Source organism: Lemur catta, chromosome 8 (assembly GCF_020740605.2).
Source record: "Lemur catta isolate mLemCat1 chromosome 8, mLemCat1.pri, whole genome shotgun sequence".
Lineage (NCBI taxonomy): Eukaryota > Metazoa > Chordata > Mammalia > Primates > Lemuridae > Lemur > Lemur catta.
Window position 1 is genome coordinate 8028412 of NC_059135.1, and position 144179 is coordinate 8172590.

At 43.2% G+C, this 144179-nt stretch overlaps 2 protein-coding genes across 2 annotated transcripts in view; both read right to left on the reverse strand.

The window, feature by feature from the left end:
* The window catches only part of ITM2C (integral membrane protein 2C), a 12512-nt gene extending 11408 nt beyond the window's left edge, over positions 1–1104 (reverse strand). The window contains exon 1 of the mRNA XM_045559327.1: positions 855–1104. Within this exon, the coding sequence (XP_045415283.1) occupies positions 855–980 (126 nt within the window). The 5' untranslated portion in view covers positions 981–1104. The remainder of the gene's footprint in view (positions 1–854) is intronic.
* Positions 1105–22698: 21594 nt separating this feature from the next.
* CAB39 (calcium binding protein 39) lies at positions 22699–102123 on the reverse strand. Its single transcript, XM_045559329.1, has 9 exons — positions 101756–102123; positions 67524–67680; positions 47651–47815; positions 45490–45608; positions 40273–40441; positions 33068–33127; positions 29375–29440; positions 25876–26019; positions 22699–25251 (listed from the first exon to the last, which is right to left on the reverse strand). Exons 2-9 carry the CDS (start codon positions 67635–67637, stop codon positions 25063–25065), a joined length of 1026 nt encoding a protein of 341 aa, XP_045415285.1. The 5' UTR covers positions 67638–67680; positions 101756–102123; the 3' UTR covers positions 22699–25062.
* Between the last annotated feature and the right edge of the window lie 42056 nt (positions 102124–144179).

A 144179-nucleotide genomic window follows, 5' to 3' on the forward strand; every position in this document is an offset into this window, starting at 1 on the left:
AGACGGTTTTCCACGGCGGAAATGCCTCCTCTCCCCCGGCCAGAGGAGGAGGTCGCCGGAGGGGGCGGGGCGCGCAGAGCCCCGAGAGACCCGGGATGCGGAGGGCACCGGGGCAGCGGGGAGCCCTCTCTCTCCGCGGTGTGGGGAGCTGGGGACAGCCCAGCAGGAGGGCTGGGAGTGGAGGGAGGGCAGGGAGCAGGGAGGTCCAGACGGCAGGGCGTGGGATGGGACGAGGGGGCCCGGGCTTGGACCCCCAACCCCCAGAGGCACCGGGCAGGTTCAGGATGATTTCCATTTCATCACTTTCCGGTCCGCCAATTCCAGCGCTGGCCAGTAGCACATCCTCCGCCCCTCCCCCCCACCACCTCCGCAGTCCCCCCTTTGGGACGAAATCAATGCCCCCTCCTCCGTTGGTACCAGACCCCCCCCAACCAATTCCCCTGCCAATCAGGTCCCACCGCCCTATTTTGGGGAAACTACGTCTAACCCTGCTCCCATCCCCCACCTGGGGACTCGACTCGCGGCTTTTCCCCCTGGATTGGAACCAGCCTCATACCCCCCACCAACATTCCCCGAACTTCTTCGGACCAGCCTGCGATCCCCATTTTGGGGCCAGGCGCCTAGGGTCCCCTCCACTTTTGGAAGAGACCTTGTGCACTTCCCCACCTGAGAACCAGCGACGGACCCCTTTCCACTCTTCGGACTTGTGTTTTCGGCCGCCCCTTTAGGACAGGACCCAAGCACCCTTCCCACTTTGGAGTGGACGGCCCATTCGAGGCTTCCCACCCCGTCTCCGCTCCAGGCTCCGGGAGGGTCCCGATGCGCCTCGGTGCCTCGCCCCCCGCCCCTCTCACCCTAGCCGGCGTCAGCAGGATCTCGGCGGCCGGGGCAGGCGCCGGGGCCGCGGCCGACGCCGAAGCCTTGTCGGCCTTGTCGCCCTTGATGCCGGCCACGGCGGGCTGGAAACTGATCTTCACCATGGCTGCGCCTGCCTGCGCGTCAGCCCCGCAGCCTCTGCCGGTGCAGCCTCCTCCGGTGCAGCCTCTCTCCGTGCAACCGCCGCTCCGAGCGCTGCAGGCACCGGAAGTTTGGACCCTGCTGGCGTCCCTCTCTCTAACCCCACCCCCGGCCCTCCCCGCCCCCGCCCCCGTCCCCCGCGGGAGGCCTCGGCGCCCGCCGCGCCTGCGCCCCCTTCCCGCCCGCGGCCGCACTGACCCCTGCCGGGCGCGCAGCTCCGGCTCGGGGGACGGTCGGGGCTCCTCGGCTGCTCGCGCTCACTCGGTCGCTCGCTCGCTCATTCATTCAGTCGTCACGCGTGGACTCGGCTCTCGTCGCCTTCCCCCTTCCCGCTCCCCGACCAGCATCCCCGCACACAAGTCTTTGTTAACGCGGCGTTTGCCGGGCGAACGCGCTGCTGGACGAATTCCCCATCTCCCCCGGCGCCACTTCACACCCTCGACCTTGGAGACGCCTCCACCGTCCCTGCTCCCACGGCCCCTCCGCGGACCTGTCCTTGGCGGGGCAGGCGGCGTCAGGGCTTGGCGCCTAACTCCTTGCCTCCGTCCCGGTCCTGCATTCTGAATCCATCCACGCTTCTTCCTTCCTGCATCCCTGTAAACCCGTCCTGGGGGCCCTGCGTGCACGCCGCAGCTGCTAGGACTAACGACGGCAGCCCTTGCTCTTTGACTCCTTTGTGTTGGCTGCGGCCTCAATTACTGAGTGACTGGCCCGGTCCAGCAGGCGAGGGGTCAGGGTCGGCCCGCCGGGGCCAAGCGCGCGAGCTGGGCAGGGGGCCAGCGGGGCACAGAGCAGAGCCGCCTCAGAGCCTGAGCCGCCTCGGGCCAGGTGGGAAGATTCCCAGGGCGGGTGTCAGAGGCTTGGGTTCCAGTAAAGACTCTGCCTCTACAAAGCGTTACTGGTATTGGGGAGCAGCTGGGACTTCTGTTGCTGGGGCGTCTCTTGGCACTAAGTCCCTGGATCTTTCCTCACTGTCCCTGGTCCAGGTTTGCTGGGGACAGTGCCCAGCAAACCACACACAACATTGTGCTGAACGCCCAGCTTTGATTCTGCTGCTGGGATGACAGTGGAGTGCAGAGAGTCGGCTAACTTGTTGAGGACAGTCCATGGTCCTCCACCGACTTCTCTTACCTGCCAGGTCTTGTGCGGCTGCCTTGGGCCCTTGGTGTCATGTCCCAGACCCGTGCATCTTGGCTCAGATCTTATATGAACCTAGAAGCCTTGAGGACAGGTGGAGAAGAAAGTCTGACAGGTGTCCCCTTATTGTCTGATCTGAGCAGACCACTCACATGACTCTCTCCCCTACCTTGGTACACCACTGCCTAGCAATAGAATTCCTGGTCAGTTTTCCAAAGTAATGATGCTATTGTACACTCTTGCCAGCAATGTATGAGAGTTCTAGTTGCTCCACGAGCTTCAGCAGCCTTTGGTGCTGTTTTAATTTTAGCAATTCTAGTTAGTATAGTATGTTGTATTTTACTGTGGCTTAAATTTGCACTTCCCTGATAACTAATGATGTCGAGCACCTTTTTATGTGGTACTGGCCATTTATAAACCTTCTTTTGTGAAGTGTCTGTTCAAGTCTTTTGTTTTTCAGTCCTCATCTTACTTGGGACCCAGCCCTTGGCCCCATCAACCCAGCTGTGCCTGGCTGCAGCAGGCCGCAATATAATTAAGAAATTATATTGTCTTTTAATTACTAATTTGTAGGCGTTCATTGTATGTTCTGGATACAAGTCCTTTGTTACAGATATTTATTATGAATATTTCTTCCCAGGCTTTGGCTAACATTTTCATTTTCTTAACTTTGTCTTTTCATGAGGAGTAGTTTATAAATTTGATGAAGTTCAGTGTATTAATTTTTGTATTTTTTATTTTAGTGTCCTGTCTAAAAAATCTTTAGATACTTACCCCCAAATTGTGAAGATAGTCTCATATGTTTCTTCCAGAAGCTTTGTAGTTTTAGGTTTTACATACAGGTCTATGACCCATTTTTTTTTTTGAGACAGAGTCTCACTCTATCGCCTTGGGTAGAGTGCAGTGGTGCCATTGTAGCTCATTGCAGCCTCAAACTCTTGGGCTCAAGTGATCCTCCTGCCTCAGCCTCCCAAGAAGCTGTGACTACAGGCATGTACCACCATGCCTGGCTCAGTTTTCTATTTTCAGTAGAGATGGGATCTTGCTCTTGATCAGGCTGGTCTCGAACTTCTGAGCTCAAGCAATCCTCCTACCTCAGCCTCCCAGAGTGCTAGGATTACAGGCATGAGCCACTGTGCCTGGTCTGACCCATTTTTAATTGATTTTTTGTGTATGGTGTGAGGTAGGGTTTGAGGTTTATTTCTTTTTCATATGGTTATTCAGGTGTTCCAGCATCATTTGTTTAAGAAACTTTCCTTTTCTCATTGAATTGTTTTAGCATCTTTGTCAAAAGTCAGTTGGCAATTTATATGTGGACTTATTTCTGGACTCTATTCTGTTACCTTGATTTTTTTTCTATCCTTATGCCAATTATACACTATATTGATTGCTAGATTTCTAGTAAGTATTAAAATGCAGTAGTATGAGTCCTCTGATTTCTTCTTCTTTTTAAAGATTGCTTTTGTTTTCTAGATCTTTGAATATCCAAATATCCTTTAGAATTGGCTTGTCAATATCTGTAAAATAAAACCTGTTGGGTATTAATTGGCTTGTGTTAAATCTGTAGATCAATTTGGGGGAAAATGACGTCTTAACAATATTGATGTCAAATCCATGAATATGGTATATTTCTCTGTTTGTTTAAGTCTTCTTTAATTCTTCTCACTAATGTTTTATAGTCTTCAGTGTAGAGATCCTGCACATCTTTTGGTTGAATTTATGCCTATTTTATGTTTTTTTATGTTATTGTACTTATTTATTTATTTCATTTCCAATTCTTTACTGGTAATATATAGACATAAATGGATTTTGGAAAATTGACCTTGTATCCTATAACCTTAATATATTAATTTATTAGTCATTGTATTTTTTATAGGTGCCTTGGGTTTTCTATATACATAATCATTTCATCCGAAAACAAAGACAATTTTACTTCTTTTTCTTGATCTTTATGCCTTTTAGTTTGTTTTTTTAGCTTACTGGTTAGGGCTCCAATACAACGCTGAATAGAAGTGGTGAGGGTAGACATCCTTGCATTGTTTCTGATCCTAGAGAGAAAGTGTTCACTTCACGATGAATGTAATTTAGTGATAGGTTTTCCATAGGTGACTTTTGTTTCCTAGGGCTAATGTGACAATGTAGCCAAAACATCAGTAGACCCACCAATGGCACCTCCTTCCACTTCCTGTCACCATTTCTGACCCATGAGTAACCGCTGTCCTCATTTCCTCCACACTGAGGAGTTTTGCCTAATTTTAAAGACGTCATACCCATGAATCTCATGATATACGCTCTTTTCTGTCCAGCATCCTTAACACCGTGATGGGGAGAGTGGGCCACGTGGTGTATTTTGGCAGTTGGTTCATCCTCATGGTTGTATGGTGTTCTGTCACGTACCACAGTTTGTTCATCCATTTCACTGTTGGTAGATATTTGGATTGTTTCCAGTTTAGGGCTATTCCAAACATTCTGGCACAAGTCCTCAGTGAACATATGTACAGCTCCCTGTTAGGTACGTACCTACCTGGCAACTGAGTCTCACTTTTTAATGGGTGGCATTCACTTCACAGACAGGAGGCTAGACTTTCACGGTGGAAGGCCGTGTTCCTCCAAACTACTTTGGTTAAAAATAAAACAAAAACAAAAACAAAATGAAAAAAAGTTTCTGCAGCCCTGGCAGTGACATTCACACCTTTCACATTATTTTAAGTACCCCTCAATTTTCTTTCTTTGTGTGCAAATTATAATTGGATGGAATAAAGCAGCTTCCATCGAGGTGACATAAAGCAGCCTGTTAAGAATACCATATAGGCCGGGCGTGGTGGCTCACGCCTGTAATCCTAGCACTCTGGGAGGCTGAGGCGGGTGGATCGCTCGAGGTCAGGAGTTCGAGACCAGCCTGAGCAAGAGCGAGACCCCCATCTCTACTAAAAATAGAAACAAATTATCTGGCCAACTAAAAATATATATAGAAAAAAAATTAGCCGGGCATGGTGGCGCATGCCTGTAGTCCCAGCTACTCGGGAGGCTGAGGCAGAAGGATTGCGTGAGCCCAGGAGTTTGAGTTTGCAGTGAGCTGTGATGGCGCCACTGCACTCTACCTAGGGTGACAAAGTGAGACTCTCTCCAAATAAAAAAAAAAAGGTAGAAAATTCTAATACCCTATAATCAAGGAAACTACTGAAAAAAGTTCTCAAGCAATTACCTCCAAAAAATAATTCTGAGCAGCCAGACCATTTAACTAGATAGTTTTTTTCAAACAAGAGGAACAGCTAATTCTATTGATGCTTTGATTAAATTCAGGCATAGATTATACATTCTGACATTCTATTGATGCTTTGGTTAAATTCAGGCATAGATTATACATTCTGACACAAAAATCTGATAAATAAAAGAAAAAAAGCACTTTAGTTATGAATAGATTCAAAAATACAACAGTACATTAGAAGAACAGTGAAGTGCCATCAAATAGAACTTCTCCTAGGAATAAAAACAAATTTCATGTTTAAAAATCTATTTTTAGGGAAATTGCTTTGTAAAATAATGCTTAAAAGTAATAGCTATTCAAAGTTGAAAAGCATAGAATAACATGAAGAACAAAAACCAACTATTATGACAAAACCCATGATAACCACTATTAATACCTTGTTATTTTTTTCTCCATAAATATATGAGCATGAGTGTGTATACTGTGTTTTTTACATAGTTAGGACCACACTACGTGTGTGTGTGTGTGTGTGTGTGTGTGTGTGTGTGTCCCAGCTGGGGGTGATTTTGACCTCCCCCAACGGGGACATTTGGCAATGTTTACAGATAATTTCAGTTGTCACAACTGGGCGGTGGTGCATGTTACTGGCCTCTAGTTACATGTAGAGGCCAGGGGTGCTGCTGAACATCCTACAATGCACAGGACCGTTCCCAAGACAAAGGATTATTCAGTCTAAAATGTCAATAGCTCCAAGGCTGAGAAACCGTGATTAATATGCTGCTTTTTTTTTTTTTCTCTTTAAGACAATTTCAGCATTTTCTCCTGTGGTAGACAGAATGCCTCCTCCCTCTGCCAACAATATCCACATCCTAATATCTGGAACCTGTGAATTTGTTACCTTACGTGATGAAAAGAAATTTGCAGACGTAATTAAGGTTATAAACTTTAAAATAGGGACAGTAGCTTGGACTATCTGGGTGGGTCCAATCTAATCCCATGAGCTCTTAAAAGCAGAGAAACTTCTCTGGCTGGAGGGAGAGACAGATGTCGGAGAGACTGGAAGCATGAGAAGGACTGGATGCAGCACTGCTGGTTTAAAGACGGGGCAGGGCAGTGTGACTAGGAAGGCAGGTGCCCTCAAAGAGCTGAGAGGCTCCAGCTGACACTCAGCAAGAACACGCAGTCCTGCACCACACAGTGCTGAACGAGCCTGAAGCACATTGTCCCCCAGAGCCTCCAGATAAGAGCCCAAGCTGGCCACATCTCGATTTTGACCTTGTGAGACCAAGAGTGGAGGGAACGGCAGAGCCCACCTGCACTGTTGACCCGCAGAACTCTGAGATACTAAATCTGTGTTATTTTAAGCCACTAAAATTGTGGTAATATGTTGCAGCAGCAATACAAAACTAATACGTCTGGCACAGTTAAAAATTCTCTCATATTCATGAACATCTTTGTGTATAAATCTTTGTCCCCATATCATGGGCTTTTTCTATAGACATTGCCACGTTTCTCTCCAGGAATTTTGTTTCAATTTATCATCAGGCATATTTTAGAGAACTGGCAACACCATACCTTATCAATTGTTAGTGAAATCATTTAAAACATGTCCTCTAATTTGATAAGTAAGAATATATACCTTGATATTGTAATGTTTTCTTAATTTTTTACTAAAAATTACAATTTGGAGTGTAATCAGATACTTGCTGATTATAATGGTTTCAAAGAACAACTTTTTGGATTTATCAATTCCATGTTTTTGTTTTCTAATTATTTCTGCCTTTTAAAAAATTATAATTTTTTTCTCTTTTGCCCATGTTTATTCTGTTTTCCTTTTCCTGTTTTTAATTGCTAGCAAAGATGAACTCTTTTTCTCATGTTCATTATGTTTCTGTCTAAAAACTGGGGGAAATATTACCTATGTCATATATATATATATATTTTTAAGAGATGGGGATCTGGCTATGTTGTCCGGGCTGGCCTTGAACTCCTAAGCTCAAGGGATCCTCCTGTCTCAGCCTCCCACGTAGCTGGGATTACAGGCTCGCACCACCAAGCCTGGTGTTTAACCAGATTAGCTACCTACTGTTGGTTGGATTGCTTCCAGCTTTCACTACCATAAACAATACTGCATTGGACATCCTCATTACTCTTCACAAAGGGCATCTCAGTAAACCCACCCGCATCGCTACTATTGCTGCTTCCTTCAGCCTCCCCAGAAGGGGAGTAGATTTTTTTTTTCAATTTAAAACATTTTTTTTAAAGAATAATATGGCTTTACCTGCATTTTTCAGAATCTGCTCTGAAAATAAAAATACCATCAACAGGAATACAAATTTGAAATACATTTTGAGGCAAATTGTTTTTATTCAGTTAAGTTCTGTCAGAGAACTTAATTTTTAATTAAAACTTTTATTTCAAATGAAAATATTTTGTTTTTCTGGAGATAAATTACATATATTGCATAGTGTGGAAATTTCAGACACTATAGAAAGTCAGCTGTATTAGTTTGCTGAGGCTGCCATAACAAAGTACCAAGAACAGAGTGCCTCAAACAACAGCCATTGATTGTTCCACGGTTCTGGTGGCTAGAAGTCCAAGATTGCGGTGCCAGCAGGGTTGGTTCCTTCTGAGGGCTTTGAAGGAGAACTGGCTGCTTGCCTCTGTCCTAGATTCTGCTAGTTTACTGGAATCTTTGGCATTTACTGGTGTGCAGACACATCACCCCGATTTCTGTCTTTATTTTCATATGGTCTCCCTTGTGTCTGTGTCCAAATTTCCCCTTTTAATAAGGACATCAATCATATTGGATGAGGGCTCATCCTAATGACCTCATTTTAACTAGTGACTTCTGTAATGACCCTATTTCCAACACATTCTGAGGTACTGGGGGTTGGACTTCAACATATGGATTTCAGGGGGACACAGTTCAACCCATAATATCAGCCTTATCCATAGTTACACTTCCCTAAGATAACTGCTGCTGTCAGTTAATATGCAGTTGGAGTATTTTCTTCCAGTTTTCTCTGCACACATATGCACACTTACAAAGTTGATTTTGTAAAAAAAAATGCAATCATACAGTATCTTGATCTGCTCTTTTCACTGAAAATGTTCTGATCGCTTCTCCATGTCATCAAATGCAGATTATATTTTAATGTACGTATAGGCTTCTATGTTTTAATGCACTGTGCTTTATTTGATTGGAGAATGTTTATATTTTCCCAAATGTTTGCTCTCATAAGCAAAGCAGGCTTGAAGGTAGTTCTATGTCCAGCGAGCTGCTTTGCTTCCTAGCTCGCTAGCTTCCTAAGAGAACTGGCTACAGGTGGGTCAGCTGGGCTAAACAGCCTGCACCTTGCAAACCTGGCCTTCCGAAACGCTGCGCCTCCTTACACTCCTGCCATCAAAATGCTCCCTCGGCCACACCTGCTCCTCTCGCAGCCGTCTCCAATGCAGCGAGGACAGCTCTGCCCTCGCAGCTGAGGCCCAAACCTTGAAGCCATCCTTGTCTCTTCTCTTCGTTTCCCACCCCACACTGAATCTATCAGCAAGTTCCCCAGGCTCTGCCTCCAAAGTCTGTCCAGATCAGCCCGTTTCTCCCAACTTGGTCTCGTCGTCCTCCCATCTGGCCCATCTCACCTGCTGTCACCCGGGCCACGTCCGGAGCCGCCCCCGCCCCCGGCAGGCCGGCTCTCCCTGCAGCCGCCAGAGGGCGCGCCGCGCAACGAGCGTCAGGTCCCGGCCGCCGCGGCGCGGGGTCCGCTCTGGCTTCCCGTTTCCAGCGGAATGACCCCCGAACCCGGCCGGCTCCCGGACCGCACCTCTGCCCCCTCGCGACCGCCACCCCCCTCCCCTTTCTTGAACGCGTGCTCCTGCTGCGGCCTCGGCACCTGCTGCCGGGAGCGTCCTTGCCCAGATCCGCGCGCACTTCCTGACGTCATGCATGTCACGCAGGTCTCTGCTCGGGGTCCCTCGCCACGTCGGCCCTCCCTGGCCTCCCCGCAGAATTGTGGCCCTACTCTCTGCCCCGACCAGCGTGATTTTTCTTTCCAGCACCCATTGCCCACTAATGTGTGATGCGCCTGTTTTGTCGCCCGTCCCCCCATCCCCGCCCCTGTCCCTTGGGAGCGGGGACTTCATTCCGCGTCGTCACTGCTGCAGCCGCTGCGGGGGGCGGGGGGGGGGCGCGTGGGAGACCTCGACAGAAACCAGCTTGGCCAGGAATCCTTGCAAGTTCTGGCGCCGTCTTTTGAAACGTTTGCCTGTTTGACAGGCAGAAAACGGCGTCATAGTCTTTTAATTTGCACTTCTCAGATTACTGGGAGATTTGGATATTTTCCTGTTTATTGGTCATGTATTTTTTTCTGAATTGCCTGCCTGTGTCCTTGCCCAGTTTTTCTGTGTGTGTTTATCTGAAAAAACAGAGAAGACCCCTTTGTATATTAAGAATATTAGCTCTGTCCACGAGGAGCCACTGGTATTTTTTCATTTTGACGTCTGCTGCTTTGTTGCATTCACGAACTCTTTTGGTATGTAAATCCATCCAGCTTTCCCATTATGATTTCTTCCTTGCCTGTACATGTAGAAAGTCTCTCTCCTGTTTAAACATATATATTCACCAATATTTTTGTCCTGCACTGATACGTATATTTTATATATATATACATATATATATATAAATTGAAATTTTGGGCCATCATTTTTTTTTCTTGTAACGTTTTTGACCATTGTAATATATTGGTTTTCAAGACAAATTTTAGAATGGTTTTGGTACTTGTTTGCAAAAACCTACTGGGATTTCAACTGGATTTGCTTTAATTTGGGGGAGAACCAACATATTCACAATCTTCCCATCCAAGAATATGGTCTGTCTCTCCGTTTACTTTAAGCTTTGTGGCCCCCAGGCAAGTTTTGTGCCTTTCTGTAGATCATACATTTATTCCTAGGAATTCTGAATTTGTAGTTGCTATTGCGAAGGGAATGTTTTCACCGCCAGCCTTCTTCCTGGGGACAGCACCACAGGCCGGGCCCTCTTCCTGCGCGTCGAGGCACTGAAGAGGGCGAGAGGCACGTTTGAGGACCCCAAGGTGGTGGCGGACAGCCGGTGCCCCTCCGGCCTCTGGGACCCTCGGGGTGGCGGTGCCTGGGGCCCCACTGGGCCACAGGGTAAACTAGGTCCCCTTGGCGCCCCCTTGTGGCCGTCTCAGGGCCGCGCTTCTGCTAATTTTCAATTCCATTTCGGCATCATCTCCTTGGTCTTCCTTCTAGGCCGGACGCTTGAGTCACCTCCCGTGAAGAGAGGCAAACGATTTTCAATATTTTAGACTCAGAAAAATAAAAATATTACTTGGAAGAAGAATATGAAAAATAACTTTAAAGCCAAATCTACTCTTAAAAATGTAGCAGCTTTTTATTCATTTATTCAACACCTATTGATTATTCATTCATGCAACACCTGTTGACTGAGGGTGCCTTAGGGGCCAGGCTGTGGGATTCAGACCTGAAGCGAGACAGACAAGGACCCTACTATTCCCTTTCATCTACGTTCGAGTGACAGGTAAAAAACAAGGAAATACATGTGCTTATTTCCAAGAATAATATTTGTGGTTTGAAGAAAATAAAGCAGTGATGCAGTAGGAAGGAAGAAAGGGTGGGGTGGCCGGCACTGGCTGCTGTTGAAGCGGAGGAGCCAGCGACAGGAGATGGGGCTACCGGGGATCACCCACTCTTGTCACATCCAGACTCTGTATTTTTTTTTTGTTTATAGAAGTGGAAATTCCATCAGGGAAAAAAAGTGTAGTATATGCTTCCTATTGCCTTGTGTTCATTTTTTCATGTTCATATTTCACAATGCATTTGTGATTCACCCGCAAAAGTTTAGCTTTGTCCACAGGGAGAAGGGTCTGTGGCCCCCAGCAATTTGTACTTGTTTAGGGAATGCAGATGTCAGCTTTGGTCTGGGGGTGGGAGGCATTTCCATTTTTATTTATTTATTTTTCCTTTTAGACCTTGAACTGTTTTTTGGACTGTGCTTAAGGACATTTTTTCTGCTGTAATTATTGTAGATACAGAAGTGCAAGTCTAGGAATTAGTAACAGTGTTATGGGCTAAATTATGCTTCTACCCCGAATTTGTATGTTGAAATCTTAATCTCCAATACTTCAGAATGTGACTGTATTTGGAGACAGGGTCTTTAAAGAGGTAATTATGTTAAGATGAGGTTGTTAGAGCAAGTCCTAATCCAAAATGACTGGTGTCCTTATAAGGAGACTAAGACACAGACACACGCAGAGGGAAGACCACGTGAGGACGTGGGGAGAAGACGGCATCTCCAAGCCCAGAAAGAGGCCTCAGATGAAACCGACGCTGCTGACACCTTGATCTTGCATTTCCAGCTTCCAGAACTGTGAGGAAATACACTTCCTTTGGTTAAGCCTCCCAGCTTAAGTCTTGTTATGGCGGCCCTGGGAAACTAACACATTTAGCTAACATTATCTTTAGGATGAAATTTAAAAGAATCAAAGTGTCATGGTTGAAATGAATGACCTACTCTAAGAATAATTTGTAAATATGGGCTTAGAAGGATTAGGAATGCCCTGTTAGTGTCAGGGCCATGAGATTGGAATGGGGTGAAACCCAAGAAAGCTGAGGCCTAACTAACCAGGCAGTACCTGGCGCGAGGGAAGAACGTGTTGACAGAATGGAGGTAGAACTGGGAGCGCAGACGGCAGCGACCGGAAAGCTTTCAGAAACTCACCCATTCAACCGACAATGAGGAAGTGCCACCTACTTTCTAGGCGATGGAGGTGAGTTAAGCCCAAGGAAGGGGACACATGAAGTTTGGAGAAAACTAAACAACAATGAGAAGCTGTGAGTCAGGAAAAATCATCAGGGTTTTCCGTCATCTGCTGCAATAGCCCCTGGCGTCACCCCCACTGTTACCCCACCTCCTGCCCTGCCACATGCTCATGGGACAATCTTTCCACTTCTAGTTTAGCTTTCCAAGCCCTCTGACCTAGGAGAAGGGTGCTCACCACCTGTCCCACGTTGTATTTATTGAGCATCTACTGTGTGCCAGGCACTGGAGGTACAGTGAGGGACTGACAAGGTCTCTAGTTTTAGAGAGACTTATATTCTGGGATGTGGGGAGAAGCAGGTGGTTTGAGTGTGTTTGTAAGCAGAGTCAGGAGAACTTGCAGAAGGATTGGATGTGCGGGGACACGGGGAGGGAAGAGAGGACTCCAGGATGACTCCCGAGCTTTAGGCCTAAGGACCAGGGTGGTGAAATGGGGCACTTGTGGAGGGGGGTCAGCAATGATCTCGGTGTCCAGGAGACGTGAAATGGCGTTTGATATGTGGATCCTGGGAGGAGTTGGGCTGGGGATGTAAATTTGGGATTCAGTGGCTTACAGGGAATTTAAAGTCATGAGATTGGACAAGGTCACCTAGGAATAATCCGTCGATGAAGAAGCCACAGGCCTAGGGCCAAGCACTGGGGCTTGTCCACCTTTAGAGGTTGGACAGAAGAGGAGGAACCACACAGGAGAGGAAGCTGCCTGATGCCAGGAACGTGTTGAGCACACAAGCCAGAGGACAGTGTCCTGAGAAGGACGGTGTGGCCGACTGTGGTACAGGCTGCAGAGAGGTCTGGTGAGATGAGGACAGAGAATGGACGTTGTGGCGTGTCCCGCCCGGCAGCCCCAGAAGGAGTGTCCACCGGGACAGTGCTGCTCCCCGCTGCAAACTGAGGGCCTTGTGGGGTTCCCTAGCACAGGCCAGTCCGCGGCCGTGGGGAGCTGTGCTCACGAGGCAGGCAGTGTTTCTCGCTGTCTACCCAGACAGCCCCCACCTGCCACCAATACCGTGAACATAGCGAAGGATCAAAGTGCGTTGTCAAGGTATCTGCTGCTTCGATGACTAAATTCTCTTCTCAACCATGAGTAGGAAGGCATAAAATCACCATTTGCGGCTGGGATGAGGGCCTGTGACCAAACCTCATCTGTAGTCTTTCTGGGATAAACTGCACAGTCCTTGAGCGAGTATATAATGAATGAATAGATGCAGGCATGTCTGGGGGGGCAGATGAATGGCCGGATACGGAGTTTCTCAGCCTTGGCACTACTGACATCTGAGGCAGAATAACCCTTTGTTGTGGGGCCGTCTTGTGCGTTAGCAGCAACCCTGACCTCTGCCCACTGGATGCCAGCAGCTCCCTCCCCCTGTTGTGATAACAAGAATCTCTACACATTGCCGGAAGTTCTCTGCAAAATCACCCTGGTTGATGGATGCCTGCATGATCACGTGGACTGTTGGATGTCATATGTGGAGGATGAAACGATGAATGACAAGGGCAATGGAAACAAGAGACCTTCCAAGCGAAGGAGCACGAAATCTGAGAGGTGGAATACAGGCTGCTTGGCCACCAGGCCCCTCTCCCCGAGCAAATCTTCAGAGCTGAACCTTTCGACAGTAATGGACGTGGTTAATTGTGAAGGGGAGCGGACAGGGACCGGTGTCGGGAAAGGAAGGGTGAGGAGGGCGGGACAAGTGGGGGTGGGAACAGGGGAGGCACAGAGGATCTACTCATCCTTCCTTCTCAGCAGCTAGGACAGGACCGTCACGAACAGAGTCTGTCGGGAAGAGACTTCAGATGATTTGATTTCCCAGCATAAAACAAGGTGGATGTGGGGAGGAAGGAGATGCCTTTGAGGTATCTGTATCTATTCATGTGTCTATGTCTGTATCTATGTCTCCGAATCTGTCTGTGTCGTCTTAGGAGACAGAGATCTGTGTCTGTATCAGAAGCAGCAGCAGCTAACACGTATGGAGTATTTGCTGTGTGCCAGCTGCAGTGCTAAACACTTTACATCCATTACTCATTTCTCCCGTCTCTATGAGGAAGTTATTACCATTGTCCCCATTTTATGGACCTGGAAATGCAGGCATTGAAGAAGCTATTTAATTTTCCCAAGGTCACAAAGCTGCTAAGCGGTGGAACCCTAAAAATCTCCTGTGCTCCTCCGTTCAACACTCCCACCTCCCCTGAGCTCCTGGTACCCTTTTTGCCTTTTCCAGAATGTCATACTATTAGAATCATAAAGTTTAGCCTTTTCACATTGACCTCTTGTGTTTAACAATATGCATTGATAGTTCATCCAGGATTTTCATGGCATGGTAGCTCATTTCTTTTTATGGTTAAATAATATTGCATTGTGTGGATATACCACAGATTGTTTATCCATTCACCTTTTTTTGCAAACCAAAAACTTACTGTTAAACAACATTTATTCATTTGGTTATAGCATCTCCCAGCAATAGTAGTCTTACAACTAAAGTAATTTCAACCTTTGGAATAGAAAAGTAAACTTTGGGTTTCAAATGTTGCCAACTGAAAGAGTTCTCACTTAAAAGTCTTAACCATAGTTTATCTTATAGGGATTGATTAAAGGGCAACAATAGGAATACTATCCTATATTCTCTAAAAATAGAAAAAGAAATAAATTTACTTTTAAATGAGTTATATTTGTAAAACATGATCCTAAGAATTGTAATTCCATCGAGCTTCCATTTGAACAACTGTATAATCACATATCCACAGCATTGAAATTAAACAAGAGAACATTGAAAATTGCTTTAATGGAAAGGCAACAAATTGTTATGATTTTAGATCAATAGAGAAAATTGTTAAAAATAACAAAAACATTATATTTACATTATCTAGAAATCAAATCAGATGGCAACAACTTACTAATAAGATTCACATTTATAAGATGTATATTTATTAAGCACAATCCTAAGAATTATACTTCTATCAAGATCACTTGTGTTATTGTATAATTACTCCAATAATAACAAACAAGAGAAAAAAATTATTTTAGAAGAAACACAAAAATGTATCCTGTGTTTCTGAATTATTTTAATGGACCTGTTAATGGCAATAAAAATTTGCTACCTGCAAATAGGATGAAATGGAAGCCATTAACTTAAAAGAGTCACATTTAAATAAGGATCATTGTAAAACAACTTAAGATTTATAGTCCTGGCCGGGCGCGGTGGCTCACGCCTGTAATCCTAGCACTCTGGGAGGTCGAGGCGGGTGGATTGCTCAAGGTCAGGAGTTCAAGAACAGCCTGAGCAAGAGCGAGACCCCGTCTCTACTAAAAATAGAAAGAAATTATCTGGCCAACTAAAATATATATAGAAAAAATTAGCTGGACATGGTGGTGCATGCCTGTAGTCCCAGCTACTCGGGAGGCTGAGGCAGGAGGATTGCTTGAGCCCAGGAGTTTGAGGTTGCTGTGAGCTAGGCTGACACCACCACACGCACTCTAGCCTGGGCCACAGAGCAAGACTCTGTCTCAAAAACAAACAAACAAAAAAACATTCCTTTCTTCCTTGGCAATCCTTATCGTGTGAATAAGTGGATCTTTATGCAGTGAGTAACTAGACCTAGGCTGAAACTCCCTTGTGGTTTTGGTAACAGTTTTGGTTCCCTGACTGGGGAGGTGCGTGGCTCAGTGGGTGTGGAGTGAGGAGAGGCCAAGAGCCTCCCTCAGCAGCTGCCTGGCCGTGTTTGCCGGAGGGAAGCCTTGAACTCCTGCCAGTCCAAACTATTATCCCAGTCCCGACTCCTTTCTTGGAAAAATCACCAGCAAGGCCAATACCATGGAGTAGCTCAGGCAGGGAGCAGTTTCACAAGAGCAGCTCTTTACTGTTGGATAAAACAGGCCTGTCTCCTAGAGTGGAGAGAGACACCAACTCACTCAGTGACTGACCCTCTTTCTCTTGACTTCTTGGATTGTTTCCTTTTTATGAGCCCAATCTTGGGGCAGGCTCTTGGGAGGTGTAGGATGTTATCAAATGATCAACAGGTGTCCTCAAAATTCCATCTGTATATATGAGCTCTCTCTAAGAAAGCCCACCTGGGAGGGGTGGTGAATCGCAATGCAGATTCAAGCTAATGGGATATTAATTACCCTTAGGTTACTCTAGGTCACTTTCTAAATCTTATGCCTGGGCTGGGGAATTCCTACATTTGTAAAGCATGCCCTCCTTCCCCAGGTGTAGCAGTTGCTCAGGATAGGATTAAGGGTGGGGCAACACCAAAATGGAGTGCCTGCCCCAATCCTTCTTCCCAGGTGGAGCAATTGCTCGAAACAGCACCAGAACAGGGAACCCTTGTCCCGAGAAGAGCCAGAGATCCTAACTACCTACGTAACAGTGCCTGGAGTTCTGAGATAAAAGCTATTGAAACTTTGTGTGTGTGGGTATGTGTTTAAATGCATTTTGTGTATGTACATGTATTATATACTCTGTCTACCTGGTACCAAATTGGCTTATAAATAAAAAGAGCCCTCATAAATTAAATAAGTCCAAATGCTTTTCAACTTCATGTGAATTTAGTAATCTTTGGTAAATAAGCTGTTTTTTAAAAAAATTACTGGTAAAATAAAACTAAAAAAAAATCTTCAAAATTGTCAGCATACATTTTTGCCTATGTTTATTGGTCATTTTCATATTTGAAAGTGTCAGAAGTTATAAAACTATAAACCTAGCCAAAACAAAATGATGTTTGTGTGATAATTAAGACTAATTTAATAGTATTGGTGTAATGAAAACAGCTGACTCTCCTGAGTTAATGGCAAAAATATCCATGTGTTTAACTTTAAGGTTCTTGTTTAGGTAAAAGGTAGGCATGCCTAAACAAAAATGAGTGTCAGTATTAGCATACATAAAACTGTAACTAATGATAGCACAAAACCAGAAACTTATAGTCAAAGGCTTATGAAGATATTTTTGTTTTGGTCTGTTAATCCTAGTTGCAGGTGCAGTTTCTTTCATTGAACTTTACTGTCTGTGGAAAGGTGCACACAAAATCTGTTTCTGATTCACTCTCTCATCTGATAGTAACAGTGATGTTAGGGATTTAAAGCTGCCCTGGGAGCTGTAGTTACAAGAGCTGAAATCGAATTGGAGGCTTCAGTTGTCTTTCTGGACTGGCTTCCTCTTGGTGTGTTCTGAGTACTGGTGGCGAGCTAGCTGGTTGTTTTGGGGGGATCATAAACAACCTGTACCTCATTTCTCTGAGCAACTGGATGTGGTAACAAAAGGATGGCCCACTTGCCTGAGAGTGGGGGCTGCTACTTATGATATTTTACACCATGTGTGATGTGTCACCACTAGAACAAAAGGGAGGCTTTTGATTAACAGCCAGTGGCTGGAGGGATAAATATCAGGCTACTTTGTTACCAATCCTAGTGCAACTCTGAAGGTGGTGCTCACCTTAAATCCGGCCACCTTGTTACCTGTGGACTCTTGTTCCCCATTCCATGATCACATTCACATTATTGACCAAGTGTATTCTAATCCCCCGGGTTTGACCAAGCAGCCCGTCAGACCCGGGTGAGGAGCTCTCTAACAGATGGAAGCCGCACTATGGAACAGGGATGGTGCAAAGCTGGGTGTGCTGTGGTTACCCGCCGACAGGTAATTGAGTCCTGGGACATCTGCCCAGAAGAATAAGTTAATTGCACTAACTAGACTGATCTAAATGTGCCTTTATGGTGGTACCTGCTCATAAAGCTATTTGGAAGAAACGAGGGTACCTTACCTCTGAAAACAAGAAAATTAAACATGGGCCACACGTTGAATTATTAAAAGCCGTTTTACTGCCCCGGGAGGTAGCTGCCATGCACTGCCAGGGACATCAGAGAGCTGTCTGTGGTAGACTTGAGGGCCAGAAAAGCAGCCTGGCAATTGTCCAAACAATTGGTCTTAATCCCCTCCCTCCACTGGACAGCCAGGGGACCCCTGTTTGAGGTAGCTGCCATGCACTGCCAGGGACATCAGGGAGCTGTCTGTGGTAGACTTGAGGGCCAAAAAAGCAGCCTGGCAATTGTCCAACCAATTGGCCTTAATCCCCTCCTTCCACTGGACAGCCAGGGGACCCCTGTTTGTACAATTGTATGTTAGTAAATGTTTCCCCACCGTCTACGGGAATTGATAACACACCAGGTCCCAGAGGGACAGGCAAACAGGTGTTGTTGGTGCACCCTCTGAGTATATTTTTGTCTGTGGGGTCGATGGAAATAAATCCCTTGGGCCTATGATTGTCTGTCGGTATTGCTTAGTAATAATCGATGCTTTCATTGGAGCATGCCTTTCCCATCTTCCATCATTCTCACCTTATCCTTCAGAACTGTCCCCCTGGTCTAGTGACTGAAGCCTAATGCTTTCCCAGGGAACCACGGCGTCTGGACTTTCTCCCAACGCTTAATCATTTGTTTCCATCGAAATCACCCGTCTCTTGGCTGCAGGCTCACCTGGGCTTGCAGTGCACGTTCGCTTTCGCGGCGTGGTCATGGGGCGAACAGACTCGCATAATCGAATGAAAAAGTTAAGACGAAGGCGCTGCGGCGCGTTGGCGACCGTGTCACAGTGACACCGGCCCCCAGTGTGAGGACGCGGCACCTGCTTAGCCACGCGGTTTGCTGACATGCGCGGAAGAAACTAGTTCCCGGATTAACTTAATCATGTAATTATAAATTGCCCCTGTGGGAAGGCTTGGGAGCCCGTTCATAAGCGCGGGTCTGTGATCCGGGGACAGCCTGTACCTGGTCCGCACTCCACGCTGTCGTGGGAAGTCAGGAAGGTCTCAGGGACAGGACGAGAGAAAAGACGGCAGGGAAGAACTAAGGAAACCTAAGCATGGACCGAATAGTGTATCGATATTGGTTCATTCCCTGCAAGGAATGTGCCGGAGTAACGTGGGATGTGAGTAACAGGGGACCTGAGCGTGCAGTATGCGACATCTCTGTGCTACCTTTGCAATGTTTCTTGTGAATCTAAAACTCTTCCAAAAAATAAAGCTTATTAACAAGCAAAGCAACCCTATACATCTGTCCCTCCCTCTCTCTCTTTTTATAAACTCCGTTGACTGCCTCCACCTTTCTGCTCAGAAAGGTGCCCGGGACGCTCGGCTCCCCCTCGCCCCCCGGCACCCGACACCCCCGGGTCTCCGGGTCCTTCCGCTCGCGCCAAGAACGCGCCGCTCCCCGGGCGCGGCTCTTGCTAAAACCAAAGGGCTCTGCTGCCACCCAGTGGATTCTCTGAAGAATGAAAGCGAGTTGACCGCAGGGAAAGCTCGCAGAGTGCGGGCAGGCAAAGGGGCTCCACCAGGCGTCCCCGAGCTGTTCCAGTACCTTCGGGTGGGCTCCTACTCCACCCAGGCCCTGGCCTCCTCTTCACTGGTCCCCATCAACATTCTTTGCCCCCTATTCCCAATGGTGCAGTCACTTTGTAGGTTTATACTATACCTTTCAAAAAGGTCTTTTGGAAAGAGGCAGAGCGTGCGAGAATCGGGAGTTTCCCAGCTTTGCTAGCCTGTTTGATGACCGTGAAGAACCATTTGGGTGCAGAGAGTGTGTCCCATCCAGCTGTTTTGCAAAGATGGGCGTGTGGAGGCATGGGCAGACGGGGCCTCGGGCTGGGGGTGGCAGGCCTGTGTCTGGGCCCCAGGACGGGCCTCAGGCAGCAGAAGCTGTGGTTAAGAGCAGCCTTGCTGTGCAGGGCCACTCGGGCCCTCGTGTCAGGCTTCCATGCACACATGGTGGCCACAGTCTCTCCTAAATATTGAGGCAAGAGGGACAGGAAGGATGCTTCCAGAGTGGCAGGCGGCAGTATTTTGCTATCCCACTGACCTCCTCTTTTAGGAGGGGGCCCCCTTACCAGACGTGGCTGCTCCCGCCTCTGAGTGAGAAGGAACGAGCATGTCTTAGTTTGGGTTTCTCCAGAAGCAGACCTTGGGACAAGGGTTCCTATGCTGGTCATTTATACGGGATTTGATCCAGGGAAACACTAGTACAGGGTGGGACGCACGCTAGGGAAGGGAGAGAATCTGAAGAAAGGCCTGCAGCAAGCTGGGCAGTACGGTGGGCATTGGAGCCCAGCCCTGCTGTGGACTGTGGACGGCAGAGGCACTGGGGTATTTACCCACCAGCCACCGTCAGCTTCATCAGCTGAAGGCTGCTGCTGGGGACAGCTACTCCTGCCCTTGGGACTGCTGAGGCAGTCACAGGTGTTAGCAAGCAGGAGTGGGTGCCAGGGAGGTTAGGGTGCAGGGCACTGACAGGGTCCTGTTGGTGTGTCGGGATGATGCAGGTCAGCACCCAGCACTACCCCACCCCCTGCATCTCCAAAGGAGCAAGGTCCTAGAAACCAGCAGGTCCCTGATGGCTCAAGGCAAGCGCAGGACAACACAGAGATTCGACTAAGCTTCAGAAGGCACCCCTTGGGTTGGGAAGGACACAGTGGGACCCTCACCTCCTTTTTCTTCACAAAGGTGAGGACTTTGTAAGATAGGGAAATGCAAAGGTCCCCGTGAATGTGTATGAGCAGCGTGAAGCGGTCTTTGCTCCCCTGGAACAGGCTTGGCTGGAGGGGACTTTGTGTCTTCAAGCTCCAGCCCACTGGGGAAGAAAGAGGGAGCCAGCCCGGGTGCAGCCTCCCCTGGAAGCTTCCCCTGGGCCGAAGCCTCCCCAGGTGGCTTGTGGCTCCTCCTGCTGCCACCTTTGCACACCAATTGCATCTCAACCAAATGGGAGACCCAGCTGCTGGAAGTTAGAGCCAGACCATGCTATTTCCACAGAACACCAAGATTTAAGTGCTAAAAATTTAGTACCAAGCAACAGGGAAAGTTCATCTGTAAAACCTGTCAATCTTAGGAACATTGAAAAAGTGTCAACCTTCTGCAGACATCTCTAAGGTCTTACTGAAGTGCTACCTAGGAAAAAAACGTTCAATCAATTGCAGAGGACACAATCTCCTCCAGTGAAACCCGGAGGGGTGCCTATCCTTGGGGATTTAGTTCCCTGGGGACAACCGTCAGGTGGAACACGCCCTGCCTCCCAGCCGCAGTGGGGAGGGGCACTGGGCTGCTGCCTGTCACTTGCCCACACCGGGAACCAGCAAGGCCCCAGAGGCGGCTGTAAGTGCACACATGAAGGCCTCATGCGAACGGTGATGTGGCCTCGTGCAACTTTAGCACCATCCTCAGGTCAGCGTGAACACGGGGGCACTATCCCTGGAGGTTCAAAAGCTCATGTTCTGATGAAGTACCTCTTGGGTTGTAAGTGTGTGGTGGCGGAGGCATGCAGAAGCAGAAACGGTAGCAGGCAAACGCTGGTGGTCACCCGCAGTGGACAGCGGGGATGTGTTCAGGCTGCCCCTGGTCTTTCTGCAGGGAGCCAGCAGCACTGAGTCTGCCGTGTGGGGAGAATCCTACCTGTCCTTCACACCTTCGGAAACCAGATGGTGAGAGCGCGGGCACTGGGCTCTGGAAGATGTGGAAGGCCACAGAAATGGCTGGGGAGAACACACCTTACAAACTCGGGAGCAACTGAAGGGCAGTGTGTTCTGGGCTGTCCCTGTCCTCTCAAATTCTCATGTGAGATTTCTCATTACCTTGGAGTGGCTGTAGCCTCTAGCATGAACCAGGCAACGAGCATTGCAGCCCTCAGGGAGCTTTCTCGATTGTGATCTTGTTTGATCCTCATAAATTAGGTAGGTAAGAATTACACTACCCGTGAGCAGCCTGAGGCTTGACAGTTTGGTGTATTTTGGCAAGGGGGGGAGAACGTTCGACTGGTGACTGTGGTAGGAAGCAGAATTTGAGCTGAAGCAAGAGTCTAGACCTCAGTGTGGTCACCCTCAGAACTGGCAAAGTCACAAGCTATGACTTAATGGGACCCTCTCATCTTGGGGAACTAGGACATACAGTAGACTGAACCGCCTGGCAGAAACAATAACAAATAAGACGCTGTCATTCAGATGAAGTGTTTTTGGCAAGAGACCGTCCCTTGCCTTCACCCTAGAGAATGAAGAGAATCAAGGCAGGGGTGTGCACTACAAGCACGGGGTGCCTGGGCACAGACAAGGGACGTTCTTTCAGGTGCCAGAGTCGCCTCCGTGCTCCCGCGCCACTCTCACCTTCGCTACCATTTCCTGCTGGACCCGTTAGTTCTACCACGCAGTGTTAATAGTAAAAGGTCACAGAGCCCAAGAGGAAGGAAGGATCTACTGCTCAAATGTTATGGACTAAAAAGTGGTGCTAATAAAAGGCATGATAACACTCAGGAGGGGTGAGAGAACATGAGCATGGGGTGGGGAGATAAGTGAAACTGTGCTTCTGTCATATACAACCTCGAATAGGGAAAAAGACGGAGTGTAGTTAACTGTCCTTTTCAGCATGTGACAAAATTCATGCTTGTGTCTCCTGAGTGCTGTTCACAGTGACATGAATGCAACTGTCTAAAATGCATCATATAGACAGACAATGCTGTTTCTCCAAAATTTTATTTTAATTTAAATTACAGGGCCAGCCAGATATTCTGATAAGAAATTTGCTTTTCGTCAGGAGAAAGAAAATGCTTTCATGGCATTGTTAACAAATGTATACATCTCCACTTTTTTTTAAGGGTTAAAAAATCACATTAAGCAACTGCCTTATGTAAAATTAAACCTTTATAACACAAAAAGAAACCACTTCCAGTATAATAGTTTTGGTAATATGAATATATTAAATGATCATAACTTCAAATGTAATTTTTCAGTTTTGAATGTTTTCACATTGCTTTAACAACAAAACCCAGAGTCTTAACTACCTTCAGAGTCCAATGCAAAATAGTAACACATTACTGTTTTCTTTGACACACTGCACCCGTCTTCCATGTAAAAGGCTCTAGTGCTACCATGCAATTGCCAAAGTGGAAGCTGTTTTGTTGTTTAAGTTCTAAGAACTAGCTTGGAAAGGAGAAATTTCTTCCACTTGGTGTCATGTTTTTACACTAATTCCATGACACAGCACGACGCCACAAGAGCCGGAATGCAACATCACAGCCAAGTCTGCCTGCCTAAACATTGGAGATTTTCTTTTCAAGGAAATTAGATTGCTTTCCCTACTTTCAGTATAAAACCATGAATTATTTCACACAGATTCTGTTAAAGACAGTCAGGAAAACCAATTATAATGTAGACTGCCATTTTAATTAAATGGAATAAAATATGTCTATTTTCTGGAGCTATTTTCTTAACTGGTATTCTTTGAAGGAGGTTTTAAAACCTGCTGAAATACCAGTTGGGAAGCTCATTTTACTGGCTGATAAATAATTCAATTAGTAAGAGAGGCTAGCAAAGAGTAATTATATCAATTTCTTAATCAGCTATAGCCATGCTGAATTTGAACTGGCAAACTCTGATTTGTAAGTTGTTAATTGTGATCTTCATATCACTAAGATGAACAGATACCATTCTAATAACTTTACATAGATAGAGTCTAGGAGACATTGTTCTGCCGTGGTCACAGTAACAAAAAAGTGGTGCAAAATCAGTTACTTTGTAAATACTGATAATTTGCAGCATTAAGGAACAGGACATTAAAAAAAATAAATTTCCCCATAGGACACCTATGACTAGGAACTCTTCTTTTCCTAAGAGAAGCCAAAGTTTTAATTATTCAGTTTCACAACTATTGTACTGGATTACTTACTCTAAGAAAGAAAAGGTGCTCTACAGAGGTTTCCCACACACACAAAGAATGAGCATTAATTTAGCATCATCTCTATCATTCATGGATCTGGCAAATTCCTAACTCATTTTAAATGAATAAGGCCAATATTCTGAAGGGAAGTGTGGCTGACTGAGTTCCAGGGCTGTATTTCAGCTTGTTGACGGCACCCCATTAGGGAACTGAATACAAAGGATTGGTTTCCTTATTTTCTTCTAAAAATGCTGTGATACTTAAGTGTTAAATCAGCATTTTCATGAGATCTGAAGTATTTCAATTACATTTGAGCATTCATTTTGTTTTTTTTTGCAAAAACTCAGTATTAGGTAATAGTTACATACTACTACAATAACATTCCTCTGCTGTACAAATTAAACCATTTAAAAGAAATGAGCATTCTAAGAATTATATACAAAAGAAACCTGTAAGCAGGGCTGAAATGAAATGCAAGGTGTTGTTGCTAGCTCTACTGTTTTAAAATACCTTCAAAAAGTAAAATTAACGAATACCCAAGATATCCAGGTTTACAAGTCTTAAGAAAATCAAATGTCAAAAAATTCTAGAAAGCTGTGAAAAGCATATATACATTTTCCATATGAAGCTTCACACTTTTGAGAAGTTGCTAAGTTTCAGTATCAATTTATTCTCATGTCAACTTTATCTGCCCTAAAAGCTCACATCCTGGATACAGCTCCCCTCTGATTTCCTGCAGCGAAGATGCACAATCTGACGCAAGGATACCAGGTGTGTACATGCGCTCACGTCATCAGCAAAGATGAATGCGAACACATAGGTTTAATCTGATGACATCAATGCCCTCTTCTCTAAGTGACACTCTCATCTATACATTTGTCTTCATGAACCCAGCTGTGTTCAGAACTCCTGGAGCAAATGGAGTCTTTGAATTCTGAAATGACACAAAGATCAAGAAAAAGCCCACATGTGCCCTAGTGTGCAAGCGGCGGCAGCTACGATCTCCAACCTGGACTGAAAAACAAAAGGGTAAAATGAAAAACCGTTCACTTAACAGCAGATTAGCAGTAATGTTCCTCATGAATTGGTAAGAGTGCCTGATGCTGAATAGCTAACAGCAAACGCTGAATTTGGATTTAATATTTTAGATGTTTATTGGAAATTAAGCTTCTTGCTGAGCTGGTCTCTTCAAATCCCTGATCTGTTTAACTAAATAGGTCTTCTCATCATTAAACTGCTCATCCTCGGTCCTGTCATTCTGAAACTTGCTGAGGAACTCTATGAGTTTGGTCTGGTTCTTGAGGAGGATGTCTAGGATGGGCTGCGTCTTGTTAGGATTGGCTACAAACACCTGCATGGAGAGAAATCCACATAAGTCACAGAGAAAGAACAAGACACAAAGAGACACCTGAGTTATAGTCACAGCACACAAAAGCACACATCCGATGCTGTCCTGGGGCCGGTGGTGAAGTCAGGGTAATTAGCTTTTGCTTTAGAGGACCTTATTTTACACTTTGGAGAAAAAATAACAACTGCATGTTTTAGCACAAATCGGACTGACAAACTCATTCTGCCAGCCCTGAAATACAGGGGTTAGTATTAAACATAGATTTTGATTTTAGAATAAAATGGGCAGAAATTATTTCTGAGGACGGGAAGTCAGATTGGATTTTAAGAATAAAACCTCTATGGAAAGCATTAATAAATGCTGTGTTTTGTGATTAATAATCTTCTATGCTGAAGATAAATGACACTCTTCTATAAATAAACTGCTTTGTTCCCAAAACAAATGGTATGCCCTGTTTCTGAGTCTTTCTGTTTAAATGCCAGGCACCACACAAATACGACAATTGACTGAACTGAACTGTTATCACTTAGAATACCAAAATGAGGCTAATAATATTTCAGTAATTTGTAAACGAAAGGAGATTAACAACTCTGGAGGAAAATATTGCTTATGGTTTTAGTACTGTACCTTAAAAACGTGAAAGGCCTCAAACTGGATGTTACGACTTTTGTCTCGTAGAAGGTTCATCATTAATTTGAGGTTCTCAGGTTTACTGATGTATTTTGTCATAATTGTGAAGTTGTGTCTATCTAATAGTAGTTCGCCCAGAAGCTGAGAAGACATTTAAACGATTACTCTTATGTTATCATTAAGATTTAAAGAAAAAGCAAAGTGAAAAAACATAATTCATTTTATAATCATCATTATAAAGCACAGAATATTGACAGGCACTCAAAAGATTGATAACTGAACTGAATTATGACCTAAAAGCCATCAAGTGTCTATTTTCTGCCATTTGAATACCTACCTACCTTTCCCTTAGGAGTTTAAATCTACGGTAAACCTGACACTGGTCTCTGTAGAGGACATTCAAGGCACCTCTGGCCCAGGATCAGAGCCTGTTGGAGCCTACTCTTTAAATGTGCATTTGTGTTAGCTCACTAAAAATAAATAAAGAAAATGTACAGAAGGAAGGTTATTGATAATTCCTGTTAACTAACCATAAACCTAAGCTTAATTTTAAAAAATTTTATCTAGGTGAACTTAACAGGATAAAGGGGCTTGTGTCCAAAGTTTCCCATGCACTCACCCCTAAACATGCCAAAGTTATTATTTATTGATACATCGATTCAGAAAGGTTTGTAAAAGTGAGTGCTTTTCTGTTCCCTTTTCAGTAAAGTATCTTGAAGATAATCCAATTTTTCTTATTGACTCCTCATCATCACTAATGATATAAATTAAGCTAAAAACATCTGTGTTTACTTCAGGGCTTACTGATTTCCGTAGAGTTGATTATGCTATATAAGCTCATAATTTTAAAATTGTCACTGCTTATTCTAGATTTTTCTTTTTCAAAAACCAGCAGTTAATTCAGGTTGGTAACATGCCAACCTCTAGTCAAGGTTGAATGTGCAGGCTGCACAGTCTCCGTGGAGTAGGCACCAAGCTGTCCCTATGGACAGAGGTAGGAGCAGAGAGCAGGTGAGAGCTCGGCCCCTGGCGCCAGCCTGCCTGAGTTCTAATCTTGGTCCCCCCTTCTTGTCAGCTCTGTAACCTTGAGCACGTTACTTAACTTCTCTGTGCCTCAGTTTCATCGTCTGTACAATGGGGGTGGAGAATAGTGCCTACATCTCATGAAAGCATAGTGAAAAATAAGTTAACATGTGCAAAGCACATGTTAGATCTGTGTCTGAAGAGACATGGGTCGAGGTCTACGGGAAGGAAAATGCATGAACGGAGTCTCTGTGCCTCGGGTTTTATTGCTTTTGTTCCTTCCTTTTTGGGTTCCTGGGTATGCTCTAGATAACTGATCTCTTGAAAAGTAGCTTGTCACCGTATTAAATAAAAAATAATCTGATGTGCAAGACAAATCTAATTTTCTTAGGATTTATAAGGAATCTATAGGAAGAACTCAAAAGCTCAGGCTTCATGTCAATCTGAATCACAAAATCTAATTCTTGTCCAGGTGAGAAGCAACCAGTATCTACTCTCATGAAGACTCAAAAGTCAGAATCATGTGAAAGTCTATAGGTCTCAATGGCGTTCATTTCCTATCGCAGAAACCAAAGAAAATCTGAAAATGGCTTATTTCAGTTCAGTTGTCTGAAGGAAGATGACTGGTTAATTCTTTAAATTTCTTTTGATATAAAAATAAAAAAACTTGACGTCTTGCTTAGGAAATATAAATTTTCTGGCAAAATAAACATAGGAATAAATAAATGTCAATGTGGCTATAAAAAAAGAGTTCAAATTAAAATCCATCTTTAAAGTACCACTGGTCCTGCAACTACTCCACATGTTCACGGGTATTCAACGTGGCCGCCACTAACACAAACTGCGGGACGAGTGAGCTGCTTCGCGGCCATTCCTAGGGGCTTGCAGATGGCGGTCTTGACCTTCTTTTTCGTGTTGGTCATTCTGAATGGCAGAAGGATCTTGAAAGCCTTTCTCCTTATCCAAGCAACCCAAGAATCCAAAATTTGGCCAAAGTTTATTGGTTTGCCCATAAATCCCACTCCCCTTGCCCTGCCCCTAGAAGCTACTATCCTAGGCAATCTGGTCTGGCCTTCTTGGTGCTAAAAGCTACCGACTCCATCGAGCTGTGTTTGTGTAGCCGCTAGGGAGAGTAGTATGTCTTGGTAGAGGATCACAGAGCGGGAAAGACACTGGGAGCCTCCACTCTATCACCCTAATGTATAGGGAGGACAAACTCCTCCAAGAGCTGCCAGAAGTTCAGCTAACAGGGCACCGGATGATCATCTAGCCAGAATGCCTGGAGATGGGAGTAGGGTAAGCATCCCAGGATGGCTGTGAGGCCGGGCCCAACCAATAGCAGTTAGTGGAAATCACTGGGGCCCGATGGGACCATGTCAGTAGTGGCCCATTTCTAAGCTGTGGCTATGACTGATCCCTGACGGCAACAGGTGCAGCCCTTTGGGCAAAGAAGGAAATAGTTGGTTAGATGAAAAGGATTCGACTGGAAATTGGGATGACAGAGAACATTTTTATCAAAAGGACACAAAGTATTTACAGATGGTCTTAGTGTCTGTCCTTCAGTGTCTTTCCACAGAAAGATAAGGTCTTCAAGGGGGATCTCCCCAAGGTAGCAAGGGAAGAGAACTCCGAGTAGGATTTACAATGGACCTGGCAAGAAATTAAATGGAATTAGGAATTCCTCCCCAAGTCCTTTGTGATTCCCGCTAGAGCTCCTGTCAGCACTGCTCATGACAGAATGCAGGTGTGTGCATTCACTAACTCCTGTAAGAATCTCCTAGAGCACAGGGTCAGCGAACTTTTTCTATAAAGAGCCAGACAGTAAATATTTCAGACTTTGCAGGCCATGAGGTCTTTGAGGCAATTATTCAAACCTGCTGCTGGAGCCTGAAACGGCCACAGACAATATGTAAATAAATGAGCAGTTCTGTATTCCAATAAAACTTTAAAAAACAGGCAGTTGGCTGGACTTGGCCCATAGGCTGCGGTTTGCCAATCCCTGTTTTAGAGTTTAAATCTTAAATTTAACACTTTTAAGTTGCAAATGGATATTCTATTTTGACACAGAGCAGCTAAGCCTGTCCACGGTTCGCAGCTTCACGCTTACAGCGCCGTCCTGGGCTACTCAGGCAGCAGCCCGGGGAGCGAAACACCAGCGGTGCTTTCCTCCAGCTGATACGACTCTAAGTTTTACAAATACGCCTCAAAATCTAGAGTAATGCGTTCTAGGAGACAAAGTCCTCTTCAAACTTCAGCACATTCCCGTTTGGTGTCTCTTCCTTGCAAGGAGGTGGGCAGGTGCTCTGCGCGGCTCACTGCTGAACCTTGTTCCTTTCTGCAAAAATCCTGGCCGTGAGCAAACGTCGTTCCCCTCAAAGGTCTGAGACCTAAACCAGCACATCTCCCTTTCCCTAAATCCAAATTTCAAGCACAGGGTGAAGAGAAATAAACCATACAAAATAATCTGCCATACCTTGAGTGACTGTCTTTTTGTCACATAATTTTCTGAATGAAGTAACTTCTCATATTCACTGAAAAACTAAGAGATAAGAAAACATATATCAGGGTTATTGAGAAAAAAAATGGTAGATAACATCATAAAGCTTGAGTATCAACTTCTAACACCATAAAGGCCAAGACAGCCCTGGTGCCCCTGCTGTGGTCTCTGTCACATGTTCCCCTGATGTTCCTCTGACGGGCTTGGAGTGACACCCGCTGATCCCCGCCCAGCTCCAGGCAGGCCCACGGAGGGGCACATCTAGTCCTCTCTGTCACCCAATTCTATATGCCCAGACAGTTATAACTCCCTTTCCCCCCATGGTTTTCCCACTGTTGAATCAGCTCTCATTTCTTGGTGTTATTCATATTTTTTATAAACAAGAATTCAATTTGTCCAAAGCACAACCGCAATGACAAAAGTTACCTGTTCTTTCAAGGTACCAAGCAAGAAGAGAAAATAATTAAAAACAGAAGAGAGGAGCAATTCAGCACTGTGTTACAGGCAGATGTCCTGGAGAAGGTGGGACTTAGGCTCAGGCTTGATGACGGGAAGGATTTTGTTCAGAAATGGGGAGGAGAAAAGAGATTCTTGGGGGATAAGAAAGGAAGGGCACAGCATGAGTGAAGACCTGGGAGAGGAAAATACTGCAGATTTAAGAAGTAATTAGTGTCCACTAATCTCCGAAATGGTGGTCACTAGCAAGAACAGTGTCACTGGAATGGTAAGGGGCAGACGGAATGGTAAGCCAAGTAAAGTAGGAAACCAGGAACCAAAAATGATGGAGACACAGGGGCCAGGCTATCCTTCAAAACCAGTAGAGAAGGCCAGTTACTGTAAAGATTTTATATATACTTTTTGTTTGTTTAAACTGTGGAGGTTTAAAACATTCCAAAAGCTTGCAGAACTAGTATGACTTTGTTGGATTGGTGCTTTCCTGAGACTTTTCACTGGTCATGGTGAGTTTGAGAGGATGCTTTGTCATCTATCTGTGTGAAAACTACGCATGCTCACGCTCTAGCATGGGTCCTCAGGAGCCATTCATCTGTGGTCTGGAGTGGGGGTTGGCAAACTAAGCCCACAGGCCAAATCCAGCCTGCTGCCTGGTTTTACAAATAACACAGCCATGCTCGTTTGTTTACTGAAAATGAATTCGTTTATATATTTATGTATTGTTTGTGACTGTTTCCAAGAGACAGAGACTGCAGGACCCACAAAGCCTCTAATATTTATTATCTGGCCCTCTTCATTTAGAGCTGACCCAGATGCCTATACATCCCAGGCAGAGGTGGGAAGGCCATCTATTTAATATGTAAGCAAGTTAGATTTCGTGATCTCTACTTTCTCCTCAAATGATTAAACTGATCAAAACAATTGGATCTGCTTTTAATGAGTAAGACAGAATATGTGTATCCCAAGTTCTTGACAGAAAATGCAAGTTAAGCTTTTCTGCTACATAATTCTCCAGATAGGCTTCGTTGTAAGAAGTTTTTCATGGGGAACTGCATGAAGAGTATGTCCAGAGTAGTCAATGTTTCTCCCAGACATGTTAGATTTTTCTCTCTAGATTAGGACAGAGGTCAGGGAGCAAATCTAGACACGTTCCCCTCACCCCACACACCTCTAGGAAACTCCAAGACTTGCTGTCAGGGAACTGCACTTCAGCTAAGCATTGTACTGACTGTAGTGTCACCCATGGTAACTGTCCACTACACAACACTGCAATTTCACTCTGCTTTAAGAATGACAATGGGAGAAATTTATTTCAGTTCCCAGTGCTAGAAAAGGCTATGTTTCTTTTCAGCAACCAGCACATATATTTTACTTTATAAATATTGTAAAGATCTTTCAGTTGATTTTGTTTCTTTCTATGCTTTGGTTATTATCAGAAAGCTCAGTGCCAAAGTGTACAGGATTTTGGAGCATGTATTTGTTGTGTAATAATCTTACCTCAGGCTTTATTTAAATTACCCGTATCCCCCACTTTGCTTCTCCCTCCATCAAATCTGAATACACCGTATATACTTGTTAGTTGCCTCACATACATTCTTCTAAAATCCTGTTAACTGATGTCATCCACTAATAATAACATGTAGGAAACTATTTTCCTGCAAGATTAAACAGATTTCACTGCCTGTAGTAAATTTCTTGGAAATTGGCTTTTGTAGGCTTTAAAATGAGATACCAGTATGTTAAAAAAAATCTTTGAGACCATGTGGTGATGATAATAAATTAGCTAGCATTTATTAAATGCTTCCATGTTCCAGGTACTGTGCCCCACACTTCACATACGCATTCTTATCTAATCCTCACACTGACCCCAGCAGGCAAGTGCTACTATGAGTCTTCTTTAGGGCTGAAGACCCTGAAGGCACAGAGGGTACATGAAGCAGCTGCCCGAGATCTTACTAGCGCATGGCAGGGCAGGGGCTTGTAGGCAGATTCTAGGCAGTCTGATACTCAAGCCTGTGTTTCTAATTTGTGTAAAAAGGCCCAATGAAACGACAGTGCTGCCACTTTAAACCAGCAAACATTCGAAAAGAAACACACCCATATCCAAATACATGTGCAGAAATAAAAATAAAGCACCAGTGACATTGAAACCATTTATGAGGCTATTTAGGAAGGACTTAGTATGTAGTCAGCATTGTGCTATGATGCTGCTGGGAGTAGAAGGGCAAGATAGGGAGAAAGAACATAAAACAATGAGAAAGCATGTATTTTGTCTCCAAGAATCTTATAACTTAGTTGAATAGTAAAGTGAACAATTAAGTATTAACAATACTTGGAATTTCAAAAATTCAAATGTACTAGTGGAAGAATTAAAATCTAAGCCAAATCTTGTGGGACAGACGGGGATTTCAAGTGGATTGTTATTGTTTTAACTTCTCTAAGAGTAGACCTATCAGGTCTTGGACAACTTGTAGTTAAAGCACTATGGCAGGAGAGGCTGCCTGCGGGTATCTCAGAAGACCCTCCTGAGGAAAGGAGAACCCACTGTAGCCCTAGAGGCGGTTGTGCTGGTCTAAGGAAATCACATTATCAAAGCACTCTGAGAGTCATTTACAGATCTCTGGGGGACACCATTACCAGGAATGTCTGACTGATTCAGCACTGGAAGGCTAGTCCCATGTCCTCATTTTACAGTAAGGACAGACTCTAAGTCCGCAAGCAGTTAACTACCCTGGCCACGGCCACAGAGAAGTTAGCAGCAGGGCAGGAGCAGAGCCGGCTTTGTCCCCTCTGGCCAGTGCTGCTCCCACGCCCTCAGCCGTGCCTCCCTTCCTCTGTATTTATATGCAGCGGGGATGTGGGGCAATTGATGGAAAGGAAGGAAAAGTTAAACAGTCAGATAATATTTTCATTTTATCTTAACTGTACTATTATTTAGCAGAATAATTTTTTCTCTTTCAAAGCAAGAAAAGATGCAAAGGACAGTGTGTCAATCAAAAAGATCTGCTTTTATTAACATTGGTATATAACCCCACACTGCTAAATTTGGCTTAAAAAAAATCTGCTTCTGACCAAGTAACACTCTGTAAGCTGCTTCAGCACCACTTACCACCACTTAAAAACATCATATCTGCAAAATACATATTCTGGTACAACATCTAGTTTAAATCTTTCAGTTACAATGTGTTATTCAGAAACAGTATTTCACATACTTACTCTATCATAATGCTGTTCCAAAAATTCTGCACTGAGCAATTTATGTCTTGTAAGTAAATCCTAAAAAAAGAAAATTTGTTTTTACAGTTGCTCTCCATTCAAAGTCTTTCAGAAAACAGAATCCTAAAACATTCCACGCCATTATACCTGATAAAAACTGTTGTTAAAAATTACTATATTTAACACTTGAGCATGAATTGTACTGAAAATGTTGATTCTATATAAGAGCAAATAAAATCATTAATAATTTGAAATTGTAATTTTAATGATTATAGTTAGGCATGAATCTATAGTTCTTAGAAGGAAAACAAACAAACAAAAAAAACATACAAGGCAATAAAAATATAAACTAAAAGAAAAGGACTAAAGAATTATAGTGAAATAAGTTAACAGTAGTGGTAAATGTCAAACAGAATCCTGTACCCATTTAGTGCTCCTGGTAGAGAAAGAGGAAATTTCTTTTATTAGAAAAATTATCAGAGGTTCTACTTTCTACCTCCTAAATTTAATTACTTTCGGTTTTGTATCTAATGTAATCTTTTTTCAGAGATAGAATGTTTCTTTAAAAGCCCCCTATATAAACATTAGTCTCTATGTAAGCAAAATAATGCTATAAAAATGTAGGATTAACAATTAGTTTGACCTATGGCCCAATTCTGCATTACCATGAAATGCCTCACCCCATAGCTTTCCCAGGAAACAACTCGAGGATCAATCATTCAGAAACATCTACTATGTGCCAGGTACAGTTCTAGGTGCTAGAGCTTCAAAGACAAAGAGATATGATCCCTGCCTTCAAGGACTTAAAAGTTCACAATGGACTAGGTCTTGGTCTCACCAGGTGAGAAAGAGAATAAGAACAGGCGACAGCAGGAACGCCCAGTCAGTACCTGGAGAACTAATAGATTAAGTCCCTTCAGCACCACTACTACAGAGGTTAGTGTAATAATAATCTCCTTTCTCCAAACCAACTTTCCTTAACTTGTCTTCTTTCCTGAGGTTGCCCAAGGTTATAATGAACTAGTGTTTCCTGAAGTATGTTGAAGTGTAATACTGGTCTTGCGAAATGCTCTAGGTAATTTTCCATGGTAAAACAAATGTGGAAGTCGCATCAGCTCAAGTTCCTGTGTAGAGACCTCTCAGGTCTCTGAGATTTTGCAGGGACCCTTTGGTCACCTACCTTCTGTTAACATCCTTTTCCAAAAGGCCTTCCATACAGGCTTTCCCCTCTGCCTGGCTACCTAGCACTCATCCCTCGTACCTCAGCTCAAGCATTACTTCCGCAGGGAGCCCTCCCTGACAGGCCACCAGCATGAAAGCACTGGTCACAGCTGTGACTTTACATCTGTTTGTCGGATTATCTGAGTAAAGTCTTGTGCTCGTCTGTAAATTCCATAAACACAAAGCTCATATCTATTTTTACTAACCTTTGAATCCCAAGCACCTATGCACTGCCCAGCACATAGTAAGAGCTTAATATTTTAATAAATCTATGAAAGAACTAATAAAACCAGGGAGCCTATTTGGAAAAATATCACATTAAGCAATCTTCAAAGTATGCTTTTAAGAAGGCTTCTAACCCAACCCCAAAGATTTACAGTTGTTCACACTGCTGGATAGGGTATATATCATATTTCCTGACTATAATAGGGATGCCCAAGAAGGACCCACCCAATTTTTTCCAAATCCTCTTTGAGGATTAAATAGGCAAAATTAGAAAACCTGTAGCTTGAGTACCCCCAAGAATTTGGCAAGAAGTGCTACAAGGTTTCCCCTATAGGGGGGAGGAGGTCAGTGGTAGGAGAATTTATATTATCTTAGTCCACTGGTCCATGGGGACAGATGTGAAGGAGAGGAACAGGAAGACTTTGAGGGAAATGTATTAAGCATAGATGGCATTTAATACATGCCTGTTAAAGAGCACTTACCACCTTTTAACACACTATTGTGTTTGTTCAAGGCTGGTGTCCCCCTGTGGAAGTGCCGCGAGGGCAGGGTTTGGCTGTATGGTTCACCCTGAACGCCCAGCACCCAGGGCAGGCACTCAGACACATGGAGAATGAACACATGAATAAGTGAATTAAGGGACTAATGCACATCAGGATCCACGCAGACTGAGTGTTGCTTCTACTTTTTTGTGGCTAAATCCTTCTGGAGGCCAGTACGAGGAAGTACAGTAGAAGGAACACGGTTGCTGTTCTGTCACAGTCTGATGAAAGAGGATGCCAAGGGATAGGGGTCTTAAGAGATGCTGGCTCTCAACTGGGGTTGGATTCTTAACAACAAGTAGGTAGAAAATGTCTGCTCTATACAGCAAAGGTCCTCTAGGTGTAAACATGCTGCACAACAGATTTTTACTGAATGTTTGACTGAAGTGAATACTCACTCTGAAGGACATCTCAAGCAGGAGCAAGAGGCTCAGAGCTGATTCCAAAGTATGGTGGCTTCCAAAAAAAAAGAAAAAGAGGCACACGGTGGGGCCACACACTAAAAGGGGGACCTCCAGCATCTCCCCCTCTAGGGGAGATTCTATTTGTTATCACGTGGAAACTCAGGAATCAAGTCTCAATGGCCATGGCATAGGAGACTGAAAGGGGGCGCTCTGAGACTGCTAAAGTGGGAGTAGGACCCAATGCCCAATAAGACCTTAAGGGGTGGGTGAACTGGGGGAAGCACTAGCAGGAAAGGAGCAACTATTAAGAGCCAGAACTGAGAAAATCAGGGTAATACCAAGCTGGGAAAAGGAAGAGATGGGGACTTGGGCAGTGCTTCTATCTGCTGAGAGATGTCCAGTTCCTTTAACCAGCCTAGCAGCTAGAGCTAAAAGCTCTGGAGAGCTCAGTGCAGGGACGGGGTCGGGGCTGGTTAGAAAACAGAACAGAAAATGAAGGGCAAAGGGCATGCAGTCAGAATCTGGTCAATGATCCACAAAGCCGACAGGGTACATGTAATCTCAGACCAGCAGAGTTGCTGTCAGTCAGCAGAGGGGAGAAGAAAAGGATCTCTAGTCTCCCACCTAGCTGAATTCCAATCTACCTAGGGCCCTGGTAGAACTTGGAGAAAGACCAGGGATCATTTACCAAGTCCAGCAGACTGAACAGCCAACTTTTGGGGTGGGCTGAATTAAAAACTTCCTAAAAGTTTGAGTTTGGGCCCAAACATCATGTGACAAACAGCCCTGGAATCTCTGAAGAAATACTGCTAAACTGGGGGGCTTATTTTCACCTTCATCTTGGCAAATTATTCAGCCCCATTTCCTACTTGATGTTCGACTATGTCCAAGGACAAGGAACTCAATTCTTCCAATTGTGTGGCTAGTTCACCTCTGGAGCTCTTATAGTTAGAAAGTTCTTCCTGTGCTAGAGTCAAACCTATCCTCAAGTTCTTTCCAGAAACGGTCAGAGCCAACAGATATCTTTCGTCCATTTTCTATAGGACCCCACTTCAAATACAAGTAGTACTCTCATGGCAAGCCCCTACCGAGTCTTCTCTTCTCCAGGCTAAATACGTCCAGTTCCTTTAACCACTCCTCGAATGACAGGGTTCTGAGTCCCCCTCACCATCTACTGTCTTCTGAAAGTCATCTATTTGTCTATGTGCCTCTTAAAGTGTAGCGCCTGGAATGGAACACATTTATGTGTTGTTACCTAATAAGCTTATAGTGGAGTGAGACCATCAATTAGCTCCTTAGGTTACACACTGTGTTGTCACAAGGAGCTTTGATGGCGGCATCATCACACTGTTTCATTTTATAGTACGTAGTCAGAATTGTACACTCAGAGTGGGCGCTGCAGTTAGCCTGCCTGGATTCAAATTCTGACTTCACTCAACATCTCTAGGCTTCATTTTTCTCATCTGTAGAGGAGATAGTAACAATACCTCCTTCATAGGGTTAAGTATGAGACGGAATGACCTACATTCTAGTAATTATTACACTTAGTAATTACTTCATTTTGTTTTAACTATTATTATTATGTCTTACTCCTCCATCCCATACTCATACACCTGGGTCCTCCAGTGGAAGACCTCAGGTATCTATATTTTATTTCCTCCTGTTCAATTCTGGCTTCTCTGGATCTTCGTAAGTTTTAGGATCCACTGTTATCTGCTGTCTTTCCCTTTGTGGCTATAGCATCTACATATTTGATAAATATGCCTTGTTACCCCTTTTTTCCAGTCCTTAATAAAAAATGTTCAGCTGGGCTGGGTGGGGAAAGCCCAGCGGAGTTCCGCCAGAAGTTTCTCGCCAGGGTGATGCTAATCCATTTGCCAATGGTGTATGAAGATGGCATTCTATTAGCTGTGAATCACTATACTGAAACTACATCTAGCTCAGCTTTTTAAAATTGCTTCTATGAGAACAGATTTGTAGAATTATTCAATATCTAGCATATCCTCATCATGAAGGAATAATTCTAATAGCTAATATTTACTGCATATATACTGTGTGGGGGCATAATAACTTTGACATGCTTGTATTATCACCGCATTTTAACAGATGAAGAAGTGGAGGTTAAATCAGCAGCAGAGATGGTTTGAATCCAGGCAAACCACCCTGTCCCTGATCCTCTGGCATCTGTGAGATCAGTATGACTGAACTTACTCTTAGTGTACCCATGCTGGCTGTGGGGACACAATTTTCTTTCTAAAATGTTCAGAAATCATCTCTTTAGAAATACTTTCTAGAAACTTACACAGGTATAACATCAAGCCTCAAGCTCCAACCAGTCTCTCTGGGGGAACCTACCTTCTTTTATTCTGGAAAATTGGAAATATATTTGCTGGTTTTTTAATGCCCCTCCCCCATCTCCCTAATTCTTCAAAAAAGAAAAAAAAATCATTAACAAATATTGGCCATCTGGTTTACTAGCTCAGTATCCATCCATTCAAGCTATGAATCTTGGGCATTTAGGGCAGGTAGTTTTAATTTCCTTTTAAGACTCAGTACCTATTTCAGGGGGGTTAAATCCAGGGTTATGAATAAGCTGCATTTGTTTAAACATTTTTGTGTGTAGAACACATTTTCTAGAGGGGAGCTCTTGCCACATTCTCCAAGGAGAGCATGAACCACAGATTAGGTCTCCCTTTCCATTACAAAAATATCCTGTGATGAGGACCCAGCAAGGCAAGAGAGGAGCAATTTCCCTTTCGTTCTTGTCGGTGTCTCTGCTATGTAGCTGTTCAACTGCCCCTCCTGGCCCCTCTCCTCGCTCTGGCTGCAGATTCTCCTAGGGTGAGTGGGGAGGCAGCTCCAGCCTGTTTGGTAGCTTAGCCACCCTGAGGTCACGATGGTAGGGCTGTGCCTCTCTCTTATGCACTGTCTTGGCTGCAGGCTCTACTTCATTTTGTTTCTTGGTGAGCTCTCTTCAGGGCACTCTTTCATCAGCTCCCTTTCTGTGGACTCAAGAGCACCTGACACAGAGTCCACACCAGTCCCTCAGTGCTCTCTGCTAGAGCTCTCCCCTAGAATGCTACGTTGTTTACTGAAGTATCCCCCTTTTTAAGCAGAGAAGACCTGCCTGGCTGCCTAGTCTTTCCCTCTCTGGCTACCATGACCTGACAGGGCTGCTTTGCCCACAGTGATTCTATCATCATCATTTTCTCCTTGGTGAGAATAACTGAAATGCAATCATCAGCAAGGCCAATCAAGACTTTGTCAGATACTGCAAATCACATTCTGGCATGTAGTCAGCACATCTCTCTCACCTGAGCCACTTCTGCCATCTGTGCCAGGAGCATGTCCTCCACGTGGTCAAGGGTCTTGCTGCATTCTCCCACACCACTGCTGCTCCTCAATCCTCTTCCCTCACCCTCATGTGCCCAGAGTGTTGCCACTCTCGGGCTCCTGGCTGTCCTTCCACACAGGGGAATCTCTCCTTGACACATGGTGCTGCTACACCTCCCTCCATGCCGGGTCTGCTGCTTCTGAATGGGGCACACCCTTCCGTCGATGTATTCTAATCATGAGTCCTATCCCACCAACTGCGGTGACACCTAAGACATCATATTGACCACTCTAGGTTATAATCTCAAATTCATTTCATTTTGCTTTGTACACTGACAAATAAACATCTGAGGTCTTACTTAAGGCTTCTGACACCCTCTTTCATGGTTTTGGGAAATAACCCCCTGGGCACCTCTTATGCTATGACATTATTCAGTGTGAAACCCTAATGACCAGATCCTCAGGTTTTCATCCTATCTTAAGGGGCTTCACTCACTCTGAGGCTCAGCATATTTACCCAGAGACCAAGGTGTGTGCTCATTCCTGGTGGGCTCTTTTTAATCATAAAACTGAACCCTCATAAAAAAAGTGGCCACTTCTCACTGTAATAGTGTTCATGGTTTCTGAGCATGGTCATCTACATGTAAGTATGCTAAATACTGGTTATATTAAAATAGTTCTAAATATTTACTTATAAGGTCAGCCATTTTTATATAAGAAAATGTAACAAAGAAACGAAGAAACGCTTGCTCTCACTGTGCAAAAAACTAATAAAGATTACTGCTTTTATGTATACTTTAAATAGCACAGAACCTTGCAACTCAAAACAAAAACCTGCATGTTGTACAGTAGACTCATATCATATGCGTACTTAATTTATACAAATACACAAGGGAGGTAAGGTAGATGGGGGTGCAGGGAGGATACATAATAACTTAAATAGTGCAGGTGATTCTGTCCCCACACTGCATTTAACAGATATGCTCTGGTGTGAGCAGGAGAGGGAAGAGGTGAATTAACTATTCCTTTGGGCCTGTCCACAATGTGGGTATCTCTGTCCTGACTATGGTTCTACTATTTAATGACATGTATATTCTAAATTAACATGGACCCTGAACAGAGTCAACTACTTCATCTGGTGTTTCAAAAAAACTGCTGCCGAATGTTCTAACACAGGAGAAAACTTGGTTATTATGTGTACCATATGGTGTATCATACTTAATGGGCAATTTAACAGAAAAGTATCATTTTGACCATACAGGACTTTTCTCTTTTAGATAGACTTTAGAATTTAACTCCTCTTCCACCCCCTTTAAGCTGTGACTTTACTGCATATCACTAAATCACACACATATAAAATATGTCTTCTCTCTTCCCACTAGAGGGCAGCTGTGTGTAGATTTAGGAGGGTTTAGGAAAAACGACACACCTGTTAATCTAACTTGCAAGTATATTTAGAATTCTACAGTTTTTATGTTACCTTGAATGTGGCAAATGCATCTGAAGCTATGTCAAATGTTGACATTTCCACGTATCTGAAGAAATCATAAAACTGTTCCGACCACAAAATGATTTTTGCAAGTGGTTCGTGTCTGATGCACTCTCTTAACATTATTCCACAATTTAGAGCTATTTCTGGAGATTCATACCTGCAACAACAAAACAAAAACCAAACAAACAAAAAAACCAAACATGATTGCTCTTTTAAAACTTCAATACTGAACAGTTCAAACTTTTAGAACAGGAAGTTGCAGACATGTGTCCTAAACAATGCATTTCTTTCAGAGTAAATAGAATATGTGCTCGAGTTAATTTATTCTAGTGCACACAACACATTGGTTGGTGACAGCTGCCTTCAACCAAAGAAAAACAGCCATGAGAGTGATCGTGTGAATAAAAGTTCATTATTTAAGCTAACAGATTTGAAGAGAAGTATTTAGGGTGATACCACTCTGTATAGTGGTTAGCTTTTAAATATAGTATTCTCAACACTCAGAAAAAAGGCCAAATCAAAAAATAATATAAGATAAAATATTTTTCCAGATTCAGAAACTCAGAATATCTAAATAGGTCTATCGAATATCTAGCATTTATATTTCATTGTTTCAATTCAGTACTCAACACAGTACTTTGAGACTCCCAGCCACCTGTAAACACCACAGCACTGAAAGCCTCCAGGAGAGCCCAGGGCCTCCCCCAGCAGCCCTCTGCACGCAGCCCTCCTCTGTGCTCATCTCGGAGTCTCTCACCTCCTCCTTGCCCGAGACCAGAAAAAAGCCCCTCAGCCAAGCAAGAGGTTTTTCCTCTTCTGAAGTGCACCAAGAAAGCCCTGGGACTGGACCCTGCCACCCTGCTCAACACATTGCTTTCTTTTCTTCCACTTCCTTGCAAGCTGCGCGCATTGGCTCTCTTTCCCACGCCCATTCTCCTCTAGTTTTCTGCAGTCAAATTCCATTTCCCAACACTCTAGTGAAATAACTAGTTGGCCAGCAAAGACTTCCCCTTGGCTAAAACTAGCGATCTTTTCTCATAACACAGATTCTTCTATTAAGTGTCCTAACAGTGCTGATCTTTGCATTTTCTCTTTAAAACAAGAAAGAAATAAAACCTCTCCTAGTTCTCCTTTCTATCTCTGACTGTTCCTATTTCTTGCCTGGCTGAGGTCTTTACCAATTGCCTACAACCTGCTGATGAAAGCCCACACAGTCTCCTGGCTCCCATCATGACTACTAACCACACCCCAAGTCTACTCCTGAATTGTAGTTAGGCATTTTCTGTTGCTTCGGGACAACTTCAGTTAAAGGTCTACATACACGCAACATGTCTAAAATCAAATCTCACCTCCCTCCACAAAATAACTCCCTAACTCTGCTGCTTCTTTGTTTCTATAATTTGGCATAATTATTTTGTTTTAGATAGCCATGTCTAAACCAGGTCTAACAGAATTTTCTGTGATGGAGAAAGGGTTCCAGATCTGTGCTGTCCATTATGGTAACTACTAGCCATGTGCAGCTAACTGAGCACTTGAAATCTGGCTAGTGTGACTGAGGGACTGAACTGTAAATATTTAATTTAAATTAATTTGAAATAACTTTTCCTTCTTCATTCCAAATCTTCCCATTTTCAGTGTCACCAGACTTTTAAAAATGCTTCTTTGAAATATCTCAGTTTCATTTCTTTTTATCCATTTCCACTGCTGCATTAACTCACACCTAGACAACTGCAAAAGCTTCCTAACCAGTATCTTTGTTCAAGCTCTATCTTAATAAATCTTCCCAACACACAGTGTATCAACAGCACTTCCAGCTTAGGAACTTAAAATTATTTCTTCTAGGTAATCAAATAAAGACAAATGTGTGGGCTCAATGTCCAGTCTTCTGCTCATGATATCTACTACTCTGGCACAACTCCATCTCCCACTGGTCCATAAAACTTTCAGATTATTGTTGCCAATCACGTTGTGTTCATTCCTGCCAGCAATACACCATAAGGATGCCTTCTCTCTTTTTTCTGCCTATACAAATTCTAAACTATTGGGAACTCCAATCTTAAATCCCATTCCTTTTACCAACTCTTGCCTTTTTAATCAAAATCACATTTTATTCCCTGAAACCTTATAGTACTAATTTGTTATCTAATAGTGTTACCCTCTTGTATGTATGCTTATCATTGATCCTCAACAAGATCAAAACCACATTCCTTTACATCATTGGAGGTATGGCAGCTAGAATGCTGACTGGCTCTTATCTGAAATGTCTGCTCACAAATGGCTGATCATTCAATTTATCTTTGCTAATCTTTAATAAGCAGGAAACTAGAAGGACAAGGGTAAGACAGTTTGGTACAACAAGTTGGGCAGGTTTTGACAGAGGTTTGTCAAGTTTATCTAAATGATTAAACCATAAACCAATGAGTACAAGGCAAACAGTTATGCTGTACAACCTGTTAGCACTGAAGTAGAAAGCACATTAACATTTAAATTGCCAGTAAAAAAAACCCTATTGCCTACAAACGCAGTCTAACACTAGTAATAAGATTTTAAATGCATACTAATACTAGCAGTATACTCCCCCCCAATATCTAACCTCAAAATACTTATAGCCTAAGAAGATGGGCACATCGTATGTAAGTAGCTTAAACGAATTAAACAACAAAAGTAAAAAAATATTAAAAAGTAGTTCACAGGGCTCCTTAAAGAAATGGCTGTTTCCAGGTCTGGCAGGAACTGTATAAAATGAGCAAGGTGGTCTTCTTGTGCCAGAAAGCAAGGATGCTATCACAGACTAACGGGGTCTTGCCAAAAGGACATAGGAACCAATTTGGAAGAGTTCCCAGTGGCCTAAGATGGGGCAATTTGGACATAAGTAATGACTGCAATGGATTAAGACAGATCGAATATATTTTTTTAAAAAACAAAAACTTGAGCTTATAATGATGCTTAAAACAGTAATTCAATGCTTATCTAAGGATGTGGCCAGGGCACCAACTGATTATACTTTTCAGTATAATGATATCTGTCTTTCCCATACAGATTGTATTTAGGGATAACTAAGTCATCAATGAGAAAAGGCTCTTTATAGAAGAAATACACTTAATTATATAGAGAGGGAATAACAGAATCAAGAAATTGCCATTCTGAACTTAGGCAATGACCAATGAATACTAAAACCATCAAGTCCATGGAAAACTCTGCAACGGTTAGATCACAGACTGCTAACACCTGCATCCACTGGTCAATCCAAACATCCCCACAAGAGGGACAACAGGTGCCATGCAACAGGAAGCACAAAGCACTATCCATGAAGAATTCTTGCCTCCCCCCAAGTGAATCTGAATCTAAACAAATGTCTAGAGCTAACCACCAATTTAAAGCAATAGGGGATGGTGTAACACATTAAATGAAACCATAAGAATGCAAATCCAAAATACATGATTTTTCTATAAAACAAATAACCCAGTTGCTTCAACATATAGATGGCATACATTGTTTAAAAAAGAGGGCATTAACTTTTATACATTAAAAGAGAGCTAAGAGTTATATTAACCAAATTCAGTTTGTGAATCTATTTGGAAACTGATTTAAACAAACTAACTATAAAATGACATTTTGTGAAAACCAAGGAAATCTATAAATGGTATTGTGACTGTTACACTGTGTTTTGTATTATGTACTAGGGATGCACACTGAAGTGATGTCATGTGTGAGGAGGAAAAAAGGAGAAAAAGAATAGAGGACATAAGAATGACAGAACATTAATAACTGCTAAAGCAGGGTTATGGCTGGGGATGGGTTTATTGTATCTTTCCCTCCAGTTGTATGTATACTTTCAACAACAAAGTGAGGGGTCTGCTGGATCCCAGTATCAGCTGCATTCTCCATGCCTCTCCTCCCTCCCTGGCTAAGGTTTCTGCTCTGATCAACTCAGATGAGAGCTTTAAATTTTAAATTGTATCTCAAAAACCTAACTTTACATGATGTTTAACAATGTCCGTAACGTACCTCTGGCTACTCTAAATGTAGGCAGAGTTAATTACTTTAGGGGTTTTAATAATCACTGGTTTCTATGGAAAAGGAAATACTGACTTTAAAAATACAAAGGCATCTGGAAGCTGGTCTAAGAATACCAGAGTTTCAGGCTACTCACTACATGTTTACACCCACAACTCTGAATTGATACAACAAATTAGATGCCAAAAGTTCTGTGTGGCAATATCTAAAGAAGCAACATGATGGTTAGAAATAGAAAGAAGGAAACAGAATGCTGGCCTCCAACACATGCACTGACTCATGCTTTGTCTAAACAAGTTTGAACTTGGGGGAAGTGTTAAACCACAGAGATATGAATCAGCGTGAGGCAAGATAAAGCCAGGAGTAGGAGAGCAAGCTGATTCACGCCAACAGTCATGCCGGTAACATGCTTGCCCACCAGTTTAACAGAACACCACCACTGCTGGGACAAACAGATGCACACTATACCCAGAGCTGGCAGACAACTCTGGTGTGAAACAGGGGGTTACCTGGCCAGTCAGGAAGGCTCAGTGATGAGGGAGAAGAGGATTTGTTTTTTCTTTTTTTTAAGTTTTTAGTTTTTAGGCTTTTTCAGTTTTGTTTGTTTTCAAACTGACAAGATTACCCAAACATTAATGCCTGCTTAGTCCAGTAGTAACTCCAGGAAGATGCACTGTGAACTGCCAAATTAAGTGGGTTAGTGATGGACACAGAGGGGTAAAAATCAAAGGGTACTGCATCATAAACACATGCCTTGTTGACGGAACAAAGTGAAGCTATGAGCATCCATGCTCTGTTCATGAGGCAGCTTGTACTGCCTTACAGTGTACATATTGTGTCCAAAGGAGATGTCTTTAAATACATGACTTAACTGGTATTTCACTTTAATCTTAAAGATTAGAAACAAGACCATAGAGTACTTATTTTTTTTCCTTTAGTCATGTTCCGTTTATGAATTTAAAGGCTCACAATTAACCCAATTTTAAACTCTCTATAGGGCATTTTCAAATTCAATTTAGCTCACAGGTTGAACTTTAAGGAGAGAATTATATTCAAGATCTATGGAAAAATTATCTGACTAAACTACAGAGAGAATGCTTCCTACATTCACCATCCTGTTTCTTCCCCAAGGCAATCTTTCCTTTTTATTTTAAACTAAGAATATAAATTTTATTACATTGTACATACCCTTTCAATAACATGAACAAAATATTCTGTTGGGTGCAGATGTATTCAACAGTAGGAGTTCTTGTACCAATTTGTCTTCTGAGAATATTGTTGAAAATTTGAGCCACGTCTTTTTTGCCCTATTAGGAATACAATCATTAAAATATTTACCTGATTAAACATCAAAATGCCCATTCACCCTCCCAAATAAATTCAAATACAGCTACTGTATATTCACAGTTATGACTGAATATCTGACTTTAACATGTTCATAGATATTAAATTTTCTTATTTTATCTCTTCATCTGTAATTCCAAATTCTAAGTTTTAATAGTATACTACTTTTAACATGAACAATGTGTTGACAAAGTGAAATCTCACTACATTTCACATATAATTTCAACCATTTCTAACTCAGGATCATGCTGACTCAGATATGAAAAACAAAACCTTGCTATATGTTAACAATCTATAGGGAATAATCCCACCAAATGGAACAAGTAGTTTCAAATTAGATGCTTGCATTGTGAATAATACAGATACTTTCCTCTTTTAAGGATGAAAGCAGGAGAAATTGTATTCTGCTGTTATAAAGAAATAATTCTGTAAGAAGCTGAGCTTTAATGACAAGTAGACATATCTTTCAATTACACTAGGTATACTTAGGAAAGATTTTATATATTAATAACAAAGATGCTAAGTATCACAAGATATAGTAGTTCAGAGATCAGAACTTCATCATACTATTGTACAAAATAGATGTACCCATTTGGTGAAACTTACAATCAGAAGGCTGCACAAGAAATTAACAAATGGAGAAATGGACCCCAAGAGATGTTTCAGAATGGCCACTTGTTATGAGGCTGACAAGGAGAGTGAGTGAAATGATAGCTTTTCAGTATACCTAAAGCACAAACAGATCATATTGGAGCCTGTGCTAGCTCAGGAGCAGTAATGGCAATCTCTAAGAACCAGGCTTAAGGGTACACATTTCTTTGAAGTTGATGTCTCTAAAGTCCCTAATGAATATTAAATTCAGTGTCCATGTTGGGGAGCAAGATGGGTTGGGGCAAACAAAAAAGAAGGAATTAGATGCTCCAGTGCATCTCCAACTTAGCAGAGGAAATAAAATTTGTTAGAATTTGATACACTATTAAATGTTATCAGCCACATAAATGGAAATAACCTAGTTCTATCTGCTCTATAGGACACAATTTTTATTATCAATATTATGTTCAAGTAACCTATGAACCATACCTTCTCATTCTCCCCCCAAATTTAATCTGGCTATTCATCTGTCATGTTCTCCCCGGGAACATGTGCTTGTCTTGCAAGCACCTGCACAGACACCCAACCACTCAGGCTGGTATCGACACTGGGGCTTAAAACAAAGCATACTCATGACAAAAGTCAAAGAGGAGACTGCCCATGATCATGCCAGAGTGCTTCATTACTATATATGCTTCTCAGACTAGTTTACTCAGACTGGTGTCAAGGACCATTATTCCTGTTAAATTCACTAAATATTTACCATGGCACAAGGCAGCTGTATTAGCTTGGGTAACAATCTCCAATGCCTACCAAGGCAGAGCACAAGATGCAAATGGGTAAAGCAGGCCCTGGGATAGAAGTGCAACCTGTGGTGTCTATAGCAAACCCAGGTGTGGATGCCCTGTGCTGCTGCTCTGTCCAGCCTGGAGGCCAAGTAGGACTACAGGCACAATGTTGCCAGAGTTAAATTTCCCAAGAGAAGCCAGAAATTCAGAATTGTGTATAAAATCTCCTGCTATTCAAAAGTTATACTAATTTAAAATTCAAAAGCAGTGCTGAGCAAACAAAACACATACGATCTCTGCTGTAATGAATATCAACAAGTAAAAAAAAAAAAGACGTAACTGGATGTTCTCTAAGATCTTCTCCATCTTTAAAATTCTAACATTCTTTGGTCTTTTACTTCACAATGTGGTGAAACAGAGGGAAAACCCCTGTCCCAAGCCTGAGATAACCTTGAGTTCCTGACCTGGCTCTGCTCATTAGGCAGGTGGCCCAGGCATGCCGATGGACGTCAGCGACCCCCACCAACAGCCAGACAGGAATCTTAAGATGATCCAAAGGAGAGAACATTTGCGAAAGGACTATGAATAGGGTGCTGTTTTTGAAAAACAAGAAATTGATTTCTTACCTCAAAGTCAATGAGCTGTAAATCAGCTACCAGGGTGCTAAGAAGCCCGCTATTATATAGTTCCTGAGCGAGCTGAGCCACTGCTTCTGTCTGCGGCTCTTTTTCATTTGTGCCATACAGAATTTCTTTCATGGCAACCAGATTTTTGGAAACTTCTTCTGTGGCCTGATTTTGGGCAGAGGGGTTGGGGAAGAGAAGAAAAACAATTCATTTTAACAAACACATAACATACCTACATTTGTTCAGTAACTTTTCTCTACATCAGAGACCCTCTACATTATGGACCTATGCACAAGAGGCAAAGGTGGGCAAGCTCCAGCTCTGCCCTCCGGAGCTGGACACAGTGCATGCGTGCACACGGGGGCCAACATGCTCACTGCACAGGAAGGCCAGCCTGTGCGCAGCAGGCACCTGAACACTGGAAGCCAGGTTTATGTATGGTAGAAACAGAGCAGGGGGAAAGGCTTCAGGTCCTCCTCAAGTGGGAGGAAACATCACGGAAGAGGCCCCGGAGGTGACTCTGAGAATGAAGAGGCTCTGATTAGCCAGTATCAGAGAAAAGAGGAGCACGAGCTGGCGATGAGGGAGAGGGGAAAGTACAGGGTCTGTCAGAGAAAAGGCACGGAGGGATAAGGGAGAGGTAGCTGAAAATGGCTTTGAGTGCAAAGCTAAGTTGTTAGGGATAATTAAAAAGTCACAAAAGAGCTTCCATTTCTGACCAAGATGAAGGAACAGGGCCCAGATTTACCTTCCCCCATGAAAAAGGTTAACAAATAGGATAAGGTATACGAAACCAATGACTTTAAATGCTGAACTTCAAGACAAACAGGACAGAGATCTCAGAGAGAAGAGAAACGAATGAGGGGAACCCTACAATTGCTCTAGCTTCTTGCCAGGCCACAGCATAGGAAGGGGGAAGCCCCGCAGAATGGGTGGTCTCCATGAGTAGAGGGGCAGAGCTGGGAATCTAGAGAGGCCAAGGAGACTAGAGTCTGCAGGGCAGAGCACCAGAGAAGAGAGAACAACACAGAAAGAGCATGTCAGAGATCTGCACAGCCCCACTCTCATCTTTAGCTGAATACTGATAAGCACGTGTATGAGAAGAAAGTAGCCAAGGCCAGCAACAGAACCATGGAGCTCACACAGCTGGAAACAGCTCTTGTTCCTATCAGCCTAAATGGAAAAAACTTCATATTCACAGGGCATCAAGCAGAGTACTCAGGGTTTTGCCCCAGTAGGTATACAAAAGTAGCCCTAGACCAAACTCTGCTTTGGTCTGCCCAAGAAAGCTTAACAGCAAGCCTGGAAAGGATCAAAAACTGGAAAACATGACCAATAATGAACTAATCAATAGAAACAGCCCTGGAAATGACACACCTGGCAGACTTAATAAACAAGGACATTGAAGTAGTTACTATATTCAATATGCTCAAGAAAAATTGGGTATGTTAAACAGAGGAATAGAAGACATAAAAAAGACCTGAATCAAACACTTAGAAACATAAACTACCATGTCTGAGATAAAGGTTAGTAAATATGAAGACAGTACAATAAAAACTATCTAAAATAAAACAGTAGTCCCCAACCCTTTTGGCACCAGGGACCAGTTTCATGGAAGACAATTTTTCCATGGGGTGGGGGTGCTGTGGGTGGGGGGCGGTGCTGTGGAAATCAGGAGGTGATGGTGTGCCCAGTTTCCTAATAGGCCATTGACCGGTACAGGTCGCAGCCTGGGGGATGAGGAACACAGAAATAAAACATGGGGGTGGGGGGAAGGACTTTTCATTAGTGAGCTACAGGATGACTTTAAACAACCTAATATACGTTAACTGTAGTCCCCAAAGGAAGGGGGAATGGCAGCCAAAATATGTGAAGACATAATGACTGAAAATTTTCCAAATTTGATAAAAACTATAATCCTATGGAGCCAGAAAGTTGAAAAATCTCAAGCATGAGAAACAGGAACATGACAATACCAAGGTATGGAATAATCAAACTGCTTAAATTCAGTGATAGAGAGAAAATCTTAAAAGCAGCCAGAAGGGAAGGGGAAGGCGAAGGGAAGGGAAAGGAAAGGAAAGGGAGGAAAAGAAAAGAAAACAAAGGAAAAGAAAAGAAAGGAAAAGAAAAGATGATGCAAGTCAAAAGACAGTGGAAGAACACTGTTAAAGTACTAAAAAAAAAAAACCCACCACCACACAAACTGTCATCCTAGAATTTTATACCCAGTGAAAATATCTTTAAAAATAAAGGCAAAATAAAAAGTTTTTGAGACACAGAAAAGTGAAAAGGTTTCATCACCAGAAGATCTGTACTACATGAAATGTTTAAGGGAGTCCTACTGGCAGAAGAAAAATTTTTCAAGATGAAAATTTGTATGTACACCAAGGAATGAAGAGCAATGGAGATATTAATGTGAGGAAATATAAAATATTTTCTCCCGATAATTAAAAAAAATGTCTTTAATAGATTTGGCTGTTTGAAGCAAAGATAATAATGTATTTTGGGGTTATGACATATGTGGAACAAAAATATATGGCAATAATAGTTTAAAGGGGCATAAAGGAAGCATAGTGTTATAAGGTTCTTTTAATAACTGAAACAGTATAATATTTCCTAAAGACAGATTGTAGTAAGTTAAAGGCATATACGATAAGTCCTAAAACAACCACTTAAAACCAAAACCCAGAATAAAGATTTATATTAATAGCTAATAAAACAACAAAGGAGACTCAAGTGGAATAGTAAAGACATGTGAAAAAACAAAGGCTGTAAAAACCTGTATAAAGTCGTGAACTAAGATAAAATCTTAAGCTCCCCTCAGCTGACTGAATGGACCACCCTCTTGGCCAAGGGGATGCACTAAAACTGAGTTGCTGGACGTGAGAAGGGATGTGAGACATGCCTCATCATGCCCCTCCCCTTTCCTGTAGATAGCCTTTATAACTCATTAACAGGCATAAGGCCATACAAGACAAACCTGCAGGTCCTCAATTTACTGAAGCCTGGGTATGTGGCGGGTGGCTTGTCTCTGATTAATAGACTTCCTTATCTCAACTTAAAACATTCCAAGCCTTTAGACAAAGCTTCATTTCTTTAACCAATTATAAATTAAAGGGTCTTTAAACCCACCTATATCCTGTAAGCCCCCACTTTGAGATGTCCCACCTTTTCAGGCCAAACCAGTGTATGCCTTCCATGTACTCATTTACGACTTTATGTGTAACTCCTATCTTCCTGAAATGTGTAAAACCAAACTGTGACCCAACCACAGTGAGTCCACTTGCTCAAGGCTTCTTGGGTGTGGCTCCAGGCCACGGTCCTCAAATTTGGCTCAGAATAAACCTCGGTAAGTTATTTTACAGAGTTTTATTTTACAGAGTCCTTTTCCCTTGACAAAGTGAAGCCATTTATGACAAGAGAAATACTTCAGGGAGATTACTTAGCACAGATTCACAGAACATCAGCATTTAACAGTACTTAAAGAATCATCTAGTCCCATGGTACTCCCTTCTACAACCTCTTCTAATCTTCTACTAAATGATCACATTGCTTCACCTTAAATACTTCCAGTATCCAGTAATGCAGTATTAGCAGATTTCAGAATCAGATAGCTGTTAGACAATTTTATAATGAGACAAACATTGCTTCACTGCGCTGTCTGCTGGCCCTGGGTCTGTACTGCAGATTAGGTGGCATTCTAACATCTCATCCACATAAAGGCTCCTATTTGAAGGCAGCTTGCCTATCTTCCCTAAATTGTCATCTATTCCAGAAAACTTTTCTTAAATTATCCTAAGAAAGGCAGGGCTAATGTTCTAACCCTATCCAACCATTCTGCATGGAATGATGCAAATGTGAATGCAGCCCAAGAGTACCTTTAAGAATTTTTGCAATTGTATCATATCACTGACTCAGAGAGAACCTAAGTGAACTAACCCTCTGGCTTCCACAGGCACTGTTTGTTGAAGCAAGGTCAACACTGCAATGAAGATTTTAACACTTCTCACTAATCTCATTATCAGCCCATCATTCAAATCATATTAAAAAGGCTTTTTGTTAAATACCTTGATAAAATAAAAATATGGTTTCTTCCCTACTTCCTATCAGAAAATGAAATGAATTTGGTATGATCTTTTTAATAATCCTATGCTAATTTCTACTGATATGACATTCTTTTCTAAATGCTTATAAATCCTCCTCCTAATAATCTCATTATGAAACCTTATTCAGGATCAATGTCAAGCAGAGTCTACCTTTACTAGTCTGCTGTTACCATCCCATTCTCAGTAATGCCTCAGAGGTTTCAAACAGCAGTTCACCGTCTCATATGCAAATTTTAAGTAACCCAGAATATAATTTTTCTGGGACAGGAGAAAATCATTTAGCAACAATAGGTGTTCCCTTTTCAATTCCATTTTATTAACCTTTATCCTTCAGATGATTCTGACAAGGAAGAATCTGACACTTAATAGGTTTTCTGAAGGTATTATCTGTTGATTTTATAACAGTGACCCTAAGTAGTAGGCCTCGGCCTCTTTTGCTTCTCTGGTTGGGTCAAAGTTTTAAAGCTCTTAGCAACCTTTTACATACCTCAGTTTATATTGTTCTCTGAAATCATTATATGATTTTAAATTTGAATTCAGATCATAGTCTATTCTGACAGAAAAACATGAATGAGAAAGAAGGGGGTAGACAGCTAAAGGCCATGGGTTTCTTTCTCAAGTGATAAAATGTTCTAAAATTGACTGTGGTTATGGTTGTACACATACGTGAATAAACTGAAAACCACTGAACTGTACACTTAAAATGGGTGATGGGTGAATTATATGGCATGTGAATTATATCTCAATAAAGCTGTTTTTTATAAAAAGGTAGGAGAGAGGCAGGGACATAATTAGAAAGCTATTCATTTTTCTTCTGAGTTGAATGGCAACCTATACTCACGTATAAAGCTCCCTTCCCTTTCAGAAGATGACACTGTCACATTATGGGTGGGGAAGAAATGCCAGAGGACTTTCCTTACCAGCTGACCACTGTACTCACCTACCTGTACTCCTCCTTACCTGCTTCTGGATCCCTCCCCCTCCTGCCTTCTCAGGAACTCACCCTGCCTACTATCTCATCTCCTTATATAGTCAACCCCCCTCACGTAATTTTTCCCTATCAGTTTTTAAACATGATCAAGATCCCCCCTAACAAAATTAAATAATTTTAACTGTTCAAAATTATTAATTAAAATATTTTGTTTCCTAGCTCCTGTCCACCCCATAATAAAGCTCTCAAAACATTTGCCTGTATTTGCTATAGTCCACATCTCTTTCCTCATTCACTCTTCAGCCCGACCCTTTTGGCTAGTCACCACTGACCTGTGTGCTATTAAATACAATTTTCTGTCTTCATTACACCTGAACTCTCAGCAGCACTGAGTTGTTGATTATACTCTCCTTTAGAAACTTTTCCTCCCCTGGCCTCTGTGACTCACCACCACCCTAATTTTCCCTCCTCTCTCTCTGGTTGCTTGTTGCTCCTCTGTTTCTTTTTTGATTTGTTCTTCACTAGGCCATTTAAACACAGGGAATTCCTCAAGGCAAGGTACCAGGTCCTCCTCATTCTATAGTCTCTAAGTGATCTCACTCACACCCACTGCTTTAATTATCGCCTAAATGCAGATGCCTCACTGATTCCTATCTCCAATCCAGTTCTCTTCTCCCAGGCCTTACCACTGTATTCAGCAGCCTACTGGAAAAGTCTCCACTTGTATGTCTCAGTAATGCTGACCATTTAACTTACTGAGCGTAGGTCCTGAGCTTAGGCCTCAGTGTGCGTGCACAGTTCATAGTGTGGACATCTCCCCAGGCTGAGCCTACTGAAAGCCTACTACTGCAGCTGGTACTCAACTGAAGAAAGAGGGGTCTGTTGCGGTGCTGGAGGAAATACTTGCTGTGTTGGAAATCTTGAGTCATAGTACACTCACAATGGATATTGCTCTCTACAGGGCAACTGAGGGGTTTTCAAAGGTTAAGTTTGGTTGTGATTTACCTTGTGCTCAATTTACAGCCTAACTCCCTGTGATCTCACAGAGAAAACAGTGTGGAGGAACACACACCAAACTGAGTATGGGCTGCCAATGGGGAGAGGTAAGAAGAGTACTTTCATTTTTCACTTGCTCTACTTCAGACTTGTTTGAATGTTTCACAATTCACATTTTACTTTTATTTAAAAAAAAAAAAAACAAAAAAATAAAGGGGACAAGATAAATAGATCAAAATGTTCATTAGGTTGGTACTAATTGGTTTATCTTCTAATTTCTTCTTGTATTTCTTCCTTTTCATCCCTCTCCTCAAGACATTCCTCCATCCAAATTTTTTAAGATTTATTTCTAACAAATAACCAAGTATGCACGTCTACATATGTAGGTAGTTCTACCAACTACACTTTGAAAAACTGTGCCACAAACAATGCCAAGTATAAACCCAAAGACTAGAATGGGATTTAACAGCTAGAAGGTGCTCAACTATTCAGAACCAGATAATGGATGCTGGGAATAAGAGACTTCCAAACATCGGCATTCCCACAGCTAGTTATCAAAGGATTACTATAGGATAATCAGCAGCTCAATATAAAAGAAAAACTAAAATTAATCAACTGAATTATTAACAGTCCTGATAAATAAGTGAGATTAAGTTCATATTTCAATTGATGACTTTTAATTATATGTATATTTCAACTATGTGCGTGATTTCTGTTCCCTATTTACAGGAACAATTACAAGTCGATTAAACAAAATGCTTTATAGAGAAATAAACATGTCCAACTATTACCAAAAAATGATCAGAGAAGTTTAAGAAGTAAAGTGTTTCACCAGGTAGTCTGTTAACTCATGCTTTGGAAAATATTTGGTGGGTAGAAGAGATGGTCAAAAGGTATGTGAACTGGGAGTGGAGTGTGGACAACCATTAAATCCTCTCAATTCTCTTAGAAATCTAGTTTCATAACTTATTTCTCCCTCCTTACCCCTAACCTTTGTCAACAGAATTCTCTTGCCAAATTCATCTCAAGTCATTACATCTATACTCCCAAATACATATTCAATCTCTCCCCAGCTCTGACTTTGAAACCTTGCTTGTGGGGATGTAAAATGTTACAGCAGCTCTGGAAAAAGGTGTGGCAATTTCTTATAAAACTAAATATGTGCTTACCATATGAGCCAGGGATTGTACTTCACACAAAAACCTGTACAGAAATGTTTATAGCAGCTTTATTTGAAATAGCAAAAAACCAGAAACAGCCGAGCTGTCCTTCAACAGGTCAATGGTTAAACACACTGTGGTGCACTCATCCCATGGAGGACTACTCCGCAATCAAAAACGATGAACTATTGATACTCATACCTACTTGCATGGATCTCATGGGTATTATGCTGAGTGAAAAAAGGCCAATCTCAAATGGTTACATTTTATATGATTCTATTTATATAACATTCTAGAAATAACAAAATTTATAGTTTTGGGAGAACAAACTAGCAGTTGCCAGCAGGGGTTACGGATAGGGGAAAGGTGGCTGTGGCTATAAAGGTGGTGACAGAACAGTTCTATATCTTGAGTGTAGTGGTGGTTACAAAAAGTGATAAAATTGCATAGAGCTATACCCACACCCACAAAAATTGTAAAACCATGAAATCTGAGTAAGGCCTATGGATTGTACCAATGTTAATTTCCTGGTTTTGATATTGTATGTAGTTATGTGAGATGTTACCATTAGGGAAAAGTGGGTAAAGAGTACATGGGAATTCATTTTTGTAACTTCCTGTGAATTAATAATTTCAAAACAAACATTTAAAACAAAGCAAAACCACAACATAAGATTTCTTTAGCTCCCTCAGCATATCTTTAGGTTGGTAAATAAGACCCTTGTCTAACTTACATCTCTAGCCTTACCCCCCACCATTCCCCTATATCTCTACTCCTTAAAGTCACACTGATCTTGTCACTGTTTTTTTGAACATGCCATAGTTTATGCTGTTTCACATTCTGTTCCTTCTCACTACTCTCTGCCTGCCAAACAGCTTAAAAACAGCTCAAATGTCACTTTAAACCTAGTGCCATCTCTGTGCCTGTCCCCAACAAAGGCAGCAACTGCCTTATCCTCTTGGTTCCCACAGACTATTATTCATACCAAGTGCCTCTATATTATTTACACGCCTATTTCTTCTAGTAGATTATAAACTCCTTGAAGAACAAAGAGAAGATTTGATCCACATGCCTATCTGCCCACACATAGAGGCACTAAAATGTCTGTGGATTCAGTCAAATTGGGAATCCTTTGTAAGGGATAATGACAGTAGATTACAGCAACTCTGTCCTGCCAGTGACTATGTACAGAAATCCTGACATGAGGAAAACAACCCCAATGGGCATCATTGTTGATAAAGTCATCTTTTTTGGAGACAATTTTGAAGTGATCTGTTAAGCAAAATTTTCCATGCTTCAGTTCACCAGTAGTTTACATAACTAAATTTATTGTAATTTACTTATAATGAGTTATCATTATTGAGAAATGCCTCAAAGAGGTCAGATTTAGGGGAAATGCGGAGGCTTAAATCATTTATTACGTCTTATTATTGTCTTTTTTTGAGTTTCTTTAAACCCACTCTTTAGCAAAAGAATTATTTTAAACAAGAGTTCTCTAAATATATACCAATCTATATTTACTGCCTTAAATACCAACTCATTCTCAAAAAGGGATTAAGTGACCTCATTGAAAAAACAAAGTCCTGTATCAAGGTAAATGAAGACAAAGATGTGAGATGGAATCTAAAAGTAAACTGACAAAGACTGTTGGTGCCAAGTGTTTGATAATGGGAACAATTATATTATCACATTAATTATGGGATACATACTTTTAGCCCCCCATCTCCCTTTTAATAAAGAAACTAAGTATTCTAAGCTGAAAGATCATGTACTTAAAAAAACCTATTAATAACCTCCTGGTGTCAAAGATTACTCTAAACAAGTTTAGTAACCATGAGTCACTGTTAAATGGCCATGCTATGAAAAGGCTCTGCTGCTCCCTTTACCCCTCTTAAATATTCCAGCAAACATATTCCTCTCATGAAATGAGTGAATATAGCCATTCAACCCTGTGAACACATGCATTCATGCTGATGAAGAAAACCAAGTATAAGCTGCACAAGGCAGCCATCCTTCTTTATATAGCATGTAGTGGGCAAAGAGTGTGTAAACAGTCATTACACACACTACATCTGTTTGGCTGTTAGCAGTGAAAGAACAAGTCCCACCCAAACTCCATCCCCCAGTTACCTAAAAATAAAGATGGTAAGATTAACCTTTTTTTTTTTTAAAGGTGTAAGAAAATTAGTTTTGCACAAAGTCTTTAAAAAGCTGTGGCATAGGTCCTAAAAGACAAATCTATTTGTATCATACACAATTCTTAACGTGGCAGTTGTGTACCATATGAAACAAGTAAAAATATCAACACATTACAAATAAAGAAATAAATACTCAACTGTTGTATCTATCATTTCATCTAGAAGATCACAAGAAATGATTGGGAAAATGCCCACAGATATAACAAATAAAGCAGAAATAGGCAAGACCATAGGTTTGGCAGAGCTAGGTGTGAATTCTGTCTCTGACTGTAACGTAATGGGTTACCTAGGAAACAACAGCTTTCTTCATCCGGATTTTAAGGGTAAAACAGGAACCTATTCTACCTCAAAATAAGATGGAGGCCTCTCTACTAAGGCACCTTTCGAAGTGTGATGTTTTATCAATGTAAGGATGTGTCAAAGCTGCAAAGCTTGAATTCCTTCTACAACACTCAAGTAAGTGGTCACCCAGCCCATGGCAATATGTCTCCAGAGGTGAGAAACTTGCTATCTCCTGAGAAAGCCAACTTATACACCTATTACTTTCCAAATATCAAGACAAAACTGGACTTCCTGTTTTCCTTCCGCTGAATTCTATCTCCTGCCACCCTGTGAAACACTGTCTAGCCCTTTCCTCACATTCGATGGTCCTCCAAAAACATACTACTAAGAGCTATAGTGATTAATCCCATTCTACAAAGTTACTCTGCTCAAATCTTCTTCTCTCCATGCTGCACCTCACATCTCCAGTTCATTCAACTATTCCTCACGGCAGAGGTTTGAATTTCCATGCCAGCCTGTTCAAGCCTCTATCAACACACTCCAGTTTCCACATCCTCAAGTGTGGACTTTCCCCCACAGTGCAGAGATTATCACTTTAAATTTCAATAGTGTATTTCTGTTATTGCAATCTAGCCTTTCAATAGCCCTTCTGGGTGCTTTATTACATTGTCTATTCTCAGGGCATACATATGTGGTTTCTAAGCCACATCTGCTCCAGTTGGTACAGTCTTTCCTACTTCTCTGCTGAGTTACAACTGACACAACAAACTCCACATATTTAAAGTGTGCAAGCTGTTATGAAAGTCTATATCAAAGTAAATGAAGACAAAGATGTGAGATGGAATCTGAAAGTATATATACACCCATGAAACCGTCAAGACAGTGAACATATCACCAGCAAAAGTTTCCTGACACCCTTTGTAGTCCCCTCCCTCCACCCACCCCGCTGTTCCTTGCCAGCCCCAAAGCAACTACTGATCTGCTTTCTGCAATTATGGATCAGTTTCATTTTCTACAGTTTTGTACAAATAGAGTCACACATTATGTACTCTTTATAGTCTGGCTTATTTCGTTCAATATAATTAGAGATTCATCCATGTTGTTGTACAGCAATAGTTCATTCTTTTTGTATTGCTGAGTTGTACTCCACTATGTTGCTGTACCACAATTAGTTTATCCATACACCCGGGCTATTTCCTGTTTGAGGTTATTAAAAATAAAGCTGCTATGAGCATTTACAGCCAAGACTGTATGTGGATACACATTTCTTGTTCTCTTGGGTAAAATACTTACAGGAGTGGAATGGTTAGATCACATGGTTGGTTCAAGTTTAGTTTTTAAAAAACTGCCAAACTGTTTTCCAAAGTGGTTGTACCATCTTACATTCCCACCAGCAGTTCCAGTTGCTCTGCATCCTCATCAACATTTGGTGGAGTCAGTATTTTCAATTTTAAGCATTCTAGTAGCTGTGTGGCAGTATCTCATTATGGTTTGATATTGCAATTCCCTATAATGATTAACTGCCTATTTGGCATCTGCATATCTCCTTTGGTGAAGTGTATATACAAGTCTCTTGCCCACTTTTTACTGGATTGTTTTCTTGTTAAGTTTTCAGAGCTCTTTATATATTTTGGATGTGATCTTTTATCATATATATGCTTTGCAAAGATTTCTCAGAGTCACTCTAGCTTTCTTTTGATGAGTATTAATGTATATCTTTTTCCATTCTTCTACTTTTAATTTACTTGTGTTGTTACCTGTGAAGTACATTTCTTATAGGCAATACATAGTGGGGACGTTTTTGTCCAATCTGATGATCTCTGCCTTTAAATGAGGTGTTCAGACCATTTACATTTAATGTGATTATTGATACAGTACATTTGAGTCTATCATCTTGCTACTTGTTTTCTATGTTCCATCTGTTATTTAATCCTTTTCTTCTTTATCTGCCTCCTTTTAGATGATCAAACATTTTAATGATTCTGTTTTATTTTCTTCATTGCATCTAGTAAATTTTTTTAGATTGAGTACAGAGCCACACTTTTATCTGTACTGTGTTTTATTAGTTAATATTATACACTTCCTCCAACCACTGCCCCACCATCCCTAGCTAACTGACCCTTCCCTGGACCCTGATTCAGTCACCCATAGAATTTGTTATCCTCCTGAATTTTTGTCATTCACAAACTCTGCTAATTAAGCCCTTTAATTCTCATGTAAGCATAATAAATGTCAGTTTATAGATGAGTACTGTATCTTGTATATCACCAGAACCAACAAGCTCATAGTGATTTAATCATCAGATCCATTGGGTATAATTATTCATCTAATGGTAGAAAATGTTCCCTGATTATCCTTAACCACAGGCAAAGATAGTAACTCATAAAACTATATGGACAATACTAGGACCAGCAGTGTAGATCTCTTGAGAAAAGTCATTTATCTTACTACTTCTGTGAGTTGCAGCAGTTAAAAGGAAATATGATACAGTACTTGGCCACCATCACAGAATCCAGAGAAGATACCTGGCTATGGTACAAAGTCACAAACTCAATGTACAAATTGTTGCAATATTCTTAGCAAAATGTTTTATATAATTCAGGAGATATTAAGAATTCAGAAGAGAATAAATAAGGTGGCAGTATTTCACGTTAGCTCTTTCTATTCCATTTTCAATAAATGCAACTATTTACTGAGCTCTATGTTTGAAAGTTTATATTCTAACAAGGGAGAAAATAATAAAATAGAGCATGGTAAGGGAGAATAGGAGTGCCATAGGGCAGGCATATGTTTTAAATAGGGGGTTGGGTGAAAAGTGGCATTTGAGCAAAGACTTTAAAAAAAAGGGAGTCCGCCAAGTAGAGAGCTGGGGAAAGAACATTCCAGGCAAAGAAAACAGCCAAATGCAAAGGCCTATAGGCAGCAGTGTGAATGGGGCGCAAGGGGAAAGGAGGCCAGTGTGGGAAGAGTATTAGGAGAAGAGATGGCAGACATCACAGGCCTGACTGTCCAGGAAAGGGGTCAGCAATTATTTTTCTGCAAAAGGGAAGACAGTTAATATTTTAGGCACTTGAACGCTTAGAGCAGCATAATTCACAACTGCAAAGCTGTGGAAACAACCCAAGTGCCCATCAATACATGAGTGTATTAATAAAATGTGGTATACGTATACCATGGAGTACTACTCAGCCACAAAAAACAATGGTGATCTAGCACCTCTTGTATTATCCTGGATAGAGCTGGAGCCCATTCTACTAAGTGAAGTATCATAAGAGTGGAAAAACAAGCACCACATGTACTCACCATCAAATTGGTATTAATAGATCAACATTTATGTGCACATATAGTAGAAACATTCATTGGATGTCGGGCAGGTGGGAGGGGAGAGGAGGGGATGAGTATATTCACACCTAATGGGTGCAGGGCACATCGTCTGTGGGATGGACATGCTTGAAGTTCTGACTCCAGTGGGGCAAAGGCAATATATGTAAGTTAAACATTTGTACCCCAGTAATATGCTGGAAAAAAAAAAAATTTAGGCTTTGCAGGCCATATAAGGTCTCTGTCACATATACTTCTTTTTTAACCAAACTTTTAAAAATGTAAAAGCCATTCTTAGCTCATGAGACTTACAAAAATAGGCCTAGGCAAGATTTGCCTGTAGGACTTACTTTAGGCCCCTATTAGGACTTTGACTTTTACTCTAAGGAAAATATTATTTGACTCATGTTTTCAAAGAATCACTATGGTTGTAGGCAGACAAGGGAGACCAGTTAGAAGGACACTACAGTAATCCAGAGCAGATAAAATAATAGCCTGGACTGGGGTGTAACAAGGAAAATGGGGAGAAGTGGTTAGATTCTGGATTTTTAATTTTTTTTTTTTTTTCAGATGAAGTAGATGGATTTGGGGAAAGAGAAAAAAGTCATGTATGACTTTTAAGACTTTTTGGCCTGAAAAGCTAGAACATAGATTTCTGTTAACCGTGAGTGTGAAGAATATGAGTGGAATAGGTTTTGAAGTGTGTGTTTTGCTTCAAAAGAGTAGAATTTATATTTGTCAAGTTTAAAAAAAGATCCTGCTGAGATCTGAATAGAGTTGCTTTAAGCATAAAATTAATTTGGAAAGAAATGGCATCTTAACTATGTTCTATCTTTACAGCTGATAACATAGACCACGTATTCTTTTTTGTCTCAGAATGAAGTTCTGTAGTTTCCTTCATATAGGTTCAGCACTCTTTCTCATGAAAGCATTCCTGGACATCTTATACTTTTTTTTGTTGTTGTTATAGTGAACAAGAGACTCTATTATAAAACTATAATTTCTAGCTAGTTATAGTTGGCATTTACGAAGCTACGAATATTCTATTCATTTAGCCATCCTAAAAAACTCTCATATTCCCTTTGATTCTCTTGCATTTTATAAACATTTATGAATAGCTCAACACTGTAACTTTCTCTCTTTATTTGTAATAGCTATATTTTCTATTTCTAAAACATTTCTTTATGCATTGGCTAGAATTTCAAGAACCATGCTAATCAACAGGTAGGAAGACACCCTGGTTTAAAGGGGCTATTGTCAGGTTTTCAGTATGATATCTAAATTGTTTTTCATGTTTTTAATTTAGTGACCAGATTTTTATCTTTCCATTGTTTTCAAGTCTCTCTCAGTTCCCTCTTATTCACCATTTGCATTAGTTGCTACTTCCTTCTGAGTGTGATAAGAAAGAAATTCCAGGGTTTTCCCCTCCTAATCAATTTTGGTGTAAGTAATTTGCATGAGTTGTTCTTCAGAGTTGTCCCCTTCTTTTGAATTGAAATTTATTTTTAATAAATTCAACTATTTTTCTTTGTTTTGTTGATCCTAATGGCAGGAGGTCTATCTTTATTTAATGCTGGTTTAGAGCAGCAGTTCTCAACCTCAGAATTATTGACATTATTGGCCAGGTAATCCTTTGTTGTATGGGGTGGGATATACTATTTACTCCATGTTTAGCAGCATCTATGGCCTGTACTAACTAGATGTCAGCAGCAGCCCTCCCTAGTGTTACAACCAAAAATGTCTCCTGACATTACAAGTGTCCTCTTTGAGAGCAAAAGTGCCCCTGGTTGAAAAATCACTGATTTAGTCAAGAAGATGACATGGATTCCATCAGAGACTAAACTTGCCTTCTATCACTGTAGGACTCATTTCCAATGTCATCTTCTTGAGACTTTCCCCATACAACCCATCTAAATTAGGACATTCCCCCTACCTGCAGCCACCCACCCACCCACACATCTTCCATTAACTATCACAGTACATTTCAAAGTATAGTCCCTTGAGGTCTGTAAGGTCAAAACTGTTTTTATATGAGTACTAGGACATTATTTGCCTTTTTCCTACTGTACTGCTATTTGCATTGATGGTGCTGACACCCTGGCATGAATCAAGGCAGTGACACCAAACTGTAATGGCAGTCACTGTAGTCTTCATCACTATGCACTCAGTTAAGCACTCACTTAAGAATGCTCATGAAGAAGCAGTAAAAAATTAATTTTATTATATCTTGACCTTTGAGTACACATACATATTTTCAACATTTGTTGTGACAAATGGGAAGTATATATAAAGTACCTTTGGCTCCTTATAAAACATGACAGATTGCTTTAAGGAAAAGCACTTGTATGTCTGAACTATAAGTTAACGAGCCACTCTTTTATGGAATATCGTTTGTACTTGGAAGAAAAACTGACAAAATATTCAGATTCAAATATTTGGCAGATGTTTTCTCAAAAATGAATGAAGTGAACCTGTTAGGATAGTATTAGTAGATAACCTACATACACAAAGCTCTTTTAGGTCCTCAATAAATTAAGAGTGTAAAAGGCATCTTGAGACCAAAAAGCTTAAAAGTGTCTATCATCACATCAGTCCATTTTATTGTTTTTGTAACACTACCACCTGAAATTCTTGTTCAGTTATGTGTTTACCTGTTTATCATCCATCTTTCTCAATTAGAATGGAAGCTCCAAAAGAGTAGAGACTTTGTTCATCTTACTGAGCACCATATCCCTAGTGCCTAAAATTTGACTCAGCACACAGTAGGTATTCAATATTATTTTGACAAACAATGAATTTAATGTGTGGATAGCATATTTAGGCACAGACAAAAGAAGATGGATCATTTTTAATTTACAGAACACACACATTATCCTTTCATCAATTAGCAATTTCAGGATATGGATGAAGGAACTGCTAGTTGAAGGCAGTTCCAGCAGACAGGTATTATGCCTACTCTGTGGAGCCTGCTCTCGCCCACACGTTGCCTCTTTAGCCCAGCTACTAGTCATAGGTGCCATCCCTGCTTCCTACTAGCTGTAGCTGCCCCCACCTCATAGAAACGCTGGAGACCATGAGGACTGCTAAGTGCTTCCTGAAGTTGTACATGCCCAACAGTGAGGGGGAGGCCAAGCTATGTACTCTTACTCTCTGAGTTAGCAGTTGTGAATGTGGTTCAGTCAAAAGTCCCCACTAACTTCCTGAGGACATTTGTGTCTAGTTTTTGGAACTAGACTTTTCATATTTTTATATCCCATTGGCAAATAAGACGGGAGAAGAACTCAAATCCTGGGTTTACAATACCACTTACCTTACCCAGAAGTTCTCTTAGAATCTATATTCCCTTATTACAAATTGGTTCAATTAGCCTGGTTTCTCAGTCCAAAGGGCATCAGAAACATTGAACAGAGTAAAGAAATGAAAGGAAGCTGGATAAGGATAAGATCAGCCAGCAGCACATACCAAAAGATCAAAATAAAGTAATAAAGGAAAACACAGACAAAGAAGAAATGCTAAGTCATAGGCACAGAAGCTGGGACCATTTAGAGTAGGAATAATCAGTCATATACTCCTCAAACTCACCTGAAGGCACCCATGCTACACTGCAGTATAATAATACTTATAATGAGAATCCCAAATCAAACAATGATTATGACATTCTATCTAAGAAGTAAAGAAAGCAGCAAATATTTCTGAGGATTTCAAAGCAAAAATAAAATAGAAAGACAAAAATGTTTTAAATCCAGCCAGGTGTGGTGGCTCATGACTGTAATGCCAGCACTTTGGGAGGCCAAGGCAGGAGAATCACTTGAGGCTGGGAGTTCACGACCAGACTCGGCAACATAGCAAGATCCTATCTCTAAAAAAAAAAAAAAAAAAAAAAAAAAAATTTAAAATTAGCTGGGCATGGTAGTGTGCACCTGTAGTCCTAGCTATTTTTGAGGATGAGGCAGGAGGATTGCTTGAGTCCAGAAGTTTAGATCCAGTCTCTTAAAAAAAAAAGAAAAAATACACACACACACACGTCATATATATTTTTTTAAATCCTCTTCCATCCCTCCCTACACCCAAAGGACAAATTTTGGCTAAGTATAAACAGCTAAAATTCATTAGAATAACAATATCTGTGAAAGTTATTTAACAGTAGAAAGCTATATAGAATAGTATATAGCATGCTACATTTTGTGTAAAAACGAAGAAAAATAAGAATGTGTTCACATTTCTTTTATCTGGATAAAGAAACACAAGAAAGTAATAAAGTAGTTATCCATCAGGTGAAAAGGAGAACGGGGTAGGAATAATATTTCTCAATGTTTACTTTTTGATTTTTGAACTATGGAACTAACTATACTGCATTTAAATTATACCAAAGGCAAAATTCTTCTTAATTACAAAGAATTTTAAAAATAAGCTTTAATATATTAAATTTTATCTACAGTTTTTACTGTGGATATGCAAGAAACTGTCGAGAATTTCCATGGAAGATCTAAAGTTGACTTATAGAAAATTTTACAAACTATAGATTGCATCCAATGAAAGAAAAATATACAAACTCAATAGCCTATAATAACAAATCTTAATCTGATGAGTGTATTCTTTTCCTTGTCAGAACACAGGTAATAACAGAGTCTTAGACTTAAAAAGATGGTGGTAGTTAAGCAGTCTAACCTTCATTCCAAGACAGAAAACCTCCTAAATAAAAGATAAGGTGGAAAGTTTCATTCCAATGAAACACTGGTTCAATAAACAGCAGGCACCTAGCCCATGACAGTAAGGTACTGTAGGGGGTACATGTAGGCCAGAACTGACACACTGGTCAAAGAACTCATGGTCTAGTAGGGGAGACAAAAATACAGCAAAAACAAAATCAGGCTGAAGATGGCAACACTGTCTGATGTTTCCCAGAGAGGTGCCCAAATGGTAGAGAATTTGTTTAAAGGCGGAGGGGGGGGCCCCGAGGTTGGGAAGGAGAGGGAATATTCTGGGAAGTCATGTTGGAAAAAGAAATGTATGGGGTAGTAAAGAGGAATGGAGGTTTTGTTGGAAGTGGGACGAGAGTGAACAAGAAAACAGTATGTGGTAATTTAATTCAGTTGAGACTGCTGGAGCCTACAGAGTAAGGGAGAGAAGGGTTACAGGTTCCACATCCCTAACAGGAGAATCTGAAATGCTCCAAAATCCCAAACTTTCTGAGTACTGACGTGATGCCACAAGTGGAAAATTCCATACCTGACCTCATGTGACAGGTTGCAGTCAAAACGCACACAACAATGAAGATGACATTAACACTACAGAAAAAGTGTCTATAAATACATGGTGAAAACGTGTGATGGGCTTACTGAAGGACTGGAGCAACGCACATTCATAATAGAACAAGGAACTTATAAAATCAAAGAGAGTTCTAAGACAAACACCATTGTTAATGAGGCAGATGACTCTGGAGGAAACATTTTAAAAAGCCACTAAGCAAAATGCCTCCGCATTCTTGGAGGACCCACTTCCTGGTCTCTAAACTGCTTCTGATGTTTCTTATCTAAAAAAATAAAATACAGTGTCTAGTAACTTTTTAATCAAAACACAGCATTGCAGGTGGAGACAAAAAGTCTTCCCTTGTTTGTTGGTGCTGTTGTTTAACACCTGCTACAGGTATTCTGGTGATGCTGCTGTGCTGCTTAGTTACCCTGGACGCATTATTTTTTCACAGTATCAATGGTACATCATATTTTTTACTGTTAAGTAATTATATATGTACGTAAGTATAAGGAAATGATTGCTTATTGGAAGCATATAAACTCAGAGTCTGGAATGATGGTGATGCCAAACAACCAGATTGTTCACATGGGTGGCCGAGATAGTGTCATCTTTGCTTTCTGATGGTTCAGTGTACACAAACTTTATTTCATGCACAAATTGGTTTAAAATATTATATAAAATTACCTTCAGCCTATGTGTATAAGGTATATATGAAACACAAACGAATTTCATGTTTGGATTTGGGTCCCATCCTCAAGACATCTTGTTTTATATATATATACACATATGTATATATATATATATATATATATACACGTATGTATATATATATATATATGTATGTATGTGTATATATACACACACACACACACACACACGCAAATATTCTAAAAATCTGAAAAAAATCCAAAATCCAAAACACTTCTGGTCCCATGCATTTTGGATAAGTTGATACTCAATCAGTACAATTTATCTAGAGAAGCAAAGACCAGATCACGAAGGGTCTTGTGTGTTATGGGAGGAGTCTCCACTGAAGAAATAAAGCAGGGAAGATATTTCAGAAAGTTCAGTAAGAAGGCTACTGCTAAGGTCCACAAAGAGTATGACGATCTTCCATAAGAAGAAATGGAAGTCAGAATTTATTCATAAATGGTTTAGGAAGTTGAACAATATTTAGTGAAAAATTATGTTTTTAGGGAAGGGTGGCAAGACACAACTGGGATGAAAGTCAGGCATTGGACTGCGGTGACTGGGTAGATGGAGGCACTTGGCATGGACACGGAGAACACAGAAAGAAAACCAGGAGAGGAATCCTCCCAGGAAGACTGCCAGTGGAAACACGGATTGTAAGAATCAGAAGACACACTTCAAGAATGAAATAAGTAACTTAAATAAACCTGGAAACCTAAATTGAAAAACTGAGAAAAAGTTAGAAATATTTTGTTAGATGGAAGTACAGAAGAAAACTTTGTGTTTCAGCAGCTGCATATGCTGCTTTAGGACTCCATTTTAAAAACCCCAAATAAACTCAAACTGGGATTTATTTTTTTAAAGTTATCTCATAATTTGTTTTGTACTTGCTCCTAATTAAGAGACTTCAAATATAAATAAAGCCAAAATGCATACCTTTTCTGCTTTTTTGTCAGAAATGTCTTGCTTTTCCAGAACAGCCATGCTCTCCTTCAGATTCTTCACAATGTCTGCTGGAGATTTGTGAGACTTCCCGAACGGGAACGGCATGACGACAGCGCCAGAGGCCTCCGCTGCACTCTGCCTGCTCTACCTGCAACACAGCACAAAGCTCATGTGAGAAAAAAGTGGGATTAATAGAAGACATACTTTCTAAATCCTAACTTGGGAAAGAACACCAGTGTTTAAGAAAGTCATTTCATATGACTTTCAAAATCAGCAGGACGGGGACACACCCACTAACATACACAAGAAATGATAATACAGAGATGTCTTAGCATTATAGAATACCTTATTACTTTTCTTTTCTTTTTTTTTTTTGAGACAGAGTCTTACTCTGTTACCCAGACTAGAGTGCCATGGCGTCAGCCTAGCTCACAGCAACCTCAGATTCCTGGGCTCAGGCAATCCTCCTGCCTCAGCCTCCCGAGTAGCTGGGACTACAGGCATGTGCCACCATGCCCTGCTAATTTTTCTATATATATTTTTAGCTGTCCATACCATTTCTTTCTATTTTTAGTAGAGACACGGTCTCACTCTTGCTCAGGCTGGTCTCAAGCTCCTGAGCTCAAACGATCCGCCCGCCTCGGCCTCCCAGAGTGCTAGGATTGCAGGTGTGAGCCACCACGCCTGGCCAGAACAACTTATTACTTTTCAAAACACTTTTTTCCTTTTCATTCAAATCATCTGCTCTCCTAATCACCCATTTGAGGAACATGCTGATTGATGCTGCTGATGTAGGTGATGCTTACAGCAGCTACCACTCACAGGGCAGCTACTACTGCCAGGCATGATGCTAAGCACTTTAATTCATCATCTCATGGAATCCTTTCAAACAATCCCGAGGGACATTATTTCTCCCATTTAGTGGTGAAGTTTAGCAAGGTTGAGAATCAGGCTTAAGGTACTAAGTGGTAAAACAAGCTCAGGTCTGTCTTGATCCAAAGTGTCCTATCACATTGTAGCTCCAACTAATAGGTATCTCTATCTTACAATTGAGGAGAGTGAGGCAGAAAGCTAGGTAAGGAGCTTAGCCAAATAGCAGTAGCAACAAGTGTACTACCTAGGTCTCACCAGATGCTCTTTCCCCAGCGTTCATGCTGCTTCTCCTAAGCACCCCAGTGCGCTGCACCAAACACACACACACACACACACACACACACACACTCACTCTCTCTCTCTCTCTCTCTCTCTCTCTCTCTCTCTCTTCCTCCTAGTCAGTCAGTCGTAGGGGCTCAGAGCTGGAGAGAACCTTGGACGGCACTCTGGACAACTTTCCCATCAGATCTTTCAATCCTTTATGTGACAGTTTCAACATGTACTCTTTCTGCATGGATGTGACCATCTTTTATTAAAGAACTCACTGGATAAAACCCTGGGGATAATGAACTTTTGGAAGTTCTTAATTTTTTGTGGGTAGCAGAAAACTTTTCAACCACATAAACCACAATATTACATCATTCAAAAGGAGAACATGCAGTTATCCAAAGAAGCCACTGTGAAAAAATGAAGTTAACAAGATAAACAATGGAAGTGACTTGGGAACACACTGGCAGTTACAATTTTTCACTAAATAAACTAAAAGAGGTGAAACTCATAGGCATCAAATAGCCTCATATCAAGCATCAAAAAGTAACACTTTTCAGAAGAATCCTGTGGATCACTTAGGTCAGTGATTTTCAAACTGTGAGTTCCAACCTCCAGTATTTACCTGCCCCAGGTGCCCCTCACATATACCAAAGTAGGAAGAGGTAAGTCTCAAACACCCCAACCCTACTTTGTTCTCCCCCAATATAAACACAAAAATATCTCCATTGCATAGTATCATCACACTTCTTTTGAACTTTGCCTAAGATTTCATTTGAAGAAAGAACTTGAATGTTTTTTCCCTAACGTTTGAGATAGAGTGACCTATATATCCGTTTACAGAGAATAAATGTTTAGGGGAAGAGCATACAAATGAACGCTAATGTTAAGCCTACAATTAAATCGTAAGTATGTTATTTCTCAACATGTTTTGATGTGATCTGTTCTGACCAATCGCTATCCCCAAATAGTGCCTATCTTACCTGCTGTCAGCTTGTAAATCCTTTTTTGATCAAATTACAACCACATTTTCATTAATCAAAGAGAAACAGACTAATACACGTCCTCTGCCATAGGTTCTCAAAATTCAAGGATGTTTAAGTCCACTTCTAAATAACATATCTATGACAAGAAGTTTGGACTGACTATAGGGGAGTCACTCCCAACTAGCTATTAAATTATCTCTCTGATTACCAGGCTAGATGGGACACAAATCCTGGACCGTTCTTTTCCATTACATGTTTTTTTTCTCCTTTGTGGGGGGACACGTAGGATGCTTCTCCATGAACACAGTGGGTCACACTCATAATAAAGTCCTCTGAAAATATTATCTTTCCTACCTGTGAGTCTGCAAGGAATAGCAGTGATGTTATACATGTCAATGCTGGGTGGAGGGTGGGAATGTTTAATGGTATTTTGCAGGAAGTGTTATGGTGCTATGCAACAGAGATATTTTCAGCTCTGGCTCAATAGTGGAAGAGGGCACTTTCCAGGGTAAAGGAGATTTAAAAGTCCTATCACACACCAAATGCTGGTCACAGCAGAAAGAGTACAGTGCCAAAGAGAACACACATATAAAATGCTTCTGAGTGGGAAAGGGGCGGTGTGACACAATCATTCCTCTTAATTAACACGCCAGGTAGCTAAGATTTTACAGAACATATGAATTCGGTAAGACTGCACTCCGAGGAAACACAGTAACAAGTACCCAAAACAAGAAGTGACATTCCTCAGTAGGATCCAATCACATTGGTGAAGTTATTCATGACATGCTCATATTCTCTCCCCCACTTTGTAAGTCTCTTTTTATGATTTAGTTTTAAAAATCATTCTTTGTTTACTTTATCTTAAGTATATATTTCTTATTTTCAAATTATGAGTGCAATAATTCTCAACAAATCCTTTATGTCCTCAGATTCACCAACTCTGAACACAACTAATGAAGATTTTGGTAGGCAAAAGCAAGGAAATAACACTTCCTAAAACTTTTGCATTAGAGAATTTGTTTATGTCTAGGGTTGGCCATGAAGTAAGCTTAACAGATTGGCTGCCATGCTAGAAAAAAATTTTTCCCTGGGGCCATGGTGTTTTATTACGAAAATAGCATAAAAACCTGGAAAACAAAATGATCCTTTCTATTTAATGAAAAATTTGTTATTTTTTATTGTTTTCCGTGAGTTACATATGCTTCACGGGGCCCTGGGCTGAAAACCAGCATGAGTTAAATACAACTCACGTGGCAGTTAATGTGTTAAATACCTTGATGTTTCAGTCAACAACAGACCACATACACAAGAGTAGTGCTATAAGATTATAATGGAGCTGGAAAATTCCTGTCACCCCATGATTTGTGTTACAATTGCATGCAGTATTCAGTGCAGTAACATGTTGTAAAGGTTTGTAACCTAGAAGCAGCAGCTACGCCATACAGCGTATGTGTGTAGTAATCTATACTATCTAGGTTTGTATAAGTACACTCTAAGGTGTTTGCACAAGGAAAGTGGCCAACAACACATTTCTCAGGTGTCTTCCTCCTTAAGAGGTGCATGACTGTGCTACTGTATGCCACTCAGTGATCCAACTTTTAAAATAATTGAAAATATAGAAAAACTAAAAAATTAAAGAACAGCCCCTAAGTGATGACAAAGTAGATAGACAATACATGTGCCTAGAACACTGCTAAAAGGAAAAGTCATTCTTTAAGAAATAAAGCTCTTAATAAGCATATTAATGTGCATACTGCTACTAAGTAGTGATTTTGTGTTGCTGAATTTACAATGAGTACAATAAGGAAAATTTAAAGCAGCTACTGAGGTAACAACATGCGTCTTGATGTACTCTGTCTCACAGGCTATATGGTGAAATCCCAGATGTCTCATAAGCATGTTCATTAAAGACATGAAGAAAGACACCAAAATCATCAGTCAAAAGAGATTAAAGGTGTTACCTCTGGGGAGCAGGAAAACGGTAGGAATCTGGTATTTTTTTCTTAGAAGCTTTTTTGGTAACTATTTGACTCCTTCAATTATACACATGTATAACTCTGATAAACATACAAACTAAAGAAATCAGCAAATAAAATAAAAAATCTACCCTTAATACATAGAAAGTACTATCCATAAAACTTTTGAATGCAAGGCTGAATGACATCTGCAGAATGAAACCTATTCAATATGTTACACACATGCACACATACACATACGTATACATACATACACAAAGCTAAAACTGATATCTTCTATTTTATTCAATTACATTTTAAGAAATACATGAGCAACTAAATAGATTTCATGAATCACTAAGTGGTTTTAGTGATAATAAAGAGGAACAGGAAAATTTGAAACCAAATACTAAACTAGTTTTAAAAAGAACTGAGCTTCATGCTTCAACTCTTGTTTTACTCTCCTTACTTCCAAGAAACAGGAGTTAATTCCTTCACAGAACAACAAGTAACCTTCAGACAGTGCTCAAATGATAGCAAGAGCACCTTTAAGAGCAGACTCTTCGGCCGCACTACTTTCTTCCAGGAATGAAGACAATGCCTTCCAAAGAGCCTAGTCTTCCATCAAGCAGTACCATTTAGAGTGCTCTGTGACCTTGAAGGATGTTAAATGCACAGGTATATGTCTAAAGTTTGGAACTGCCAATCCCAAGAGCATAGAGATGCCCAAGTTGGAGGTAGCAATAGTTCAATAAGGGTTAAGGTGGTTAAAGATATCTTTCACCACAACTACCTGCTTGCCTTCCTCATTTCCAGTTTATCATCATCAGTATTTCCTTTCAGAAGTATTTGGGGGAATTCTAGTGAACAGCAGCAAGAAAAACTCACTGATTAAGGCCCTTCCAATGACTTCTTATTGCCCTAAGAATAAAATCCAAATTCCTTGCCATGGCCCTCTAGGCTTTACTCATCTTCAACTCACAGTACAACCTCTGGCCTTTATCCCAGAGGCCCAGACACACTGATGTCCTTCCTGCTCCCTAAATATGCCAACTGCTTCTAAGGCAGAGTGTCTCATTTGCAAATATGGTACAATTGTAATTTTAAAGTCTGCACGGTGGGTATATGGGTTTTCATTGTTACTCAACTTTTCTGTATATTCAAAATTTTTCTGAATATTGTTTTAAAACAGCCTAAACTATGTTTTGGACATAACTGGACTTCATGAAGGAAATGAGCAGAAATATATATTACAAAAATCATTTTGCTTTCAAATACAATTTCCCCCATCCCCTCAAAAAAATGATTCATAATAAACCTCAGCAAGATTCCTTGGGCTGAGCCAAAATTATTAATGCAATTGAGACAAAGCCAGGCACTGCCAGGATTCTAAAGGGGGCTGTAGAAACCCATGTCTACATTTCTCAAACAGGGAGTAGACTTGCTTTTGATGGTAATCAGTGGTGCATGCCTGGAGGGAAAATTTAACTTGAAAATAGGGGTGGAGGGATTTAACGTATTACTTTCATATGAAATGAACACTGCATTTGCATGGACATTTAGCTCCCCCCTTCGCTTTCATGCACGCTCTCTGCTAGTTGTTTTCCTCTCTCCCCAAATGCCCTTTCTTGCCTGGATCTATCTACCTACTTTTCTTTCTGCATTTAATTCAATGACTCATATCTTTACTCCAATGTTGATGTCCTTCAAGGTTTTACCCTTGGCTGTCTCCTTACCCCATATTCCCTGTGGGTGATCTCATCTATTTCAACAATTTGAAATCTATTTCTGGCCCAACCAATGGGCATTTCCAGCTGCTGCTCCCTATGAATATCTTCCAGGCAATCAAACCTCATCCAAGTCCATCTTCTTTTTCTATGTTTCCCTTCACAGTGAATGGATCCACTGTTCACCCAATCACAAAACTTGGTTGTCACAGTAGACTCCATTCACTTAACTCTTCTATATATAATAAGTTCACAATTCCAGTTAATTCTATTTTAGAAATTTCTTTCTCTCTACAGATGACACCCATTCCCCGCACAAAGGCCAGGAGTTGCCAATGGGGCCAATATCACCTCTAGGGGATTACTATGGTCTGAATGTGTCCCAAAATTCATGTGTTGGGAGCTGGAGCCTAACAGGAGGTATTTAGGTTATGAGGGCTTGGCCTTCAATGAACTGATTAATGTTGCTACAAAAATGGCTTGCAGGAGTGGGTTGCTCTCTTTCACCATGTGAGGAACAAGTGTTTGTCCCATTTTTGACCTTCTGCCTTCCACCATGTGAGGATGCAGCCCTCAGGAGACACCAGATGCTGGCATCTTAATCTTGGACTTAGCCTTCAGAACTGGAAGAAATAAGTTCCTATTCTTTATAAATTACCCAGACTCCAGTATTTTGTTACAGCAGCACAAATGGACTAAGACAGGAATGTTCTGGAAAATTTGGTTGTTACAAGATTGGGACATTTAGTGACCACTGAAATCATTATTTTTTTTTTAAAAAAAGCATTGCTTTTCACACCATTTTCACATCAACATATCCTTTTGTTAGCTTCTATTAATACATCTTTTGGTGGGGGCTGAGGGAGTCAGAATAATTACAGTCTTTCTATCTACTCTTGCATCTAAGTCCACCACTGCAAGTTAAACTTCTAGGTTTCAAAAAATGGTTACACTGTTCATTATGCAAAATTCAAACCAAGGATTACATAAGGTCAGAAGTGAAAACCACCTGCAAAGCCTATAGAGACAGTCATTATTAACAGTTTGGTATATATTCTCCTTTTAATTACTTGCTTTATATTTACAATTTTTTACACTGGGAGTTTACAACTCTCTTCTCCAAAACAGATGGAGACCAGATAATACTAGAAACGGTCACTTCTATTCACACAGCAAAAAGACATCAAATCACCACTCTGTTACATTCATATTCTATTCCTAAGAGTACAAAGCTCCACCCCAAGAAAGTGCTGGAGAATACAGAGAACACCCACTGGGAAAACAAAAGTCTACTCCATTAAAGTTAAGACTGTTAAGTACTGCCCATTTTTTCCAATATGATTGCTTTTGGCATCCATAACACATTCCTATTCACCCATGTATTGAGAAATACTGAAAAGTAGTCAAAAGGTCCAAGCCAATCATTAGGACATTCTATTCATTCATTCATTCATTCAAATACTTTGGATTCACTATATGCCACAAACATAACGCATCAAAAGAGTACCTGCTCTCAAGACAACATTCTGGTGCGTATGAATGTGGGTGCCTATGTTTAGAGATAATATTGAAAAACTGCTGAATCACAACACATTTCTAGGCAGCTGAGTTCATAAGTAAGACTCTATACTAAATGTGTGTTAGATCTGACTCATAAACTTCATGGCCAAATGCAAAAAGTGCAAACAAAGACAAAACCCACATAATAAGGTTGTTCCATAAAAGGAGTATTAAGGTCCTTAATTAAGCAGTCATGAAAAGTGTGAATATATAGTACATGCACAAATCCATTTTTTAGATGGCTGGCTCTAAGACCTAATCCCTTGCTTTCAGGGTTAATGTTACTTAATTCAAACAATTACTGAATATCTACAGATACTGTGTTAGGTGCTAGACTACACTTGGTAGTGCTGAGCAATTATATAAACCACAGTAGTTAATTACATGAGCTTTAAAAATAGCCTGGGTTCAAATCCCGACTTCACTATGCTTCAACTGACTGATACTTTTCTAAGCCTCTTTCTTTATCTCTAAAAATGGGGAAAGCAATAGCTACCTCGCAATGTGGTATGTGGTATAAGAATTAAATTACATGTGTTTAAAGTTCTTAGTACAGCATCTGCATATGGTAAAATCTGCATAAATAGTAGTAGGGGATAGTTTTCCCCCCTTGCCTCTAAAATCTGATTCATGACTATTATTTCCACAACCAAAATGGGCAGATAAGGTATCTACCTACATACACTGTGTCACAATATAAAATGGAATAAAATGAGTGACCTTATCCTGCTTTTTAAGCCTACATTTAAAAGTCTTGATTCAGCTTTTCGATGGATGGGATGCACGCCCTTCTTAGCTTCAAGGAAGATGTGATGACTTAGCTCCATTAAGATAAAACATGAGTAGCTTTAAGAAGAAGCCAAACCTTTGGTTAATTACCAAAGGTACCAAACACAGCTCTAAATCAACTATGTCAAGATCAAAATCAAGTCTTCAAGAGAATACAAGACATTGGAGTGTGCTCTGCAATCAATATGACTTTCAGGGGCTAAAGATGTTCAACACTGGATACTATACAGAACAGCGAAATTCTTTATAATGTAGATAGTAAACCAGATAGTCATAGTAGTGACAGTAGTAGCAGCAATATTTAAAATAATGTAAGCTCTCCCATGTACAGTTTACAAAGCACTTCTCCGTTCAATCTCCTGCCCCACCCCTCAATGACTTCTCATTTTACCCAATAAAATCAGAATTCCTGACCAAACCTACAAGGCTCCTTGTGATCTGCTCTTCTCTGTTCTCATCTGCTTCACTCTAGGCTGCAGTAATACTCTCTGGTTTGACATTCCTCCACTAGGCCCAAGCACATTCACATGAAGAGCTTTTAGCCCAAATCACCATGACTCCTTCCCTCATTTCACTTATATTTCTGCTCATACGACACCCTGTCAATAAGGCTTCCCTAACCACTGTTTCTGACATATACAGTTATGCACCACATAATGACATTTTGGTCAACAATAGGCCACATATATAACATTGGTCCTGTCAGATTATAATACTGTTCCCTATATTTAGACACTTTTAGATATACAGATACATACCACTGTATTACCACTGCCTACAGTATTCAGTACAGTACCACGTTGTACAAGTTTACAAGCCTAGGAACAAAAGGCTATACCATATAGCCTAGGTGTGTAGTAGCCTATACCATTTAGGTTTGTGTGAGTATCCTCTTTGATGGTTGCATAATGAAATTGCCCAATGACACATTTCTCAGATCATATCCCCATCATTAAGCAACACATGACTGTATTTATATGTCTCCCTTCTCTACTAATAGGAGTCCCATGAAACAAGGACTTTGTTGGCTTCATTCCTTCACTGTTGTATCCCCAGAAACTGGAATAATGTGTGGTACCATCTTAGTCTGTTTCCTGCTGCTATTACAGAATAACTGAGACTGGGTAATTTATAAAGAAGTTTATTTAACTCACAATTCTGGAGGCTGGGAGGTGTAAGATTGGGTGGCAGCATCTGGTCAGCTTCTGGTGAGGGCCTCGTGCTGCATCATAACATGGAGCAGAAGCGGAAAGGGAAGTGGGCAAATGAAAAGAAACCTAACAGGAGAGGCAGGTTTACAAAAAAACCTCACTTTACAAAAACCCACTCTCCAGGGAACTAATGTAATCCTAAGAAAGTAAGAACTCACTCCCATTAGAAAGGCATTAATTCTTCTTCACAACCTGATCACCTCTTGAAGATACCACCTCTCAGTACTGCCACATTGGGGACTAAGCCTCAACGTGAGTTCTGGGGAGGAAAAACCATATTTAAACCATAGCAGGATATACTTGTAGAATATTTGTAGAATGAACTATTTCTTTTGATCTTCAAAGAAACAGTGGGGGTCTTGATCCTTCATTCCTAAGTTCTATTATTTTTGCTCTATAGATGAGTAAACTAAGGTTCAAAAATATTAGGTAATTTGTTCAAATATCATGAAGTTAGTAAAGTAGAAAGGCTGGGACTTCAAACTAGGTTTAACCAATTCTTAGCAGTATCTATCAGGTTATCGAGTATCATTCATGTCACAATGAATATATTCATGATGTATCAGTAGCCTTAAAAATGTTTCTCTCTTAATCCAAGCAATCCCACTTCAAGAATGTATCCTAATTAATTGCTTCTCTAAGATTTATGTACAAAGATGGCTACTAAATAGTTATTTAAAACAGTGGATAAAGGAAAAAGAACCAGAATCCTCAGAAAATATAATTAAATACTGCAAAGTCATTTAAAAATCAATACTTCTGAAGACTTCTACTGATGTGAAAAAATACCTACAATTTCCCTTAAGTGGAAACACTTTGGATATAAAGTTGCATATATATTATAATCCCATCTGTGATCTATATATGCAGAGGCATATGCTAGGAGAAAAAATATCAAAGGCTAATAATGGGTAGTGAGAATGTGACTTGTATATTTATATTATACTTTTTGTTTTTTGAGACAGTGTCTTGCTCTGTTACTCAGGCTAGATTGCAGTGGCACTATCATATCTCACTACAGCCTCAAACTCTTCGGTTCAAGCAGTCCTCCTGCCTCAGCCTCCCAAGTAGCTGGGACTACCAGTGTGTGCCACCATGCCCAGGTGATATTTAAAATGTTTTTGTGGAGATGGGGTCTCGCTGTGTTATCCAGGCTAGTCTTGAACTCCTGGCCTCAAGTGATTCTCCCAACTTGGCCTCAAAAGTGCTAGGATTATAGGCGTGGACTGCACCCAGCCTATATTATTCCTAAGGGTATTTACAATGTGCATGTAATACTTTTTTTTTCTGATTATAATAGTATTTAAAAAATAATAATAATAAATCATTTCTCACTAAAAGGAACCAGGTCTCCATGAAAGAGCCTGAGACATGTTACCCTATTAACATGCAAATTAAACATATGCATATATCAAAGGAGTATATATTTAACAGTAATATAAATATATATAAGTAAAATATTAAAATCCACTAAAGCTACAATAATACTACAAAAAATTTCATTAGTCATCCTGGTGGTTGTAAAGGTAACAATTCAATACTCCAAAAACTAGTAAATAAAAGAAAGAGGCTGGGTGGTGGCTCACACTTATAATCCCAGCACTTTGGGAAGTCAAGGTAGGAGGATTGCTTGAGGCCAGGAGTTCAAGACCAGCTTAGGCAACATAGTGAGACCCTATCTGTACCAAAAAACAAAAACAAAAACAAAAAAAACTTAGCTGCTCACGGTAGTGCATGCTTGTAGTCTCAGCTACTTGGGAGGCTGAGGAGGGAGGATCTCTCGAGTCCAGAGTCTGAGGCTGCAGTGAGCTATGATTGGCCACTGCACTCATGGGTGACAGAGCAAGACCCTGTCTCCAAAAAAGAAAAAAAAAAGAAAGGGGGCAATGTATATCCATTTTGCCTTTTCTATATAGCCTGTATTTCAGGATAACCAAATCATTGACAAGGAAAAGTTCTTTACAGAAGAGTCATAGCTAATAAATGCAGAAAGAAAACAGTAAATTACCATTTTGTAATCCTTAATGAAATAATGGATCTAGGCAACAATCATCAGTGGCCATTAAAACCATTAGGTGAAAGGCTGATGGGGAACTCCACAGTGGACACACAGGCTGACTAAATAGATCTATGAGTAAAATCAGGACAACCAGACACCAGTGTGTCTAATAATACAATGTAATAGGAAGTACAAAGTATCATCTACAAACATATTTGACTCCTTTCTTCCCCTCATAACTACAAATCTGAATCTAATCAAGTTTCTAGATCTATCGGTCTACAGGAAGAAGATAAACAACATAGGGAAGCAGTAAGTGAAACCCAGAACACAACACGCTTGACAAGACAAACACTGGGTTTCTCCAACAAAGCAAATACCATGAGAGTAAAAAAAAGACAGCAGAGATCCTGAAATAAGAAAAGAGACTCACGAAGTAGTCAAATACAATGCACAGACCTCCTCTGGACTCTGATTCAAATAAAACAACTCAGATATGTTGGCAATCATGGAAATTATATACTGGGTATGATAATTAGAGAATTATTGTTAAATTTGTTAGGTATTATAGTATACATGTAAAAAAAAGTCCTGATCAGGTAGAAATATATACCAATGCATGAGTGGCTTGGTAATTGCTTTAAAGTACTTCAGCACCACCCCTCCCAGAGAGCAAGGTAGAGGGACAGATAAAACAAGGCTAGCAAAGTATTAATAACTGTTGAAGCTGAAAATTCATTATACTAGAGTCTACATATGCTTAAATATTTTCATAATTTAAAAAAATAATAGGAAAGTTTCTGTTTGAAGAACTAGTACGTTTCTTTTAAAAATGTCACTGGAAAGTAAACTGTAGAATCCATTGTGTTATGCTCTGCTTAATTTTTTTCTTATTTGCCAAGAAGTTCAAAGTTAAATTTATGTGTAACTACAAAATAACCATCTTATTCCTTGTTTCTGACATAAAAACAACCTTTCCCCTCTATAGGGTCTCAGAGCCCTTACTGAACTGTTCCAATCTCCATGTGTTTTCATTTTGTCCACTGCAATTCAATTCACAAACAAACTCACCTTGTTGGTGGCAGATAAAGGAAAGAATATCTACAGAGGAAAGAAGTACATGGACAGTGCCTTCAACAACTGGCTCACAGTTTCCCTTCCCTCCCCCTCTGAAATAACCCTTGGAAAGGACAGCAATGCCAGCACAGTAACTCCTCCTCCGGATGCCCTCACTTCTCTACTTGTCCAAAATCCCACCTATCTCTACACTCCACTCTTAAACACCAGCTTCTCCATAAAGACCCCCATAATAAAAGTAGTCTCCCTCCTTTCACTCCTAAGATTTTAAAAAGTCTGGTTATAAGCCGAGCGCAGTGGCTCACGCCTGTAATCTAGCACTCTGGGAGGCGGAGGCGGGAGGATGGTTTGAGCTCAGGAGTTCGAGATCAGCCTGAGCAAGAACGAGACCCCATCTCTACTAAAAATAGAAAGAAATTATATGGACAACTAAAAATATTTATATTAAAAAAAAAATTAGCCGGGCATGGTGGCACATGTCTATAGTCCCAGCTACTCGGGAGGCTGAGGCAGGAGGATTGCTTAAGCCCAGGAGTTTGAGGTTGCTGTGAGCTAGGCTGATGCCACAGCACTCTAGCCTGGGCAACAGAGTGAGACTCTGTCTCAAAAAAAAAAAAAAAGTCTGGTTATAGTGTGCTATTATTATTTATATATGTATCACTCCCAACTAGTCTAGAAGCCCCTTGGTGGCAAACCTGTATATTAACCATCATTATATGCCTATATCTGGCATGCTGCTTTGTACAAGACCCTAGACACATTGACTAAAACTGAAAAACATTTCTCAAAACAAAAAACACACAAAAAAATCACACATAAATGACTGACACATAAATGACCAAGGGTTACCTAGAAAATTTTCAACTAAACCCCAGCTGGAAAGGGGTTAGAAGCCAGAAGCAAGATGCACCTAGGAGGGTAAGTGAGCAGAAATCTACGAAAGCGCCTACAATTTACCTATTGCCATGCACAAAGCTGGGTCCACACCTTTGCTGAGCAACTAATTTGTCTACTTGCATATCGTTTGTGCCACGAATACAAACATGGCAAAATTCTGACTAAACTGTTATGGACTTATGTAATTAACCAAGATGGAATACTGAAAAGGGTTAATCTGGGGTCCCAAGATTGAGGCATGATTTATAGAGACATCCTGTCATGGAGGATCACAATTTTTTTGCATTGACTGTTTTTATTAATTCTAATTTAGTTAAATTACAATGAACTTAGTAACTGATTAAAGCATATTATATTGTGATGTGTATTCCCTAATTCAATGGCTATGAACACTTTCTATCCACATCCTTTCACCAACTCCTATGGAAATTCTTGTTTATCTTTCGAGTCACATCAAAGACTGGCCCTGAGATCACACATTGAGTTTATGTGTCAGGATTCAAGGCAAGTCTCTCGACTCCAAATTGTACTCTGCACTTATTTGTTCTGGCATCTTACATATAGATGAAGTACTATTATACAAAAAAGGCGGGGAGGGGTCCATCGGCCCCCAAGGTGGGGGCCAAGTGCCACTATTCACCTCTAAAAGAGAAAAAAAAAATAAAAAAAATGAAGTACTATTATACAAAAAAGTACAATACAAAAGTATGATTTAATTTTAAACACAGTAACCACAAATGTTTGCTGAGTGGCTTTTTCAAAATACAAGATTTTTAAATTCTGATCAAAGAGGCAAAAGCCAATTTCTAAGATTGTGAGTCAAGTAAATATGAAAAGGCTACCCCTGAATACCACCATCCTTAAAAAATTAAAAGCAATAAAAAGATTTTTAAAAAGCTTGGCCCATACCTCCGCTTCATATGCTTTCAAGAGGATTACTGCTCATCACTGATGACCTAAGTTCTTTTTCTATTAAATCAGATATGCACTGCACAGAGAGCTAGGATATTGCATACTACCTTCCAGTCAGAACCAAGTGTCTGGAGCACACGCATAGGTCTGAGTGAGCATGAGCTTCTCCATATACTCATTCTATGGGAAAATGCTGTCTTAACTAAAAGTTCCTTTAGGCACATGCCTACATTTTTCTTAGAACATTTTTAAAAGAAAGATTTTTTTCCCAAAGACTTTGAATCTTTTTACCCTTCTCAGAATTTAAAGGTAAGGGTAGACCACTGTTAGTGGAACATTCTCCATGATCCTAAAGCTAAATGTATTTGTTAGACATGTCATATGGACCATTAGTTCCACTTCTATAATCTAAAGTATTAAATAAATCTTATGCTAACCTATCTTTAACAGTATTCCCACAAGTTTAAATGTTTAATAAAAAATAGCTTGTTTTAAATTAGTAACTTTTATTCTGAATGAATTACAGAATGAGTACTTACTTAATGAAATGGGTTCAGTAAGTGAATTCTTTAGAAATATTTGTTTCTCTTAAAAAAGGATTTCTGTTAATCCTTAAAGGGTTTCTTTTACTTACACAAAACATGACAAATGTCAAATTATAAATGTTTATAAAAAATGCTGTAATGCTGAAGTTCATTCTTCACTGGAGCAACACAGCAGAATATCCTTTCTTATAGGAGAGAGAGGGCTTTGCTTTAGCACCTGATTTTCTAGAGAAAAATCATTTTATAAGGATGTTTTAAAAAACAAGAGCTCTTGTAAAAAGCTATGTGTTAATTTTACAAATAGGAATCTCATGTTAAATCTCAAATAATTATTGAGAGAATCGTACTACTACAGTCAAGTTTTACTATGGAAATTTCAGTGCACCATTTAGTCATTACGGATTTCAAGGACTAAAGTTATGATAAGTACAACAGAGTATTTATTTCAAGCTGCCTTAAATCCTTTCCAGACCAAGGTAGGGCATGTACAAACATCACTTACACAGTTCTAGGATTACTTACAGAAATGGCTAGAAGTGTTTTAACCAAACTGAACATAGCTAAGTAACTCCTAGGAGTTAAGAATGTATCATACATCAGAGATGTGACTTTATTCTTCTAATAATCATATATATACACATAGACAGACACCCATGTACTAATCTGATTTCTGACTTTGCGGAAAAAAGTTTTCTCTTTATATATTTGCTTTTTGCCTCTGTTGAATATTGGCCCCAGTAGTAGTTCTCAAATGTCTGTTGTTTAAAAGAAAGGTAGTCTGCTTAGTACAGAAAAAAGTTGCCATCAATGGGAGTACTCTTCTAAAGGAGTTTCTTCTAGTTGTGTCTAAATGAATATCAAGTTCCACATCAGCTTAATAATACCACAAATAAAGTCGAGTTTAAAAAATTAAGGTCTACATCCTTACGTTTCAATTTTCTGAAAGAATGTAGCTTGGAAAAACTTTCAATATTTTTTATCAATAATTCCACAGAAAACTACTTTTAATAATATCTTTAAAATTAATTTTAAAAGTAAATACACACTTCATAGCTGAAACTGTCAGACCAACACAGCTCTTTTCAGAGTCAGCAGGGGGTCATCACAGCATTTCTCCAAGGGACAGGTTGTTTTTTAACTATTTCAGCAAAAAGACTTAATTCATAGGCTTTGGGTCTTATTTCTAATGAGTTACTATGTATGTCCCTTTCTTTCTGTGCAGACCTACCCAGCTTTGTCTTAAGGTTCCAGCCCAGTTGTCTCCTGGAAGTCACATAAAGTGAGCAGGGGAAGAAACTGCAATTCCTTGTCCTCCTCTTTACTAACCAGCACTATCTGACTCAGGACAGTCACTGACGTTAAATGTCAGTTTCCTCATCTTTATAAAAACTGAGGAAACAATCCCTGACCTGCCCACCTTAGAAAGCTAGTTATTCACAAGGAATGACTAAACAAAGGGCTGCTCTGGCCACAGAGACTACACAATGTTCTGTGCAGTTCTGTATAGCAGATACCAGAGTAAGATGAAGCTAAGGAAGATTCTGAGTGACTCAGGTAAGGCAGCAGTCTGAGAGTCAAAACATGAAGATTCTTAACTCATACCAAAAATTTATTCCAATTTACACAGCCATCGACAGTGCACAAGGGCAGCCATTTCCTCACCAGCTAACACTGGGACCTATCAATCCTTTCGATTTTTGCCAATTTGCCTGATTAAATATGTTATCTTTTTAATTTCCTCCTCTTCCACCCTTCTTTTTTTTTTGAGGCAGAGTCTCACTCTGTTGCCCGGGATAGAGTGCCATGGCATCAGCCTAGCTCACAGCAACCTCAAACTCCTGGGCTCAAGCGATCTTTCTGCCTCAGCCTCCCGAGTAGCTGGGACTACAGGCATGTGCCACCATGCCTGGCTAATTTTTTATATATATATTTTTAGCTGTCCATATAATTTCTTTCTTTCTTTCTTTTTTTTAGTAGAGATAGGGGTCTCGCTCTTGCTCAGGCTGGTCTCAAACTCCTGACTTCAAGCGATCCTCCCACCTTGGCCTCCCAGAGTGCTAGGATTACAGGTGTGAGCCACCATGCCAGGCCTCTTCCACCCTTCTGATCAATTCAATCCTTTAGATTTGAATTACTAATAATGGATGATAATGAACATAATTTTAATTTGTGTTTCCTTAGGAAAATCGTTGGTACATCTCTACTGCCCACCAGTCAACTGGATTTGGAGTATTTTTCTTATTGATTTGTGGGACATTATATAATTATGATTACCCCTTTGCTTATTTTTTTTTTTGCACATATGTTCTATTAGGTTGCCTTTTGCATTTCAACTTTGTCACTTAATGTAGAAAGTTTTCATTTTCTTACATCTTTACTTGTAAGTCTTTTTCTTCATGAATTTTGGATTTCCTACTAGGCTTCCAACTGCATGCTGAATATGCATGCAAGATTTCATATTCAGGGATATCAAACTTTATAATTAAACAGTGATATATTTTTTCTGAAATAAGCCATCCTAGTAGAATATAATTTAACAAATCTCACTATATTATCCAGTTTGACAAAGGGTGGCTGCTTTCATTATAGCACTGCTTAGCTGCGGGCACAAAAGTCAACCAAGAAACCCACTGTAACATGAATTCATGATTTTTCTCCAGTTAACCACCAACTAAGTTATGGGGGTGGGGGGGAGACATAGTATACTCTTCACATATGGTAACTATATTTAAATACATGTTACGTAAGTATGACATTAAATGAACTTATTTAAATTTGATACATTTTTCAAAATTACAAGCCTATGTGATTTGAGGATATTTTAAAATTGAATTTAGACATGCCTTTTAGGAATAGATTCCAACTAATGATGTGACAAAATTCCCAGGTCTAGACCTCATCCCAGCCTAAGCCAAGCCAGGGGCAAATACTAGAACTAGAAATTGACAAAATATACCATTCAAACCTGAATGTATATTTCAGCCATTTCAGTAGGTATCAGGTGGGAATATTTTTAAGGTAGAGGGAATGTCTTAAACATGGAGGCATCCAGGATTAGGGTAAACAAAGTGAACTATGTCATGAAGAAAGAGCTCAGCATTTTGAACAGACTGATCAGACACATTAACATAATATATAAATGACCGTCTCCAAACTAGCCTGTGAGTTGTCCGGGAACAAGGGCCATATATTCTCATTCCATCTGCACTAAAATTAGCATAGATAGCAACCAAAATTTATCCAGCTGTGATTTTCTTACAGATGAAGATGAACCATTCCAGTTTGTCACGGTTCCTCTCAAAGTGTGTCAAACTGGATCCCATACTCCATAAGTGATCTGACCAGCCATTTATTTCATAAATGTAGTGCTAAATTTCATTAATAGTTTCAATAGTCACACTACATGGCTAAGAAGCTTCCTACTGAGCAATTTCATTGACCCATGTCTTTTGTAATACATGTTCTGTAGCAAGTCACATTTTCACCCATTATTTACTACTGCATTTGGGAACATGCCTGCAGGACTGAACAATTATTTCTAATAAATTCTTTCTGATTTAGACTCAGTATATAATATGACATTTAAAATTTTTTCTTGGATCTTAATACTGTTATCCAGTGTATTATTAGCTTCCCCTATGAGGTTCTTGTCAACTATAAATCTGATCAGCAAGGCACACAGGTCTTCTTTTACTCCCTGTTAAAAGAACAAATAGGTCAGGGAAGACACAGTACTACAGGTTTCCAAGAAAGCCTGCCATCAATCTGTATTTTGTGTACAGTCATTAAAAGAAACACAAGGCCACCAGGCCACCTAACTGAATTACACTACCACTAGTGGCTTACAGATTTCTTTGACCTCATGACATACGTATATTCATATTTAAAAAACAAGTTTCACCAAATAACACTTATTCTTACTACATAAAATTATACTGACATTCTCTATTACATTTTGCTCTATTTAGTCCCCTACTTCTACCCCTCCTCCTTTTAAATGCTAGTCAAAACTCCCTAAGTTGACTTCACAGCCCACTGATAGGATGGAACTTATAGTTAATACAACAAAGATTTAAAAACAATGAGTAGTTATTTTACTAATGATACCAAGCTTATTCACAATGCTAAACTTCTCAAATTATCACAAAACACAAAGATTTTATCACATGATTTAAGACGTGATATTATAGCTACATATTACAAAGCATTATTTGGAAACACCTATAATATATGACTGATTTCTATGAATATGTTAAAGGTCTTTTATCAATATCGATCTCTCATCTTTAGTTTTATCTACAATGATTCATTCACAGATATCCTAAGGAAATAAGAATTACATCATCATATTTTTAGAATGAGTTTCAGAAAATGTGAACTTCAACTATTTCTAGACAAATTAGCACTGTATTTTAACAACACAAAAGGTTAATCTATGTCTACATTTTACAAGGTAAAACTATCAATCTTCAAGAATGAAATTATGAATCTATTTTTCTTCTGGTTAAAGTGACTACTCACTTTGCCACAAGGTTGTGTAAACACAGTCCATATGATCATGGGTAAACATCACGTTCTGGTAAATAAGAAAAGCAAATAGCCAGTCCTGCTCTTTTAAAAAGAAAATTCCTTAAAAAGAATGCCTTAAAAAAAAAACCTTGAACTGTAAACAAAAGAGAAAATTTGACAGTAAGTTCAAATATGGAAAAAAAGGCCTTCCAGAAAATTATTTTTACGTCAAAAAATTGAGGTAGATTAAAAATGCTATGGTTCTAAAAAGCTATATCTGAAAGTGATGAAATGAATTTTATTGCTTCCTTTTAGTCATTCTGATGAAGAACTATACTTAGAAAAAAAGTTTTCTTTTTAAAATTTACAGCCTTAAACTTATTTCTACAGGATCAGCTTATAAACCTGGAAAATCACTCTCCTTCAAGGTCCAAGTATTGCTATTTCTGTTCTGGCCAAATGCCCACAAAAGCACACAAGCATGCCACAAAACTAGCCTGAGCTGAACCACCATAGTTGGAGATCTGAGGGTTTGTTTTCTTTTTAAACTGCTCAAAGGCTGCCATATGGTGGTATTTAGTGCAGGTAGACTTTTTCAAGTAGAAGTACTTAGAGTCACAGAATGCACAATTACATGGCCCTGCAGATGATCACGTGGAACATTCTACATAAGGATGATTTCTCTGAAAACTCTCCTAACCAGTCAACATATCCCTACTAGCAAATGAAGGCTTGATCTTGAGTTGAGAGAGAAAAATGAGGCTAAAAAAAACATTTAATTTCTGAGGAAGTAATTGAACTTCATTTGTCAATTGATTAGCATGATCAAATATATAAGCTCTTGTTTGTGCTTTTGGAGGAAAAAAGTTCCCAATCACACAGCCAAACTCCACTCATGATCCAAAAGATGAGAACTTTTTTTTTGGGGGGGGGGGAGGCGTTTAAAGCACTTTATTGAGGCGAATTGGGGACAGGAACAAAAAAGGGTGCAGAACGATGAGATCCAATGTCTCTGGCTGGGCCGGGACCCCTAAGCCTTTGCAGACATGGAAAAGCAAACAGATGAGAACTCAATGACATGTAAGTACAACAATGGTACAGGACTTAGAATACAACTGAGGAGGCAGGCACAAATACAGAAAACTCAAATCTATGGAAGATGAATACATGCCACATTACCAGACCCTGTACGAAAAACCTCAAATAAGTGATAAGGTAGTAAGTTCAGAAGATAGGGCGCTGTATGCTGAAGGTCTCAGACTTCAACAGAAGCGATGTTTCTTGAACTATACCTTGTACAATGAAAAATCTTGATAAAAGTCAGAAAATGTATTACAATTAACTTTATGCAACAGTCTCAACTATCATAAGGAAACAAAGATTATTTTGTAATTTCATCAAGCTCTGGTGGATAATGAAGTATTGACTGAAAAGGAAGGCAGAAGGTAAAAAACTCAGTGTAAACCCAAGTGCTGTTTACAGAATAACTACATGCCTTCTTTTATTGCTCAAAGAACATTCCACACTTTATGGAGTGGTGCTTTCCAGGTAAGTGTTGACATCACAATATAGCCAAACTGGAAAGCTTGCTTTTTATATCTGAAAGTTGCATCTAAAAAATGCACCGACAAAAGCATCTTACATTCAAAGGAGTGTAAAAAGAGACTTCAAAACATTCAGAAAGAGCTACAATGGATACAATTACTTACATTAAAAACTTATTTTCCTCTCCTAAAAAAAAAAGAATTTTTTCTTGGACAATCTTCCTGTCACCCCAGCTACAGTGCAGTGGTGTCATCATAGCTCACTGCAACCTGAAACTCCCAGGCTCAAGTGATTTTCCTGCCTCAGCCTCCTGAGTAGCTGGGACTACAGGGGCCCACCTCGACGCCTGGCTAATTTTTTTCTTTTATTTTTAGTTTCCTGGCCTATTTTTTCTATTTTTAGTAGAGACGGGGTCTCACTCTTGTTCAGGCTGGTCTTGAACTCCTGACCCTCAATTGATCCTCGGCCCTTGGCCTCCTACACTGCTAGGATTATAGGTGTGAGCCACCATGTCTAGCCTCTTCATTCTTATTTCAGTCTTTTTTTACACAATTAAGTTTATAGTTTTCTCCATAGAGATCCCAAACATTTCATATAGATCCCCTCACCTTAGGCATTTCATTTTTTTTATTGCTATAATGAATGAGATTTTTCTTCCAATATTTATCACTAAATGTTAATTATTAAATACCTTTATGTGATAAAAAGCCATTTTACTAAACTCTTATTTTTAGCTCGAGTTGATTCTCTTCATTTTCCTAAGTTTAAGATTGTGACCATCTACAAATATTGCTATTTTCCACCATTTCCCCCCAACAGTTATGCCTTTTATTTGAGGTATTTTTCTGCTGGCCAAGATAATATCAAACATCATCAAATTTACTTGGCATCTTTGTTTTCTGATTTCAAGAGTTCATAAACCAGGAAGAACTGTTTAATTAACATTGTTATCTTGGCACATATTGGGATATAGCCCAAGGGCTAACTATAAATTGGTGCCAAACCCCAAGGTTCAAAACCAGGTTCTGGAAGCTTACTCAAACTTAATCTTTGGGCAGACTATTTAACCTCTTGGCTTAAATTTGTTAGTGTGTAAAATGAGAGTAATAATAGTAACCTCTTTCATACGGTTGTGAGGATTAACTAAGATAGTACAAGTAAAGTGCTTAGAATAGTACTTGGCAAAAAAAGTAAATACTATGTTGACCTCTTTGACAATTTCCTATTTAATTAACTTTGCTGGTATTAGAATTTTCATGGCTTCAGTAAATGAAATAGGAATATAGTTCTCTACTTTTGTAATATCTTATCAGGTTGCTATTCTTTTATTTTACTAGGTTTTTAAGAGCTCATGTGAGTTTTATAACACGAATTTGATATCTTTTGGTATTTTCCTAGGATCTAGATTGAGATAGTTTTATTAAGTTTTTTCATATTTACAAAAAGAACGTAATTTCTACATATATGACATATATAATTGTACAAGAGTATACACTTCCCATACTATCTGGGTCTGGAACTCCCCTTCCCCTTTCTGGTGGGAGGCCATGGCCTCTAACATATATTTAACATATTGCATGATTAACAATCTATTCAAGTGCTATACTTCTTAAGATAATTTTGAAAAGCAACCAGTTCCACCTTCATCTTTAGCTCTTTCGAAGCTGTACGTGACATACAAATTTAGACCCAGTCGCTCTGGTCACTTTCTTCTTGATATACTCCTATGTCTTGTTCCTCCTCCCTCTCTATATCTTATTATTCCTTCCTCTTCTCAACAACAAAAGCACTTATAAAAGACATTCTTGACCTTTTCAAACACTTAGGGGCTTCTGCAGACAACATCCTGTGCTAACCACACTGATCCCTTCTGTCTTCCTTTCACTACATATTTTTCTTTCTTTCTTTTATTTTTCCTCTTTTTCTTTCTTCTTCTTTTTTTTGGGGGGGGAGAAGGGACAGGGTCTGGCTATGTTGTCCAGGCTGGATTTGAACTCCTGTGCTAAAGAGATCCTCCCCCTTCAGCCTCCCAAATAGCTGAGCTGAGATTACAGGCACATGCCACCATGCCCAGCTTCTTTCACTACATTTAATTTTAAAAGTGTGGGAGCTTCCATAACATAAAAAAGAAAAAGCTAGCATTCTCCAGTCCCCTTTTAACTTCTGTGAGAAAGGGACACCCTCTTCCTATAAATTCAGTTTCCAATAACCCACATCATGAGAACAAGACCAAGACTAGTTCTTGAGTAAACAAAAAATTTAGGAGTAATCTTAAAGAACAGGAATGGATGATTTTAATAATATAAAACCAGGAAGTATTTATTTTTACTGTGTGCACATATAGGAAGATGTTCCCAGTTCCTAGTTCCATCTTGCTTACTTGAGAAGGTAAGACACAGAGATGTATAGGCCACCCTACCTGTGACTACTTTGCCATATAAAGCTCAGGAAAAGCACAGTAGATAGCTATATTCTTATAAAATGAACATAAGAAAAATGATCTTATAAAACCATCAAAATGACTTTCAAGTCCCAGAAAATATTCCAACTTAAATTATATGATTTAACATTTTTCAGGCCTCAAAAATGCACATAACTATGAATTCTTTCAGATATCCATATCCTGCCTACAGCACAGCCTTAGCCAAGACACCCAAAAGAATCTTATTAGGGAAGAAAATAGTTAGTAAATGGATGGTAGCTTCTAGAAATCAACACTTAGCAATGTTCAGCAATCAACACCAAGTTCAGTGTCTATGATTTGTGGATTCCATTTTTCTTTTATGGAAACACAGGACTTTAACTTTTCTAATCTTCCTGCACAGCTCCATTTCATCACAGCTCCTCAAAGATCATTGACAGCCACACAGTAATGTGAAAGTTCTCTCAGTGTCCTGGGATATCAAACATCCTGACCAGGAGACTTTATTTCATTTGTTCCTATATCAGAAATTTCTTATGTTCCAGGATGATTCTCCTTTCTGATATCTTGTGGTAGAGGCGGTATGGTAAGTTACAAGTTCAAACTCTGCAACTATGATTTCAAATCTAGGACCCCTTTCTAGGTGTAGCACTTCAGATCAATTACATATTAATAATTAGCTTCTCCCTCTCCATTATTCACCTGAAAATATGAGGACAAAATTTCATATTAAATAGGGTTGTTATGTTAGCAATTATTTATTCTTTTTACTTCATTCCTCCTGCTCATACAAGTGGAGAATCTATGCTATTTTCATACTGAATTTGTATTTGTCAGTGATGTTGACTGGAACCTCTTATTTCAACAACTTTGGCCATACTGAAGACAAATGGGCAATAAAAGAAACAAACTGAGAAACATTTAATCCAGGGCTAGAAAACTCAAACGGCTCAGTTGAACACATAAAAATATGAAGTAGCCAGCTATGTTTAAGATAATAGGGAATGTGGCCGCCACCAATGTCATTCTCCTCTAAATGTCCCTTCTCTTAGGTCAGGACACAACACTTAAAGCCCCTAATAGCAGTATAAAATATTGAGGAGGGGGAAACTAAAAAAAACTGCAGAAACAGGGATAAGACAGGAATTTGCAACTTTTATCTTGTTCTTTTAGTGAATTAAAACTGTAAGAAAGCTAAGTTAATAACCGATATAGGTAGGTACATATCTGTATTTAATTATATACTTATAAAGATTACTCTAGCCATACCACCCTGATCATGCTCAATCTCATCTGATCTCAGAAGCTAAGCTGGGTCAGGCCTAGTCAGTACTTAGATGGGAGACTCTGCCTGAAATAACAAGTACTATAGGGCTTAAAAAAAAAAAAGGGAGAATTACTCTAAACTTAAGCACAGTTTCAAAACTATACAATAATATAACATAAAGCTCAGCAACTATGAGTCCATTTGCAACTATGAGGAAAAACAACTTTAAGTGGCTTCTTTTTGCTATTTTAAAACTTGCTATTTCAGAGGGCTGACACCACAACAAATGATACATCCAACTACAGATCAAGAGTCTAGGTTCACTTGCAGGCTGCTTAAACACTTTCAAAGTCTTAAAATATTTTTGAAAGTACATATGGTACAGCAGGAAGAGTTTAAGAGCTTCAGTCATCATAAAAGCTAAAATGTACTGGGCACTTAAAGCATATCAGGCACATTATGCACAACATTTCTTCCTGAATCCTCACAACTACTTTATGCACAGGTTCTACTGTTGCTATTTTACAGTTGAGAAAGCTGAGGAAGAATGGGCATTAAAAACCCAGCCCAGGCAGGGCGCAGTGGCTCACACCTGTAATCCTAGCATTCTGGGAGCCCGAGGCAGATGGATTGCTCAAGGTCAGGAGTTCGAGACCAGCCTGAGCAAGAGTGAGACCTCGTCTCTACCTAAAATAGAAAGAAATGATTTGGACAGCTAAAAATCTATATAGAAAAAATTAGCCGGGCATGGTGGCACATGCCTGTAGTCCCAGCTACTCAGGAGGCTGAGGCAGGAGGATCGCTTAAGCCCAGGAGTTTGAGGTTGCTGTGAGCTAGGCTGATGCCACGGCACTCACTCTAGCCTGGACAACAAAGCGAGACTCTGTCTCAAAACAAAAAAACAACAAAAAAAACCCAGCCCAACGACACACAACTAGGATTTAAATCCAGAATTTATGGCCAGAGCCCCTTCTCTTATCTCTACACTGACCTTTAGTTTTTTCACTAATAAAACAGTTTCTACAGTATATTCTCACTCTAACATCTTCCGAGTTTATAAATTCAGGTAACCTTGCAGTGTTTCTCAACACATGGTAAGGCCCAGCAAGGTGGCTCATGCTTGTAATCCTAGCACACTGAGAGGCTGAGGCAAGAGGACTGCTTGAGGCCAAGACCTTCCAGACCAGCCTGAGAAAGAGCAAGATGGTGTGTACAGAAAAAGTAGCCAGGTGTGGTAGCATGTGCCTACAGTCCCAGCTACTTGGGAGGCTGAGGCAGGATCACTTGACCCCAGAAGTCTGAGGTTGCTATGAGCTATGATGACACCACGGCAGTCTAGCCCAGCCAACAGAGTGACACTCTGTCTCAAAAAAAAAAAAAAAAAAAAAAAAAAAAAAAAAGCATGGTAAATCTTAGTATCTCATAATAAGCATTAAAAAATAGACTAGAAAGTATTAAAATACATCATACACAGTAAGACCTATGTGCTGTTTCATGAGATTGCTTTGTCAGTTTTAAGAGAGTACGTGTACATGTGTTGGGTCACTGATCAAAAATGTAATTTCTCATTGTGGGTTGAAGAAAAAAAAACTGAAAATAAATTATTCTAACCTTAGTTGAATCCCAACCCTGATAGAAGTTATCATCCCAATCAGAAAGTAAATGCTTTGAATGCCATCCTAGTAAGTACACAAATAAGAGGGTTTCCAAGCTGTATTCCAATAGAGCATGCCTTCAAGATGCCAGTAGATATTTCCTGGGGGAAGGGGTGACCATGTAAATTTGGCAAATGGAGAAATATTGCATATTATACTTCCTTCCTGGACAGTCACAATGCACACTATTAACCCACTGACTGCCACACTAGGAAAAAAAAAAAAACTTTCCTTGGGGCCATGGTGTTTTATTATGAAAACAGAATAAAAACTTTGAAAACAAAACAATCCTTTCTAATTTAATGAAAAATTTGTTATTTTTTTATTATTTTCTGTTTTTCCAATAAAAAAAGTAATAGTAAAACTTGAAAATTAGTAATATAAAAAGTAACACGAAAACTTGAAAAATAGTTCATAAGGGTAAAATGTTTTTCTTGACTTAGCAGGCTTAAGCGTAATTCAAAGGTAAACAGAAAAACTAAAGGTAAAGAGATGTGCGAATTACAAATGCTTTATGAGGCCCGGGCTGAAAACTAGTGTGAATTAAATACAACTCACATGGCAGTTAGTGTGTTAAAAACTCTGACATGGTTGGGGGGGGGGGGGAGGGTGTGGCAAGGGGAAAAAAAAAACTGACAAGCTCTGCAGAAAAACAGTAACAAAACCAACATAAAAAATAAAAATCTGATTAACTATGTTTAACCCAGTGTTTTCCCAAGCTAAAATTTCATACTGAAACCTCTCCTACTAACTACTACTAATCTCTCATAAGACTAGTATGTATTCTACAAAACACAATTTGGCAAATGCTGTTTTATCTGGAACTTGTCTGGGAAAAGGAGATCCTCATAAGCTTCAGCTATTATAATACATAAATTACTTTTAAATAAGCACAAATATAGCAGAGATAAAAAAATAAACAAAGTTGTATTTTGGTTAAACATTTCATCTCTGTTAAGCAGAAGTTTTATCATACTATCACATAACTGTATCATTTATTATTTCCAGAAATAATGTATAACTCTGAAAACACAAAATGGGGGAAGAAGGGAAAGAAGAGAGATTTTAAAAGGTAAAAAAAGATCCTCAATTCAAATAAATTACAATCTAGAGAGACAAAGCTTACATACATAGGAAAACTTATAACTCACACACAAAGGCTGAACAGAAGATAAAGCCATACTGTAAATAAAGACACAGGAGGCAAAAGATCTCTGTGGGATCATGTTAGTGACCTGAGTTTCTGTCTCCCTACTGGAGAATCCAGAAGTAAATGAACTGGCTGATAATATGACATCAAAGCATGCAAAAGTTGTTTATCTAGACTAAGAACTCCTTGAGGCCAGGCATTTAGAAAACTATCCAGCATAATGGGCAAAAAACAAACAAACAAACAAATTGCTCATGGACCAAATTAATTAATAATAGACATTTGAGGAGTTATAAATGCTAATAGGTGGTAAATACCACCTTCATTTCTTATTAGTGATAGAACCCTGGGCTGGAAAGAACCTGTGTTCTAAGCCAGCATACCATGTTTATGTAGGTACAGGATTAATACCAATTATAGCTAAAACATGCTCTTTACATGCCCAAATTTGATTCTACATTTTTGGTCCTTTCTTTTCCACTCCTATTGCTTTTGGTTAATATTTTTCCTTTCCTCAAAACACACAGCTCACAGAACTTCACAACACAGTTATGACAATGAAAATGATGTGAATCTTGAGGATTTGTTAATCAATAACCTGACTTACTAAGCCTGTACTTCACAACCACATAACATTTAATTCTTAACTATTTATTCATAAGCACAAAGGTAGAAAATTCAAAAATACACATTTTGATATTATTCACATTACCCTAGGCAGAGAATTTCAGTACTGTGAAACAACACCAGGCATCTAACGGGAAGAAAGAAACATGTTAAAGCATGGTCACATGCCATAAAGTTCTCATAAAGAAACAGACTGCCAGACCACAAGCAAAAGGGGAAATGCTGCATTCAGGAGAAAAAGGCAAGTCAGAGGACTACACATAGGATCACTGAAAATAAGAGCAAAAGAAACTTAAGGGGTCTTCAATCTGATACAATAATGGAATGGCTGAAGCCCAGAGAAACGGTGTTACTTGTCCAGAGTGACAACATGATTAGTCATTGAGTCAGGACCCAGCCCAGATCTTCCGATTCCCAGACTTCTGTGTTCCCCACTGTAACACAGGCCCCCCAATACTACCTACTGGACCAACTATAAACCACTAACCAAATTAAAAAACTGTACAACTAAGGCATTTAGAATAAATTACCTCATTTTGGATTATAACATGTGGTTACTGTTTGGAAACCTCGTAAAATCCTCATTCGGCTCTACGTATAAAACTCATTCTAAAAGACTAAATAAAAAATGCTCCGCAAGAAATTGAGACCCTGTGGAGGAAAATAAAATGATTTCATATGAGGGAGTCATACCTTATTCCAGGAAGCACACATTTTGAAGTGAGGCAGACCTGGGTTCAAATCCTATCTAAACTGTGCAATGTTTGTGTGACCCTGGACAAGCCCTTCACTTTACTTTGGTTTCCTATCTGTAATGATGCTGAGGACAATACTACCTTCCTCAGAAGTTTGCACAACATTTAGTGGACCCAAATGGTAATCTGTTCCCACAAGCTATTTAATTTTTATTCATCTCTCTTGATTCTTTGTCCATTTCAACTTTTAACTTCATACAATCCCCCTAAAACTTGTCAACTACATCACAAATATAATGAACGTTAGTATATTAATCCGTTAAAAGATTATCTGTCAAAGCATTTAATATATTTTGAATACAATATTTGTAAATGTTAGTGAAAAGGTTCAAAGAAGATATTATTGCATAAAGCATAAAACTTAATTTCATTCAAGCAAACTGGGCAAAGAATGAAGAGCACCAGCCTCTAGATCCAGTCTATGGCTAATAAGCTATGCAACCCCAGGCAAGTGACTTCACTACACAGAAACCTCCACCTGTTACAGCTCAAAGTTAACCAAACACCGCTCTAGTTACAGTGGGCCTCAGTGTTCCCACCTGCAGAAAGAACCATTCCTCCTAGATTGTTTCTGAAGCTCTAAAGTTTCTTCCACCTGGAACAGTCTATCATCACCATCACAAAATGTATTATGCCGGGGCATTTGATATGTGCCAGGCCCTGTTCTAAGCATGTTAGACGTAGTAACACATTTAATCCTCCCACAACCCTCTCAGATATGGTCTATTATCATTCCCATCCAAGGAATCTAAGCTAAATAGAAGTTAAGGAACTTGCTTAAGGTTATAGAGACACATAGAAGGAGGGGGGGTGAGGGTTCAAATCCAGATGGTCTGGCTGCACTTGTGCTTTCAACTACTAGATAATAGCTGCCTCTCCAAATTCTATACATCCAAGAATGGGCCTTAACTATACACATATAAACAGAAACCTGTTCATGCTATTTCTTCTGTGTGCCTAAATACAGCTGATATATAATCTGCCGTGGAGGGAGAGAACAGTGACTAACATGTTAACAGTATCCTGTAAAAGAGCAAGCTACAGTTCATTAGACAAGGTCATAAAGTAGCAAATTAATTAAGAGCAAGCCACAAAATATGTTTTGTTTCTCAAACATTTTATCAAAATAAAATATTGTGATATTTTAACATTATCATAGTTCCTTGGTCTTCAACAATTTATCTGCTGGATAATGATCCCAAGGAAATAATTAGCAAATAAAACCCACTGCCACTAAATATTGATTCACTAGATTTTCTCAGTCTTGGTAACCATGCATATGAAAATGCATATACACACATAAACAAACACAAACCTACAACTTCAAACACTACATTCTCAATCTGAGTACCAAGATCTCAAGTTAGACACAATCTATTAAGGATCATGCCAATAGATACACAATCTATTAGGGATCACACAAGTAGGCAGGTGCTGGCCGTGGTCAATAGAAATCTCCCAGAGCAGGCTTTACCTCCCTCCTTTGGGGCCACTTCACACCTGACTGACCTCTAGCAATTCTCTGCATGCCATTCTCCCTTCTTGTGCTGGCTTAACATCACAGCTGCTATAAACCACCATTCTGCTGTCCCTTCACCCCTTCTACTTCAAGAGAAAAGTTAAAGGCACAGTGGGACTAGGAAGCTAGGAAGCTCAGTGAGACAGAAACGGCACAACGGAGACTGCACACACATACACATATACACGCCCCCCCCCACTAACAAAATGCTGATGGCAATAAGCTGTTAACCCTATTTCATCACCACCATTCTATGACCTGCCACCTAGTTCAGTAATAACTCTTCTCATAATCCTTGGAGTGCCTGGAAAACAGCAGCAGAGACCATTTATTATTTTATCCCCAGACTGATCTACTCTACAAATGGTGGCAGTGGAAATATTTGCTTCATTTTGCTGTCCTCATATTCTGAACTGATAAAAGTAGTGGTTAGGGTCCAACTGTATAGTCATTAAGAACTCTCACAGAGCTCAAGTCCTTCTTTAATTAAAGAAGGCTCCAATACCAGTCTTCTCTCCAATAAAAGCCAAAAGATAGACTGATGACTAAATCATTGTGCAATTTTCGGCTTCTTGGCTTGATCTGCATTTATACAAATGTAAGACATTTACACCTCAATAATTTAAAAACAAAACAAGTCACAAGTAATCTAACTCAGAGATTTGTTGAGATTCAGTCTTCTTTTCCATAATCTTATCACTCAACAAAGTTTTGTTTGTAAAAACCAAAATTTTACCAACCAGTTTTGCCATTATCCATACTAATCCACCTATCACATTTCCATTTCTGTAACACCTGAGGACATCCATAAAATCAAACTTCTAATTAAAAGGAGCCATGGAAAAGAGGAAACTGGATTTTTAAAACAGAGCTGGAATAGAACCATCACCAGAAAGGTAACCAAAAACACTACCTGAAATGAAATTCTGTCCTACTATTGGATTTTATCTTTTTATGGGGTGGGAGAAGGTTGGATTTTTGTCTGTATTTTTACGACAGATGGCAAAACTGTGAGTGATCAGTGATCTCCTAGAGGGGAAAAAGGCTCTTAGGAAAGTATGGCAGGAGCCACAGAAATCTCTAATCCCACAAAGGTTGATCAAAAGAAAAACCTTCAGCAAATATTTCAAAATAATAAAGATGCTACATGGTGTACACATTTGCAATATACAAATATTCAAATAAAATCAAATTATAAAACCAAACTCCACCCTTAAATGGGGCTTTCTTAGCTATTCTTTGATATTAACTTTATGAAAACTTATATAGTCTAACTCAGCATCTCACTTTAAATGCCATGAAACAGAAACAGAAACCTTATTAGTATACCTTAGAATGTAAAGTACGAGGGGGAAAAACTGATTTAATACAAGAATCTGCAGCCTAAAATGTTAATGAATTAAAAAGTGAGCTGCCTTGAAATCAAAAAACAGCTCCCCCTTTGTTATAGTAGCAAATCATTTCATGACAAACTCTATACTTACTTACATCCAGCCTGAATCTTTGTGATGTCATGATCAAAAAGCAGTTAACCTATAAGGATAGCCCTAGCATAGAGACTAGTTTTTAGGAGTGAAGTGGGGGCTGGGAAGAGGCACTGCATCAGTGCACGGCAGATAGTATACCAGCCAAGAAAGTAATCTTTTCAGAGTGCCCCTTTAAAAGTCCATTCACTCATATAAGCAGAGATCTGTGTGCTCTCATCCATACCTCATGACAACATGCATCTTGTCAAGTAATAAACATTTTATTCAACAAGGAACAGGATCCAAGTCCTATAGAGCAATTAATAAATATACTTCAAACAAGAAGTCTTTAGAAAATATTCTGTCGACAGTAGTAGTTATTAAGCATGACTACTGCATTTCATCTGAGGTAAATAATGCAAACTTGTTAGAAAAAACAATACATTTAAGAAGACTTGTCTTGCTCGGGTAGAAATATTTTTATATGAAGATATTTAACGACAAAAAGTTTACTGAAAGATATGTGTGTGTATATACGCACACAGTATATTTCATTACGTAAAGAAAAATGCACAGACTGGAAAGTAGGGGCTGGGTAGGAACAACAAAAAGACTGGAAGGTAAATATGCAAAAATGTTAACAGTAACCAAATCTAAGTGATAAGATTACAGAGGAGAATGTTTTAAAAATTTTCCAGTATTTCGTGCATTTTACAAGGTTTTTACAAAGATCATGTATTAATTACTTCAATAAACATAAATTTTTATAAAACTGAAAAAAGTTGGCATTCACTTGTCATATATGCAATATAAACAACGAAAAAGTGCTTACCAAATCAACATAGCTTCTAAGCTGCTTTCACTGATCATATATTCTAGACTTCAAATATGGCTAGTAATTTGCTAGTAATTTGCTAGTAATTTGAAAAACTAGCAAATAAAGCTAAAAACTTTCATTTCTGGCTCTCCTATAAAGATTTTCATAACTAAAAACTGATAAAGAAATTTTTAGCTTTCTATAAAAAGGTCTGTGTCCAGCTTTCTACAATCAGAATATTAGTAATAATTTGAATTTTTTAAATAATCAATTTGTTATTTCACACAAATGCCATCTCACATAAGTAATTTAGGTTTAATTTAAGTAATTCCAAAGTGTAGGCACCTAACAAACAGTGCAAGTTTTGATGCATTTTAGTGACTGAACCAACATAAACGCTTTATGTGTAACAGATGAGCTTATTTTATATACACCTTTCCATTATTTCTTAAGAGCCTGATATATAATGAAGCTTTTTGCAAAAGGTACTTTGCTTTGCCTGGACATGGATTTACTTGAATATCCCGGAAGCTGTCAAAACCGATCTCAAACTGCATTATATTAAAGGCACAGAATGTCAACTCCCGACTGGGCCTCCTTCTCTCCTTTCTTTCACAAGAGCGCCTTTAATAACGCCTAGCCAACATTTCCGGGCTCATGAGTCACTGAAAAATGAGCTCTAAGTTTCCCTTAGAATGCCGCTCAAACAGCTCCTCTACAGCATTCAAGGATCTGGCCCCCAAACACCTCTTTAAACCCCACCATGGCCCTAGACAGCAAACTGAATTATTCACAGTTTCTAGACCATACCTTTTTACCTTCGTTCTCTAGCTTTGCTGCCCCTCCACAGTCTCTTCTGCAACCCTCCTATCCCGAATCCCATCATTCCTTTAAGACACTGCTTGGCACCGCCTCGCCCAGGAAGCCTTCCAGATTTCTGCTAGGCAGAAAGGATAGATCGGCCCAGTCTTCCTGGTTGCCTTTCTAACACTTTGTCGTTCTTTCACAGGACTTATCTCCTCCTTCCTGGTATCGAGGTTATTTGTGTACTCGTCTTATCTCCCACACCAGAGCCTAAGCTCCTCGGGGGAGGGGACCGGGGGGCCCACTTCACCTTTGAATCCCTCCAGCGCGGACCGACCACGGCGCCCGCACGCAGTCAGCGTTCAGGTTGGTTCAACCGAACTCAGGAACGCTCCGACCGCATAATTCCTAACCAGAAATCAGTTAGGCATGTTCCTGAAATGATGCTCACAAAGATGCTATCTGCCACCTGATAACAGGAAGTTTGCCAGCTGCTGGAAGCGAGGTGCCCGGAGCCCCGGGTGTAATGGGAGTGACAGTTGGCCCGGCTCGCACTTCCCTGCCCTCCCGACTCCGGCTGGAGACGCCCCACGCCGCCAGCCCCGCCGGGGAACCACGGAGGGGTGGCAGGACAGGGCTGGTCCGCAGGCCTCGGGGCGCCCGGCGCCAGCGAAGGCAAAAGGGAGGGCTCAGTGAGGGGCCCGAAGCGGGCGGAGAAGGAAGGCCGAGCTCGGCTGCTCCCGCCGACTCCGGGGCTGGGCGGGCCGGGGCCAACGCCGCCAGCCGAGAAAATGGAGGCAGCCCCGGGGCCGGCGACGGGCCCAGCGGGGCCGGCGGAAGCCAAGCGGGCGTCCGCGCCGCGAGCGGGGCCGGGCCAGGGGTCACTCACGGGGCTGGGCCGGGCGGCTCCCTCTCCGCGTCGTCGCCGTCCCCGTCCTCGGCCCCAGCCGCCTCGGGCTGCTCGCTCTGTCCCCGCGGCGCGGCTCGGGCGCTCGGCCCCTCCGTTGTCTTCCGCCCGCTCCTGCTCCCGGCGACGGGCTCCCGCGGCGGCGGCGGCTGCGCGGGCGGACGGCGGCCCAGGGGCTCCCGCGGCAGCCGAGCTGCTGCGCTCGCTCGGGCTGCGGCTGCTGCTGCGGGGCCCAGCGCCGCTTTCGTCTTCGCCCTCGCCCCGGCTTGGGGAGGTTCTGTGTCTCCCAGGCCGCGCCGCTCCCGGATCCCCGCGCCCCGTTCCCGGCCCGAGCCCGGCTTTGACGTGCTCACTGCGCAGCCGCTGAGGGCGCGACGTCGGGCGGCGCCGCAACGCCCCCTTCGGTCTCGCGCGCCCCCTGGCGGCCAGGCGGACTCAGGGCGCCCGTGGTCCGCGCGAGGCCCGCGGGGAGGGGCCGCAGGGAAAAGCAGAAGCCACGGCCTGAGTTCCTCTTCTTTCGTCCGCCCCTTAGGTGTTGGTGCTGAGCCCCTTCCCGTGGGTCTGAGCACTTTTCCTGAAGGAGTCTCATGCCCACTTCCAACGAGCACTTCCCCAACTCTTAACAAGCCTTATTTCTGCGAAAGGCCAGGAGCCGACGTGAGCACACCGATTCTTTGCTATTTGAGAGGAGCTGATCACTTCGTTAGCATCTCCTGAAAGAGCGTAGCCCGTGACGGAATGTTCCAGATTAATGGGAATCCACAGCCTGGATTTAAATGCCTGCTCCACTGTTCAGTATCCATGGGCGGTTTCGCATCCCTGTGCCTGGGTTTCGTCACCCCGTATGCGTGCATGTATGTATACGTGCATACGGAATACCTGCCGCAGGCTTGGGAGGGCGAGCGAGATAATAATGCATTGCAAAGTTCTGACCACACAGCCTGGCGCATAAAAATGCCATATATGAGTATTTTTCTGTCTTTGTTTTTGACGTGTAATTGAACAAGTAGATTTGAGCACCCAGGCACTATTCTAGGCTGTGGGGCAGTGAACTAAGCAGTCCCTGCTCCTGAGACAAACAGTAAACAAACCAACACAGAATATCGGAGGATGTTAAGTGTTGTGGAGAAAAACAGCCCTGGGTGAGGAGGGGAGAAAGTGCAGGGTGTTGGTATTCACAGTGGCCCTGCGGGGAGCAGCCCCCTGGAGAAAGTGAGGGCCTGGGAGCTTAGCGTGTGCAAAGGCAGAGGGAAGGGCAGCACCGAGGCCCTGAGGCAGGAATTGGCTGGCTCAGGGCGCCAAGGGACAACAGGCGCTGAGGAGAAGTGGAGGCCTGCAGACCAAAGTGAGGACTCTGGTTTTCACTGGAAATGAGATGGGAAGTGATTTGCAGGGTTGTGAGCAGAGAAGGGATGTGGGCTGACATTTCAAAAGGATGCCTGCAGCTGTGGTGTGAAGCCCAGACTGCAGGGCTGGAGGGTTTCAGCGGGGAGATCAGTCAGAAGGCTGTTGAAATGATGCAGTCAAGAGAAGATGGGGCTTGGTCCAGGGTGGTAGCAATGGAGGAATAAAGAAGTGGTCACTTCTAAGCACATTTAAAAGGCAGAGGTGAAAGGATTTTGCTGATTTCTATTTTTTTTTTTTTCCTCAAGCAACTGTAGGATACAATGTGGTGACACGGAGAAGACAAACAGAAACAGATGTGAAGGGAGGAACTTGGGAATTTATTTGGGGGCATATAAAGTTTGAGCTCCCTGTTGGACACCCAAGTTGGAAGTTGGACATAGAATTCTGCAGTTCAGGAGAGAGATCCAGCCTGGAGACAGAGTTTTGGCAGTGCGCAGAGTAAAACCTCAGGACTCAATGAGATCCTTTGGGGAGTGAGTGTTAATAAAGAGGAAGGCCAAGGACTGAGCCCAAGTCCCCCAACGTTAAGAGGTGCGGGAATAACAAGGAACCAGCAAAGGATTCTGCCGGGGAGGAGCCAGTGTGGCAGAAAGAGACCCAAGAGAATCATCTGCTGGAAGAGGAAGGACAGCTCTGAGGGAGAAGGGTGGGTCCCCACTGCCAATGCAGCTAATAGTTCAAGTAAGGTTAGGATTGATGATTGGACTTTGGCCTTTGTAGTAGAGGTGGGTGGGAAAGCCTGATTGGGGTGGTTTCTAGAAAGAATGAGACCTAGAAAGATCTCTAGAAAGAATGAAGCTCTAGAAAGGAAGACTGCTGGTGTAGACAACATTTTCAGGAAGTTTTGTTTCTAACCAAGTAGCAGAGAAATGGTTTGGTAGCTGGAGGGGAATGTGGGGGTCCAAACACATTTTCTGTTTTATTTCATTTTGTTTTGTTTTTTAGGATGGGAGCGCTTACAGCACCTGCTTAAGTGCTGATGGGAATGATTCAGGAGTGAGGGAGAATTTGATAAGGGGTGTGTTTTCTGGAGAGCTGTCCTTGAGTAAAGGAGAAGGGAAGGATGCAGAGCATAGCACAGGGTCTGGCCTTGGATAGAAGCAAGGCGATGTGCTCTCACGGGACAAGGAGCGCAGGTAGAATGTGGGCAGAGAGGCAGGGAGCCAGGTAGATGAGGTCCCAGGACCTTAAGGGCCGTCCCTGCTGAGGGCTTCTGTTTTCTCAGAAAAACAGGAAGAGTAGTCATTCATGTGCGGAGAATGCAGAACGGGGAGGATGTTGGAAGTTTGAGGGGACAGGAGAAGGCATAAAGGACCAGTCGGCAGGGTTATTCTGTTTCTCGGCAGCTACATTTTGCTGGGAAGGTGTAGGCACACGAAGATGGGGAATTAAACTCTACCAGAGTGATTTTTGCTTGATAATTCCATGGAGAGAAAGAAAGTGGAAAGGAAGGTGAAGGTATTTATAAGGAAGTCATAATAATGGTGGACTGTTGAATCCGAGCCTGTCAATGAGGGAGTGAGGAGGGGTGGGGCAGTGGGAGGAGAGAGACCCCATAAAGCAGCAAATGAGGATCAGTGGATTGTTGGGCTCACACAGTAGGGGGAGGGCACCGGAAAGGAGGAAGTGCCAGTTGGAGAGCCACAGTTGCTTGGCACTGAGATTATGGAAGGAGTGGTTTTCAGGAATGACAAGACCAGGGGCAGCTTTGTAAATTGTATTATGCATGTGCATTTCCAGAGATCTTGTTGAAATGCAGATATTGGTTCCAGTGGTCCAGAGTGGGCCCACTATGATTCTGCATTTCTAACAAGCTAGGGGCAGGGGAGGGTGCTGCTTACTCTTTTTTTTTTTTTTTCCTAGAGGTTGTCTTGCTATATTGCCCAGGCTAAAGTGCAGTGCTTACTCACAAATGCAATCATAGCTCACCGCAGCCTTAAACTCCTGGACTCAAGTGACCCTCCTGCCTCAGTCTCTCAAGTAGCTGGGACTACAGGCCACCATGCCCAGCTTATTCTTATTATTGGCATGATACCAAAACCTCAATAAATGCAACACATAAAAGGAAGACTGCATGAATCTTGCTCATGAATATAGATAGATAGATGAGAGATATTAACTAAGAAATGTGAAATATAAGTAAAGTATCAGCATGTTAAAAGTAAAATCTGTACCAGCCAGGCACAATTTATCTCAAACATTGGAAGCTATTAGAAAAACCAGCCAGTCTCACTGAGGGCTACTGGGCCTTGTGGGCAGTGTGGGCTCAGAGAGAAATTAGCTAACAAACAGTCCTGTGTAGCCCGGTGGTGCAGGTTTGCCGCTGTCTCTGTTCCTCTGCTAACCGTGGAAGGGTGGAAGGGAGGTGACCGGCTCTCACAAGTGAGACTCAAGTGAGACTGCAAGCATTATCGCCTTTTGAAACTTTGTTCATTATGGACCTTACCCACACAGTTTTTTTTTTCTTCTTTTTAAAGATGACAGTTCTTTTTAATTCTAGTCCCAAAGAGAGGATTTCGTTGTACTAACATTCCATAAAAACAAGTCCAGGCCCAATTTCCCACAGAATAAAAGAATGCATGGGGGTGGATTATCCCATACGCAGGACTTTGATTCCTTTGCTTTAAGGGCCCGAGTAGGATTCCAGATTAATCTTTTAACTGGGATAAACCCACTGTAACTGAGAATTGTAGCAGCAAGACAGTAGACATTTCTGGAGCAGGGGTTTGTAACACATTCTGAAACCAAACTAAAAGGAACCACGTCATTTGACCACTTGAATTTATGCTGGGGAGACACCTTCTAAACACTTCTATTGGGCTGTCTGGAAAGCCCTTTCTATTAAAATATTTCTTGGTAGGCACCACCACTTTCTGGAGAATTCCCCCACCTCTTCATCTTGAAACTCTCTCAAACAAAGGCCCTCCATTCCCCTGTGCTGTGCCAGGTCTCAAGGTCGTAAGCAGGCTCATTCTCCTTGAGTAAGTGGTGGTCCTCTTTAAGCCTCCCATCGCTCATTTCCTTTCCTCTCTCGCTTTGAAGCTGGGACATAAGATGAAGGCACCTCCCTGCCTTAATCAGACCACCCATGAAAGGACTTCGGAGCCTGACTCACAGCTTCCCTCCCCACCCAACCCTGACTTCTCCAGGGCAATACAAGCGCCACTCATCTGCTTTATTGGATGACGGTTCCCTTGTTTTCTCTGCCCCAGTGACCTTCACTTCCACCCTACTTCAACAACCACTGGTGTGGCCCCTCCCTGGACACTGCAGTCACCAAAACTACTTACTCTGCCATTGAAGCTTGAACTCTGTGGCTCTCCTGCTCCACCCACCCTCCCCACACCCTCAGACTCACCAAACCTGCTCTCAATCTCACTGAAACTTTGTTTATTCAACACATACTAATTGAGAGCAAATAATTACTGAGCACAAACAGTGGGAATGAGACATTGAACAATATGTGGTGGTCCCTGCTCTCAGTGAGCTTGTAGTCCAGGAAAGACGCACAAGTAAACAGGCAGTGTCAGAAGAGTGAGGCTCGAAGCATGAATAAAATTTAGTGAGTTGAAGACGTGGGTAAATGTTCAAGGAAAATCATGCAAATAGCACCAGAACATGACGAATTTGGGGCACTGCATATGAGTAGTTTATTATACTCAGAGTCTGAGAGGAGAACTTGTCACAGGCTGGAGAGAGAAGCAAAGGTCCAATCTTGAAGAGCCATGTCATCCGTGTGAAGGAGACTGGGTTTCAACAGGAAGGCAGTGGGAGTGGGTTGGGTAGATGAGCACTGAAACTTTAAGCCATCCAGTGACACGCTCAGCTGTGTACTTTAGATTGAGAAATGCCACTCTGATCCCCGTCTGTGCTGTGGATGAGACGAAGGCCCGATTAGGGACAATGAGCCCAGTAGGAGGCTCTTCTCATTCAGGCAAGGAAGGGATCATGGGGGCCTGAGCTAGGACTGTGGCATTGGACATGGGGAAAAACGAATCAGTTAGAAACAAAAATATTTGGAAAGTAGTACTTGGTGATTTGATGGATATAGGTGGTAAGGGACAATGAGGAATCTAGGATGAAAACCAGGATTTGACATGGCCCACTGGTTGGATAGTAGGGCTATTTGGGTAGATGGACACCATCTAGGAGCAACCAGAAGACAGGAGGAAAACTGGGAGGGCATTGTGTCCCACGGGCACATATCAAGAGAAAGAATCATCAGCAGTCCATTGCAGCAGCAGGGATAAGTAATACAAGGGTTGAAGAGGACCTCTTGGGTGCAGCAACAGGAGGCCTTTTGGTGACGTTGGAGAGAGCTATGTCAGGGGAGGCACAAGTGAAGCGGAAGCCAGATGGCAGTGAGGGCAGCTAGTCTAAGGTGTGAACGGGAGGTATGGAAATGGAAATAGTGGGGATAGGAAGCACTTTCATGACAGGAAAGTTGGGGGAGCATAGTTGGAGAGGGGGTCTGGTCAAGAGAGGATCTGGAAGGCAGCAGAGACTTGAGCATGTTTAATGTTGGTGGGAAGGAACTATTAAAGAAGAAGTTGGAGATACAGGAAGGAAAAGGGGTCACAGATCCCTAGAGGTCCCTGAGGAGGGAGGAGGTGCCATAGAAGCACAGAAGGAAGAGGGGCAGAGAAAGAAGAGAACAGAAGTGCAACGAGAGGGGAATAGAGGGGAAATTCCTGGGAGTTGAAGTTCAGGATGTATTTTGTTAAGGGAAAACAGAGTGTAGTTTTGTCCTAAAGTGACTAGTTGTTCTAGAATGAGAAAGAGGAAAGTGTGGGGCATAACCTGAATGGGTATAGAAAGCTACAGGAGGTTCTAGAAAAGGGAGTTTGTCATAGTCAAATCTGGCTAGGTTTTGATGAACTTATTTATATGATTTTTAAAAAGAGCTTTAGTATCAAATATACTGATGTCAATAATAGGTTAACCACAGCAGTTTTATTTTGTCATCCACAGATAGTTTTTTGTTTTACTCTGATGCTTCCCTGGAAGCTGTTGTAATCGGCTCCAGACCACAGTGCTCCATCGTCAACAGAGAAGGGCTGTCTCAGAGCCATGTGCTAAAGAACTATGCTAGGTACCTTTGGGTGCAAGCTTCTGAGGGCGTCATTTGAGCAACTTTGAGACCACACCAGTGGACTGAGTCAGGAGATCTGGAACTCTGAGACACCGATGAGGTCATGAGACAACTAACCTCAAACACAGTGGAATAAGAATTCATTACCTAAAACTGAATGAACTGATGAGGAATGATGGTAGGTTTTGTTTGGAATATTTTTGATGTTGTTTTAATGTTCTATTTTCTGTATGTATGAGGAACTCCTTTCTCTTTTCTCTTAATGTATCTATAACTCATAACAATTTGGTAGACTTTGGTAGCCAGAAACAAACCATTTGTGAATATCTTATTCTCCCTGCCTAACCCTTCCAAAATGTGGAAACTCTCATTGAGTATTCTTAATTTCATGGCAATATAATTATTTGCATAGGTTCAATGAGAATCTGCCTTCCTTATTAACAAGACACAATTGGAAATATTTGGTTATGTACCCCAGATGTGGCCTGGAATATCATATTTGCAAATAATGCTCATTTCATCAGAAATGACCTGACGCTTTTAAAGAACTAGGATTGACATTATGGGGCCAATGCCTGTAAGCCCTCTTGGGAAAACTGGCCTGGTACCTGGCTTAAAGGGTTCCCAGCCTTACAGGTGAGTTAGGAAGGTCAATTCCCAGCAAGCCTATGAGCTTTAGGATATTTGGGGGACCTTGAGAAGAGAGGAATTTGCTCAAATTTATGGGTACTGGAGATGGTTTTGATGTCAAGTTCTTGGTGTGGCTTCCTAGTCTCAAGAGGCTTTCAAAAGTCCAATTTGAGATTCCGTATTAAAGCTTCCAGCAAAGCTAACCTAAGGAGGCCTATAAAGTAACCTACCATTCTTGCAGCTCCTGTGTAAATGGTGAAACCAAATCTAGTAAGACCAGCCTGATTTTGTGATCATGAAAAATCTTTCTTTGAGATTATCTTTGTCAAAAGAGGGGTGACTAAAAAGAGAAATTTTGTGTTTTAATATATAGCACGGTCATCCAGGTTGTGAGACTCTATCCCTGTTCATGGCCTTTGAGTTTTCTTGTACCTCTTTATACATTGCAGGTAGCTGATGACTATGCAAACTCTGTCATGTTTGATGAGATTTAATTGGCTTCCTTCTCCTGCGCCTCATGGAAAAACCAGTTTGGAGACCTTCCTTTAAATTTGACTGGATCCTATTGCCTTGCCCAAATTGTCAATCTTTACCAACTTTTCAATACCTTCAGTGTTCTTCAATACCAGACTTCAGTCCTCCATACTAACTTGCATATTGTTCTCCCTCCAGCCTGAAATGGCATCACGAAGGATTAAAATCTGACTGCCCAGATCCCTATCAGGACTCTAGCTTGCCTTGCAGCTGGCCTTGTCTCCCAGAATCTGAAGAAGTTCTGCAAGCTAACGCCCAGTGACTTGGCATAAACCTTGGAGGACTCAGCACTTCAGCAGACCATGCATGGGTGGAAATTCTCCCTGGACAAGCCACTGCCTGGACCACTGAGGAAGTCCAGCAAAATGCTTGGGTCATGTTTGCCCTTATGTGAGAGTAGCCAAGATTATGGACAACATCACCAAAGTCATTGACATGTTGGCTTCAAGAAACTCAAGGAGCAGTGCTGGAAGATTTTCTTCTGCTGACCTCTTGGAATTCACTGAACTTAATTCTCAGTGTTCAACTACTGACTCTTTACTTTAATGTAACTTTTGCATTGTTATTTCATTATTGTAACGATCCCTCTTTTAAGATGCCTGACCTCCAGTGCACTAAAACAATTCATCTCTCAACGGATGGTTCACCTGGATTTATAGGAATAATACCAATCCTGAGGGACAATTTATTAGGCACTGCTTCACCTCACTGAGGAGGTTTGTGCTTGCTCCGAGTTATCCTGTGATGATGATATTCATCTTGGACAAAAGTGGGACTGACAATATTCAACTTTGTCTGAGCCCTGTGCAACCTCAGCAGTGATAGTTAAGAAATTTTCCCACCCTTTTGTGTTTCAGAATTGGTGATCCTGCTGACCAGAAAGGACCATGTTTGGTCAGAAACTCACAATTTCTGATGAAAGATTTATCTTCATCCTTCCTCACAACTCCAGTGAGACTCCGGGATGACTCCCTTGTTTACCTGCCTCTGTAAAACCCCAGGCCCTCTTCCTTTTCTTTGAGATGTTCCTAATTAATGTTCTCCTATCACACTAGCCTGAATAAAATCATCTCCTTAATGATCAGGTGAATGTTGCCTGTCATAGCCGCAGTGAGAACCTCCTTTGATGGCAGTCAGCATGTCACCCCTGACAGTCCTGCTGGAGAGACAACAACCATCTGTACTGAGACTTTTTTCAGTCCTCCTGTGGTTTATCCCTGTGGACAACCACCTTTTCACCATCTCAGGGCATGAGTCAATTCAGAGAAGGAAGGCGTTGCCTTAAGTACCTCAGGTAGTGGTGCAGTTGTGGAAGGGACATTCCACCACTTGAATAAGATAGAAAGGAATTAGTCCAAGATGCTTCTGTCTGAGCTAGTGGTAAAATACACCCAGCTGTGCCTTTATTGGAGGAGGAAATAATATCCAGCCACCCATGGTCCCAGCCTGGACAAGCATTGGGCAGAGCTGGCTTGGAGCAGGAGTGGCTCAAGTCTTGGGGTTGGCCAACTGACCAGCATGATGGCCAACAGTGAGCCTGGAAGTCAAAAATGCCAGGGCAAGCAATCTAGGGGGAAGGGAGGCCCCAAAGAGGAAACTCCAGGGGATGAGATGGACCAAAAAAGGGGGTGCAAGCGTTTAACCAACCTGACTCAGTCTTATTCCTCCTCTTGGCGGGGAGTGGAATCAAGAAGGGAAGGGACCATTGGGTAGAACGTGCATAGCCAGGGGTGTTTGGAGGCAGCAGATGATGGGATTAGCCATTTCTGTGACTTTACAGGGATCAGAAAGCGCCTTTCCGACTTCAGCAAGGGCATGTTACAAGAAGGGTGAGGAGACCAGCTGATGTCTCCATCCTGTCATCATCTCCATTGTTGCCTGAGGGCTCCAGGCATCCATAGTAGGTTTTCCTCTGATGTGTCAGATATCTGTTTCCCCTCAGTGAAGCAAGCATGTCTGGGCTTAGGTCCCAGGGGCTAATGGTAACCAGGGGGCCCCTGAGAATTCTTAGGGCCATTGGTTATATTCTCTGTGGTGTCCCCAGGCCTAGCACAGTGCCTGGTGCTGAGGAGGCATTTCATGGTGCTTAATAATCTGTAGTTAATGTGGAAAGCATGTACTGGGTCATATAAAGAAAGAAAAAGCAGGAAACCTCATCAGAGACAAGTTAGGGGAATGGGTCATGCCCATGGTATGCTATATAATCAGGGGTGATATTAAAAATGTTCAATAATTAGAAATACAGAGGCACCTACTGAACAGAATGGATTCCGGCTGAAAATCAGTCTTGTGCAAAGGTAGGACCACTCTGGGATCTGGTCTGCTTACTCTTTTAGCAAAAATGGAGGATAGAGAGATAGATTTGACATACATTAGGCTTTGAACTATGCCTCCAGAATTGGGATGCAAACTGAGGCCAGAGGGTTGACAATGGGGCTGAAACTCAATCTTGGCTAGCAGGGGTATGGTGGCTGGAAGTGGGGCTCTGGCACAGGAGATGGCGTGTGTTGTCTTGCTGACATCATCCATAGCGTCAACATTTCAAGGGCCCAAGACCATTATAGAGTTCAGCTTTCCAGGGGCTTCTGCATGGGAAATGAATAAAGGAGCCTTCAGAATCTTCCTGGGTCTGACCTTGACCTGAACATGTCCTGCCAGAAGACCTGACATCTGGGTCCTTCTGGGTTGGCATCGCGACAGAATACATACCTGTGTCCTCTTTTTCTCCAAGGAACATGCTGGAAGGATCATAATGGCAGAGCTAGCCTCCCCCATTCTCTGCACTTTGGGAATCCCTACAGAATGGGTGCTGCTAAATGTAGGTACTAGTTTGTGGCTGGTATCTTGTTATGCTGGTGGATTTTAAGAGAGCTTAGCTATAGTTTTTTTCAGAATGGAGGATCTTCCTCAAGTCAAGGTGGCCTTGGCTGACTCCTATAATTTGAGCTTGTATGACAAGGTTTTAACCAAGTGGTTGCCTAGAACCTAGTTGTTTGAAAACTCCAATCATTGAAAGTCAAGTGCCCACTGTTAGTGGCCAAGGCTAAGTCTTCCTGTCTTAGAGTTGTCTCAAGCTTCAGTGGTCATCTCTCAAGGGCCTCTGGTACCAAGTTCATCTCTCCAAGCCTTAAAGACTGTTCTAATGTTGTTTGTGTGCCTGGAGTTGGCTTTGAACAGAACTGCAGTCTGAAAAATAGGCAGAAGAACAGAAGCCCTCTAGCAATCTGATGGCTCCACATATGTGGCTGAGAGGCTTCCCAGCCAGACAGATGTGGATGAGCTGAGTTAGGGTAGGCTGGGATGAGGGTGGAAGACAGCAGGAAAACAAAGTTTTTGCATATCTGTGGTAACCGTAGAATTTTGATTGTTACGAGTATTACAAGAGTTTTCCACTGACTGCAGATACTTGGCCAAGTCAACCCCAAGTATTTTGAATATATATATGGGGGTGGAGGGAGCTGGCCCACATGTGTGGTCAAGACAGGGCTCAGGAAATAACTGCAGGTCAGGACACCAGTCAAGCATGACTTCATCCCAGCTCAGGAGGCCTTGGAGGCTATACCTGTGAGTTGTCAGAATACATATGGGGTGACTCAGGCCTCAGAGTATCACCAAATTCCTGGACTGGTCCAAGCATATCCATAAGGCCTTCTCTGCTGGCCCACAGGCCCACACCCGAGCTGTTTGCCCCTAGGGGGTGCAGGTTTGTGAATGGATGGCTCCTCTGAGTTGGCTCCATCAGTTGAAAATGATCAGAAGTGAGTGATGGTCTCTTGTTGTGATGGCCCTGATTAGGGCCACCAAGACAAGGTCTGGGCCCCGGTAAGGAAAGATGGGGGTGGGGGTTCAGTGGCTAAAAGTATTCGCATGGGATTTGCATGAACATGCAACATAGGAGGATCTTTCTGAAGGACTTCTGTTGTTTTGGTGGCCCTTGCCCCGACCCTGGGCAGTTCTATTTTAGCTGGAGTTCCCACTGTTCCTTCTTTACAAAGACATCTGTCCCTGGTGGGTGTGATCAACTACCAGCTAACTCCTTGTGGTAAGTTTCTTAGAGGTTGTCCTGGATGGAAGACCTGAACTTCAAAAGATGGATATAACCATTTAGGGATGCTTCTGGTATAATCTGGATAAAGGACACCTGCCTAGCATAATGTTGGTTGCAAGAAGTTAGATGAAGCTCCATGTCCAAGTTGCTAAGTGAGGGTGAAACCAAGGGCTTCCAGTTGGGTGGGACTAAGAGCAGTGGAGTGTCCAGCAGTCAAGGAGCTCTGTTGTCATGCTTTTGGCAGCAGTGGGGCACCCCAGAAACAGCTAGGTATTCATCTGTGCTGTCTGTTCTTATTGGTGTGGCCTCGAGTTCAGAAGGCTCCCTGACATCCTGTAATCTGTTGTGACAAAGATCATAGTTATCTGCACCTCAACAGGTAGCCAGATCCTTTATGCCCTGTATATTAGGGCAGAGGGTTGGTTTTGATTCCTGGTAAATGACATCATTCTTGGGGACTGGGAGAGGATAGGAAAGGATCATCTGTGAAGCAGAGGAATGTGCCATGGTTCCCAAGAGTGATTTGCCCATTTGGCTGGTGAGAGCGTGTGTGTATGTGTGTGTGTGTGGTGCATGCAGGCAAATGGGTATGCATGAAAGTGAGCATGATGGGTAGACACATGAGGGAGGTGCAGTGAGAGGTGGCCCAGAGAACTTAAATAGAAAGCCCTCTGGTCACCCCAGGCAGTGCCCACTGGGCTGGTCAGGAAGTCAAGAAGAGGTAGAGCTCTGCTAACCTGGCATCTTCTGCCCAGTTCTTTCCCTACCAAGAAAAAAAAAAAAATGAATGGAGTCTGCCTGGTGGGACAAGCCCCAGTGCAGGCAGCGTGATCTCCCACTGAAGGGTGACTAGTGACCTCTGCCAGTGGGAGCACCGGCTCATCTTCTAGAAGAAGAAGGATCCAGGGGTCCCGGCCATGCAGGGGATGGGATGAAGGCACCAGGCCCACACATTCAAGCAGCAGCTGTGGCTGGAATCCAGCCTTCTCAGGATTCTGCCACAGTGGAAGAGAGCCTGGGGAAGCTGTCAGCCACAGTGGCTTAGTCCCACTGCTTCCAGAGGGGATTGTTCAGACTCTCCTGGAATGGCATGGATTGGGGCTCTTTCTAGTCCAGGCATGGTCTGGGTGACACATGCCCGGGCTAGTGTGGTTAGGATGCAGCTGATGTGCTTGGCAGCTGGCCTCCACTTGCCAGCAGGGCCCCCAAGAAGGATCTGCAATATCTTCAGCTATTTTAGGATGGATGCAGAAGATATTTGTATTGCCACAGTGTCTGGGGAACAGTACATAACCGTACATAAGGTACGTGAAGTGTGGTGGAGATGGCCCAGATCAAATCCATCAAACCGAAACTTGATTTCTTCCAGGCTGAGGATCTGCGTGTACAGCCACAATCTCAGCTCAGCTTCTGCAAACCCCAGTGCATCCCGCCATTCCAATTCCACATCCACAGCACTTTCTACTGGCCATCTCCAGAAGCATTAAAATAAATTTCCAGCCATTTCTGGAACCAGCCCAAAGATAGGGACTGACTATGTAATAAACAAATTACAGATTAAAAGAGATAAAAATAAGTTACTTTTACAATGCATAAAGTACGAACAATGTGACGTCTTATTAAATGTGTCTGTATTTGTACATCTGTTTATATATCTGAGTTGATCACTGAAGTTCAGAGGCCCAAGCCTATTTTATGGTGATTATACCACAAACTACCCCAGATCACAGTCTATGTTATGGGTAGATGAAATACCTCAAAAACCATAAAATCCCAGTAAATCCACCAATAATCATTGCATGCCCCTGGTTAAAATTATGAAGCAAATTAACCTTAATACCATGGAATGTTTTTAATTAAATTTCACTAAAACAGCACAATTTCTAACTCAGCATTTCAAATTAAGTGCCATTACTGACTACTTTAACAAAAATTATCTAAAGACATCTTGATTAAATTAAGGGACAAATTATGTCATAGAAAATATTTATAAATCTGACTATTTTCCAAGCTATCTTAGGATCAAAAAATCAGTTCTGAATTTTTGTATTATCTTTATTTTCTGCATATAAATCTGTCATATGATTTTATACTTTTATTTAGCAGAATTGGCCACACTTACGCAATCATATCGTGACTTATATATAAAATTGAGCATTTTCACATTTGATTTATTCTGTCATAAGTGTAACATAAAATTGGCATTTCTACTCCTAAAGCAATTCATTAATAATTTCCTCTCCTAAAATAATGAATGCCCTGAGTCACTACTTAAACAATTTCTGTGTAAGCTTATTTATCTTGATGTTTTTGATGCCCTTCCTGATTCTTGGAATTTGGACCCGCAAAACCATAAACATTTGATATCCTGCAGACCTTCTCCAGATCAATACAGATCAGACCTTGATTTTACTTTCAAAATTACCCCAGTCCATTAAGTAATGAAGTACTTACATGAAAACCATTTCAACAAGCAAATTAGACCTTGGAATATTAAACTCGAGTACACATACCCAGATATTCACACACTCACAAAATTGTAACAAAATTGGTGCAATTCAAGTTGAACAAATCACTTGTGGTGGTGACAGAGCAGTAAGGGGAAGGGGCTGTGTTCTAAGCCCCGAGGTAAGTTCAGGCATCCTTTCCAGATCTCCACGTACTTTCCGTGTTCCTTTCTTTCTTTACAAAGCAGTAGGGAGCTTTGCACCAAATAACAGTCTCTATCTTTTTAATTAAAAAGAAAAGTTTTACATTTATAGCTTCCAACTTTATAATCATCAAGGTTCATGATGTATCAATGCTTTCAGATTTCTGGTTCTCTGAGTCTAAGGAATATTTCTTCTGGGTGTTCTTCTTTGCCCTTGGCTGAGTCATGCCTGAGTCTGGATCATTTCGTTTGGACTCCTTGGCCCTTTCCCCAGGCTTGGAACCAGCATCTCTTACATTTCAGTTGCTACTCTAAAGCTCCAACAAAGTGATAGATTAATATTTCACCTTTAATTTTTCCTCCTGCTAATCTATCCCTGTTTTCTCCCTCCCTCCCTCTCTCCCCCCTCCCTCCTCTTTCTCCCCCCCAACTCTATCTCTGTCTCTTTCTCCCCTTTATCTTCTAGCTTTTTTCACAGCCTCACCTTCAAAGTCAGCGTACTTTGCTCAAGTCTTACAAGGGCACCTCCTAAGGCTGTGATGACAGTTGTACAGAGTCTAAGGGTAGAAACCAAACAACTCACAAAAACTTAAAAAAAAAATTTATTGTGTGTATTTGAGATTTACAACATGACATTATGGGAGACATAGAAATGGTAAAATTATTACTGTAGTGAATCAGATTAACATATCAATCATCTCACATAGGTCCTTTTTGTGGTGACAAGAGCACCTAAAATCTACTGATTTAACAAAAATCCCTAATACAATACGATTTTATTAATTTTAGACCTCATGTTGTATATTATATCTGTAAAATCGTTCATCCTACCTGTCCCACAAAGACTTTGAGATTGTTTTTTTATATCTTGAAGTAATAGGGTTAAAATAGTCATTTTTTTGTGTGTGTGTGGAGAATCTACTATGCACAGGTTCTGTGCAAGGAACTTCACTTATATTATTTCTGATCCTAAAACACAAGGGAAATGCCATATTTCATCAAATCTAAGACAACTTCATGGTAAGACTCACCATTATTTTATGACACATTAAAAAAAAAGCCCTACCAACCATATTGTAACATGCCATGTATTGCTAATTGCACCCTAATTTCAGTGAGGTTAAAATGTGAAGGAAAAGAAGACACATCCAAGGGTTGATGGTGAGGAATTTTACAGAGAGGAAGCAGAAGCTCAGAGACGCTGGCAATGTGGCCGGAACCGCAGGGCTGGGGAGGCGCAGGGCCGGGCCGCCCGGGGCAGTGCCCACTGCCTCTCCAGAGGCGTGAAGGCTTTTGTTTTTTCCGAGGGGTTTCTTCTTCCTTGCCTGCCTGCCCTCAGGACCCAGTGTTAAGCCATCTGCACTGGAAGACATGTTCCCGCTTTCGAGTGCCCAGACAGCTACCAGAGCTGAATCAACAGCCCTCTTGAGCCCGCTTCCCTCTTTATGCAGCCTAAGTATAGCCCGTCCACACCGCCTGCCGCTGCCGCAGCACTGGTGGAGGTGGTGGGATCACAGGGGAAGCTGTGGGTGTTGGTGACGGCTGCGAAACCTCTCCCTTCTCCCCCACAGCAGCTTGCGTCTCTGCTGCTGGCCCCTGAGCACCCTGGGGACGGGCACAGCATGGGCAAGTGGTTTAACAAGGCTGATGGGGGCACTGGTAGCTGCTGGGGAACTCTCCCCAGCGCCTCCTCCCCTCGTCAGATCTCCTTGCTCTTCTCTGCCCCTCTGATCCCTCAGTCAGTTCCCCCACCTTGGACTTCCAAGTTTTGTTCCCCTCTGAAATGATGGTTCTTTGTCCCCCGAAGTGAACTCCCAACTGCCGAGCCCATGGCCTGGCCCCATTTATTCGGTTCACTCATTTGGTGAGTCAATCAACATTTCCCGACCACCTGGGACACACAGGGAGTCTGCGAGGCCCCGAGGAGGAGTGGTGAGCCAGCACGCACAGTTCCTGTCCTCACGGAGTTCACAGCCTAGTGGCAGAGACAGATGTCATCAAGGAAGCTCATGAACGCATGCAAAATGACAACTGTGTGAAGAGGCTGTCAGGAAAAGCTGTGGCAGAGACAGGCAGTGCTCCCTGAATGTTTTGTGTACCCCCCACATTTTCCAACCCCCTTTCCAGTTTAGCCAGGTGATAAATTGTGGCTGAGGGCCTGGAGTGGGCGTGATGTGTGTCACCTGAAAGGAAAGACTTTAGGAGCTGGTGTGCCTCTTTTGACCTTCTGCTCTGCTTGGACGACCTTGGGCGCTGTGTGTTCCAGGTGGCGTGGCCACAGGACGGTGAAGGACTACCCCGCCCATGGGGAACTGTAAAGTAAGGAGTAAACCTGTTGCGCTTGCTCACTGGGATCTCAGCTTTGACTCAGTAACCAGCGGTAACTGCCTTCACTAACACAGTCACATGTTCCTAGGACGGAAATAGGGAAAGAGCTAACCAGGCAAAGGGCCAAGAAAGGCACCTTTAGGGAAGTGATGTTTAAGCTGGGGCCCAAAGGACGAGTGGCAGCCAACTTGGAGAGTGGTGTGGAGGGGCACTGCAGGCAGACTGGCAGTATGAGCAAAGGCCCTGTGGTCTGAGAATGCAGGGCATGCTTGATGGAATGGACGAAGGGCAGAGAGACAGGAGGATGTAGCAAGAGGGGCTCATCTCCGCACTGGTGATCTGAGCAAAGCCTGACGTCCAGGCCACACACTGGGGTGCCGCTGCTGCTGGACGGCCATAGGCTGCCGGGTGGGTCACCCAGGCTTGACATGGAAGTCAGCCTTGCCCTCCCCTTCCTCGGCCCCTCACAATCAGCCAGCAGCCACCAGGGCCCTGTCTAGCCCATGGTCTGCCCCTCCGTTGCCCTGTCTGGTTCCGTTCATAGGACCAGAGTGCCCTGGGTGGAGGGGAGGGGACCGGGACGCTCTTGCCCAGCATTGCTGGGGGTAGAGCCAGCATACCGGGAGAGGAGCCAGAGGACAGCTGGGCAAGAGGACTGGCATCAAGTGAAGGACCATGGTGAGGACCACAGGGCATGAGGAAGGGGATTGACAGTAGGGACATGGAGGGCCAGTCTGACCTAAGTCCGCTTTGCATGGGGTGCCACAGGGCCATGCCTTACTCTTGTGAATGCAGCAGTCTGGATGACCCAGTTCACATTTTTGGGGTGTCCAGAGGCCTAAAGGGGGTGCCAGAGGCCTAGAGGGGATGTTCCCACCAAACTGCTGCTGTGGTCTGCCCCTTTAGTCTGGCCAAGGCTGCCTCTTCCGTCCCCCTGCAGACACCTCTGCCTGTCTCACGCCTGCTCACGACACTGTGGAGGGCTCCCCTCGGAGCACAGGGGGCTCATGTCCAGGCCAGCAGACGCTGGGGGCCGGTGTCCAAGGACCCCTCAGCTCTGGCCTCTGACTACTTTTCATGACTCCTCTTCCCAGTCCTGTTCTCAGCTGAATGTAACAACAACTCCGTTCCCCAATGCCTGAGTCTCAGCCCTCCGGGAAGACTTCATTCACCACACGGGGGACGCATTGCAGCAGATCTCATGTTTGCCTAACCAAGATTGTTTCCACTTCTGTCTTCAGACCAGGACCCTGATTTAGTTCCATGCAGCAGTGTGCCCAGCGCAGGTGCCACTTAACCTACCACAGCAATCCTGTTCCCAGTTGTCTCAGTTGTCTTGCAGCCAGGGAAGGCCAATGACTCAGTTCTCGCAAGGAGACCTAGTGGAATCTTCTGGGAGAGGGGGAGTGTTTTCTGGAAAAGCTTTTGCTGTTCTGGTAACAGGGACATACACAGCTAGTATCACCTTTCCTCCTTCTTCCTTCCTTGACTGCAGTTGTGATGGCTGGAGCAGAGGCAGCCATCTCTCAACCATGAGGAAATGGATAACAGAGGCCACCCTGTCATCAAAAGGCTGTTGAACCATCACCACCATCTGTCTACTTCTGGACTTCTTATTATGTACATCCCTTACTCTTTTAAGCCACTGTAGCCATGCTTCTGCAGCTAAATACATTCTCATCTGATACACCTGTCCAAGAACCTAGCCTCACATTTCCCTGATCTCCTGAATCCCAGTGACCCTCACCTCTGCTTCATTTTGGCACCATCCCACATCCAAATCCTGGACCTTGTCATCACCCAGAACTACTCCACACCTGCGATATCTGACACAAACAACTCATTTTCTGACCCAAACTTTGATCCTTCCTTATTCCTGGGGTGACTTCATGAGGGTGCTATCCATTGGAATTGGAAAGTTTTTCTGCACTCCCTTTGGAAAGGATTGGGATCTGCAGTGAGCTGTTATTAATGTTTCTTTCCATTGTTTGTCCTGGATTGAACGCTGCTACAGCTCGCACCACCCTGTTTTTCCTGCTTTTCCCACAGACCCGCCACCTGCCTTGTCTCTGAGGACGAGGTGTCCCCCGCATTGTCAGGCCCAGCTCCTCCACGAGTGCACTCAATTTCGTCCCTCTGGCACCTCCACGACTTGCTCCATTCCCTGCTGTCTCCCTCTGACGTCTTCAACCCCTCCCCACTTACCCTCTACTACAAACGTGCTCCAGTTTCCCCCACACCTACAACTCCCTCCTTTGATCCTGAACGCCCCTCTTGCCACTTCTTCTTTGCTTTCCTTTCACCCTGAGTTTTTTAAAAGAGCTAGGGTGACCCTAGTTCTCGCTGCTCCATCACCCTCCACCCCGTTGCGCTCTGGCTCTGTCCCTACCACTCCACTGTCGCTATTGACCAAAGTCTCCAGTGACTTCCAGATTATCAAACCCACTGGATACATTTCAGTCCTTATCTTTCGGGCCCTCTTTGTTGCATTTGACATGGCGATCCCACTCTCCTTCTTGATAGTTTCTGCTTCCTTGGCTTCGGAGACAGCCTCTCGCCTGGCGCTCTTCCTGCTCATCAACTGTTCTCCTGAGACCACCTGATTGAGGCTCAGAGTCTTGAGACCTGAGTCTTGCTCCTGGAATTCTGTGCTCAGCGTGGTGCGCCTCTCTTTCCAGCACTCTGCCTGTCATTTCTCAGCCACATCAGAATTTCCATCACCTCTATGCTGCCAACGCTCTAATATGTATCTTCAGCCCTCATGCTGCTTCTAAGGCTCAAAAAGTTATTCTGCAACCTGTAGATTGCGTCTCTGGATGCCACGAGGGGGACCACCAAGTCTGAGTTCCTCGGGATGACATACATGCCCTCGGGTCTTGGCTCTGCTCCTTCTTCAGTCTCACTCCTGGTCCAGTCATTCCAGATGCACGGACTTCCCGCTGCACGCCATGGTGCCTCATCCCTCTGAGTGTGATTCGTGGAGCCTGCAACTCCCTTCCGCTCCTTGCTTCCCTGCCTCATTCTTACTCATGCTGAGTGCCCACCCCGGCTTCACCAGGAAGCACCAGGAAGCTTTACCTGCCACGTGTCCCTCTTCTGGGAACACTGCCATCGTGCACGTATCACAGCACGTTGTCTCTCTCCTCCGAGACCGTCCTTGAGCATAGAGGCCATGTCTAGGTATCTCGAGCCCTTAGTGTGGTGCCTGGGGCAGAGGAGACATGAGCCACCCCCCTCTGGACTCCTCACTATGACGACATGAGGCAGTTCCTTGTTTAGCCAGGTATATAGGGTTTTCTGTTGCTCACAACCAAAAGGATCCTAACCAATGCATTTAATAACTGTGTTCGAAAAAAACTGAGTTCCCCATAATCTTAAGATATTTGAAGACAGCCTCCTGGCTTTCTGAGTTCATATTCCTCCATGTTGACATCCATATCCACCCCCGCCCTTAGCTCTTTCTTTTTATTCAACTGAACAGATGAGTGTTGGCCAAGTTGAATTGAATTTGTGCATCTCAGATGAGGAGCTGAGTGTTCACTACGCAGTCATATCATACCTACTCCTTCCTTGGGCCGTTGACAAAACCCCCTTGGCTGGGAGATGGGCTCACAGTGTGTTCTCGAAGGGAGCTCGGAGGACCTTCTGCTGCAGGGTCACCTGGGTGCTACTCCCAGGCCTGTCCCAGAATCACTGGGTCAAAATCTCTGGGAGCCAGGCCCAGTACCCTGCATTTTTGCAAGAACCCTAGGGGACTCTAGTGAACACTTGAGTTCGAGAACCACCTGTGAAGGGAAGTAAGGGTGAGGTCCATGGGCCTCTGACTCATTGTGAGCTCTGGGGCCAGTGCTAACCTCTGAGTTCTGGTGTCTTCATCTCCCAAATGATGATGATACTGGAAACTTCCGCCTATGATGTTCAAGTGGGATAACACGAAGGCCTGTTACAAAGCACTGACAGAGCTCTACCTGGCATCTGTTGTTATTGTACCACATAAGCTCTGCTTACGTTTTGGTCTGTTTTGATCCACTGATGTACTTCTAAGAGCTCAGAATAGTTCCTAGGACATAGTATGTGCTCAATAAATATTTGTTAAATGAATTCATTACTCACAGCACATTCCCAGCACTTAGAATAATGTCGGGCACCTAGTAGGTTCTTTAAGAATATCTGTTGAATGGCTATTCCTCAGGCCAACATACCTGGTTATAATTCCCCTAACACTTTAAACTGAAGGCTGATACTTTGCCCAATACATGTGGGCTGAACTCTTTCTCTTGCAATTTAGGTTTCGGGTTCAGCTGGGGCTGTATCTGTATAAGAAATGGTAGCCTTTAGTGTGTTTGCTGTGAGGAAATAATACATTTGCTCAGGCCTTCCTGTTTCTTCCCCATTTCCCTTCCCACCTCCCTCCCTTCGCTGATGCCCCATTTGTCTCTCTCACAGTCTCTGTCTACTCTTTTGGTGTGTGTTTCTCTCTTCTTAGGCTGTCCTGGGAATTTTACTGCTGGAATTACAGGGAAACAGCTAGGGACACACCAACATAATTGAGTAAGTTACATCAGCTTGAGAAGTTCGCGGAGCTTCCTGGAAATGTTGACAAGCCTAGACTTTCGTCTTCGGTCTCACCTTCCTAAATATCTTTCCAGGGTGACCTTGTGGTTTCTCTAGTTCAGGGGCATGGCAGGCACCTTCTGACATGGCCCCGAATAATCCTCACCTCTTGGTGTTCATGTCCTTATGAAATGCCCTCCCCTTGTGTGTGGACTAGACCTAGTGAATTGCTTTTAATTAACAGAATATGGCAAAGGTGGTGGGGTGTCAAGTCCGAGATAAAGGATGGTGGCTTCCATCTTGTTCACAGTCTGTCCTCATGTACTTGCTCTGATGAAGAAGTAGAGGCCCAGGTAACAAGGAACTGGGTCTCTGGTTAACAGCTGGCAATGAACTGAGGGCATCCCTGAGCCCAACAGCCCTGCCAATGACCACATGAGTGAGCCTGGGAGCGGCTCTTTCCCCAGCAGAGCCTTCAGATGAGAACACAACCCCAGCTGACTCCTTGATCCCAGCCCTGTGGGACACTCTGAAGCTGGGACGAGCAAAGCCAGGTGAATCCAGGTGGGTAGCACACGCAAAGGCTTAGAAGAGAGGAACGGCCTGCTGGGTGTGTGTCTGGCCCTGGCTGGCTGCCCTCAGGGCAGAAAAGCTTCATGATATGGATGCAGCTGCGATTCACTGTGGGCAGGGGCCAGGAGGGGAGATGCTGATTGGGGGAAAGTAGAGCTGAAGCTACAGGTGTCCCCTCTTTGGGTGGGTAAGGCTGGGTGACACACAGGCCCTCACCCCTGTGTTGAGCCTTAGCGTGAGACCAGGAGGGGGGCCATGTGTGTGGTGGCCTCTTCCCAACAGAACAGCTAAGCCCCTCTGCAGACAGTGACACTGGACCACAGGACCCAGGCAGCATTTGCCATAGGATCTTGGTTAGCAGAGGGACAGTTGAGGCCAGGACCTGGTGACAGGTGCTCTGGATGGAACAGCATTCCAAATGCCAGGGGGACAGAGAATGGATGGAGACTTTAGTCCAATTTCTCTTTCTGGCTGCCTTTGCTCCTGCCCCTGCCACCTGGAGGGAAGGGTCCTGCATGGAAAAAGGGCTTCTTGCTCCCTGCTGAGATGGTGGCCTGGCTGCTCTGCTTTTAGCACAGACAGCAGGGGAGCCCCTCCCTCGGTTTCCCGAGACATGAATGCACAGTTTACATTCTCGTGCTCAGCTGCAGTCTCTGAAGTCCCCTCGCTGGGGGAGCTGGGTCTGTCCACAGGCTAAGTCCACATTCTAAGCCCTAGTGCTGGGCCTCAGCCCTGAGTCCTGTCTCCTGGGGAGTTTTCCCTGAGGCCCTTCCAGCCATCAGTCCTCAGCTGGGACAGTCTCAGGTCATCAGAGATGTGCTTGTCGTGCTGAAGGTCAAAAGGCCTGGGGCCAGAGTCTGGCTTGCTCTTGTTCTGGGAGGTGCCTTGGCCCCTATGCGAAAGTGCCACCTCTCCCCTAGGGCCAGCTCTGCAGAGGTGACATTGAACTCTGTGGCAGTTGCACACCCGGAATCCACGCTGTGTCCCTGGCAATGCTTCAGCAGGGTCACACCGTGGCTCATCCCTCCCCAGTTCCCCACTGGGGCTGCAGACCCCTCTGAGGTCTGCCTGGAACTTGCACTGGGTTCCAACCTCAGCGGTTCGCTTACACCGCGACTCTACAGCTACGAAGGCCCCCTCTGGGAAGCTCCCCACCTAGACTTGCTGCTCCTTCAAGGTCTGGCTCATGCCATGAGAGTCTAAGGGTGGCTCAGCCAAGCTCAGCTGTGGGCAGCCCCCTGCCCACCCAAGACACACTGACAAAGCCGCATCCCAGGCAGGTACAGACAGCCTCTCAGCAGCTGTCCCCAGAGGCTTGGGTAGGGAGTGAGGCGGGGTGGGCTGGGGTACAGAGGAGACAGCTGCCCCCTACCCTCCTCCTCGTTTGTGTCCTGTCTACTTCCTCTGATGGGGACATGCATGGCTTTGCTTTGCTTTCTTCCACCCTCTCTTTGCCTTGGTTATTCACTCTCTATTTCCTGGGCTGGAGGGGCAGCTTTTCTCTTGCTTCCAAACAGGATGGGGAGAACACATCTTGCTGAAAAACTGACTTGGGAGGGTGTTGTAGATAAAGTGATCTAGAATGCCCCTTTTTTCAGGGCAATAGCCTAGCTTACAAGTCTCCTTTTTTTTTTCCTCTATGGAAGCTGAATACCTCCTAGATTTTTTTCCTTAATTTAACTTCTGTAACAAATCCTAAAATTTCCCCAGGCAGATGGAGCACAGACTAAGGTGGAAGTGCAAGGTCTCATTAGTATTTTTCAAACCCACCGCACGTTTTCTACTCATCCATTCTTCATGGACAGGTACAAATTTCTTGCTGAAAAAAATTAAAAAGGTTTGCTTTGGCTGTTTGAGGAAAGACACTGAGATCGCCTTTGTTTCCTTCTTCATATTTTCTAGATAATGAATGGGTTGCACAATACAGGAATCCGTTGAGGGCAGCCCTTTGTTTCCTCTCTGTCTCACGCCCCACCATCCCCACTTCATTTCTGGCCTCCCCATAACCCACACAGCTGTCCCACGTATCATGGAAGAATGTGGGGTATCTTCCTCCGGTCACCTGCTGTGGAAAAAGTGTTCCCCCGAGAGACCATGCCAGGATTTCAGGACACGACCTGAGCAGCCAAGAGCACACTGTGCAGTTGTTCCTGGGTTGGCAGCAGAAAGGTCAGCGGGACACAAATGGGTGGGTGGTGGCAATCCCCTGGACTCTGCCCTCTGGACATTTGCTTGGGGGGATGGATAAAGGGGAAATAAATTACATTCTCATACCTGCCTGGGTTCACTGAGTATTTATGGAGCACCTGTTGTGTGAAATCCAAGGAGGACAGAAGAGAAAATAGAGTCTCTTTCTCCGTGGGGCTCTGCGGAGGCAGACACAAAGCTGGAGCATGAGCAGAACCCTGGCAGTGCCGACAGGAGTGGCTGCGTGCACAGGAGCCTGCGTCATCTTCTGACTCCCACCCACCCAATCTGCGTGGGAACCCACGCAGGCCCCTTTGACCTGCAGCCCATCCCTAGCACCCTAGCGGGTAAAAGTCTGGGATTTGGCTTCAGAGTGACCAGTTCAGGTCACTAATGAACACCTCTGCCACTAACTAGTGTGTGACTTCTGTTACCCTCTCTGAGCCTCAATTTCCTCGTCTATAAATTAGGGACTGTGTTAGTGTTCACATCAGACGGTTTTGTGAAGATTAAATGAGACGGTGTTTCAAAGGTGCTTTGCTCAGTACCTAGCTCGCCAGGAGTTGGCATTCTGTGGCGATTCTGATCTTTAGCAGGCTGGGGTTGACCAACAAACCCTGGCTGTGAACTCCGTGCCACAGGGGAAAGAGGAGGACAGTCTTAGGCTAAGGCTGGGGAAATGTGACTAACCCACAGGGAGAAATAGAGGACAAGTTTAGAGCTAAATTGGGATACTGGACACAAATGAATTAGGGATTTATTTAAGAAGGGAAGCTGGGAGGACTTGGGTGGCTAATGCAGTCTTCCCAGAGCTGCCAGAGCTGGCGTCCGGTGGGACCCCGGGGCTCATCTTGCGGTAGGCAAAGGCCATTCTTTTAAGACAGGGTCAGGGCTGATTCAGGCTTAGCCGGCCCCATGCAGGCCCAGATGGCGGGCTTTGAAGACTTCCTACTGCCCCAAAGGCGAAGTTTGTGTTTGCATTTATTAAGGACCTACTATGTGACAAGCATACGTTTATAGAACAGCTCCAATTTCACAAAATATCATTTTGGGAAGTATAAATATATGACTTGGAGACTTGCTGTTAAATATGCATGTAGAGGCTTCCCGGATAGATGTTTGGCAGGACTGAAAGCTCACTTGTTTTTCTGTGATGAGAACCCAATTTAGAAGTTTTTTGGAACAAATCTAGGCTTGGTTTGGTATAATTTTTCTCTGTAATCCCTGACCCTCCCTTATTTTTCTAGTCATGCAAAGCTTCTTTATTTAGAAAAAAACATTACAAGTTTTTTTAAAAAATTTAAATACCCATTAAAGTTGATTTGGTGGTTATGTGGGAGAGTGGACAGTTTTTAGGAGACGCAGCTGAAGTATTTGGGGCTGCCGCGGCTGATTTCTCTAGTGCTCTCTAATGTGTCAAAAATAGGTAGAGAACAAGGAAAAATATTAACAGTTGAGTCTAGATGGAGGGTTCCTGCGTGTGTGTTGTTTTCTTTCTACATTTTCTGTATGTTTGGAAATTGTCAAATAAAAAGGCAGGGAAAACTCATTGAACTATAGGGGGAAAAATGGGGGCTTCCCCTCTCGCCTGGCTTTTTAGGGTCTAGCCCAGGACATTTCCCAGTTTACGCCTGGAGCTAGAAAGTTTCCGTTTCTTGGTCTAGGCTTATTTCAGGGTTCTTCAAAACCTGTGCATTCCAGCTGTTCCCCAAAGGCCTCAAATTTCTGCTGTCGGCTTTGGTGTTCCCTCGCCGCCTCTCACTGGCTTCATCCTCAGCCTGCTGGACTTTTTGAAGTTCCACCATGGCAATGGGCTGGGGACACAGGGCTCCGGTGTGGCTTCTGACCACAGTTGCCCCAGGTGCTGGGGGAGGGAGAGCTCTCTTTGTGAGGTGGTGGTCAGGCCTGTAGCCCCTGGAGAAGGCTGAGGCGGGGAATGGAGAGCTTCTTACATTTAAGATTTCTAGATGTGGATTCTTTCGGAGGCATGTTGCATAAACCTCGAGAATCCCTGAGCAAGTGCCTGTCAGTCCCAAGTCTTGGGCCGAGGGCTGGGGAGCTGGGTCAGAGGTCCCTCTCTCCAGGCTGGGGGTCCAAGGGGGCAGGTCTTGTGGAGGACACATGGTTGTACTGGACTTATTGAGAGACTTAACGTCAATCCCAACGAGCTTCCTTCCTGATGGAGTTTCAAGGGTGATTTAAACTCCAAGCTCTTCAACCTCATTTGCTAACTTTAGACCTAACCTCCACGTAGCATGCACTGTCACTGTGAATAAAGTGCTCATTCATTCATTCATTCCACTCATACTTACCGAGTGCTTATTTTGGGCCCATCACTGTGCCAGGGCTGGGGACACAGGGCTCCGCTGTGGCTTCCAACCGCAGTTGCCCCAGGCGCTGGGGGAGGGAGAGCTCTCTTTGTGAGGTGGTGGTCAGGGCAGGTTTTCTGGGATGGGTGGAACTGGGGCAGGTAAAAGAAAGACTGAAATTGGACAGAGCGAGTGCTTTCCTGGGGGGTGGGGATGGGGCCCTGCGAGTGAAGGCATCCTCAGATCCGTGTGCATTCTCTGGGGTGATGGAGATTAGTAGCCTCAGTCAGGCTAGGAAAAACCTAAAATTAGCCTGACCAGCTGGGCCCTGGGCTGTGTGGGACCCCCCCTTACCCCGCTTGCCTCCTCGGGTTTCAGAAAGCACGAGTGTGTGCAGGAACGGCCTGCTCGGCCCAGGTCACGACAGGCAGATCAGGGCACCCGGGGCCAGGCGGAGCAGGGCTGTGGTTCCCAGCAGGGACATGGTCTCTGTCCCTGGGAGGCTCCCTAGTTCTGCAGGGCCTGGCAAGAGGGAAGTGGGAGTCCTGCTCTTCCCATATCCTTCTTAACAGCACTTCCTCTTCCCCTTCCAGATCTGCAGGGCCCTAAGATGGGCTCTGCCCAGGCTAGCAAACCACAGGGGCACACCCAGCCAGGGACAGAGCCCTGGACAGGCCGCTTCCTGGGGCACTGGGGGAGGAGCAGCCAGAAAACCTCACCTTTACCCACTTCACCCTGTGCCAGCCTCCTCTCCTACCCTGCCTGGAACTCCCTTAGTCACCCCAGCAAAACCACAGAGTGGGTGCTGTTATCAAGCCTTAAAAGTTGCTGGAGAAGCTAATCTTGCCTTAGAAGGTGCTGGCACTGCTCTGAGTAGATGAGGAGCAGTGGTGTTGGCACCATGTGTGTGGCGGGAAGAGATGCCAGCCTCCTGGTGTTGGCAGTGGTCGGGGCTGGGCGGCTGGGCGGCTGGGCGGCTGGGCGGCCTTTCCCATGCAGTGCCTGTCCCATCCCCACATCGGACATCCGTGACTTGCTGCTTCTCCCCAGAATGCCCTGTCTACTACTCTCCGCCTTCTTACCTTCCTCCAGTCTGGGGTCCTTTCTCCTGGGTCACCAACCCCAAGACAATTTGCAAATGCCACCTCTGGTCATGAAGCCCCCTTATTTGCAACAGTGCTGGAAGTTTCTGAAGCATGAAGCATTGCTGAGCATGGGCAGTAGGGGCTCAGGAAGGCTTCCTGAGAGGTAGGACTGACACAGGGCTCTGTAACAGACTGTTCAGCCTGAGCTCAAGCCACAGTCACCGTTACTTGCAGTATTTGGGGTCGTACCATCTGCCCTGTGCCACACGGGCGTCCCACGTGCCCAGCAGTGTTATTCACTGAAATGTCCGTTTGGGGTTCCTCCCCCTACATGCCTTCACCCCATTCCCGTGCAACACCGTGCTTTGTCTACACTGGCGCTGGGAATGGGGTGGAGCCCGGAATGGCCTATCTGGGGTGAGTCTTCAGTGGGTGACAGACTGGCCACTTGCAGGCTAAGACACATTTGGGGGGCCACACAATGGATTTTAAAAACTGGGAGATTTCACATAAAATCAGGATTTCTGATCTCTCTTGAAATATTAGAAAATGGGGCCCCCATTTGGGGTGACCAAACATCCCCATTTCCTGGGACTCACCCTCTTTGGGCACTGAAAGTCCCTTGTCCTAGGAAGCCCCGCAAAGGCTCCCAGAGTCCTGTAGGGCAACAATGGGCTGGAGCAGATGGGGCTGCCCCTCGAGCCGGGCTCACTCTCACTCACTCACTCTCCAGGGCTCATTGGTCCAGTTAAGGGCAGAATCGTGCCCCGGCCAAGTCCATATGCTGAAGTCCTAACCCCCAGGATCCTCAGAGTATGACCTTATTTGGAAATAGGGTCATTGCAGAAGTAATTAGTTAAGATGAGGTCATACTGGAGTCGGGTGAGCCCCTAATCTGACTTCTGTCCTTGAAAAAGGGGAAATGTGGACACAGACATATACAGGGCGAATGCCATGTGAAGACGAAGGCACAGATTGGGTGATGTTTCTACAAGCCAAGGAACTCCAAAGATTGCCAGCAAACCACCAGCAGCCAGGGGGGAGGCCTGGACTAGAACCTTCGCAGCACCCTTGGTGGGAACACCGCCCTGCCAACACCTTGATTCCAGACTTCTGGCCTCCAGACCTATCAGACAATACATTTCCGCTGTTCTAAGCCACCCAGTGTGTGTGTACTTTGTTAAGGCAGCCCTAGAAAACTAGCGGTTTGGTGGTCATACATTCACCTGGCCCGCCTGGCCCCAGAGGCATTCATGTTCTCACCTGCGGTAAATCTCCTGATGAGTTAAGCTAAATCTCCTGATGAGTTAAGCCCAGTGTCGATGAGATCATTCCAGGTGTCCTGGGAGGCGGGAGGGAGAGGGGTTCTGGAGAGTACAGACCCCAGCCCTCAGGGGAGAGTGTTGGTGTGGACCCCAGTACCCCACAGCACCTAGGAGGTGACCAGAGACCCCGGGCTGGGTGGATGTTAGGTGCCTCCTGTCAGGGGCATTAGGCAATCACACCCAGGGAGCCCGGGAAGCCAAGAGGCTGGGGTGGCCCTGACCAGGGGCCCTTTGTGTGTTGGAGGCATCAAAGCCTGCTGGTTCTGAGGGGAAGAAGGGGAGGTCCCAGTGCTGACAGAAAAAGGAACCTAGGCCAACCCTTCCAAACAAGGGCAATTCAAGAGCAATAAAGAAAGTGGGTTATTTATCCCCATTATACAGATAAGGAAACAAAAGCTTAGAGCAGTTAAGTCTCCCAAGCTCACTCCACTGGGAAGTACCAGAGCCAAATCTCCCACACCCTTCGGTCACGCCTGGCTGCTAGTTTTAACAAGGTCACCCACCTCCTCCCCAGCTGCAGCTCCCAGTGGGCCCTCACAGGGGCTTCTCTGTTGGCGCTCGCTGTCTCCTGGCACGGCTGGCGCATGCTCAGCCTGTGTTTCAGCTGGAAGCTTCCACTCTGATTCTCTCCCTGTTTCCCAGGGTGGTTTTAAGAAGGCAAGTCTGAAGGACATGCCAAGTCATTGCAGCCTCCTTGGGGTCATATAACATCTTGTGGTACAGCGAGCAGGGGTGTACGTTGCCAGAGAAGGAAGAAAATTTTCCCGCCGCAAGATTGCCTGCACCAGGCAGACCCCCAGACCACAGCCCCAGCTCTGCTCCTCTCAGCCCTGGGCTCTCCTCCCAGTCCTAGGGCCACCGCCACTGATAGAGGTGGCCCTGATGTGCCACCCACCCTCGTTGCACTTGAGCTCGGCTGAGAGCACGTGCCAGGCACCTACCCAAGGCCCAACTTCCCCTTCTTCCTTACTAACAGCACCCTGCTTTGGGGGGTGGCAATGTGCCCAGCTAGAATACTGCCTGGGATCCTTTGTAGCCAGTGGTGGCCGTGTGGACCCAGTTCTGCCCATTGGAATAAGACGGAGTCAGACACTCACCTGGCGTGCTCAGCAGCCCTTTGCCTGTGATGTCGATGTCCCCTTTCCCCTTCTGCCTTCCTGGAAGACAGTTTGGATCCCGGAGGTGCAGCAGCCATATTCAGCCATGAGGGCAAGGCCAGGTGCTCAGTGTGGTGAGGGGGAGGATAGTGCGGTCAGATCCTTGCTGACACCCCTAAGCAGCGGCACCCGCCCTGACCAACAACTCTGAACTTACTTTTCTGCACAAGACGGAAAAAAAGTCCCTTCTTGATTTAAGCCCCTGTTACTCTAGTTTTCAGTTACTTGCAGCGGAACACAGTCCTCCCTGAAGCACAGCTCAGCCATGAAAAATCTGGTAGCTCCGTCTGGGATCCCAGCACCCAGCCCAGCTGGCCTGGGGCAGCCCAGCCCACGGATGGCCGTCCTTGGACCTTACCTCTCCCCTGTCCACACCCCACGGAGGTGATGGCCCAGAGTGCAGCGTGTGGGGCACAGGCTCAGAGAGGGGAAGTGACTTGTCTAGCACTGCACAGCTAATGAAGAGCAGAGTCAAATGTAAAAGTCAGATCGTGTGTCTCAGGGGCACTGTATCTTCTCTGATGCCAGAGTGAGTGGGGGTGGGCAGACATATGGGGGTTCAAGCCCAGATTCTGATGTGATTCCCCAGGAATGATAATAGACAACAGAGCCCCTCCTCGGAGGCTTTGTCAAACGTTGCCTCCATGAGGCCTACCCTGACAGCCCCAATCGAACTTTCGACCCCATCTCCTGATTCCCCTTACTCTGCTCTATTTTCCCCCATAGAACAGATTATCTTCTAGCACACTCCATTGTTCACTTTTTAGTATGTCCTTCGTAGGCTGTGTGGCACCCCTCCCCCATCTCCAGAAGGTGAACCCCACAAGGACAAGGAACCGGGCTGCTTTGCTCACAATGTATTCCAAAGGCTTAGATGGACGCTAAGATGGCTTAAATGGAAGGAAGAATTCAGTTCAGTTTGCCAAACTGAATTAAACAGCACCGTTTCCTACGCACCAACTATCATGGCTGAATCGTCCCTGAAATTCATATGTTGAAGCCCTAACCCCCAGTACCTCAGAATGTGGCTGTATTTGGAGATAGGCCTTTAAAGAGATAATTAAGTTAAAAGGAGGTCATTAGAGTGGGCCCTGATCCAAGATGACTGGTGTCATAAGAGGAGATTAGGACACAGACCACAGAGGGCAGACCACGTGAAGACACAGGGAGAAGACGCTGTCTCCAAGCCAACACTCTCCTGTACCTCAGACTTCCAGCCTCCAGAATCACGAGCAAATAAATTTCTGTTGTCTAAGGCACCCAGTCTGTGGCCCCTGGCTACGGCAGCCCTGGCATATCTGCCGACGTGTGGCTCTGTTCAAAGGGTTTTGCGTGGGTTGTCTCATTTGAGCCTAACCACAGCCCTAAGAGATAGATGCTGTACTCACCTCTCGGATGCAGGAGCTGAGCCCCAGGAAGTGATGTGAGGGGCCTGGGGAAAGGCGGACTCTCGGGGTGCTGGGCCTCGTGGGGCTGGGGAAGGGAGCTTTGGTCGCCGGACCTGCCAGGGCCCCTTCTCCATCTGGAGCTCTGTGGCTAATCAGGCCTGTCCTCCATCTGCCCCCCTCGTAACTCCACCCCTAAGCTGGCCCACGCTGGACCCCTCTGCACCGCAGCTGTGGCAACGCGCCTGCATCTCTGTGCAGAACCCTGCGCAGGACAGGAGCAAGACAGCCCCCGGCAGCAAGCATTTCCTGTGTTCCTCATGCACTGACTCGCAGGCCTGCCTGGAGAGGCAGATTCTCCAAGGGGAAGGTGTGTGGAGCCTGTCGGTTCTTCTGCTGCCGTTCCCAGTCAGGACGACAGTAGTGGCTAATATTTACTGAGGTCCTACTCTGTGCCAGGCCTTGTCCTAAATGTGTTCTACAGTTTCTCATTTAATCCTCTTAGCAGCCATGTACCATGGTCACTAAAACTATCACCATTTTGCAGATGAGGAAACTGAGGCTTAGAAAGCACAAACGTGGGGCTGGAACCCTGTTGGACTCCAGTGCTGGCTGTCTTAATTGTTAACTGACAGCATCTGTATACCCTGCCCTGTGCTGCCTTAGGCTGTGGTTGGTGGAGCTTGTTCCCCAGTCCCCTTGTGCTGAGCAGAGAATCAGGAAGGAAGCTTGGGGGTAAGAGGACGGAAACTGCCAAACAGTGTGACAGAGATCTCAACTCTGGACGTGTGGTCTGTAACCTCCTGCCCACTTTCCTTCCCCCACCCCCTGTCTGCCTAGGAGCTGAGATTGTCCCTGTTAGAGTTTCTGCCCTTCAAGGCCACCTGGTATTCATTTCATCCAGTTTCACAGGGACACTGAGACCAGGGCACAGGACGTACCACTGCCACCCGCTCTTTGTCATTGGTAGCTGGTTGTGAAATGCCCTGGTCAGTGCACACCAGAGGAGGGAGGGGAATTCCCTAGGGCTAGAGCTGCCCAGGCCTTCCTGGAGGAAGAAGGACAGCTAGAGACAAACCTGAAGCCAGGGTCTGTGGGGACGCTGCCTGCCTCAGGCCACCTCCTGCAGAGAGGGCTGGTGTAGGGTCTTGTCCTTTACTCATCAGGGACAGTGTGAGGCCACCTGAGCTCTGCTTCCAGAGGCTGTCTGGAAGCCCTTCCTTCCTTGCTGGTTTACACCCCTGGAGACCCTGCCAGTCAGAATCTGAGAGCCCTCGGGGGAGGTAGATCCTTCTCCACCCACTTGCCAGGCTAAGGGGACTGGCTGTGAGCCTGCGGCCTCTTCCTGGTGGGAGTCTGTGGCCGAGTCTGGCGGGGACATTGTCCTCTGTGTCTGATGTGCCCTCTGCATGTGCAGGCTGGGGGTGGCGGGGTGGGGGGTACATGTGCCGGGGAGCGCAATCCATGTCTGTTAGGAGCCTGCCTCCTGTCACTGGTCCCTGGCAGCAGACTGGAAGTTGCTTGGCACAGAATGAGGGCAGTGGTGTCAACGGGCCGGGACGCAGAGGCAGGTGGACTGGGTGGCCTTGGTGGGAAGCTGGAGGGCACGATGAGAGCACAAGGCCACACCTGTTTGCCTGAGTGTGAGGAGGGCCCAGGCCGCTGGCTGCACATCCGGGGCCGCTCTGGCTGCTTGGCACAGACTGACGGAGGCCACAGGGAGGAGGTGTTCCTGTGCCTCCTGGCGAGGCCGTCCCCGCCTAACCACAGCTCATCCTACTTACCGGCTGGTTTCTGGGCCTCTTTAGGAAAATTAGCATAACTGCTTCCTTCCGCCAGGGCCCCCCATAACCAAGCCTTTATCTTCACTTATCAGACACCCAACGCCCTGTTTCTCATTTTCTGGATGACTCCACAGTTCTAGAAATTAGAACCCGCTGTGTTCTGAGAAGGTGCTTCCTGTTTCCCCAGCACATACCTCGAGACTCCACGGGGCACCTCTGCGTAGGGCAGAATTAGAGGCCCTGGGCCTGAACCAGACTCACGGGGGAGGGACCGAGACAACCGTGGGTGCTTAGAGAAAAGCTGGGCAGGCGGGCAACCGAGGGGCATGGCGGGGGCTGGGAGGGGAGCACAGGTGTTCTCCTCGTGGGTACAGGGGCTGGTGGCAGAGAGACAGGAAACCAGCGAGCAGGTGGGCGGGGGGGGGCAGTCCAGGGATGGCAGCAGAGTGGGGCCCAGCAGGACCTGGAGTGTGAGGCCGGCTACCAAAGCAGGAACTGTCTGGGGGGTGTGGTCACCAGGCCTGTGGCTGAGGGTCCTGGGGCATAGGTGAGACCGCCCGGGCTCAGGCAGAAGGAAAGTGCAGGTGCCGGTGGCTCCTCATCGAGACTGTTCCAGGGATCACGGGAGGCCTGGGAGGAAGCAGGTGGCTTGTGTGCAGGTCAGGGCGGGGCCCAAGGCAGGAGGACCAGGCACTTTGTTTTGGAGGAGCCTGAAGAGGGTTTTGCCGATGCGGAGTCCTCCTGAGGCTATGACAGGAGCTGTACCAGCGGGGGCTGGGGGCTGGAGGAGGGAGCACGTCCAGGAGAGGGTCTCTGAGGACATTCAGCCATCTGGTTGCCGCAGGGCTGTGTTGGAGACCTGCGGTCTGGGAAGGCCACTGAAGGGACCGTTGCCCCAGTTTAGGGAGCAGAGACTACTGTTCCTCCAGAAAGGAGGGGCCCCAAAGGAGAGCCCCACAGTGCCAAAGGGCTGGTTTCTTCCGGCCATGAGGCAGTTCCTCCCGGCCACACGTGAGGACCCTGACATGTGCTTCACACCTCAGGGGAGAAAGGCAGACCCCGTGTTCATCCCAACACAGAGCAGAAAGGCCCACGCTCCCCACAGAAGCAAGGACTCAGAATGGGGGCACCTAGGGGAGGGGACGTCACCAGTCTGGGGACGTGGATCTGGGCCTTGAATCAGGCCTGAAGGCTCAGCGGGGCACAGACGCGGAGGTGGGTGTCACAGGAGGGCAGGGGATGAGCCGGGCAGAGCCGGGGTCGAAACGGTTGTCCATTTGGACGCCCTACATCCCTCCTCCCCAGGCCGCACCTTCTCCCACGTTACTGCCTCAGCCTCTCCACGGCAGGCTCCCTTCCGGATTCCAGGCCACTCTCTGGGAGCTAAAAAGAGTCTTTTAGAAATGCAGACCCCCACGGCTACCTCCCCTAGATGGCTTTCAATTACCTTCAAGATGAAACCCGAATTCTTCAGTGGGGCCAGCCCGCCTGCTCCTCCCTTTGGGCAGTTTGTCCACCACCCTCCCTGTGTCTATCCGCCTCTCAGACGGGGCGGCCCCTCCCTCCACGTCTCCCCCTGAAGCCCCGCACCTCGGAGCCTGCTCCGCTGCCTGGAGCACCTTCCCTCCCCAGACATTTCCCCCTAACTCCCGCTCATCATGAACTTTATTTTCAATGTTTATGTCACTATCTTATTTCTCGGTTTTTAAATTTTAAGTAAAGATGTTTCCTCTGTTTGCTGGCGTATAGGAGGATTGCCTGACTCCGCAGCTCGGGGTCGCTGCCTCCGGACACCTCCCGGCTCCCGCACTCTGGGAGTCCTTGGAGGGGAGCCGGGCGGCTTGTGTGCAATTGTCTGTGCTCGGCTGTCTCCCACACGGGCCCTGAACCCCTCAGAGCATGTTCTTCAACATTTTATCCTCAGTCCCCAGCACGGTGCCTGAATTAGTCTACACCTCCATCTCTATCTCGGGCCCCATTTCTGCCTCATGGTGGAAAATTTTAGACCATTCCAGTTAATCCACCTCTTCTGTGGCCCTCTCCGCCACAGTTTGTTCACTTTATTCTCCATCGTTCCGTTCTCCTCCTCCTCACTTTTGTAGCAGACTCCAAGCTGGGGTGTCTCTGTGAGGTGTCCAGGCACGGATAGGGAGAGACGGCAGGGCACTCTTAAGCCTGGCTGGCCTGGGCTCCAGCTTTTGTCCTGCGGTCTGCATTGGTCCCCCAGCCCTGGCCGAGATGCGTTTCGCCAGGGAGAAGGAAGGGGACAAGCACTGCCGCTTCATTCATATCCAAGAGCTCCTTTCCTTTGCAAATCCTAAGCCTCCAGATCCCACTGTGAGAAACAAAGCCCTGGAGAGGGAGGTGTGGGCAGGCAGTAAAGCATGCACCCCCACCTCCTTCCCTGCAGCTCAGCAAAGCAGGTTGACTCTGCAGAAAGTACTGGAGGCCCAGGTAGGTATTTCTAAGGTATTTGCTCAGCTTAATAAAGTGAAGAGGAATGTTTCGGAGTTGGGGGTGGGGGTTCGGGTGTCAGCAAGGAAGGCCGGCAGGGCCACTGGTGGGAGGCTGGCTGAATGCAGAGGGACTCAGTAAGAAAAGGGATGTCTGTGTTGCCATGGCGTCTGGGTAGGCCCTGTCTGTCTCCCCAAACTTTCAATAATGTAAGCTGTACACGAGTTGGCGTGTACCTGCAAAAGGAAGGGAGGCTGTTTCCATCCCAGAGTCAAATTCCCTCCCACCTCCTTGCCCTTGGGAGGCCCTCTGGGAGGCAGGAATCCCAGGAGACTGTGATCCTGGGGTGACCAGCTGCTAAATGGGCTGAGGCCTCTGTGGAGAGACAGTCTGGGAAAGAGGGTCACCTTTGAGAAGTGTGGTCACCTGGACAGACCTGGGACATGGAGGAGTCAACTCTCCCACCCTCCTTTATGGACACATTTGGCTCTTTCAATAAGCACCTTTGGGGATGTTTGTGTATGCTGTCAACCCAAAATAAGTGACTGGGGCAAAGATCTCAATCAATGAAGGTTTATTAAGCCTAAGTTGAGGGCACGCCTGAGAAAACCACAAACCATAGACAAAGCTGTGGCTGTTTTTCCAAAGGGGAATTTGGAATTTTCAGCATTTAAAGGCCTACAGACAGCTGGGCAGTAGTGAGACAAAATGGTTACATTCTTGTGGGGCCTAGGAAAGTCTATATTTCACATATAAGAGAAGGTAAATGTTAGAAGAGAAAAAGGGAGTGGAGGAAGCATCAGTTATGTGGGTGTCCCTGGGTAGGTGGAAGAATGTCTGACCCTATCTTGTGTCTGTTCTATACCTGTGAAGAGTATTGGCCTAAAATCAGACCGACTTTAGTTTTAGGAGCTAGACAGATGTAGCCTGCTGACTTAAAGCTACAGTTTGCATGTCCGTGCTTGTGGGGAAGCCAGTGGGGATTTCCTTCATGGATGTTGGAGGGGCCAGCTCTTCCCAGGTGCCCGAGGCCTTTACATTTTCTTTTTTTATTTTTATTTTTTTTATTTATTATTATTTTTTATTTCAGCTTATTATGGGGGTACAAAAGCTCAGGTTATATATATTGCCCATGTCCCGTCCATCCCCTGAGTCAGAGCCTCAAGCGTGTCGATTCCTCAGACAGTGCACCTGACACTCACCATGTAGTCATACCTCCATCCCCCCCCCACCCCCTACTTCCCTGAGTCAGCACCTTCAAGCATGACCATTCCCCAGACGGTGTGCAACGTACTCATCATGTAGGCATACACACATCCCCTCCCCCCACCCCCCGCCTCAGTCTAATATCCAGTTGGTATCGTTCCCCAATGTGCATTTAGGTGATGATCAGGGAAACCAATTTTCTGGTGAGTACATGTGATGCTTGTTTTTCCATTCTTGGGATACTTCACTTAATATAATGGGTTCCAACTCTCTCCAGGAGAACCAAAGAGATGTCGTATCACCGTTATTTCTTATAGCTGAGTAATACTCCATGGTATACGTATACCACAGTTTACTAATCCATTCGTAACGAAGACTAAAACAGGACCTACATTTTCTTTTGCATAAGGAGTGGGCGGGGGAGTAGTCCTGAGACTTTTATTTTCTTTTTATAATACCAACAATCTGTAAAAGAAAAATTGTCCCTAAACTGGTCTGGGACAAAACTTTTTTCTGTGTGACAAAAAAAAATTAAAAAAAATTTTGTGGGGGGTGGAAAAAAACCTTCCAGGAAAAAAAAAAAATCAACATTCCCAAAGAAATGCATAAGCAATTTTCTGATGTACTTTAATGGCACTAAGTTTTATTCTGGGAAACCAGTGCCCTTCCCACCCAACTTCCTTGAAGAAGCAGGGGGTTAGTGGACCTATGTGTATGTGTGAAGACCTGGAAATAGCTCTTTCTCACCTCCTTCCACAAAGAGAGTCTATAACACAAAAACGTCCCCTGCAATAACAGTAAAATATATGGTAGAAGACCCGCCTGAGTTGAAGCTGAGACGCAGACACAAATGGGCATGTGGTGATCTATGTGCCCAGATGGGTCCCAGGAGGGGACACCACTTCCAGGGGGCTGGGGGAACCGGACACCAAGAGTGTGACCCGTGGTTTCCCTGTCCATAGAGATGACAATGGCCCTGCCGCCCTTGCGGGTCGTGAAAAGCCAATGAGGTAAGGATTTGATGGGCACAAACTTGGAAGAGTGGAAGGCAGCTTGCAAGTCAGGGATGATTTACCATCCTGTGATTCAGAGATAATCTGCCCCATGACAGAATAGCTCAGGATGACTTCTGGGCATACACCCAAAAGAGCTGCAGCAGGGTTTCGAGGAGATACTCGCATGTCCCTGTTCACAGCAGCACTATTCGCAACAGCCAAAATGTGGAAGCAACCCAAGGGTTTGATAATGGATGAAGGGATAAGCAAAATGTGGTATAACCATACAATCGAATATTATTCAGACTTAAAAAGGAAGGAAACTCTGAAACATGCTACAACACGGATGAACCCAGAAGACATTATGGTAAGTGAAATAAGCCAGTCACAAAAAGACAAATACATTATGACTCCACTTACAGTAGGTACCTAGAGCAGTCAAAATCATAGAGACAGAAAGTAGAATGGTGTTGCCAGGGGCTGGGGGGAGGGGGAAATGGGGACTTATCGTTTAACAGGTACAGAATTTCAATTTTACAGGATGAAAAGAGTTCTGGAGATGGATGGTGGTGATGGTTGCACAACATTATGAATGCAATTAATACCACTGAACTGTACAGTCAAAATGGTTATGATGGTAACTTTTATGTAATATGTATTTTACCACAATAAAAAATAAAAAATACATTTTTTTAAAAAGAAAAGAAAGAAAAGCGCAGGATGCAGATTCTACACTGATCTCCCTAAAATAGGCCTACATTTCAATAGCACGTGATTGCCTGATCACCCTGATCACCCTTCTTCAAGACATCTTGCCTCTGCACTTCCTGTTAACTGTGTCTGATCCGGCTTTGAAGCCGACAGTGACTCTCCGCGCTGTGGTCTCCCACCCAGGATCTCCACCATTCAAGCCACCACTGTAGCATTTTGGGCAAAGCCAAGGCCACAGGAGCTGCTGTTCTCTCCAAGGCCCTTGGCAGCCTCTCCCCAACCCCAGCACCAGCACGATGTCTGTCCCTCCGCTGATTATGAGTTAGCTCATGGCTGTTAGGTCTGCTTGAATAAGCCCTTTTGTCCCAGGGAATTTTCCCATGTCAAACATTTAGTCTGCTGTGTTATGGGTCAGTGAGCAAGGAGATAAGTCTGAATTCTTAAACAACCTTGTGAAGGCAAGACATCTGTCTGAAAGGAAATCAAACATCTGTCACACTGTCCCCAACTTTCAAGACCCTTACTTAAAGAACAGACCATTATTTTATGTTTAGGATCCTAAAGAAATACATTTTCTTTTAAAAATTCAAATATTTCAGAAACACACACTTTGGAAGATGGACGTCCCTCATAAATCTCCCGATTGGACACCAACTTCCAGCACCTGTTAACTACTGTTAATAATTTGGTGTATGTTGCTTAGATTTTTTTTCTCTGCACCTACTAACATAGATAGTATTGTTATCATAATCATCATTCTTATGATCATGTTACCATTGATATTGTTTTGCAACTTGCTTTTTGACAACGTGTCTTGAACTTCTTTCAGTATTAGGATATCATTCTTTTAGCAGTCATAAAATGTGCCATTTTGTGTGTATGAATAAACATTTATTTAATGAGTTCCCTATTGACAGGTGTTTGGAATTATATGTCTCCCCTCCTACTTTTTCCTTTATATAAGCAACACTGCCATGGATATCCCTGAACATACATTTGTATGCTTGTGTTTCTATGAGGAAAGGATACATAGAGTGTTTCTACGAGGATAGGACACATTTGTAGAAGCAGAAATGCCGGGTTACAGGTATAAATATTTAAATTTCAGTAAGCATTGCCAGATTGACAAGGCAGGCATTGCTGTGGTTCAGTTTGCAGATTCCTTGAAGGTTGAAAATGCCACTGGGCATTTCCTAGAGGAGGTGCCTGTACCACCAATGAGAAGTAGCGGCGGCTCATCTTGGGTACACTTGACGGTGTCTCCCCAGCCGCCTGCAAGACTCGGCACATGAGGACCAATGCAGGAGAGGACAGAGGCACGAACTCTTGCTCTGGGAAGGACAGAACGCATCAGCTGAGCGAATTCCAGGAAAGCTGGGGCCTGAATGGCATGGATATCTATGAGACTGTCTGTCTCTCACCCATCTATCTTTTGGAAACAGCACATCTCTTTGGAGATACCAACTTTGGGAAACCTCCTCCTCCCCCAGCTCCAGCCATGGGGGTCTAGTGGGAACTGCCTGTTCTGTTGTTCGCCAGACTAGCCAGGGCTCAGTAGATATAATCGCTGGCTGGTTAGAAGCCTGCCCTAGCATTTTTTGAATGGGAAGTAAGTGAAGAGAGTCTTGTTCCAGGTGAAAGGGCTGGAAATATGTGTGTCCAGGGTCTGCCAGGGACCATGGAGTCTGCACTGCAGAAAAAGACATTTGGGGAGACTGAAGCTGACTTCTAAATAGAAGCTGAGACAAAAGGTAGAGAAAATTCCACAGCCCAGATGGCAATTAAGGCCCTAGTTCTTGCCATCTCTATGGCCGAAGGCTTCTAGTTCCTTCTCATACTTTTGATATGGGTAGAAAAATTAGTTTTGCCTGTTTTTGACTTTCATGTAATGGATCATATAATTTGTACATACTTGTCCTAACTTCTTTCACTCAGCAGTAGGTGAATGAGATTTGTTTGTGTTGTTGCACATAGTAATAGTGTTTTTGTTTTAATTGCTTCATAGTATTTCAATTATCTTGAGTATATATCTATGAGTAGAATTTGTTGGGTCACATGGTAACTCCATGTGAACATCTTGAGGAACTGCCACACTGTTTTCCAAAGCAGTTATATGATTTGAAGGGCTCCTGTTCTTCCACATCCACACCAATCCTTGTTACTGTCTGTCTTTGAGTACTGTATAGTCATCCTACTGGGTGTGGTTTTGAACTGCATTTCCCTAATGAGTAATGATGTCAAGCATCTTTTCATGTGCTTGTTGGCCATTTGTATGTCTTCTTTGGAGAATTGTCTACTCAAGTTCTTTGCCCATTTAAAAATTGAGTTACTTGTCTTTTTTTACGGACAAGTTGTTAACAGTTCTTTAAAATATTCTGGGTGTTAGAACATTATCATAGGTTATTTGCAGATATTTTCTCCCAACTGGGGCTGACTTGTTTTTTTAGAAGATCACTCTGAATACTACTTTGACGCTAGATCATGTGGAGGGAGCAGAGCTGGCAGCTGGGGGAACAGAGAGGAGCTAAGGCATTATCGGGACCAGAGATGATGGTGGTCAGAATAAATTCTGACTCTCTGAGGTGGAAGGCAGAGCGCTGGGTTCTGGCCCTGATGCTGCCTTTGACCTTGGCTTCTCCACACTCCTCCGCTCTGACCTGTTTTTCTACCTGCAGTTTTGCTCAGCCCTGCCTGATTCCAGTTTATGTCCATGTCCCTGTTTTCCCTTCAATTTCCTTATACATTAATTTCATCTTGTCAAGTTGCAGGCAGTTTTGTGAGTCACCTCACATGCCCTTAGAAATGAGCATAAAGCATGAAAAAATAAAGAGGGGTATACAGGGCGCCGGGGATGGTCTCACGGCCTCATGGATACCCGGAGGCTGGGCTGCTCCTCCTCCTCTTGCACTTGGGCTGCCGCAGCTAGCCTAGCTCTGATTTAAAGTTCCACTTCCTAAATTAGCCAGGAACTAGCATGTGCCTGTGGTCCTAGCTACTCAGGAGGCTGAGGCAGGAGGACTGCTCGAGCCCGGGAGTTCAAGGCTGCAGTGAGTCATGATTGTGCCACGGCACTCCAGACTGGGTGACAGAGTGAGACCCTGTCTCCCCAAAAAAGGAAAAAAAATTCCATTTCCTGGATTCCCAGTTGCCTGTGATGCATTGGGAGCCTGGTTAGTGACTTGGAAGTGGAGGGATACAATAGAAAGCTTTGGGGGACAGCCCACAGATCCCTGAAAACCCAGATGCCCCACTCTTTTCCTGTCTGGGACACCACCTTCTGACTCTGCCTGTCCCTGAGCTTTCACAGGCAAGAGCCAAGCCGGGGATGTCCCACCCTCCACTCTGGGAGTTAAGAGGAGGGAATACCACGGTTGCTGGATACAAAGTCTATGTACAAGAATCAACTGAATTTTTGCACACCGGAAACAAGCTAGTAGAAATACAATGAAGTATCATGTAGAGCAGCCAGGGCTGGGACTAGGATGAGACAAGACAGGCGTCCAAGACACGAAATTTGGGGAGGCATTCACTCTCCTGCTCTCTTGCTTCATCCTAGGCCTAGCCCGGAGAAAGCGTCAGAAAATATCACACAGCCAGGAATAAATATAATGCAAGATGATGGAGATTTCTACAGTGAAAACACTAAACATTACTGATAGACTTTAAAGGAGACCAAAATAAGTGAACATTTTTACCTTGTCTATACCTTGACATGGAGTGTAAGACTAAATGTTGTTAAGATGTCAGTTCCTCCTAAATTAACCTATAGATTCAGGGCAAATCCAGTAAAAGTCCTAGCTGGTTACTTTGTGAGAAATTGAGAAGATGATTCTGAAATTTACACGGAAATTCAAATGATTTAGAATAGCCAGGCTGGGTGCAGTGGTTCATGCTTGTAATCCTAGCACTTTGGGAGGCTGAGGATTGCTTGAGGCCTGCAGTTCCAGACCAGTCTGCGGAAGAGCAAGACCCCCATCTCTACAAAAAATAAA

Excerpts from the sequence above, each read along its gene's own strand:
- CAB39 (XM_045559329.1), bottom strand. The coding sequence starts at position 67,637 with ATGCCGTTCCCGTTCGGGAAGTCTCACAAATCTCCAGCAGACATTGTG. Across the intron at positions 47,816-67,523 it reads CTGACAAAAAAGCAGAAAAG|GCCACAGAAGAAGTTTCCAA; the intron begins GTATGCATTTTG and ends GCCCAAAATCAG. Across the intron at positions 40,442-45,489 it reads TTGTTCATGTTATTGAAAGG|GTATGAATCTCCAGAAATAG; the intron begins GTATGTACAATG and ends TTGTTGTTGCAG.